A 140,018-nucleotide genomic window follows, 5' to 3' on the forward strand; every position below is an offset into this window, starting at 1 on the left:
CCTGAACCACAATCCTGTCCTGAGACACAACAAACACACACAGACACTAAACGTGTGAGTTTGTCCTGCTGTTGTTTCTACTTTCAGTTTTCATCTGTACATAATGACTGTATCTGTGCTTATTCACGCTGGTTTGTCTTTAACTTTACTTCCAGTAACTAAATCATTTCATGGACTCATCTTCTACAACAGAGCAGCAGTCGATTCTTAACAGTGACTTTAATGTTCACATGTTGAAATCAGAGACTAATGGAAATAAACACAGACGACACGTCTCCACTTCCTCCCACTTTCCAGAAATGAAGCTAAAATATCCTGGATACGAACGCCGCCATCTTGAACATTTGGACTCTGTTCAGTAGTGAACTGAGGAATGGAGCCATGGTAACGAGGTCCCGCTGATAGCCATGCTCTGTCAATCACGAGCTGTCAATCATGAGCTGTCAATCATGACATCTCACCCGGTCTTTACAGCATCAATCAGTCAATGGTTGAAATGGTTATAAACTGTCTGAAGAAATGAACCTAACTGTCTGTTGTTACTCGAGGTAAAGAACGAGAGAGATGTTTGTTTTTACTGCTTCATTAATTCTGTAGAATAAAAGTTTTCATATCAAACATCCACTCTGATCCCAGTATGTCTGTGAAAGGCTCACGTCTGACCAGTGTTAAACCAGTCTGGCCCTAGTTGAGAACTGCAGAAACACTTAATGGAATAAAATCAGTCAATTAAAACATTTCTAAATGTGTAAATCTCATTGATCAATGATGATAATCTTAATTTATTCATAAACATTGATGAAAGAAAACTTCTCCTTCTACACATCAGCCAACATGACCTGCAGGACTGTTACTGTAGATGAAATGTGTGTTTCCCAGCATCATCACTGGTTCCAGTCTCACCTCTGTTGGACTCGACTGAGTCTTTGTCCAGTTGGGTGACGATGTCCTCCTTCACACCAGAGATGTGGAACACACACTCGTACCTCCTCCAGTCTTCAGGGGAGATGGATGAAACCTTCAGGTCAGCGCTCTTCTGGAAGGTTCCATCATGGTTGGGGAGGACATCTCCGTGGTACACGTCCTCATGAAGCTCCTCCCCCTCTCTCCTCCAGAACAACATGGCACTGTCGGGGTAGAAACCTGTAGCGTGGCAGCTGACTGGAGAGGAGGGAGACTTCTGGAGGAGAGAAATCCTGGGAAGCTCTGGGGAGGAGAAAGAAAGACCGTTTATGGGTTATTATAATGTATTGCACACTAATAATATCATTCCTGTTTGATTCCATTCATGTTTCATTTGTCATTTCTGTTAATAAACGAGACAAGTGAACAAACTGTGAGATGTGAGTGAGAGACAGAGGCTGAAGTGATGCAAAGACACTGAGGTGGACGATATGACGTTAAAGTAATATCACAGTATTTATTGACAGGTTTTATATCACAGTATTTATGAAGTAAACTTCCTGTAGTTGACAGGTCCTGATCACTTCTGATTAATGTTGGTATTTTCTGTTAAAGTGCAAAGTGAGTGCAGGTTCACAATTAATTATTATTGTTGTTATTATTATTATTGGTAATATTATTATTATGATCAGTAGTGGTAGGCCTATTAGTAGGCTATTAAGCAGTTAGCAGCTATGTGAGCCTGTATGCTGTCATTTGCCAGCACCTCGGCACACAAAACACACTAAGGACATTGCTCAGTCGTGCCAGTGACGGTGAAACCAAACTGCAAATAGCCCTCGTCATATTTCAATCAATCAATCAAATTTTATTTGTATAGCCCATATTCACAAATTACAATTTGTCTCATAGGGCTTTAACATATATATGTGAAGCTTTGGCTTCTTCGCAACTGGCGTATCGGTTGCCTGACTTTTACGAATCAGAAACTTGTCCATAGTTGTGTTTGTTTGCTGATTGTGTGTGTGTGATGTTAATAAAGTTTTAATTGCAACGTCGTGGTCTTGTGAGTGTGTTTGTATGTGTGGCTGTGAGCGACTTGCACACGAATAGTGAATAAGGCTGTGCTAGGCAATGGTTCCTAACAAAACTAACAGTACACAATGTAGACAGGGACATCACAGAATAGTATTCAAGTGCTGGTGTTTTATTTGTTGCAACACGGTGGATGATTGAAGATGTAAAGGTAGGTGCTAAGGAGAAAAGGGCTAGCTGCAGTTGGAAGACGTAAGCTAGCTAGAAGGCTAGCGCTTGGGGCTACGAGCTTTCTAAAACAGACTGTGGAGCAAATTACTCCCTAGATTAGGCCACGAATATGCCTGCTGCAAGTGCAGCAAGGTATTACTAAGGAAGGAGTGAGTCTTTAAAAAGACTGTTTATAAAGCAATGAATATCTGAATAATAGAGGAAACAAGAGCAATCGCACAAACTCTGCAGAGTGTTGTCTCAGTGAGGGTGAGTGCTGACCATGCCTGCAGTTACTTTTATACTCGGAAGCGTACGTGCATCTCGCGTTCAAATGATAACACTCCTCTTTTGATTGGTGGATCAGGAACGAAACAGTATTTGATTTGTTTTTTTCAGTCCAGCCCCTTGCATTTCACCACTGAGGGAGCTTTCACTAACCAGCGACAGGTCGTCGTCATCTTTTAATTTTCTTTTTTTTTTCTCCGTCTGTGACATCGTGCCCCCAACTTTGAGAACCACTGCTTCAGAGGACCCGGTCTAATCCATTCATCAGTGACTCCATGTGAACTGTACCAGATGCAATGAAGTCCCCTAGGGGCTGTGTTATTATGTCACATTCACTGTAACATGAGGTCACTGTGACCTTGACCTTTGACCTCCAGGAACCAAAATCTAATCAATAACCAATCAATCTTTGAGTCAAAGTGAATGTTTGCACCAAATTTGACATTCTGGAGATATCGTGTTTAGAGCAATGGGACGGACGGACGACCTGAGAGCATTATGCCTGCGGCCACTAGGTGTCACCAGAGCGGAGGTATGAAAAGATTATTGAAAGAGAGAGAGAGAGAGAGAGAGAGAGAGAGAGAGAGAGAGAGAGAGAGAGAGAGAGAGAGAGATGATAACAGCTAGGGAGCAGACTGAGTCCAGCAGGTGTTTGTGTATTTGCTCTCGTTCGCTGCCACAGAGAAAGAAAGAGGAACATTCAGATGATGGAGGTTCTGTGATGTCACCTGTTCTCAGCAGAGAGTTCCTCCCCTGCTCCAGGACGTTCTTAATAAAGGCAGGACACTCCTGTGTGTAGTAGTACTTATTATATGCGAGTCGAGCTTTATCCTGATCCCACTTCAGTTTGGTGATGACACTCTTTGATGTTGGAGCGATCCACGTCTCTGTCTCCATGTCCAATGATATGAAGTCTTCTCCATCATAACCATACTGATTAAAACCTTTAACTTCTCCAGTCTCATCGTCCCATTCACATCCGGACATCTTCTGGTAAATGTGAAGACCTGAGAGAGAGAAAGAGATCTGAGATGTTATTATCACATCTTCACCACACACACACACACACAAACACTATAACCTCCCTCAGTGGATTACAAACCTCCACCAGGCCCAACAGTCACTCATAAACATCAGTCTCCAAAACGTGTGTCTATTTTGTTTCATCATGAGTTTCTCTCTGAAAACCAAGGACAACGTTGAATGAGGGATTAGGTGAAGAGAGAGACACCCTAAAGAGATAAAAGCTGTTCCTGGATCAGCCCCTGATCTGCTCCTGAGTTTCATGAGTTCTTCTGTGACCCACAACACATCCTTCCACTGAGTTTACTGATAACAACTCATTCACAGTTGTTGATCTTTATTATTTTCTAAGCTAATGTGTAATTCTCTGCTGTGTTTATTACTTTGTGGACACACTGTGGTCAGCACAGGGATGTGTGACGCTCAGTCATTTATGTTTATGGTTTTCTGTCTCGTTGTGTTTTCTACTTCCTGTTTTATTTTGTAGCCTCGCTTTCACTGTTTCTTGTCCTGTTAAACACCTTTCTGTATATTAAATCCCCTTTTTGTTAAAATCTCTGCATCCTGGGTCCATCTCCTCCCTCAAACCGTAACGGAACGAACCGACCAAACTATGGACCCAGCAGAGGTTAGTTTTTTATTTTGATCGTTTGATGTCGGAGCTGGAGGTGGGACGCTCAAACCCGTTTGAGGGGACCCGCCTGGCCCTGGGTGGACCTTGCAGCCTGCAGTGGGGGTCTGGGGTTGGGGGCAGAGGTGAGAGGAGTAACCCTGCATCTCTAAGGCCAGCTCGCAGGCACCATCCCCCAGCCATCGTCCTGTACGCTGGAAGCGGCGGGGCCTTTTGGGGACCCCGCAACCTCAAGGGGTTTCCTGTGGTGGGTGGTGGACGTTGGAGAAGGGGCATCCACAGCGGAAGCCTATCTCTTCAGCAGCATGCTCCCAGGCCCCAGCCACTTCCAACACCGACTGGGTCCCAGCCACATGCAGCCCAGACTGGGTCGCAGTCTCCTCTCCCTGCCCTGCGCCGGAGGATCCTGGCGGACGTCACCTGTGTTTCGGCGTCGGAGGTCATTGCGGCACCTGCTCCAGTCCCTGCTCCGCGCCGGAGGCTCCCAGCTGATGTCTCTCATTCTCCAACGTCGGAGGTCCTCACAGCGGCGTCGGATCCAGTCCCTGCTCCGCGTTGGAGGTTCCAGTCTGATGTCTCATTCTCCGACGTCAGTGGTCCTCAGAGCGGCTTTCCCAGTCCCTGCTCCAGTGCCTGCTCTGCTCCGGAGGCTCTCATCTGACGTCCCCTGTGTTCCGGCGTCGGAAATCCTCATGATCCAAGCTCCAGTCCCAGCTCCAGTCCCCGCTCCAGTCCCTGTCCAACGCCGGAGGGACCCGGCAGACGCCACTCTGGTTCTGGCGTCGGAGATCCTTGCAGTGCCAGTTCCAGTTCTTTCCCCACGTCCGGGGCTGAGGTCGGAACTCTTGCCCTCTGCCCCTGATTGGTCTTCGGGCCACCTGCCCGTGGAGCTCCCGTGCTGGGCTCCTGATCGCCCTCCCGAGCCCCAGAACTCGGTCCCTCAGCGGCGCCGCCCCCACAAGCCTCAGAACTCTGTACCGGAGCGGCCAAGGCGCCGCCCCCACGAGCCTCAGAACTCTGACCCTGACCGGCCTCCGGGCCGCACTCCTGAGGAGCTCCCTTGCTTCGTCCCTGTCCGGCCTCTGGGCCGTCCACCTGAGACATTGTGCCAGGTTCCTGAGCGCCCGTGGTGCTGTCCGCCCGAGACCCTGGGCACGTCCCGGAGTCCCTCCTCCGGTTCCCCCCCCCCCCCCCCTCCTCCCTCCCGACTCGGTTCACGTGTTGGACCGTCTGGGATCCGGTCCTTGGGGGGGGGGTTACTGTGAGGCTCAGTCATTAATGTTTATGGTTTTCTGTCTCGTGTTTTCTATTTCCTGTTTTATTTTGTAGCCTCGCTTTTACTGAGTCTTGTTCCAGCTTCTCGGTGTCTCACTTCCTTTCTTTTGATTGTCATCTTCAATCCTCATGTGTTTCACCTGTGTGTAATTGCCCCTGCCTTCCTTCTGTGTATTTAAGCCTCTGTCTCCCTTTGTCTGTTGTCGGTTCGTTATTTGTTTCTTACTCTTTTCAACACGTCGTGAGATATGGTTTGTCTGTTCCTGCTGTCTCGACCAGCTTCTCCTGCTTCCTTGTTCTCCGTGCGCTTTGTCGCCAGAACTTACCTGTTAATGTTTTGTTTTTGTCCTGTTAAAGACCTTTTTGCATATTAAATCCCCTTTTTGTTAAAATCTCTACATCCTGGGTCCATCTCCTCCCTCAAACCGTAACAGGACTTTATCTGTTGCTCTACTGTTTATTTTATATATTTAAGGTTCAAACTAATTCTTGTATTTTTTTAATCAATTACTGAAGAACTGAATAACTGAAGAAAATATCAAAGTAGTGAGAACTTTTTTAATTCATCCAAAAGTACGAGAAGCAACAAACATTAATATTTAAGAAACCTCACAAAACACTTGAAATTTTTGCTTAATTATGAATATAAAGAAATTAGGACAATTTAAAAATCATCAAACAATTGATGTATGAATTAGTAAATATTTGGATCAAATCTAATATATGAAAATGTGTGTGAGATTATATGTGTGTGTTGTGTTATTAGAGAGTGAAATGTAAACAAACCTCCAGTTTGGTTGAAGCGTTCCTTTAGGATTTCCATGTTGTTTTTGAACCACTGTTGTAAATCAAAAGCAAGCTCAGTCTGCCTCTCCCAGAACTGTGCATTAGTTGCCTTTAACATCCAGTCCTGTTTGGGTTCTGCTTTCTTTGTGTTGCTGTCATAGTATCCGACCTGAACTTCATCAATCAAACCAACACCAACAAACTCTGGAAGGTTTGGGACTTGAGACGACCCAGTGAGGAAAAACTTCAGAGAGTGAATCCCTGCAAGAAAAAGTCATGACTTTAGTTTTATAAATCACTCAAAGTCAAGAAGACATGAAGCACATTCAACACAACTGTCAGCTGTTGTGAGGGAAACAAAAACACATTCATAGATAAAACGTCTGCTCCAGAGTCCAGACTCTCTTTAGTTTGAATATTCTGCTACGACGTAAAATTGAATTTAATCCAACGACTCAAATGTTTATTATTAGAAAATATTTTCTACTGCAGAGTATTTAATGTGAATGAGTTTTTTTTTATACACTTTTTATGTAAAGATAAATGCACATCTTTGTCAATTCTGTAAAAACACACTTGGTGCATGTGTGCAAACATAAAGGCTGAAACCTTCATCTCTGTGACAGACTCACATCAAGCAGTCCAGCTTCAGTGCAGATGTTATCACATTAGAAAGTATTAACAGACATCTGTCAGTTATTCATCATGGAGGCAGCCTCGTCCTGATTCTTTGTCTCCCTTATTCTTTTCACTGACATCATTTACATTAGAGATGAATTTGTGTTTTGTATTAGTAACAATGTGTGTTGATTGTGTTGGAGGAGGAGGACACATTGATAACAGATCATTAATTAGTAATATCGCATGTCAGTGACGTCACTCACGGTCTTTATCAGCCTACAAGATGTTGAACATTGTAACAACAAAGCAGGAAGCAGTTTGTCCTCAGCAGCTTCCTGTTACAATGGAAACAGCGCCATCTACTGACTACAATAACAAAACCAAAAACCTGAGTCTTCAAATAAAGATCAGCATCCAAAGAAAGAAAAGTCCCTGTTCAGTTGATCTTTTCAGAAATAGAATATAATCTTTCCTTCTTACATGAGATCGATGACATTCACCAACATGAACTTTTAAATCAAGTCTTTGAAACGTTATTAAACTTCAAATCGACCAAACACAATCAAAAAAAGTAGAAACGTGACTTTAACTCACGAGCCGTCGCGCTGTGTTCTCCTGTCAGTAGAAGCAGGGAAAGAACAGTGAACATGGTGAGCGGTGGTGTGTTCCTCTTTACTGGACTGAAGGTTGATGAGCTCATTTCTCCACATAGAGAGACGGACTGTCGAGAAAAGATACGGAACCAGAGGACTCAAGGACAAACTGTGAGGCGGGGGACATCCTCTGAGCCAATGGGAATTCAGCATCAGCCTCTACGTCACTTAAAACTGGGTGAAACTCATCCACTGAGGTTGTAAAAGGAAAGTGAAAGTAAACACAGCACATCACATCTAGTTGAGTCCAAGCAGCCTAAAAACTGATTCCTTCACAGTTCTGATGTCATCAGTTTCCGGTCAGATTTCAGTTTTCCCAGGAAGAAGAGAAGCACCACTCTGATCTGAGTGAGTGAGAGTGAGAGATCAGTGGATCTGCTCATGTCTGAGGATGAAGACACTCAAGTGGTTTTACACACGACTACAAAAAACTGTTTAATAATAATAATAATGAGATTATTAAAGACAGCAGCTAATCAAATATGAGAATTTACTTCATAATAAAACCACCACAGTCATTTTCTTGTCATGTGTAAAATGTCTTTGTCATTTTCCTGTTGAGAGTCACAGGTTTGATCAAATAGCTTTTTCCTTGCTGCTCTTACAGGTCAAATCCACATTAGTTTATTTTCTGGGACGATAGTGAACATTTGAACTTTCACAGATGTGTTGAACTTTTCTACTCGTTGATTCACAAAGAGGCAGAAATCCCAGAGAACATCAGAGACTTTATTAAAAACACAAGTTCAAAAGAAATGAAACAGCAAAGCAGATTAATTTAACATTTATTTATAAAAACCGGACACAAGAAGAAAAATGAGCATCAAATGTTCAGTTTCTACACTGTAAAAATGAAAATGTGAAATTGTGTTAATGCGATTTATAAATATAATCAACAGAGAATATTTAATGGATTTGTAAACGTATTTGCTTCAACTAACTTTACTAAGTTTAATTTGTAAAGTTGCTGAAGTTAAGTTGGCAAAACACAAAATGGTACGTTTGTGATATGACACGTCTCATGTCTCATCAGGGGAAACGGGACCTAACGTCATGAAGGTGAGTGTTTAGGTTGAATACAGGACAGAAATTCTGGTTCTGCAGCTGTATGTTTTGGTGGCTGTGGCTCAGGAGGTAGACCGGATCGTCTTTTAACCAGAGGAGCACAGGTTCGATCCCCAGATACTCTTGTCCGCATGCCCAAGTGTCCACAAGCAAGAATCAGAACGCTAAAACTACCCCTGACAGCTTCGTGGACAATGTGTGTGATTGATGTGTGACAGAACAAACACTGAGTGAGTGAATGTGACTGAGTGAGTACGGGAAAGTGTGTGAGTCGTCAACAGGACGATATGAATGTATTCAAATGTTCATATTGAGAACGTCACTGCTCAGGGTGATCAGTTTCACGTCTGTTGAATAAACTGCTTGAATCCTCTGGAGCCTGACGAGCAGGGACACTAGAACTCACAGCTTTGAGTAAATGTGAGGTTTTAAAAACTCAGCGTTAGGGGGAGACTGTGGTGACACTGCTTCTCGTCCATAAACCTGAAGAGAGAAAAAAGAAACAAATGAAACGTTCAGTTCCACAAAGCCATGTATTTGATGTATTTACAGTATTGAGAAAAAATACACTAATCTTAAATTGATAAGCCCTAAATATTGTGTTTATTAACATTTTATTTGCTGATTTGAGTTTTAATTCAACATTTATTCTGTCATATTAACGTGAAGGTTTCTGATCTGTTTCTTGCTCTCAGCAGATTTTTTTATTTCTAAGAAAAACAGAGGTTTTATACATGATCACACACATGTTACTTTGCACTTAGTTTGAGGCAGTTTTGTTGAACAGATGAAGCAACTCACTGTGTTCAGGAAGACGTCTCACTTGGAGAATTATTACCTCCATCACCTGATCTCAGCGGCTCTGAGGCACCTGGATCTTTTCCAGCTGTGAGGTCAGAAACACATCGTTAGTCCATCCTCTGAACAGACAATTTCATTACAAACCACCAACACTGCAGGGAACAGTCCTGAAAACTCTCTTCAGCACAAAATCAACAATATCTTATCTACCGAAAGTTAACTAGAGTCCGGCACTGGGTCAGGTTCCTGTGGGGAGACTCGTATCCATTGAAATAAATATGGGCAGTAGTGTAGACAAGGCCTTACCGAACATTTGTGGTAAATTTGAAGAAATTCCCTCAAGGCATTCCTGAGATTTCATGTTCACAAGGTGGGGACGAACAGATCTCTAGCCTGAAAACATAATGCCTCCCTGACTGTCGCCGGTGTGGACCAGTACAAAGTGGACCAGTACAAAGTGGACCAAAGAGGTGTTGGGGGAGTTTTATAAAACTGGACATGTTAGTACTTTCAGCTGCTGTGCAAACGTGAGGTGATGTCCTCATATAAAGCATGTTAGTATAAAAAGAAAATAGAATAGAAACAGAAGTTTTACTAACCAGGTGAGGTACTTTGGGCTGAAATAAAAAGAAAATACAAATGATTTCAGTTATTACAGTTAAAAGATTGTGTCATGTTTTTCTCTCGTGGCGATCCTCCTCAAACGATCGACAACATTCTGTCACTTTTTATTGTTTGTGTGCTGGACGCTGTGTGCAGAGCTTTTTATAAACAGTCTATGGTGAAGAGGGAAGTTAGAAAACTTTGTGTGAACCCTGCAGCTCTTGAAACAGAAGTTGGTGTGTGAGGAACTGAAGTTTGTTTCATGAGGTTTGATCTGAACGAGCATTAATTAGAAAGTCTGAAATCAAAACACCAGAAAATATTGGACAAAGCTTCTGTGTTGGTCTCTCACCTTTCTTCCTCCTGTACACGATGAGTCCAATGACAGCGAGAGCGACCACTGCAGTGATGATGATGATGATGATGATGATGGTGGTCACACTGATGGGCTTCTCTGTTGAGTGGAATACTTCCAGTAACTAAATCATTTCATGGACTCATCTTCTACAACAGAGCAGCAGTCAAGTCTTAACAGTGACTACAATGTTTACATGTGGAAATAAACACAGACAACACGTCTCCACTTCCTCCCACTTTCCAGAAATGAAGCTAAAACATCCCGTATACGAACAACGCAATCTTGAACATTTGGACTCTGTGCCGTAGTGAACGGAGGAATGGAGCCATGGTAACGATGCCCCGCCCGAACACATACTCTTTCAATCACGAGCTGTCAATCATGATGTTTCACTCTGTTTTTATAGCATCAATCAGCGACCGAGACGCTTTGGCTTCACTTTTGAGGAGCCGTCATGTCATCCATCTTTATTTACAGCAGAGGTCTTCAACAGGGGGTCCGCGACCCCTAGGGGGTCCGCGGAGGTACTGCAGGGGGATCGGGAAATCTTTGATTGATTAGACAATTTTTATTATTTTTTATAATTTTTTTTTTTTTAATTATTATTTTCGAACCAATTTTTCCCCCACAAATTTAAATGTCTTTAAATACACATTTACATGCATCCAACATATTGTGAGGCTGATATGACCCTCTGCCTGACAACCTCCATCTGTCCAAGATTAGATAAGTTGTGTGCTACCCATCAGGGGCCGACATCTCACTAATGTGGGTGTATGTGTGCCATCCACAGATGGCTTGAGGATTCATGTTTAAAATAAAACATGAATCTGTGAATTACTTTAATAGCTCAGTGTTGTATGCACGATGTATGTTTATAAATGGCAGTGGCATGGCCACCCTGTACCTTGCACATGTTTAAATTAGTAGCTTAGTATTGATTGCACAATAACAGGGTAGCTATGTTTATACAAGGCACTAGGCCCAGTTTAATATAAAACACAATTTTATAGGGGAGAGCGGGGTAATGTGGGACATCAGGTAATGTGAGAAAACCCCTGTATCTAGGCAACGGAACACATTTGTGGTCATTTGACCAATATGTTTTCAAGCCCCTCCCATTCCCCCCTTGCCATGAATGAGAAGTTGGTGCTTATGCTGTGGAAAGTATGTTTTTTCACAAAAATTGTTTTTTGCATGTAAAAGTAAATTTTCTTGCTTTGAACTTAATCAACTGTTGTGTCAAAACAAATTGAGTGAGGTAGAAAAACTTATATCATACATGTTGGTGAACTTCCAACATATAAAACCATGTGATTGATGCTAGCTGAAGATTAGCCTGAATTGATAAGAGATGTTGTTTTTTCTAAAACGGTGGCTGTGGGGTAAAGTGGGACAAATGCACAAGTTAAGTTTAGTCTTAAACATATTCAAGTGTTATATTACATTATATATGTTTTATTTTTGATGTCATAAACATTGTAGAAAAGCCATCATGCCAAGAAACTATACGCCAGGAAGACGACCTGGGGCAAACAGCCCTCGCAGAGATGGAGAGTGCAGCTGCTGAGGTCATGAAGGAAAGAAGTCCTTAAGAAAAGATGGAAGGAATAGAAATATTGATAAGACAACCCTCAAAAGATTCATAAAGAAGAAAGAGAACGGGAAAGTAAAATCAGTAGCCTGGGGTGCAGTAGCTGAGGTAAAGAGAATATTCACAGATGAGATGGAGGAGGAGCCAAACACTTGAAACAACTAGCTGACCAGTTCCATGGCCTTGCTCCAGTTAAGTGCCGTGAACTGCGATTGAAAACGCAGAGAAAAAATAATATCCCTGTCCCTGCCAATTGGACAGAGAAACAATGTGCAGGTGAGCTAGGGTCTGCAAGAGATCACATGAATCATAATAATCATAAATGTGCTTAATTGACCAATCCCCATGATTCTGTTACTAGTCCGATATTCGTGGTTGTCAATCTAGCTGTCGGGATTTTAACTATTACAACATGTGTTGTTATGGTAGTTTTAAAGTGGAAAAAGTAAGTAGCCGGGGTAAAGTGCGACACAAGACCACTTTTTTTAAAACAATCATATTTTCACTGCCCTTTGTCCTGAAGACATTTTGATCATTTCCATTGCTAGAACACATCCTGAATTCATGGGAAATGTGTCAATTTTAATGATATATCATTTTAGCTCACCTAGAGGGAAAGAAATGTAAAAAATGTCCCACATTACCCCGCTCTCCCCTACTGTATATATACATATATAGTAGGGGGTCCCTGCTCCATCTCTTGCCCAGTTTGGGGGTCCTTGGCCTGAAAAACGTTGAAGACCCCTGATTTACAGTCTGGCTCTAGTTGAGACCTGCACAAACACTTCATGGAATAAAATCATACAAGTCAAATTAAACATTTATAAATGTGTAAATCTAATTGATCAATGAAAATAATAATAGAAATAAAATCCTCAGACACTGTTGCAGACACATTCCAACTAACTTCCTGCTACACATCAGTCAACATGACCTGCAGGACTGTAACTGTAGATGAAATGTGTGTTTCCCAGCATCATCACTGGTTCCAGTCTCACCTCTGTTGGACTGGACTGAGTCTTTGTCCAGTTTGGTGACGATGTCCTCCTTCACACCAGAGATGTGGAACACACACTCGTACCTCCTCCAGTCTTCAGGAGAGATGGATGAAACCTTCAGGTCAGCGCTCATCTGGAAGGTCCCGTCATGGTTGGGGAGGACCTCTCCGTGGTACACGTCCTCATGAAGCTCCTCCCCCTCTCTCCTCCAGAACAACGTGGCACTGTCAGGGAAGAAACCTGTAGCGTGACAGCTGACTGGAGAGGAGGGAGACTTCTGGAGGAGAGATATCCTGGGAGGCTCTGGGGAGGATAAAGAAAGACAGTTTATGGGTTATTATAATGTATTGCACACTAATAATATCATTCCTGTTTGATTCCATTCATGTTTCATTTGTCATTTCTGTTAATAAACGAGACAAGTGAACAAACTGTGAGATGTGAGTGAGAGACAGAGGCTGAAGTGATGCAAAGACACTGGGGTGGACGATATGACGTAAAAGTAATATCACAGTATTTATTGACAGGTTTTATATCACAGTATTTATGAAGTAAACTTCATGTAGTGGACAGGTCCTGATCACTTCTGATTAATGTTTGTATTTTGTGTTAAAGTGCAAAGTGAGTGCAGGTCGGTCGGGCAGTGAGGAGGGAGGACGCTCCGGCTGGGTCTCATTCGCCCATTCTGCCCCTTGGTTCACCCCTGAACTCCGTTCCATCAAGTCCAAAGGACGTCAACTTGAGCGTCTCCACAAAAAGACTGGTCTCACTGTCCACCATGACATGTACAAAAATCATATCTTACAGTATAAGGACTCTATCGCTTCTGCCAAATCCACTTATTATTCCAGTCTTATTTGTTCCAACCATGGCAACTCCAAGGCACTCTTTTCACTCCTCAACAAAATCCTTCAACCCCCAGATCTCCTACCCCCCCACCTGTACTCTTCGGACACATGTGACTCCCTTCTTCAGTTTTTTAATCAGAAAGTTAAAAAAATTCACCAGCACTTGAGCCCCACTCCCTCACTTGCCCCCTCCTCTGAACCTCTCCCCTACAGTCTGCCATTTCCCTCCTTCTATCTCCCTGATCCCTCTGCTATCTCTGATCTCATCTGTAAATCAAAACCATCCACATGCCAGTTAGATCCCCTACCTACTGCCCTGGTCATATCCTGCATCCCCTCACTGCTCCCTCTAATTGCTGCTATCATCCACTCCTCTCTCACTACTTGTTCATTTCCCGCACCCCTCAAAACGGCTGCTGTCTCCCCAATCCTCAAAAAACCTGGTTCAGATCCCAACAACTTTAATAACCTCCGCCCCATCTCCAACCTATCTTTCATCTCCAAAATACTTGAGAAAATCGTTGCTTCTCAACTCCATTCCCATCTATCTCAAAACAGTTTATATGAACAGTTCCAATCTGGTTTCCGTCCCCGCCATAGCACTGAAACGGCCCTTCTGAAAATCACCAACGACCTCCTTGTTGCAGCTGATTCCGGTTTACTATCCATCCTCATCCTCCTTGACCTGAGTGCGGCCTTCGACACAATCTCCCACACCATCCTCCTCAACAGATTATCCTCCATCGGCATCACTGGCATCCCCCTTGACTGGTTCCACTCCTATCTCTCAGACCGCACTCAGTTCATCCAACTCAAATCCTTCCGTTCCCAACCGTCCCCTGTCTCCTCTGGTGTCCCCCAGGGCTCTGTCCTGGGTCCCCTCCTTTTCATTACTTACCTCCTTCCCCTTGGCCTTATTTTCCGTAAATTCAATATTCTTTTTCATTGCTACGCGGATGACGACCAGCTCTACCTCTCCACTAAGCCCAACTTCATTCTTCCTCCCTCATCCTTGACAGATTGCCTTCCTGCACTTCATACCTGGTTCACCTCAAACTTCCTCAAACTTAACAGTGATAAAACCGAAATCCTCTTAGTCGGTACTAAATCCACTCTACTCAAAGTTGACAGTTTTTCCCTCTCAATTGACAGCTCCATAGTTTCCCCCTCCCCCCAGGTAAAGAGTCTGGGTGTCATCGTCGACGGCTCACTCTCCTTCAAATCTCATATCAACATCACCACCCGCACCGCCTACTTCTAACTCCGTAACATAAATCGCTCCATCCCTCCCTCACCCCCCATACCACCTCTATTCTTGTACATAGCCTTGTCACCTCCCGTATCGACTACTGTAATTCTCTCCTCTTTGGTCTCCCCCAGAAATCCCTCCATAAGCTCCAACTGGTCCAGAACTCAGCTGCCCGTATCATCTCCCTCACCCCCTCTTTCCACCACATCACCCCCATCCTACAGCAACTCCACTGGCTTTCAATTCACTTCCGTATCAACTTTAAAATTCTTCTTCATACTTTTAAAGCCATCCACAACCTTGCCCCTCCTTAGCTGTCTGACCTCCTTCACACTGCCACCTCCACCCGCTCCCTCAGATCCTCCTCTTCCATCCATCTAACTGTCCCCTCTGCCCGGCTTACCACCATGGGGAGCAGAGCTTTCAGCCGCTCTGCTCCCAAACTCTGGAACTCACTCCCACCTGACATCCGAAACATTGACTCCTTCCCTCAGTTCAAATCCTCTCTCAAAACCCACTTTTTCAGGATTGCATTCACACTGTAGTTGCCATGCTGTTTTTACTTGCACTTTTAATTTTAATTGTTTTGTTATTTGTTTGCTCCTGTTTTAAATTGTAAAGCGTCCTTGAGTGACATGAAAGGCGCTGTGAAATAAAATGTATTATTAATTCAGGGACGGCTTCCTTCAGAGGACCCGGTCTAATCCATTCATCAGTGACTCCAAGTGACCTGTGCCAGATGTAATGAAGTTCCCTAGGGGCGGTGCTATTATGTCACATTTACAGTAACATGAGGTCACTGTGACATTGACCTTTGACCTCCAGGAACCAAAATCGAATCAATAACCAATCAATCTTTGATTCCATGTGAAAGTTTGTACCAAAACTGAAGAAATTCCTTCAAGCTGATGTTAAGATATCCTTTGCTGCCACAGAGAAAAAAAGAGGAACATTCAGTTGATGGAGGTTCTGTGATGTCACCTGTTCACAGCAGAGAGCTCCTCCCGTACTCCAGGAACTTCTTCACAAAGGAAGGACACTCCTGTGTGTAGTAGTACTTAAGAAACGCAAGTTCAGCTTTATCCTGATCCCACTTCAGTTTGGTGATGACACTCTGTGGTGTTGGAGCGATCCACGTCTCTGTCTCCAGGTCCAATGATATGAAGTCTTCTCCATCATAACCCTCCTGAAGAAAACCATTAACTTCTCCAGTCTCATCGTCCCATTCACATCCAGACATCAACTGGAAAATGTGAACACCTGAGAGAGAGACAGAGATCTGAGCTGTTATTATCACATCGTCAACACACACACACACACACACACACACACACACACACACACATACACACACACACACAGACAGACAAAAAGAGAATATCAGAAGGTAGGGAAAATGTCTGTGACTGTTTTTAATTCATCAAAAAGTACGAGAAGCAACAAACTAATATTTAAGAAACATATATAATATTTTGGATCAAATCTAATTAGAGAAAATGTCTGTGTGTGTGCTTAAATGTGAGTTTGATTGTGTGAGTGTGCGCGCGTTTATGTGGGATTGTGTGTGTGTGTGTCTGTGTGAGCGTGCGTTTGATTGTGTGTGAGTTCATGCCTGTAATTTTGGGCATGTGTGTGTGTGTGACTTTGATTGTTTGTGTGTGTGTGTCTATGTGTGTGTGCAGGTGTGTGTGAGTTAATGTGTGAGTGCGTTTATGTGAGTGTGCGTGTGTTGTGTTATCAGAGAATAAAATGTAAACAAACCTCCGGTTTGGTTGAAGCGCTCCTTTAAGATTTCAATGTGGTTTTTGAAGTTCTGCTGTTCACCCAAACCAAGCTGAGTCTGACTCTCCCAGAACTCTGAATCAGTTGCCTTTAACATCCAGTCCTGTTTGGGTTCTGCTTTCTTTGTGTTGCTGTCATAGTATCCGACCTGAACTTCATCAATCAAACCAACACCAACAAACTCTGGAAGGTTTGGGACTTGAGACGATGCAGTAAGGAAATACTTCAGAGAGTGAATCCCTGCAAGAAAAAGTTCAAGTCATGACTTTAGTATTCAACACAACTTCAGCTGTTGTGAGGTAAATAAACACAAAAACACATTCATAGATAAAACTTCTGCTCCAGAGTCCAGACTCTCTTTACTTTAAATATTCTGCTACATCATAAAAATGGATTCAATCCAACAACTCAAAATAATATTTTCTACTGCAGAGTATTTAATGTGAAGTGAAAACTACTTAAATTTCCAGTTACTCTGTGATACTTTTATTCTTAAAGTCCTTAAATAGTTGGTTTCTCTCTCTTTATATATCAATATATATTTATCCATATATACACATATACATTTATACTGGACCCAGTTAACAAAACAAAGCTGGACATTGTTACAGGAAGGGCTACACTATTTTTTAAATGGATAGACTCAGAAAATATTTGACAACAATAACAATATGACAACATGTTCATTAGGTTGTCAACAAAATTTCTGATTCAGATCCATTGATTGAAAATAATTATCCTAAGATGTCAAAGTCGAAAAAATACTTATAATAAAGACATGTAATTGAGACGTGATGTTTAAATGTTTAACATAAGCTTCATTATAAATAACTATGAATCTAATGATGCGTCCAAACAGAACTTAAATTCAGAAAATAAACAAATGTTTTTTAAATACATATATTTAAATGTAAAGATAACTGCACATCTTCTTTGTTTATTCTGTAAAAATACACTTGGTGCATGTGTGCAAACATGAAGGCTGAAACCTTCATATCTGTGACAGACTCACATCAAGGAGTCCAGCTTCAGTGCAGATGTTATCACATTAGAAAGTATTAACAGACGTCTGTCAGTTATTCATCATGGAGGCAGCCTCGTCCTGATTCTCTGTCTCCCTGCTTCTTTTCACTGACATCATTCACATTAGAGATGAATTTGTGTTTTGTGTTAGTAACAATGTGTGTTGATTGTGTTGGAGGAGGAGGTCACATTGATAACAGATCATTAATTAGTAATATCTCATATCAGTGACGTCACTAACGGTCTTTATCAGCCTACATGATGTTGCATATATATATATATATATATGATGTTGCACATTGTGCCAACAAAGCAGGAAGCTGTTTGTGCTCAGCAGCTTCCTGTTACTATGAAAACAGCGCCATCTCCTGACTACAATAAAAAACGAAACCTGAATCGTCGCCTTATTTGTCAATTTACAGCTTCAGAAAACTGCGTCATTTCGTCCAGAACCAGAAAGAAAAGTCCCTGTTCAGTTGATCTTTTTAGAAATAGAATATAATCTTTCCTTCTTACATGAGATCGATGACATTCACTAACATGAACTTTTTAAATCAAGTCTTTGAAACGTTAATAAACTTCAATTCCACCAATTACAATCAAACAAATTAGAAACGTGACTTTAACTCACGAGCCGTCGCGCTGTGTGCTCCTGTCAGTAGAAGCAGGGAAAGAACAGTGAACATGGTGAGCGGTGGTGTGTTCCTCTGTACTGGACTGAAGGTAGATGAGCTCCTGTCTCCACATAGAGAGACGGACTGTGAAGAAAAGATAAGGAACCAGAGGACGCGAGGACAAACTGTGAGGCGGGGACATCCTCTGAGCCAATGGGAATTCAGCATCAGCCTCTACGTCACTTGAAGGAAAGTGAAAGTAAACACAGCACATCACATCTAGTTGAGTCCGAGCAGCCTAAAAACTGATTCCTTCACAGTTCCGATATCATCAGTTTCCGGTCAGATTTCAGTTTTCCCAGGAAGAAGAGAAGCACCACTCTGATCTGAGTGAGTGTGAGCGAGAGATCAGTGAATCTGCTCATGTCTGAGACTGATGAAGACACTCAAGTAGTTTTACACACGACTACAAAAAAAAAACTGTTTAATAATGGAGGTTCTGTGACGTCAGCTGTTCTCAGCAGAGAGCTCCTCCCGTGCTCAAGGAACTTCTTCACAAAGGAAGGACACTCCTGTGTGTAGTAGTACTTAAGAAATGCAAGTTCAGCTTTATCCTGATCCCACTTCAGTTTGCTGATGACACTCTGTGGTGTTGGAGCGATCCACGTCTCTGTCTCCATGTCCCATGATATGAAGTCCTCTCCATCATAACCATACTGAAGAAAACCATTAACTTCTCCAGTGTCATTGTCCCATTCACATCCAGACATCAACTGGAGAATGTGAACACCTGAAAGAGAGACAGATATCTGAGCTGTTAATATCACATCTTCACCACACACACACACACACACACACACACACACACAGAGACATACACACAAACACACACAGACAGCCAGACAGACAAAAAGAGAACATCAGAAAGTAGTAAAAATGTCTGTGACTGTTTTTAATTTATCAAAAAGTACGAGAAACAACAAACTAATATTTAAGAAACAAAACATCTGAGATTTTTACTTGATATAAATATTTTGATAATTTAAAAATCTATTGATCACATGTTCGATTAATTAGTAAATATTTTGGACTTAGTATTTCATAATAATGACTTACATTCTACAGTGGAGTTAAAACAACTTCATTCATTATTATTATTATTTTATTATTAATATTTTGGATCAAATCTAATTAGAGAAAATGTCTGTGTGTGTGCGTTTATGTGGGATTGTGTGTGTGCGTCTGTGTGAGTGTGCGTTTGATTGTGTGTGAGTTCATGTGTTTAATTTTGGGCGTGTGTGTGTGTGTGACTGTGATTGTTTGTGTGTGTGTGTGTGTGTCTATGTGTGCGTGCGGGTGTGATTGTGTTTTGGTGTGTGTGTAATTGTGTGTGTGTGTGTGTGTGTGTCATTGTGGGTGAGTGTTTATGTGTGTGAGAGTGTGAGAGAGAGTGTTTGTATGTGTTTGTGTGTGTGTTGTGTCATCAGAGAGTGAAATGTAAACAAACCTCCAGTTTGGTTGAAGCGTTCCTTTAAGATTTCAATGTAGTTTTTGAAGAACTCCTGGTTACCCAAAGCAAACTGATTGTGCCTCTCCCAGAACTGTGCATCAGTTGCCTATAACAGCCAGTCCTGTTTGGGTTCTACTTTCATTGTGTTGCTGTCAAAGTATCCCTCAAATCATTTGGTGTCTTTTAAAAACATGGAGCATTTTCCCTTTCAGTTCGAATCGACCAAACACAATCAAACAAAGTAGAAACGTGACTTTAACTCACGAGCCGTCGCGCTGTGTGCTCCTGTCAGTAGAAGCAGGTAAAGTACAGTGAACATAGTGAGCGGTGGTGTGTTCCTCTTTACTGGACTGAAGGTAGATGAGCTCCTGTCTCCACATAGAGAGATACCTGACTGTGGAGACAAGAGACAAAACCAGGTGAGACGAAGACAAACTGTGAGCTGGGGACATCCTCTGAGCCAATGGGAATGTAGAATCCGCCTCTGCGTCACTTAAAACCGGGTGAAACTCATCCAGTGAGGTCGTAGAAGCATAAGTGAAAGTAAAACTCTGCCAAAACATTTTTGGTGTCTACATTTTGTCTACATAGTTGTGTTTTATTCCTATAGTACAACGTGTGGTGCTTTGTGTGTCTTTCTTCGGATTTATGTTGTTTCTTGGTTCCTTTGCTCTTCCAGTTGTCCCAGTTCACCCCCCTCACCCACTAGATGTATACGGACTGTGTTTAATTTAGAAACCTAGGACACGCAGATCCTGATCAATTTGTATTTGACAGCTAGAGTCAAACTCGATCCATGTCCCCTCTGAAGCTACTGTCTACTCTTGCAAAAAAGTGTATTAATATATAATTATAGAGACAATATCGTCAATCTAAGGTTAATTGCTAGTAACACATTTTATAAACATAATTTTCTTGTTGGTTTTAATAATACTATTATTTGTTTTATTCTAGGACACTTAAATATAAATGTAACCTTTTTACATTTCTTTTTTAGTTTTATTTTGGGGGCAAACGATCCTTTGATGAAATTAAAATAGAATTAAACTCAACTCTAAATTCTTAAATCTATTAAATCAGAACATTTTAAAGTTTATTATTCATTTTAGTCACTCGGGTATAAATCTCCCGCGGTGCCTCCATGGCGTCTCCCTGGCGACGCAGCGGAAGCGGAAGTGCGGTGCGGCGATGTCGAAGCGCCGGATGAACTATGTGAGAACACACGGTCCCTGTCTCCGCGGCCGCTCTTGGTTTTAACTCTTCCTCCTCTCGGTCCTTCTCTTGTTTCCTCCTCTTGCTCGTTCCGGGCCCGTCGAGGTAAGACGATCCGTCCCCGTGCGCGCGGGCCCGGCTCTGGACAGTTTAGCTAGCTAGCAGCTTCATTAGCTCACAGTGCTAGCTTCAGGCGTGCTCGATTTGCTCACAGCTGCAGCCGGAACCCACCTGCCACCTTTGTATTTACCCAACCACAAGTGAAAGCCCCGCCCAGTCGGGACAACACATGACTGATATCGAAGCTCCCCAAGCCCTCGCGTGAAATCATCAATGAAAACACCGCTAGCGATTGTTATGAAGTTTCCTTTGGTGTTTAAGACGTAAAAGTCTGTTTTATAAACCACTAAATAAGATGGTTTTATCAGAATAATACAACATTTCCAGTATACTTTCATTCAAATGGATAGAATCATAACTGATAGGTGATCTACTGCAGTTACTCAATGTGTATACATGTGTAATAACGTGAGTCTTTGTTGTTGTTCTGTTAACTTCCGGTGTGCAGGAGTTTAATCACACTAACTATTCTAACCAGGACTAGCTGAGTGAAACTAGCTGTCAGATAAGAGTTATTTAAATATGTAAATGTATTGTGTGAATATTCAAATATAGAGAGCGTGTGCTTGTTGATAGTGTGATCCTTAGGTTCCTTTAAGGCTTTTACTTGTTCTAATCTAAACTAATAAATAGATTATAGATAGATGATCCCAGTTAAACTAGTTCTCACGTGTGTCTCGATGTCCTCCAGGGGAGGATGAGTGCAGAGGCAGCAGACCGGGTGGCGGCTGTGGCCACCGGTCGGCCCGGCACGCCTCTTCAGACTTCATGGTTCGAGTTCCTCCTGGACGTGAACCTGCTGGAGCACCACCTGCAGAAGGCGAACCCAGGTCAGGTCCAACTCACCTCTGTTATTCTGTCACTTCGGCCAGTTTCCACCTCTCTGCAAACTCCGATGTCAACAGAATATCAAGGGAAGATGTCTACTTGAGGATATATGTAAAAGAATATTACAATGAAACTTTGGTGGCGTCTCTTTCCTCAGACCCGATACCAGTGCAGCTGATCGTCCAGTTCCTGGAGCAGGCGTCCAAGCCGTCGGTGAATGAGCAGAACCTGGTTCAGCCTCCAGCAGACAACCGCAGGAACCGCACCCTGAAGCTGCTGGCCCTGAAGGTGGCTGCGCACATGAAGTGGGATCTGGAAGTTCTCGAGAAAGGGTGAGTTCACAATACAGTTTTTGTTTTTAATTCCACTCATCTCTGTTCCTTCAGAGGAATTCCTTTCTGTCAGTGATACACTTTTTCCTGCAGTTTGACCATTCCAGTATTGAACATGTTGCTAAACGAGCTCCTGTGCGTGAGCAAAGTGCCTCCAGGGGTGAAGCATGTGGACCTGGACCTCTCCACTCTGCCTCCCACCACCGCCATGGCTGTCATCATCTACAACCGCTGGTCAGTGAGCAGTCAACAAACTGGGAGCAGATGAAATGTTTCAGCTAATGAAAGTTGAACCTGAGAATTTGGTCAAAGATGTAAAGTTCAGTTGTGATTAACTGTATTTGTAGATGTCTGTAGAAATAATCAACACCTTGAAAAATGATGCATGCAACAATTTGAGTGTTAAATGTGCAGAAACTGAATTTAGATCAGCCAAGTGTTTCTCATGTCCAGTTTTTCTTGTATCTTTTTTTCAAAGGGCCATCAGAACCATCGTGTCGAGCAGCTTCCCAGAGAAACAGACCAAACCAGGACCTCATCAGATGAACATGTGAGTTCTTTATACAACAAACAAACTCAGCTGTAATAATGGCTCCATCCAGGCTCAGTTACTGGATAGATAATGTATAGATGGAATTAAATGTTGTAAACCACATCAAGACACAAGGGACTTGATCCTTCTGCTCTGTCGTAGGTTAAGCATCGTGCAGCAGGAGAAAGAAATGACAGAAAACATCCTGACGGTGGTGAGTTAACCTGTGATGTTGTAAAGGTTGGGATGAACAACATTTCCCTGAAGAAACGGTTGTGTAGATGAAGTCTCATGTCTTTTCTTGTCTTACGCCTTCAGCTGAAAGAACAGGCAACCGACTCAATCAGGGTCCTGGAAGGAGCTCTGCAGCTGAAGAAGGATTTCTACGTCCACACCATGAGGACTCTGGACCTGTTGGCTGCTGATGCCGCCGCCAACGGAGAGACGGAGTCCTCGACCGCGGGGCTTTGCATCAGCGCTGATGAGCTGCACTGTCAGGTGGGAGGACGACTCAGATTGATCTTGCTGGGATACGTTTTAGATTTAAGTTGCATTAACGAATACATGTCAGAGCTTTTAGAATAAATGTGAAGGATTCATGAACTCAGACTTGAGACCTCTTCCACGTGGGTGTAACTTATTTGTTGTTTCAGGTGCACTATGATTTGGGAGGTATTTTCTTCCAGCAAGGCTGCACAGACCAGCCGGCGTTTGAGAAAGCCAGGGATCACTTCAGACAGACAAAGGAACTGTTGAAGAAGGTAGATAAACCTGAATTAATTCTGCCATTCATGTCATATCATAGAGAAACCGTAGATCTCAGTAATTCCTGTATATATTGTTATGTTTCAGCTGGACTCGACTGTTCACGTGCACCTGGATGAGAAGCGTTTGGCCGGTTACTGGAACGCCTGCAGCGCGTTGACTGGAGACTGTGACCCCGCTGACTCCCACACCACAGCCTACGATCACATCAACAGCCTGATCAGAGCGCACAACAACCAGGTCAGGACACACACACACACACGTGTCATATCCTGTGTTAAGCTTATGAGGAGAACTGTTTACAATGTGTAGTATTTCCTCTTCCACCCTCACAGGCCGTGATCGAATCGTTCATCAAAGACAACGTGAGTCGCAGTTTGCCAAACAACTTCAGACGCTCTGTCCTCAGGGAGCTGATGTACAACGTCCAACAGGGGTGAGACCACACTGCTCCCACACTCCCAGTCAGGCCAGGCCATGAGCTCATTCTGCTGATCAACACGTTAACATATCAAACCTCCTCTACCACTGTGCAGGGAAACAGGACTGGAGGAGGTTTGCCACAAGCTGTGTGTCTGTAACGCCGTCCGAGACGCTCTGGAAGGAGAAGTGCTCAGCGTCCGTTTCCAGCAGCTTCTCCTCAGACCCACTAAACGAATAGTGGACTTCATGTTAGAGGTATCAACTTCTACAATCCTCAAATACTACAAAACCTTCCTTTCTGTTCTTATTCCAGTATGTATCAATGAAGCATTGTGAACAGTGGTCACTGTCAATTCTCTCATTGTTTTAAAACTGAAAACTGTTGCACATTTAAATCCTTTTTTCGTCGGCCTGCAGGTTTGCACACGTTCGCTGGAAAAGGAACGTCCATCAGAGACGTCCAGAAGAAACATGGCCATCTTCCTGAAGTGAGTGACGCACAGAACAAATCCTTTTACTTTCCAAGAATCAGACTGAAGGTTGATTTTTTTTTTTTAACGATAACCTTGACCTGACTAACTCCTGAATTAAACCCTTCCCGTTGTGCAGGACTCTGTGTGAAAGCCTGGAGGATCTGTCTCTGGTGTTTGTGGTGTCGTCTCATAAGCTCTTCATGGAGCTGCTGCGGGAGGAGGAGAGGAAGGTCCTGGTGGAGCAGATGAAGAAGAGGTCGGCCACGATCAACCTCAGTGCCAAACCTCTGCCTTCCTTCTACGACATCCCAGGTGCAGGGCTGGATTCTTCTTCTGCACATTATTCATTTCTGTTGATTTTTGTGTTTTCTACATCTTTAGCTGTGGGACTTATTTTATTTCCGTTCACCAGCTTCAGCCAGTGTGAACATCGGGCAGCTGGAGCAGCAGCTCATCCTCTCGCTGGAGCCGCGCAGGATCAGACAGATTCTCATTGAACTCCACGGAATGGCTGAACGACCCTTCTGGAGGGTCAACAGTAAGGTCAGAGGCTCAAGAGAAGATTCTGGAAGGACACTTTATAGAAGTCTTATTAAGAGAAATATGAGGAATTTCTAAATTGACAAAGTAACACTGCTTTCTGTATGTGTGCACAGTGGGAGGTTCCTCCAGACTACATCAATGTGATCCTCAGTATCAAAGACAACCTGACCAAGGACCTCGTGTACATCCTCATGGCCAAAGGACTCCACTGCATTTCAATAAGGGTGACATTATACTATCAGAGCTCAGAATTGTAAGTAATTGACTTTAAAGCTCTTTTAAAAGCACAATTGTTAAACTCTTGAATCGTGTATTCCTGGTGTCTCAGGACTTTGCCCACGCACGGCAGTTCTTCTCCGCCTGCCTGGAGCTGGTCACCGAGTTCTCCCCGAAGCTGAGGCAGGTGATGCTGAACGAGATGCTGCTGCTGGAGGTCCGAGCGCACGAGACGATGGCGGCCGAGGGCAGCAAGGAGCGGCCGTCCTCGGACCTGGTCAGCCGGGTCAGAGGTTACCTGGAGATGAGGATTCACGGTGAGAGGATGTTTCTGTGCAGAAATGAGACGAGACACTTTTGGATGTTCTCTTTAACTCGTGGTGTCGTTTGTTATCTTTTCACATTTCACTCACCAACCTAAACCAGTGTTATTTTCCGATTCACTACCTGATGGATAACGTTTTTTTTATCTCCAGACCTGCCTCTGCGTCAGGTGGTGGGGGAGGAGTGCGTCGCCTTCATGTTGAACTGGAGGGAGAACGACTACCTGACTCTGCAGGTGCCATCGTCTCTGGTCATGAACAACCCATACATCAAGGTAAGAGAAGTTTATAACCCCCCCTCCTGTGGGGTTAAAGAAAGATGGAGCTTGGAGGCTGAATAAAGATGATAAAGAATCTCTATTATTTGTTTGTATTTAGCTCGGTCAGCTCCTGGCGTCGACATGCAAAGAGCTGCCGGGTCCCAAAGAGAGTCGGCGCACTGCCAAGGAGCTGTGGGACGTGGTGGTTCAGATCTGCAGCATGTCCGTCCAGCACAAGAGGAACAACGACGGCCGAGTGGGCCTCATCAAACAGAGAGAGTCGTCCATGGGCATCTTACACAGGTACACACGTGCTCACTGGTTCCCACAGGTTTAAAGGGTTTAAATGGTTTCTACTTTTTCTTGATTCTGGTTTGTTTTCATTGTTTAGGAGCAAATTCACCACTTTCATCAAGAAACTTCGAGTGAGTTTTAAAATAAGTCGAGTTTGAACAGTGGAGATATTAATGACACACAGGTAACCAGTTTAACTTCTCTTACAGGAGCCACTGGTGTTGACGACCCTCATTTCCTTGTTTGTGAAGCTCCACAGTATCGTGCGGGTATGTGGCTAATGTGCTGAAGTGACCTCACAGTAAATCTAAAACCCCCTGGTGGTGTTTGGTGGTGTTGCACCTGTTACTCCAGTCTGCACAAACACACTCATCTCTTGAACCGTTTTCTTCCACTTCAGGATGATATAGTGAATGAAGTGACGGCTGAACACCTCTCCATCTGGCCGTCTTCTATTCTAAAGTAAGAATCATCATTTTCTAAACAAGCTAGTCCTCACTGATTGAATCCACTAACTGTGGTGATGTGTGTTGGGCAGCGTCCAGGCCGTGGACGTGGAAGCTGTGGCTGTGACGGTCAAGGAGCTGGTGTCCTACGCTCTCACCCTGAACCCCAACAACCAGTCGTGGCTCATCACGCAGGCCGACATCTACTTTGGTGAGAGGAACCGACCACGGCACACAAGAGACTGCAGGGGCCGGATGTGTAAATGATATGGATAACCCATATGTCAGAAATATAACTGGTTAAAACACCAATTTCCCTAATGGTGTGGTTGTTTTGTTAGAATTAGATACAAAAGTAATGAGGAGGTGGATGCACGGAAACTTTTAGAAATGTTTTTTTACTTTCTGCTGTGAGTGACACAACTTTCTGTAGCAAACCAGAAAGAACTAGAAGATGAAATGACCCAGACGGCTCAGGAAACCTATTTGAAGACTCATCTTTCACCTTTGTCTCTGCAGTGACCAACCAATACTCTGCTGCTCTGAACCTCTACCTCCAGGCCGGAGCCGTGGCCTCGGACTTCTTCACCAAAGCTGTTCCCCCTGATGTTTACACCGAACAGGTACAACATGACTTCTACAACTCGACACTGACAATGAAGTAAACGACAGCTTTTTAACACCAAGGAAGTCAACTTATAAAAGACAACCAGCTAAACCTGGTTCAGTGCCTGTTTGAACATGGTTGTTGTTGTTCGCAGGTTCTGAAGAGGATGATCAAGTGCTGCTCGATGATGAACTGCCACACACAGGTAGGAGCCACACCCTCACTCAGGTCACAGCCGTTATCTGTTCTTCTCCAGTGTGTAGCTCAGTCAATCTGTCTTGTTGTCCCTGACTGGACAGTATTAATAAATGTTTTGTCTCCTTCTCAGGTTGCCGTCCTCTGCCAGTTCCTGAGAGAAGTCGACTACATGACGGCGTTCAAAGCTCTTCAAGAACAGAACAGGTACGACCCACTGCCACGCACGTTACCAGCATCAAAAACCAACTGGTCCTAACATCTGGAATTCTTCTTTTCTCATCTCGCCACAGTCACGACGCCATGGATTCTTTCTACGACTACATCTGGGACGTCACCATCCTGGAATATCTCACACGTATCCTCTGGGTTATTGATGTTTGATTCATGAGGGAGAGCACTGCACCAGTCGTCTCCAGACATGTTAACCTTTTCTTTGATATTCATTCTCACTGGTACATATTCTTCCCTTAATGCGCGTTCAGACATTCACCACAAACGGGGCGAGTCCGAGAAGAGACAGATCGCGGTAAGTCCGATACCGACATGGTTGGTTAACTGGTGATGTACCCAAGGTTTCCTGAGCCCCCCCCCCGCCCCCCCTCTCTCTCTCTCCTCAGATAAAGGCGATCGGACAGACGGAGCTGAACACCAGTAACCCTGAGGAGGTGCTGCAGCTGGCGGCTCAGAAGAGGAAGAAGAGATTCCTGCAGGCGATGGCCAAACTGTATTTCTAGAAGACGGAAACAAACCACTGTCAGACATTCGGGATGGGGGGGGGGTGCATTTTTTTTATTTTGTGGTAGAAAATAAACTTCTAAATAAATACAGCTCATTTGTACATTTGTAATCTTTTGAAAAAAACAGTTCATGACGATTAAATGCCCTGAGTCAGTTTTTCCTTTGAGACTTTCACAGACTACTGTTTCTAACAGAATTCAACCTGAAGTTTTGGTGATGAACATATTTAATATGCTACAAAAATTTGACATTGCACACAGTTTAAAATGTCACTTAGAAATGACAACTTACAGCAAAAACTTTTTTCTGAATCAAACATCGCTTCGATACGATTCTGTTTAAAACTGTTCAGGAAACGTTCAGCAACAAACTTTAGCGCCACACGAGAATTAAAAATCACATCAGGTCTGATTCCTGTAAACAGTCTTTTTTTCCTGCACTGGTTGTGATGGGAGGCGTCTCCAGAGAACAGGACTCAGTGTTTGTTTCTCCTCTGTTCACTTCAGCGTCTCCTCCTCCTGCAGCAGCTCACTGCTTCTCTGTGCTGCTCGGAGGAGTGAGGAACTCCCCGATCACTTCTTTATTACTGGCGTCATCCTAAAATAAAAAGGTGGAAGGAGCAAACAAGTGGTTTCAGTAAATCATTGGCATGTTAAAAACAATACAGTACAGAAGCTGGAGACTTGTTTTCGGTTGTTCAATTGGACTCGAGGATGAACTGATTAACTATCAGAAGAAAGAATTCTCACCAGCATGGTCAAGTAGTCTGTGTGTGTCTGGATGTTGTGTCTCTCTTCTTTAATGCTGGCAAAATCCTCCGGTGTCGCTCGGCCCAACCGACCCACGAAGGGAGCCATCCAGTTCAGGCAGGGCTGGAGGACGTCTCTCGACAGACCTGAGCACCAAGAGAAAAACACGACCAATGCAATTACACTATTTGTATAGCACCAAATAATATCGACCATTATTTCAAGGCACTTTCCATGGTAAATCGTACAAAATTGTGGCTGCTCCACTTGCACCACTAATTCAGGTATAAATGAGAAATAGCTAAATTAGTAGAAATATTTACCACATGTCATTTAATCTGTGCCTAAAAGTTTTTACCAACTTAAATACTAATAAATAAAAGTTGTCGCCATACAGTCATTGATCAAATTCAATGCTCCAACACTGTTTTCCATGAATGTTATTTATCCCGAATCTCACCTGAGACCTTTTCAACTGTTTCCTGCTGAAGGAAATGACACAGGACTGAAGCAGCCAACACTCGGTACTGGAAGTCCAGAGAGTTCATACTGAGGATGCAGAGATCCAACAGCTGGAAGAGACACGAGAAGTGAATCAGAGTTTAATACCAGTCTTTCATTTGCTGAAAGCTCAGGAGCTGGAAATGAAACAGGAGTTAGAAAAACTCTTTGTGGAGCTTTAAACGCTCGGTTGCTGTCAGAGAAAAGTTGACTAGACTCTTGATTCAGTTTTGAGGCTGAGGTTTGAGTCAGTCCTTAAAAAGGTTCGATCCCATGTGAGCACCCACCCGAGTCATCTGGACGTAGAGCTCTCGGGGAAACTGCGGCTCCAGCAGGTCGGAGTTGGCGTTCATCGAAGCCAGCTGGAAATAAAGCGTCAGCCATGACACGGCTGTTTCCGGGCAGAGGTTCCAACGCAACGCCTGAGAAGCAAAGAGCAAAACATAAATAAAGCTCTAATATTGATGATTCATTTTTTTTTAAATGGTCACAATTGTCTTACCTTCAAAACAATTAACTCCATTTGAAGAATCTCTTCATCATGGTAGGTCCATGCAGTGATATGAACCATCTGTGAGAGTTTTGGAGGACAAGCTTCCTGCAGGGAAATAACTTTATTATTATTCAATATATACACAACAAGTGACTCAAACAACACTGTTCTGATTGTTTTACACATTTTAAACAGTTGTGCCAGACTTCCTCTTCACCTCCATCTTTGATGCTATGAATAGACAGGTGATCCCAATGAGCTGCAGCATGTTCTTTTGCACGTTGTTCTGGGTCAACATGAAGCGGTCGAAGTAGTCCTGAGCCAGGTAGAACGTCTGCCGGTGAAGCGTGTACGCCCCACTCACCTGCAGACACCAGTGGAAACACATGGAATATGATCAACTGGTTGGTTATGGAATTTATACATTTTTCACTGTGCCTTTACGAAACAGTGACCATGAGAAGATTTCTCCACTTGCCTCGATCAACCAGTCGAGGAGGATTGATCTCATTCTGGGTTTTAGCGTGGGGTGTTTCTGCGTGAAGCCCTCACTGTGTCTGTAGATCTGCTCCTTTCCAACCATCTTCACCCACACATCCTCAGAGGAGCCCCATCTGCAACACCAAGAGAAAAACACCTCTTCACCGACAGGTCCTCACTGCAGAACTCCAGCCAACACGGACAAATCACACATAAGGGTCACATGGGTCACCCTAGAGGAGGCAGAGGGGACGGCCGAGCCAAGGAGACGATCTGGGTTCCCTTCAGAGTCTCAACAACAACATGGGGCCTGGTGACGCCTTTAAGAATCAGCTGGTTCTGAAACGGAAAAAGAAAATTCACAGTTTTTGTTTATTTTTTATTATCAATTGTGGATTTTGAATTTGAGATATTTGTTGAGCTCCTTCTGGCCATTTTCTATTCAAGGACTTTCTGAAGCTGCTTGTTTTACCTTTTAAAAGTTTTTAAAGCACACAGGTTTATTCATTTTATTCTATTGTGTTCCCTTGAACAGACTTGTCGATACTAGTGCAACTGGCTAGTTGTTGTATAGATACCTTCTCACACTGCAGCTTCAACAAGGGCTGGACCTTTTTCCTGTTGATTTGCTGCAAACGAAAAGTAAACATCAGCAAAATGTTCATCTGTACAATCATTAAATTAAAGTCATGTGATATAATTTGTGATTTTTGGACTCTTACTTTTGAAACTATGCTTTTCTGCCCTGGAGCATTTTCAGATCTTTTCTGCAGGCGACCACTGTAGAGAGGAAACTGGACTTGTGATGGAGCCTCATATTTGACAAAGACCAATATAAAGTAAAGTGACCATGAATAAAGCTACAAGGGGAGAGATGATTACCTTTGTCTTGTCATGGCTGCTTTTGTCTGTAAAAAATAAATCATTTTGAAAGTTAGTGTTTCTTAACAAGTAAAGCAGGAAGTTTCCAGCGAGATGAAAATGGCCGATGTGAACCAGCAGCTGCAGCTGTTTGTGACAAAACACGTACTGTAACTCGAGCCTGGTGAAAACCACAGACGCACCTGCAGCCGCTCACTAATATCATCACGAAACCACAACAGATCTCATCACACGCACAGATTTCAGGAATCTAATAATAAAACCCTGCAGCTGAAGTCTCCACCCGAGAGCTCCGTCCAAAGTCTCACCTCGTAATAAGAGTTGTTTAAATAACTTTTAAAGCTAAAACTGTTCTCCAGTTACTTTACAGAACGAGTTACTTCATCAGTTCCAAATCAGAAACTTGTTGTGGTCCCAAAGTCGAGGCAGAGAACTCAGGTTGACCGGGATTTAACCATCAGGGCCGTGAGGCTCTAAAACTCTTTACCTGAGGGGATTCCACTTACATCTCTTCACCTGTTTAACTCATTTCTCAAAACATATACACTGAATATACTTAAAAGACAGATTTTAAACTGATTTACCAGAATTTAATTCCCCCCCCCCCCCTAACTTTGTCTGAAAAAGTGCTATAGAAATAAAGTTTTATTGTCATTAACTTATCGGAAAGCCCTCAGATATCAGAGAAGCAAGTTTGGTAAAACTCTTTACTTCAGCCAATAACTATTCATAACATTCTTTCTTATAACTTAATTTTCTTTTAAAATGTTCCCATGTGACTTAAATGTGTGTATCTGTATTTTGTGTTAAGCACTTTGAGCTCTATTTATTGCATGAAATAACTTTTGGTGGAGGATCGAGGGACTTTCTACTTGATAACTCTCTGTACTGGCTCCTTGTTCCATGAGACAAACGAGTGAGGACAAAGACAGAGGAAGCTGCTGCCTGTCCTCTGCACACAAAGACACAGGGAGGACATTTTATCTCGAACACCACACAGAGAATGGATCGAACCCCACATCGAGCAGCAGCTTGGTGGGGACCAGGGATCGATCAGCAGCTCGAACAGTCTCTTTAAACACGATGCACGGGTTCACTGGTGTGGTTCAACCAGGAGGAGACTCCACAGCTCCAGCTCCATGAAGCCTGGTTCCCTGGTTCCTGCTGAGAATCTGACTGAAACTAGCACCAGTGCAATGTTACTATGAAGCAGCTTTAGCTCATGTTAGCAGCTAATAGCAGCTAATGTCCCCAGCTAGCTAACTTCAGCTAACTCCTGAAAACAAACGACGTCCCTGCCTCTCCATCCCAGTGACCAGCACGAAGCATCGACCCCAGTCCCACCAGTGAACACACGTGGTTCGAACTGGGTTCAGAAGATGCTACAGGTGAATAAGTGAGTTTAAAAACAAAAGACGACATGACCACATCGGCTCACCTCCTCTGTTCACCGGGAATCGAACCTGTCCCCTTGCCGCTGGCGCCAACAGTTGCGATGCACCACTGCGCATGTGTACGAACCCTGTCCCCGTTTAAAGGTTTACACTGGACACACGTTTTGAATCCAAGATAAAATCATCTGTGAACTTGTTTCCATGATGTATTCAGTTTTATATGAATAATCTTTATTTGTTAACATCTTTATTAATTCGACCCAGGTGATGAAATAACATCTCGTGAGTTCCTGAAGCTGGAAACAGTTTGATCAGCATTTCATTTTGTATTTTTCAGTGTTGACACAGGTTGTTGTTGTTGTGATGAAAATGTTTATAAATAATGTAAATCGTTCACGGGCTTTTATTTTGTTGTTCCCGGGAAAAGGCGACCGTGGGCGGGGCCGCGGAACGGGACAGCCAATAGGAGAGAGAGTTGAGTTGAGCGCGTGCTACAGCAGCTGCATGTAAACAAAGCAGAGGGAGAGAGAGAGAGAGAGAGAGAGAGAGAGAGAGAGAGAGAGAGAGAGAGAGAAATAGAGAGATTGACAGATAAATAGATAAATAGATAAAAAGATAAATAGATAGATAGATAGAGAGAGGGAGAGAGAGAGACGGATAGATAAATAGATAGAGAGAGGGAGATAGAGAGAGAGAGAAATAGACAGATAAATAGATAGATAGTTAGAGAGAGCGAGAGAGGGAGAGAGACGGATAGATAAATAGATAGAGGGAGAGAGAGAGAGCTACACAGTTAAATCGATATATATATATATATATATATATATATATATAGAGAGAGAGAGATAAAGAGAGAGCTACACAGTTAAATCGATATATATATATATATATATATATATATATAGAGAGAGAGAGATAAAGAGAGAGAAAGAGCGAGAGAGAAAGCGAGAGATAGACAGATAAATAGATAGCTAGAGAGTGAGAAAGCCAGATATAGAGAGAGAGAGATATGTCGCCCTCAGGTGGTTAAAGATGGAACTAGATCCTTTACATATAAGATTAAGATCCATTTATTAGATTATATCAAGACCGTTAACATGCCACAACAACAACAACAACAACAACAACAACAACAACACATTACTAAGTCTTTTTCCTCAAAGTTACAAAGTGCTTCACCAAAGAATTGCTTATTACATTAATAACATTATTTCCTTAAGTGACAAATACTCAGCCACACATTTATTAAAACCTGACGTTTTACTTGAATACAAATCAAACAATGATATTATAACATATTAATGGAGTATGAAATCCACTGTCATGCTTCAGATCATCAGGTACCAGGGGAACGATGACAGGCTGCATCCGAGTTTAAAGAGAAACCTGAAGGAACAAGAAGCAGCATCATGAGATGAAGCTGCTTGGAGGCTCCACTTCCTGTCATGAAACACGGTGATGATTGAGAAGATCAGAACATCAAGAGGAAGTCGTTCAGATGAGCTTCAGCCTCGAGACGACAGGAACATCATGAAGCTGCTGAACTACATGTTCATCCTCCACCTGAGCTACTGTCTCTGTCAAGGTAACGTCACTTTATAACTTTATCAATCAGACAAGAACTCTGGCTCGAACTGAGACCAGTGTATATTTACTTGAGGTTATATTTTTCATTGTGTAAATGGATTAACATTATTTGTCCTGTTGTTATTTTTCACACATTTTAATCATAAGAAAATTAAATAATAACACAAGTCGAACATCCAATCATTTTCTATACAGAATATGACCCTGGGAAATGTATAAGAGGATATATATTTTAGCAGAACTATATTCAGGATGAAAAATGGATCATGGATAATTGATTTCTTAACAAATATGGAAAGTTAAGTACTATTTTAAAAGTTAAATCGTTTTATTATCGTCTAAATGTTTGTTGCAGATGCTTCAGATTCGATTACAGGGAGGTGTTATTCACAAAGTTAGTTTTAAAGGTAGACCAAGGCAAACATGCAACATATATATGGTGCAAAACAAATTAAATAACATTTATTTGAGTTTATTCATAACTTTTACCCACACTGCTCTCAAGCCACAGAACCACACACACAAGTAAAACACTTGGTCAAGTGGTTTCAGGTCAGTGGTGAACGATGTGGTGAGGGTGTGGACACGTCTGCTCAGTTAAAGCAAAGACATTTTCCTTTTCTTTATTTCAGACCCAACCGATGTCCAGGTGAGAGCAGATGGAAACAACACAGGGGGAGTAAAGCTGGAGGAGTACAAAGGTAAATTTAACTTTATATTAACACACACACACATACACACACACGTCTTTTGAATGTGACAAGTAAGAAGAACTGGAAGCAGCTTGTGTGACCTTGCTCTTATTGTCGCAGGATGTGGGCTGAGAGAAACACATCTCTGAGTTCTGCAGGTGCACACCAAACTGTGTCTCTCCCACGCAGACGCTGCTTGTGTCTCTGTGGCTTCGCCCTCGACTTCATCCACCAGATCACAGTTTGGTCCCTGAAGCTTCTCGGTGCGAGGCGCTTTAGTTCAGGATTGTAGAAATGTGATCTTGGCAAACTAACACTGATAAGATGTGTGGAGGACGAACCTCTGCCAGGGCCCGACACTTCTCTAGATCCAGACTTTAGTTTCAAAATCCATGAACTATTCTCTCAGAAGTTAAGGAAAATGCAGAAAAATTCTGAAATAAATAATACTGGATCTGCCCCCTGATCCGGAGCCACCACAGATTTTCCCCAGTTCTTCCCTGACCCACACTTTATCTTTCTTTCGTGGAATCCACTCGTTCATCACAGGATGAAACATAACCTCCTCGGTGGAGTTAATAAACTGGAATTTACACATTTAATCAGAGCAGACAGAGAAGTGAAGGGAAGTGTTAAAAAATAAAGGTTAAAAAATTAATCGGAATATTTGTTTCTTAATTTTAGTGTTGAGTAAAAACACGATGAGGAAACGAAGCCAGAGAGAGAGAGGTGTGATAAATAGAGATTTTATGTTTCAGCCTCTTTACATCAGCTTTAAAGTGACTTTTAAATCTGATGATATTATGACCTGTTTGTTTTAGCTTCTGCCTTGTGAAGCACTTTGTAATTTGATCAATAAAGATCATTATTAATATTATGGTTATGTGTTTATCATCCTAAAATATTACACCGTATTTCACTGAATGAACTCTAACACAAAAGGGACAAACACTAAGTGTGTGTATTTATCCTGTGAGTGTCCCTGCTTGTGTGTGACCTCAGGTGACCCTCGCGTTCACCACAGTAAATGCCGCTGGACGCTCCGGTTGCCTGGAAGCAGGAGCGGTGATGTGGTGCCGCTCTCGTCCGACTCCACAGATTCGTTGGTGGATCAGATCTGTCAGGACCTCGACTGTGGGCGTGTCTATCATGTGGACAAAACCAGCGCCCCCCCCAACGCCACCTGCTTCCACGACTGCCTGTACAAGGACCAGCGTTTGCAGAACTGTTCTCAGAGAGTGAGCGGTGGATGCACAGTGATCGCTGCAGCCCTTTGTGGTGAGTGACATGTTGTCACACCTCAAGTGAAGTGTGGGTCGGAAGTTTGCACCAAAGAGAAATGAGACAGTTAATGTGAGGAAATGAAGTAAGAGATCTAAATAAATATTCTGTTTACTGGCAGAGGTAAACCGGGTTTGCCGTTTTGTTATTTCTGCACTAAATATTTTCAAAATACTTTTTCAACTGTTGCTTGTAATAGTTGGATATCATTGCATTATATGGAAGGTTTTAAGTGCCTCTTTTTTAAGGTTTTATTAAATTCCACCTCATGATTCCCGGTACAAAGGCCTCCAGTGTTGACCGACCCTTGTTTGACAGCGACCTGCAGTAAGTAGTTGATGTTGTGCCCAGACCACCAGGCTGTGTGGCTGGCTGAAGGGCCCGACCGCTGTGCTGGACGTGTGGAGCTGTGGAGAGACGGCCAGCGGGGAACAGTGTGTGATGACGGCTGGGACCTGAGGGATGCTGACGTGGTGTGCGCCCAGCTGGGCTGCGGTTACGGCGTCAGTGTGACGGGACAGGGCGGCTCCTTCCCCCCCGGCTCAGGACCCGTCCTCCGGGACGAGCTGAACTGTTCGGGCCGTGAGGAGAACCTGTGGAGCTGCCCGGCCTCACAGGAGGAGCCCGACTGTGGACACAAAGAGGACGCAGGGGTCACATGCTCAGGTCACACTCATCGTTAGAATGCATTTATCATATTATTCATACATAAGAAGAGGAACAAAAAGAGAATAGTTAGATAGATAATAAAAACTTATTTGAAAGCTCCAGAAAAAGACAAAATTGTTTCTAATTTAGTTTATTAGAAAAACTATAACAGGATAAAGAGTCACTGTATTGCACAACAACTCTACATAAAGTCTTGAGTCATAAGTCTGTTTCTGCTAAATGTTCATCTCATAGAGAATATGTTGGTATATGTGACAACCATCTTTAACTGGTTAGAATCCTCACACTTGCTAATTAGCACTAACAACACAAAGTAACACAAAGTAACACAAAGTACAACAGAGAATAATGGGAATATCCAATATTTTAAAACATTTTTTTACCTTTCACCCGTTGGGGGATTTAAATTTATTTCATTTCTTTTATTTATTTATTTCATTTAGATTTTAATTTTAAAGGGGTACAATTTGGAACAGATCATAATACAAATATGAATCTGGAATCTAAATGCAGCTTCATAAGGAGACTATTGTGCCTATTGGCCGGAAGAATGCATGAGACATTCTCCTTCTGAACAGGACCTGGTTTGACTCCATGTTGCTGTGTGGGCCTCACAGTTTGTGTTATGTGTGCAGAGATGAGAGACATCAGACTGACCGGGGGGGCTGACCGCTGCTCTGGGAAACTGGAGGTTCACCGTAACGGCAGCTGGGGCACGGTGTGTGACAACTGCTGGAATGAACGTCTGGCCTCCATGGTGTGCTCCATGCTGCGGTGTGGCAGCACAGCCCTGAACTTCTCCCAGTTCGTTCCTCCTCTCGCCCACAACCAGGGGCCACAGTGGTTCTACCGGTGCAAGCCAGAGCATCACAGCCTGTGGCAGTGCAAGGAGTACGTCAACAAAAGCCACTTGTGTGTGGACTCAAAAGCATCGGGGGTCATCTGTGAAGGTGAGGATTCAATTTCATCCACAGGCAGAAATCGAATGCAGCCAAAAATAGGCATTTAATCATTTAATTAGAAACAGATTTATTATGTATGAGTAGGAGACTCAAAAAATCTGTACATAATTGATTTTAGATATTCTTCAATGAAACTGAATTATATCAAAAAACTTCACCATCACACACTTTCAAGGTTGAACCTGTATTTGTGTCTTTATTATTTAATCTATTTGTTTAGACCTTATTCACCAGCATGACCAACATCACAAAGTTTTTAATGTCCTTCATGTTTTCCTTTTAAAATAATGTGTTCTAACACAAACATAAATTCATAGTGTTGAGTTAATTCTGCTTTTGCTTCTTCTTTGTCAGCTCCCATTTTAAACTTTATCAAATAGAAAATCATATTTCCGTCTGGCAGGTTCTCTCGGATTTCTCCAAGCGACCAAAACGAATGCAACTCCAGTGACGACCAGTTGGACGAAAGGTAAATAAAACATCCATCTAATTGTTATCGGTCTAATTCAAGAGTAAAGGATAATAGAATATGTGAGTTTAAAAAGTCACAGAAAGTGAAACAGACGTCATGTGAGTCTTTGAGAATCAGACGACAGACGGAGGCACAGACGGAGGCACAGACATCGACACAGTTTTAATCACAGCTGGAAAAAGAACTGCAAGAGTAGAGGAGGAGAATTTCTCTTAAATTCAATTTGACCTTTTGATGAGAAATCTTGTGAGCGGCATTTCTAGTTCTAGTTCTGAAAGTCTGTAACCCTGGTGGACCACAAACCCGGGGACGTCCCTCTCACCTGCAGTGGAAAACTGTCTCTGAGTCTCTGTGACGGGTCTGTGAAGAATGAAATGTGTGATACTTGTACCTCGTGGGCTGTGTGGGGATTGAACCTTGTTTTCTGAAACCCCAGTCCCAGCAGCACCAACCACAGCCCCCCCTTCAGAGGGTTTAATCTCAGCGTCTCATGTGCTCCTCATCTTCATCACTGTGTGTCTGCTGCTCCTCGTGCTGCTGATCACCAACACGGTGCTGTGCTGCCACTACAGGAGGAGACACGGTCAGTTCTCCTCACCTCCGCCTGGTCTGCACACACCACCAGAACTCTCTCTCTCCATCACATGGCACCAGAACTCTCTCTCTCCATCACACACCACCAGAACTCTCTCTCTCCATCACATCACATCACAGTCAGAGTCTCTAACCACAGGGGCAGACCTTCATCTTTTAAAAGGGTTTCACCATCACCTTACGATTTGTCTCAAGTAAATGCATGAATGATTCATTTCAGAGTTGGATTTAAAAACAATTAGGAGACACAGACATTGGTCAGAACAACATATGTCACACATGAATAGTTCAAATCAGGTTAAGAGGTGAAAACAATCCACAGTTCATCAGAATCAGAATCAGAAAGTATTTATTTCCAAGTCGGTTTACATCTACAAGGAAGTTGCTCTGGTTATTGGTGCATACAATGAACATAGAAACATAAAAACATAAAAACACAATAAATACAACACACATAAGAAAAGCAATAAAAATAAATAATATATATTTTCTCACTATTTACTTCTTATTTACTCCCTTTTTCTAATATTTATACAAAGTAACATTTATTTAGACATAAACATATCTGAATAAAATATATAATAGATAAAAGATATAAAAAGTGAACTAAAAAGTGAAATGCAAGATGTTCATATGTGAATAATTCAATTAAACAAGGCACTTTCCATAGAAGAGTTGAGACCTTCACAAATTATAGAAAACAACGAGAAAGACTCAAAGCAAAAGCACGACCAGAGATTAAAATCAGATTGAATCATTTCATACAGTTCACTTTCATCATCTGTCTCTTATTCTCCACGTCCACAGCGTTCTTACTCCAGCAGAGTCGCACCAGCCCTCGACAGCGTCGCCTCAACCCCTACCATGAAACCGTCGACCTGGTGAAAGTCACCGCCCACAACCAGCAGCAGACAAATGGTCAGTGTGGTGGAGAACAAACCAAACGTGTGAGAGTGTAACGTCTTTGTAAACTCATGCTCTGTGGCCTCTCTCTTCTGAATTAGCTGTATTTAGAAAGCTGCAGTGTCTCATGGAGCTGTGTGATTTACTGTGTGTTTGCCTCAGTCCCCTCGGACCCCAGGTACCTGTGGACCCAGCGTAGTAGTGTTGACACCTCATCAGTAGATACAGACTATGAGCAGGGTGACCCGAGCTATGACCCGTCTTTCCCTTTATCCACCTTTCGGAGTGAGCTACATCCTTTCATTCCTTCTCTTTTATTCATTGTCATTATCTCTGTTCAGTTCTCTCGCTTCTGTTGTTGTGGTTGGATATGCCCTGCTGTGTGTGTGTGTGTGTGTGTGTGTGTGTGTGTGTGTGTGTGTGTGTGTGTGGATGGATGGGGGTTTGCACTGAATCTTTGCAGGATGCTTTGCAATTAAAACTTTGCGTCGTGTGAATCATTTCGAATTCAGATTCTCAGCGATACAGAAACCACACCAGCCCGTCCCCGATGCCTTCAGGTGCTGACGGCCTCTGTCCGGAAGGTGAGCGTCGCTCTGACTGTGTGTCCCACATTCAGACACACAGCTTTTGTGTCTTATATATTGTGTTGCTTTTCAGGCCCTGCACCAACACACAAAGACACAGGAGCCTTCTCAGCTCCGAGCGGAGGCCCCCCCGATGCTCAACAGGCCCGAGCCTCAGTGATCTCAGTGGATTCATTTGACACCTCCAGCACCTCCTCTGGGGAGGACTACCAGAACATCAACAAGGGCGGATACATCAATGTCACGCCGGGTCGGTTCGATTCCTTCACGTCTGTGGTTCAATCTGAGATCGTGTTTTTGAACTGAGCCTTAAACTTCAGATTGAAATAATCATCCACTGTCATAAAGTCCTCTTTAGATTTACAGTGGTAATATTACATTGCTAGTATCATATATTCTGTATATTATGTTATTAAGTGGTGAATCAAGCTTTACTGAACGACTCCTCTGTTCTCTGGTGAATCAGATCCTGGACTGGACCAGTCGTCTGCTGCCAGTGGAGCTCCGGATCCTTTAAGGTTCTTCAACAATCATCAACTCCACTCGGCCCAAGCAACAAACCAGAGTTCAAGTTAATCATCACACAGATGTTCTCACATGTGAAGAAAAATATGAAGTTTCACATTGTTTGCTGATCTTTGTTGTTGTCGGATCATCAGGTGATGAAGACGACGGACCCCTCTACTCTCCAGTGAGTCCCGACTGAAACTCTTCATCGTCTTCATCACACAGTGGAGGAGACTCAACGTCACTCAGACCGAAGAGAACAGGAAGACACATCTGTGAAATTTCACTGTACAGGAAACACACTGTGAATTAACATGTAAAAAAACAAATATCTCTCCAGACCCTGAGCCCATTGGGCAGTAATGTGGATTTTGCAAGTTAAATTAAATGTATAACTTTTGACACTTTGGTTGAAAGTGGTTTAACTTCTTAAGATGTTTGAATTAACATGGAAATAAACATAATTTCAATGATTGAGCATCAATATGATGAATGAATACAAATGAAATACAATGATCGTAATGGAGGCGAAAGTTTATAATAATTGTGATCTGAACAGTCTGAATTGTCATGAAAATGTAATTTTTACTTTAGCAAATGAAATAATGAATACATTACATTTTAAAAACTAAAATAAAAATGGTTTACTCATTTTTATTCACTTTCCTGTCTGATGCAATGATTGTCCAGAGGTTTAATTTAGGAGAATACATCTGTCCTCATGTATCTGCCCAAAAACTGTATTCAAATAAAATTCTCAGTCCTACTATGTTCTACCACAAGATGGCACTCGAGGCCTCTAAGTCACAAAGAGCTGCCTGGAGTGAAATCATTGAAAACCACAGATGAGAAGAAAACTGTGAACCCATAAAGTGTTTACCACCTCAGTGACTCACAGGCGATAACACTGTGACAAACACCTGCTTGTCCTGAGCCAGGGGGAGGTTGTTGGTTCCAATGCACTGTGGACACGTGTGAGACGGGAACTCTGGCTCCTGATCAGGGGCCAACACAAACCAATCAGTGCGTCCTGAAACCAGACCTGGCACGGCACGGCCCGGCCCTGGTCCGTTACAGCTGCAGCAGCTGCAGAGCATCAACACTTCCTCCTGATCCACAGCAATGCCCTGAATCAAAGTCACGTCCCTGTTTCATAGAGGTAGATATGACAAACTGGGAAACTTTCCGATGGGGGGGTTGAAGACTGGGATAAACGTGGATTAGCTTCAGTTAACAGAAGAGGTGGGAGCGATGAGGCATCGAGCTGATAACCAGCGGAGTGGAGTGTTTTTACTGAATGGAAAGTATTTGGCAAGGAAGAGGATGAGGGGCGAGGGAGGGGGGGGGGGGGGGGGGGAGTCGTCGGCAAAGATAAAAGGTGTCTGAGAGAATCATATATTTCACTCGAATTTAGTCCAGAGCTCTGCATCGAGATAAACAGACGAATTAACGACCAGATCTCCTTATGAAACTCAATCTCTTTCACATGCCAGAGAATTCAGCTCACACACACACACACACACACACACACACACACACCTACACACACACACACATACACACACCACTTAACAGAGATTCCACCTCAGAGTATGCAGCTTGATATATCACAGATCCTCCTCCAGCAGTTTGCTTTTGTTTGGTTCTGCCCGGAGAGATTGATAAGTCAGAATCTAGAAACCTGTGGATTTACAGTCCTGATTAACATCAAGGGAGAGAAACGTCATGCACCAGTATTTCAAGTAGCTTGTAGTATTTGAGGGATTAGAAGATCAACCCTCTGTTTTTACTTTGTTCATTAAATCAGTTACACACAAAGGATTACGGCTCCATAAGTCCGTAAGTTGCTTAAAGCGTCCCGACAACAGATCCTGCCCAAGTTTAAACTTTTGAACTCTGTTTGGTGCAGGAGGCCCGGGGAGCGCTGTACCTGCCTGCAGAACACGCAGGGAACATACTAAGAACACGTGTTTACTGCAGTTTGACTTCAGTCATCATCGAGGGAAACTAAACACCAAGTATAAAACAATAAGAAGAGTTTGGTAAACACACTTTTTGGGCCTTTTTTTTCACATTTTAGATTCAAAGAAGTTACAAGTGGTTGAAAGCTGCAGAAACAGATTTTTTATTGATTGAAGAAGTTTAATAACACTTGATTATCAATGTAGATAATGACACAGACACCTTTTAGCTCCTTATAGCTCATTGTTTTGGTTTAATTGTTTTAGACTCATGTTCGGTCTGAAATCAAAACTCAAAGTGTTTTCATGGAAACACCTTTTAAACCAGTTAAAGGTCAGCGACCAGCTAGCTAACTGCTAAGTGGCTTAAATTGCACGAGGCAACAGTTTGTATGTAATTGTTAACATAACATTACAGAGGCATTCAGTGTTGTGCTTACGACTTGTTTTTGCTGCCCCCAAGTGGCCAAACAGCCCATCGCATGCAGATCAAAGCTTCATAGTGAAACCATGAAACTGTTTATGTAACAGGAAATGGAAAGTTGCCTCAGTGAGCAGCTCCAATCTCCTTTTATACTAAATCTCTCTTTCTTTTATTGTATTGAAGTTACACATTAGCTGCACAGTTCGATGTCAGTGCGTTAGTGAAACTCTGCAGCAGGTTGGGTCTCTCAGTTTGGTTCGTTTTTCTGTTCCCTTCATCTGAGCTTCTTTTCTGTTACAGTGAGAGAATGAGAACAGAATGTGACCTTCACAAAGTGACTGTGAATTGTTTAATAAACTTTGTTCTTGAAGTATCTCAGTGTTTTTACATCCATGTGTCCTCGTAAAGGACGGAGAGAAACTGTTTTCCAGTGTCACGACCTTTTGCCTGTCGGACTCTGGATTAGTACAAATACTTCAAAGCAGGTTTCACGTTCCATTTCAACAACGAGACGTTGAGAACAACACACGCTCATGTGTGTAATTAGCGTTGTACCGTCAGCGTGACCTTGAGGGTTCTGCTCTGGACCCTTTGTGTTGGCTCTGCTCTTTGACATGTTGCTGGATGGACGGCGGCCAGTGAAATGCAGTGAGCTCATCAGTTTAGGTAGAGACCCACATGATTACAGACCTGAGAGAAAAATCCACTTCAGCTCATTAATCAAAAGCTTTTTTTTTTTTTGTTTCCCCCTCCGGTCAAGTAGAAGTTCTCCCGGAGCCGTTAACTTCATCAGTGGCTCTGCTGATTGGTCGCCCTCGGAGTGATTCAGCCTGGAGTTGGGCTGCTGCAGCGCCGGCGAGGCCCGGTCATAGTGTTGATTACTCGTCACTCATTAGGTTGCTCTCGCTGCCGCTGCTAAGCCCTCATCAGGAGGCTTTTGGCTGAGCGGCCGAGCGGGGGCCCTGATCCAATTCACCTTTAAAGTTCAGTGGACCTGTCTGCTTGTCACGGGTCAGTGCGCCGCTCTCCATGCTGTGCTCTCCCAGAGAGGCCCTCATTACCTCATTTCCTGTCACTACTGTACCAGACCAGGTTTCAATCTCATGAGTTTTGGCTGCGCGGGGTTTCAACCTCTCGGATCAGACGCTGAGTTTATCTGTGGAGGAGAACAAAAGAGAGGATCAGTTGTTAGTTTGCAGAAGAACACGGCAACATGTGGAATAAACACAATAACAACATGTACACAAAACATTTCAAAGATATAAAAATAACAACAAATATGAATGTTTGTTATGAATTTATACATTTATTTTATAAACTTTTCAGAAGTCCACAATGGTGTTAAACAAGGAACACTTTCCTGAATATGGTCAATGATGTGTGTCTTGAACTTTAAACCAGGAATGACTGAAATGTGCATCGTGGGCCTCTGTGTAAATTGAGGCCCCTTTATGGCCCCTGATTTAGAAAAATCCTAGATACGCCACTGCTTTAGGTACATGTGTTTCACTTAAATAGTTTTACAGTGTGGTGCAGTTACTTTTACTCAAGTGATTGAAATCAGAATTATCCCAGAATTATTCCAGAATCACTTTTTTAACAAAGCTTCATTGCATTTTCTCAAAATTTGTCTGGTTCTTCTGTTGTGTGAAACGTTGTGTTCATGTTGTCGTGTTTCGCAGCTCGCAGCCGCGGCGTGGTTCCCACATTTATGAGTCCGTACGGAGAAATGAATCCCTTCTTGAAAGCTGGCCCGGCAGCGCAGCGTTTAGCTCATTAACCTTTTTTTTCTTCTTAGCACCTCGCTGCAGTTAACAGTCTGTGGCCTCTTCCCCACCAAGACACATTCATGTAGCTGCCAATCAGGTCAACGCGGCAATTAAGCTGCTTTAAACTTGCTCACTGGTGCTTGGAGGCCGTAAAAATACTTCCGTTTGAGCGTCAATGGGAGCCTGTGGTGGTTAACGCTGCATTCATGGGAGAATACATTGTGTCTAGTTAATGTAAGTAGTCTGGTCAGTGGGTCAAAAGGTCGACGTCACTGTGGAGGTGCAGTCGTTTCCAGTTATTTGAGTCAAACACCACCAGTGGGATCCTCCAGCCTCAGACGTCCACATTGTGTGTGTGTGTGTGTGTGTGTGTGTGTGTGTTTCTTATTTCCTCACTCGACTTTCAGATTTCTCGAGCGACTAAGAATTTATGGACACGTTTCCCTGTTTGCCTCCGACCAGATGGAGCAAGCTTTACGAGTGTGTGTGGTGCATGTTGGACAGCGGCGTTTTCCCCGTGAGCACCAGTCACTCAGGACAGGCGTCATCAATCTTGGTCGTGGCTGAATGGCAGATTGGCTGCCATAAAGCCGGCCTGATTGCAGTGTGCCGTTCCCAGAGGAAAGAGTTCTCAGTCCAAGGGAGGCATGGAAACAAAACCCCGCCGGTACAAACAGTGTGTGTGGGACGGGATTGAACCGTGCCACACTGTCAGGTAGCGTGCACGTCGGCTCCGGGGCTGCACAGAGATTATTCATGTATTTATCTTTCCTGTCAATCAATGTGATGGATTACACAGTGAAGGTTTGAGACAGAGAGAAAACACAGAAACATTGTGTTCAGATGAAGTTTGTTCTAAACCGAGGATATAAACAGGATTCAGGACTCTGTGGGCTCGACCCCTTCATTCATTTGTAGGGTTTTAAAGCCCCTAAGGGAGTTTGGTTGGTCATGGATATTGTTTAACTTTAATATTCTGTATATGATGTCCTGCATTTTCTACCAGTTATTTCAAGTAGTGCGTAGAAAGATATACAAAAATAAAAGTATTAAAATTAAATAAAAACATAATTTAAAGTGCTTTAAAACTTCAAAAAAGAATAATTAAATATTCAATATAATAAATTGAATATAAAGATGTGATGAAAATTTAAAGATTTTATTTAAGGTTTTAGGAAACAGCTGGACGATCTCAGTGTTGTGGATAATACTTGTTTTATTGAGGTTTACCAAACAAAAACATGCATCCAGTGATGTTTCCAAAAGCAGAGGAGATGATTGTGTTTTTCTAGAAGCTCTTGCTGACGTATAATAAATCTGATGACTGATAAAAAGAATCAATAAAGTCTTGATTGCAAAAAGAAGCTCCAGACAAAGCAAAGCCAGACTCAGACAGACAGAAGTCTCAGTGATGGGTTGCAGGTTGCACTCCACAGCACCATGAGCCTCATTAACGAGATTAAACTTTGTGAAAAGCTCTTGGATCCTTTGCTCAGAAGCAACGAGCTGATGTCATTCGTTAGTGGATGAAGTCGTGGCCTCCAGTCAAGAATCCCTCAAGCGTGCAAACTGGAAACCAGAAAACTGTCAATTGGGCCCGAGTGTGGTTCCAGCTGAGACATGAGAACGGGGTGGGTGAGGTCACCTTCATACCAGACAGCAGCTCATTGAACACAGACCTGTGCAAACTGTGTGTGCAGGTCGCTGCCGTTGTTCTCCTGGTGAATGTTGTGTGGTTTCAAACAGGAAGAGTTGTTTATTTTTCCACGATCGAGGGTTGTGTTTAGTTTCTCTGCTCGGAGGACGTGGATTGATGGCACGGCGTACGTGATGGTGAGTGAGTGAGCTCAGACCGCCTCAAGTCGAGGAACCGCGTGTGTGTGAGTGTGTGTGTGTGTGTGTGTGTGTGTGTGTGTGTGTGTGTGTGTTGTGTGTGTGTTTGTGTCCGGTCAGCCGCTCCATGCCACCAGCTTAACCCCTGGATTCCCCACATTCCAGCCCAAAGTCAGGCACAAGTCTCGCCGCTCGTCTGTTTAAGGTGATTGACATTATTTGCTACCATTAGGCACTACTATGTAATTGACCTTTGACCCCTCACAAGCGACCTGTTGAAACAGCTTTAAACCAGATCGTCTAATCTCCATGGGAAAAGCCCTCAATCTAGACTTAAGGCTCTCAAAGCAATCAACACCTAAAGGTGAAGGAGGGGAGCCAGGGTCACTGCCACCAGGTCGCTGTGATCCCGGCGGGGGGGCGACGATGAGCAACACAAACGCTCTTCATCAGAAAAACAGCTCATTGCTTCACTGCCTTCATAATAATTCATGCGTACATCTTAACATATCAGTCAGTTGTTATTCACGTCTGTAAACCACAGACAGTACAGACGTGTGGCAGAGGAGGGAAGTTGTGATGAGTTCAGTGGTTTGCTGATATTGTGTTTGGATAGAATGACTTGATGTGTGTGTGTTTGGTGTTATTGTGTATTTAAAAAATACAAAGAAAATATGCAAAAATAAAACAATAAGGAACTATATAATAAGCCTAAAGAAAAAGAAGTATAAAATAAAGTTCTTCAATATAATATAAATAAACAGAAGTCGATGTGACGATGATACATAATATAAATAATGGTGTAAAGATAAATATGATAGTATTAGTATCATATTATCACATACTTCTCGTACTGGAAGTTAAAGTATTTGTTTTACACAGTTGTTCAGCCTCAGAGATAAAGTTTAGTCCTGAACTATTTGAACCGTTGTCGTACACTTAAGAAGTTTGGGTTTGGGATCAAAAGATAAACATGAGAGTTGAGAAGATTTTGTTTTCTTAAACCAAAGGAATCAGTTCAGATTAATATTTGTCCTCGGGTCCTCGACCCGGAGACATCACCGGCTCTTCCCTTGTGAAGCCTCTCTCAGATTCTCCTCTTCTCGAGGTGAAGGGCTGTTCCGCAGAGTTAACGTCCCCTGACTGACCTGGTGAGTGTGAATCCCTCCCTCTGATGGAACCCTCCGTTTGGGTCCCTGTGATCGTTCATGATGGAATGTGGATCATTTCTGTGTAGACTGGCAGAAGAAGTGTCTCGGCAGGCGTCTGATGAGCTGATCCTCTCTCTCTCCATCACTTTAAGGATCATCTTTCATTTCATCATTAACCTTCTCCCTTGTTTCTTTCTGCTGACGAGTCGTTTACTTCTTGAGGTCTGGCCTATTTATTTCACTTCTTGTGGTAGGAAGACATTTCTCGTGACACCGTCTTCAGCCGCTGTTGTTGTCCACTTTTTATAAAGATGGACGTCGTGATCGCTCCCCCGAAAAATTGAGGCCATATGGTGGCTGGTTTCAGTACAGGACATAAAACCCTGCCTCCTCCATGTTGCTGGATGGGATGGAGGATGCAGCGGTAGTGAGCCACCTAGTGTTGGGTTTGTGCGATTTCTCTGATCGAAGTTTGGGAATACAAAATACTCCACATGGCTTAAATTTATTATTGCTTATTTATGCTGTTCACGTGACTGTTCACGTGACTTTGTCTTCGTCACATTTTTGTCTTAATCGGGTTAATAGAGAATTACTGGTTTAACAAAGACATGAGGCTACAAGGACAAAAGGAAACATCACTCTCATGTTTCTTTAATCACTTGAAAACTTCAAACAAAAGTAGTTTAACACATTGAAATATCAAACTCACAACTTTTGTCTCATTCACGGCGGTGACACAGTTTCATGGATATTTCAAAACACCTCCACACGTTGCATTTCTGGCTGCAGAGCCTCAGCGTGTGACTCCGGGCCACCTCTAGAATCCACTCTGGTCAAGTCTCTCCTCGGCAGACGAGATGTGAACTGACAGTTTCGGGCGGATTAACGGAGGTTTGACAACAAGACATTGTTTCAAATGATACTGATCAAAGTTCACTTTAATCCTGTTAATTAAAGCAAAGAATAACACTGAGCAAATCCACGACTTAAAAGAGAGGCTGGATAAAAGACTTCGTGGAAGATTTTGATCTCAGAGTTCTCCGCTAATGCTCTAATTTCTGATTACCTGATCTGCCGTCAGAAACGCTGCTGCTTCCAGCTCGACTTCCAGAAATGTGCCACCGGCTGACGACCTCATCAAGCTCCGAGGAGCGAAGGACCTCGAGTAAACCTGCTTTATTAGATGAATGCACGCATGGTGGGAGGTCTGTCTGACTTGGTGTTAATGCCCACAAACGCTGACCTCTCCCATGCCATGTGCCTCCCAAATCCAGAAATGAAAAGTGGCTTACATATCAAAATATGCTTTCATCACGGTGCTCACTGAGATAAAGGCAGAGTGAGCGGAGGGGAAAGAAAGAAACGACCTGATGTGTTCAGGGAAATCACAATGAGCCCGGTGTGAACCACGGGAACTGGAAAACACACTCATTCACCTTCTCTTCACTCGGTGTTTGTGAATGAGAGATAAAAACAGAGAGAGAGAAAGAAAGTCAAGTCCAGAAAGAATAATGAGATTATTTAAAGTTATTGAACAAATTGAATTGATGTTCAAAATGTCCATTGTATTATCAGGTATAATTACTGCTTCATAACTTGATTAACATTTAAAATAATTTTCTGTTAAATCATTTTGTGTCACCCGGGTTATTCCTGCCATTAAGTGTGGCAGGAATTTAACTGTGAATATGTGAATATATATGTAGGATTTAAATATGGAGCTCATACATATATTATACAGAAAATAAATGACCTAAAACTGAATTATTATTTATTTTATTTGTTTTATTCACCCAACTTTTGACCTGATAAAACGGCCTTTTCTGGATATTTTTTAATGATGACATGCTAGAAGTCTCTCAGCAAACTTTCCCCATTAATTCAACACTTTTTATACAGTTATTTTATGAGGTTTAATTTTTAAAGTTTGATTGAAAAAAATCACATTCCATTCCATCACTCTGCATTTTCCTTCAATCGTAATGTTTCACAGTTATTTTACTGCTTCATTTATGTTACGAGTTAAATCTGTGGCTATAAGCAAGTTCTGATTTGACTGGTGTTATAATTCATCTATAGTTATTGTTAATATTTAATCATCACATAAATCCAATGAATCAACGTGTCTCCTCATCAGAGAGTTATTTTTCATTCAGTGGTTTGTGTTGACTTCTGTGTTGAACCTCTGACCTTTGACCTGTGACTCCTCAGCATCGATGCTGACTTTTAAAAACACAACAAACGAGAGTAACAAATCTATGAAAACCAACAACCTTCACGTTAAAAACCTAATTTCCACACATTTGTGCTTCTGTTCGGCCGCTGCTTATTTTCCCACCAACACATTTCCCTGCGTGCAGATACAACCCAGATCCAACAGTTGATTCCACGCACAATGCTCCTCTATCAGGATCGGGGACATGTAAAATATTTCCTCTTGAAGTTACCACACATTTCCTCCGACTGCTCAAAGCCATAATGAGAACCAGGCAGCTCCGGGCACGTCGGAGCCACAGTAGCCTGAAATATGTTTGAATCTTTATTGTTTTCTTTCAGCTGGCGTCCGGCGATCGGCCTTTTAGACTCTAATCAAACCGCTCCTGGGAAAAGCAATTTGGTGAATGTTGATTGGAGGGATCTGTCACTCTTCAGTCGGACCACAAGCTTCGGTTTAAACCAAATGTTTGTGTATGTGCTTCTCAAAGTATGCATGGGAAAGTGCCCCCCCCCCCCCCCCGATGCCTGCTCCCAGTGCACTGTGAATGAATTCATGAATTTATGACTGTGTGTGTGTGTGTGTGTGTGTGTGTGTGTGTGTGTGTGTGTGTGTGTGTGTGGCATGGCAGCGGGGCTTTTCCGTCTTGTCAATGGAAAACATTAGTGTCATGCCCCCGCACATACCCCCCCCCCTTCAGCCCCTCTCCCCCTCCTTGTTTAATTCAGTCCATCAACACTTCCTCCTTGAGCCTGTTAGTGTCACACTGCATTTCCTCTCCGGCCTCAACCAGACCAGCTCGCCACAATCGGCCCGGTTTTGGGTTTCCCCTCAAACGGCGAAGGGCTTCAAAGTCTATAACTGCTTTTTTGATTTTTATTGACCCAAAGACCAGCCCCCCCCCCCCCCCTCTCCGCCCCCACGCTTCTTTAAGGGGAATAAATTACAGTGAGGTTTGAAGGTGGTGTTGTCTTTCTGAGTGCACCTGCAACTCATTTGGCAAGGTGTCGAGAAATGTCCGGCCTTCAGCGCCTCCGAGGCCGGTGGATTGTCCTCCTGAAGAGATATCAGAAATCAATAAAGCTGATTCAAATTCAAGGCGTTTCTTTTCATTTATGCCAGAAAGGAAACAGCGAAGCAGATTTTCAAAGCTGCTGCGCCGACGTCTGAACAGTTTCCCGGAATTTTGCGGAGGGTGAATGTGTGAGAACGTCTGAGTCTCTTGTTCCAGACGTTTTCCAGAAGTTTTCCTGCCAAACCCCTGATAGTAACACGTCTGGAAAAGTGAGCCCATGTTAAAATAGAGCAGGAAAGTTTCCAGAAAACTTGTTGATGATGTTTCCAGCCCACAAAGGATGTGAAAAGGAGCCAAACACGTAAAAGCTGCAGACAAAGATGTATTTTATTATATTATTATATCTATTTTATATATATTAGTTCATTCAAATGTCACCACAACAGCCACTGACTTGGTTTTTCTGATCCTTTCAGCCACATCTCGTGACTTTGATCAACAGCTCTGCCTCGTTGTCACAGAGAGGGTTTGGATCATGTGACCTCCGTATGTGATTTTTATGAAATACAGTTCTTTGCAGTTATCTGATGCCTGCAGGTACTTTGCAGATTAAGTTTTGACATCCACATAAGAGCAACTCATAAAATATCGGTTTGAGCTTGTGAAAGTCTTTTTATCTTAGAAAGGTCAACTCTTCGGGAACTTTGATATAATAATAGTTTTTTTTCTAGTTTCATGACTTTTAATCTAAAAGAGAATCTTGTATAAAATCCTGTGTAAAACTCTCTTTCTCTCCCCATCCTCTCTTTCTTCCATTCTTTCCTTTCTTTTGTTCTTCACTTGGTCTGAAAGGATAAAACAAACACTGCAGATACTAAGTTTTCAACATATAAGCAGCTTAAACATTTATTTAATTAGTAACATTCAAATTTATAATCTTGCTTCATTTAATTAGAGAAATTTAATTAAAAATTTTCTTCTGATCAGTTTTCTTTTCATTCAATAAACGGCTACATCCGAGTTTTGTACATATGAGGAAAATAAGATTAATAAGGGAGACAGAAGATGGGAGGTGAGCTTTGGTCAGGCTAACAGTTTCCCCCTGTCTCTAGTCTTTGTGCTAAGCTAAGCTAACTGGCAGCTTGATATTTAACTATCGCTAATAAATTCCAAACTGTAATTACATATTGTGGCCACAGTGGGCGCTGCTCAGCAACACTCTATCTTTACCTGACGGACACAAACATGGAAAATGGGCCCGATGACAGATTGTGGTGAAGCACCGGATCAAATCGCTGCGACATTAAACCGTTCACCTCCACAAACTTTTATCACTGCAGCAGAATTGTAGAACTAAGGTTTTTGTTTCACCGTATCATCCCCCCCCCCCCCCCCCCCTTCCTTGAGAAGGAACAGACAATCTGTCGGTAATAAAGCGCCCGATGGCTGTCTGTGATCTTCGGGGGGGAAATCGACTCACTAATGGCTCACCTTGTGTCCTGTGTCATTTCCTTTTGATGTGATCGGGCAGTGATGATCAGTGATCTGGCTGCGTGTAGTAAAGAGTTCTCAGCAGGCACTTTTAATTACCGGGGGGGGGGGACAGATTCTGGCCGAGGACCCCGCCGCGTCTGGTTCTTATTTCCCGCTGCAGCCTGACTGTAAAACAACACTAGCAGCGCTGTCACCCAAAACCAAAGCGGCTCATGTACCAAAGCGGCCCGGGCCCTGATTATCATTCTGTGTCAGGAATGTGAGCGACAGTTTCTCTGTTTTTACTTACAGCCCCCCCCTGCACCCCCCCCCCCCCCCCCCTCCACCTCCCCTGCTCTCCTTCCTTTAAGTATCTTTCTGCACACATAAAACCCGATGTCAAGTGCACACGCTACATGCTCGATCTCAGACAAATCAGAGCCAGGTGTGTCCGGATGAGAGAGTTCATATTAGAGAGATATTGCAAACATCTGTGTGTTCTGCGTGTCCTCATCATTTAGATCCCCGCATGACAGTAAAAGGCTGTGGAGAGGAGGAATGGAGGAGAGGGGAACACCCGCTCGGGAAAGTAACTCTGCCGGTTTGTTCTGCTGCCAGACGGCCTGACAGATGGGGGGGGGGGGGGGCACCGCCGCAGGAGCAGGGAGCCGACACGCAGACATGTGTTCCTACCATGGTTCCTGGTTCCTACCCGGCCAACAGGGGACCAGCCACACCGCAACACCATCAGAGGACCATCTGAAATACAACTTTAAACGTAACACAACAGGAACACACAAAACTACTACTACTACTTGTTTTTTATGGTCAAGTGGGGACTTGCAACCCAGACTGATGTTTCCTTATCAAACTGTCTGTTATGAACAAACTGGGATGTGAACACGTGTCTGTGGGTTTCTTTTTCAAAAACAAACAGTTTAACAAGACAAATATTGTGAGTTTATGGTTTTAATCTATTCACACCAGTTGTTAAAAGGCACAACTGCATCAAAAAGCATTAACACCTGTGATTGACAGCTGTATATGATTTGTATCCTGACTCCGGGACTTCGACACACCTCCTCTGGTGCCAACCAATCCCAGGACTCGTTGCAGGATGTGCAGGTGAATCTCAAATGACAATTAACTAAAGATTCTTATAATACACAACAAATGCTGTGGGCCCAGCTGTCAATCAGAGGCAGAGCTGGGAGTTGTAGTTTTCACTGACTGGTCCGTCGACAACACTCAATAAAGTGCAAACGATCAATAAAGTGCAAACGGATTCTTAACGTGGTGTTGATGGACACAAGTATGTGTGTGTCTGTGTGTGTGTGTGACAGACACATGTCGTCAGTAGCAGGAACATGGGAACTCCTCACAGCTGATCCAGGCTACACAACAGACAGCTGCAGTGAGTTTCACTGGACAACATGTTCACTTGTTTGTCAAGTTTTAACATCTGAAACAGGGATTTTCCACCATCGCACTTTCACTGAGGTCCAGTTGCACAACACATGTTCGATTTCCTGCCAAAGCAAAACTGAACACAACAAGAAAAACAGTGTCTGTGTCTGTGATACAGGAAACTCGGGTCAGTGTGTCTGTTTCCTGTGACATGAAAAATCATTATCACACAAGTCTGAAGATATTTATCAATTAATTCAGTTTAGACAAAACCTGTGGACTAAAAAAGATTCAATGTGTTATTCTCTATTTCTGTATCTTTTACTATTTTCTCTACCTAATTTACATTTACCAAACTATGCTCTGTAAAATTAAATACAATCTAATAACACCACAAACTACAAAATGTTCATCAAGTTGAATCAGGTCCTTTAAGAACAGTTTAAATTCAAACTGAACATTAAAACCTTCATTCAGGAGGATTCACTGCAGAACTCTATCATCAGTCTTATCAGTTTCAGCTGGGTGTACCTAATAAACTGACCTCTGAGTGTATTACTTACTTCTATTGGTAGAGAAGTGAATGAGTTCCACCAGCGACGATATTAGAATGTGTTTAATTCTTCATTCAGTACTGATTTAATGATTTGTGGGTAAATCTGATTTACTGATTTACTGAATAATCAAATTTATATATTTCCACATGTAGTGAGGACTTTCTTCACATTGAAATAAAGTAATTTAAACAAGGGGCGTAACTTGGTGGTCAAATTATTATCTCATATAATTAAATAGTAGCTGAGTAGAAAAAACACTTTATATAAGTCGTACTAAAATTTGTGGTCCAAATTAAAGTGAGTAGAAAAACACTTTGTATGACCATTGGGGGGTTTGAACCACCGGGGTTTGATTATTGGTGGTTCCGGTTACTACCTCCGTCCCCCTGGTCGAGCATTTAAATACTGTTGAAATCATATTTATATATTTTTTATAGTTATCAGGCTTTTAAAGAAACTTTTGCTAAGTTTGAAACCGGATTGGACTTTAAAAACCATCAATTGATCAAACTGACAGGATTCAAGTCTGGAATCAAAACTAAAAAAACTTAAAAGGAAAAAATCTGCAGCAAACAAAAACTAAACTATTGTAAAGTTTACGTAGCTAATCTGTTGAGTCACAGAGAGGATTTCCACTCTGAAGCCTCTCAGGTCGGGTTAACCAGAGCAAACACAGGGGTCAAGACGACAGGACCTCACGTTTCCCTGTGCCTACGAGCAAACAAAAGAGACGCGTGTTGGAATGACATCGTGTAAACACTCCGACGTTTCCCTTCTCTGCTGCGACGTCTTGGACACACACTCAGAAAACACAAATCTAGATCTAAATCTCTGTCCTCGTTTCCGATTCCCTTCCCAGCTTTCCTCTCCTCTGGACTCTGGACATGTGTGAAACATTTACCAGAACAGAAAACCCAGAGCTCCCAGTCCCCCCCCCCCCGGCCCGCCGCCGCCCAAATCTGATAACAACGTCTGAATCCTGAGCTCGATTTACACCCGTCTTTGTTTCCCCGGCAAATATTTTGTCTCCATCTCGCAGCAAATCTGCCACGGTGGGACCCAGCGCAGCAACGCCTCCGAGCGCCGCTATAGAGACGCCACATTCCAGCTCTTTGTCCTCAGCTGGCTGCGCCGAGCAGCTGCTGGAACCCACCGCCCCTTTTTTATATCTCACCTTGTTGTTCGGGCGAGCGAGGCCCTCCGAGAACATCGCACACATTCCTCCTTCCCCTCCACCCTCCACCCTCCTCCTCCTCCTCCTCCTCCCTCCCCTTGATTGCGGCCCTTTTCTAAAAGGACGTGCACGTTGTTTAATGTCCACAGCCCCCCCGGAGACAATGGGCCACTTGACCTTTGACCCCGGTGAGGAAAAGACAGGTTTAATCTGATGTTGAGATCCTCCGCTGCCATTGTCTGAGGGACAGGGGACCCAATGTGGCTCTGGACCAAAGAGGGTGGGGGGGGGGAGTCACCACATCTGCCCACCAATTTGGTTGTCACATGGTGCACGACGCCCCCCCCCCCCCTCCACACAGAACCTGGGCCCACCCAGGGAAGATGGCGCTCTCTCTCCACTTGTCTGCTGACCCTGTGTTCACCCTGAACACTGTCACTCACCTCGCTCGCCCCTTTCAACACCGGCCATGGAAACTAATGAGCCAATAAAGTCGTGACCACTTGTTGATATCGATCAGGGGCAAGGAAAGTCTGTGCCGGGACAGATTAGGTGTACTGTCCCTTTAATCTGGATTAATAGATGGATTATCGACCGTTTCCCACGCGGAGATCACAAGAATTCGTAAAAAGGCGAACGTAGCGGAGCAGTACCACTGGATATCGTCGGGGGGCAGTGTAGCCACGAGTTCAAGTGAAGAAGAAGAAGAAATTCTGTCTGAAATAGTATTTATGTCTTTTACTTAAGTCCTATAGAATTATCTCGTTCACTATATATCGTATAACTTATAACGTATAACTAACTCATACAAATTAGATTCTTAAAGCTATACGTGTTCGCTATCGCTACATAGCTAATGTTAGCATTAGCAGCAGTTTACTTAACGCTCTGGAAGATTATCATGTCGAGATCCCGAAGCGATTTAGGTACAGACACAATACTTAAGGCACAGGGCTCTTATTTTGAAACATGAGACAGGAAGAGCTTGTGTTAAGTCACGTTCATCATCACAAGCGTGACGTCACGTGAGAGGAGATATGTAAACATAAACGTGATCCATGTTCTACAATCCAGATTACAACTGAAAATAGTTCGTGTCACGAGATTATCAGATTATCGTACATCATGCGTTATCTGATATATGATCGCATGTTGATTCGAGGCTTCAGAATAAAACACAAATGAAGGATCATAGAATCTGAGACTGAAACAGGAAAGTACGGCTCAAAACATTTTTAATTTGTTCCATTATTCTATTTTATACAGTTTATAAGAATAGATTATTTTGGTTAAACGATTAAAAAGATTATTTTACTCTGTAGAAAAATGTTACTGATTAACTTTTCTGCTGTAATAAGGCGTCAGGATGTTTGACACTCACGTCAAATCTAAACATGACACATGATCATTCATCCGTCTTTCTGTATCGATCAGGATAATATATTATTTTCAGATTCCAGAACAAAATGCAAAAACACACACACACACACAAACAAATACAAATGAAAAGGGGCTAAAACGTGCTTCTAATGTTTAACACAAACGCACAACCTGGAAACGGGTTCACCGGACAAAAGCAACGGTCTTTTCCTTCGGCGATGAATTATTTCCTGTTCATACGTTCGTGAACAAAACTGATACGACTCTAATATTTCACAGTCGGCGAGCGGAACATCGCTGTCACGTTTGGTTACAAAAACATTACCCACATGTGTTGATCTGAACCTGAGCATTCAGATGTGTGACTCATGCCATCTGGAAGCTGTAACGGGAACAAAGCGGACAATAAAAAAGCAATAACTTATTCATAGAACATAAATTATTTTCTTCCATATCAAATATTTACACATGGTACCTTTTTTTTGAACATCAGTGCATTACAGATAAAAATCATGTATCTCCTCCGCAGAAATAAAAATAGAAAGATGACGAGTGTCCCGGTGAGAAGTGTTCTGACGGGGGTTCGATTCCCGGGCGGTCCCTGAGTCCGAGGCCGCGGCAGGTGCGTGAAATCGGTTTTTGGATTTCGGCAGAGACGTCACACGATGACGTCCGTTATGAAAATTTATTGATCTGAATTATTACAAAACGTTGGCTGCTAAAGTTTCATCTGTCAATTTAAATGTTGTTGGATTTATTCGAGCGTAAAGTGTTGAAGGATTTCTGAAGGGAAGGAGACACAGTGTTTATGAGGTTTAAGTTGTATTTACTTCATATATTCTGCCACATATTGTGTGAATTAATCAAAATTATGAATCTAATTGATCAATCCACGTCTGTATTTGTGTGTTTTTACTTAGTTCTAGCAATTTAAACGTAGTGCTGAAGTCCTGTGGGCTGAGAAGTTCAAATTCTTTGCATAGTTTTGTACGAGCAGATTTCTTTGTTTCAGCGAATGAGTCTTATTTAAAGAAATCTCAACATTCGGGGGAAATATTCTCATCTTTCCTTTGGTTTGATGAGATTTTGATCTGAACAGTAAATATTTGACCAGAAGTTTCTCCTTGAAGAGACGACTTTGTATTTCCTAAGACAGAAAAAAACAAAATGTTTGAGGTATTAATTGTGACTGGTTCTGAAAAGTCTTTCTTTGAGTCTCCATGATGTCTAGTTCTGCTTCTTCCCGGTGCGGCCTGGCCACCACTGGGATTGTGAGGCCGTTCGATTCCCAAGAGGTCAAAGTGGACCAGCCGCCGGCTCCACTACCTGCAGCCACACGACTCCACCACCATGTCCTCGTACTGTTTGTAGACCACGTTGTTCCCTGAGTCGATGTAGAGGATGCTGATGGGGCTGAGCTTGGAGGGGGCGCAGCAGCTGGGCGGCATGTTGCTGGGGTTCATGGAGTTCATCAGAGTCTGGATGATGGCGTGGTTGGTGGGCTCCAGGTGGGAGCGCAGGGGGAAGTCGCACACGCCCTCGCAGTGATAGGCCTCGTAATCCAGCGGGGCGATGATCCAGTCGTCCCAGCCCAGGTCTCTGAAGTTCACGTGCAGCGGCTTCTTGCTGCACCTGGATTTGGACTTTTTCCCGTGCCTCTTCCCGTGGCGGGTCTTGGGCGGGGTTGTCCTCCTCCTCCTGCTGGCCTTGATGCCCGAGCCCCTCTCCTTGGCCTTCCTCCCCAGGCCCAGCAGCGCCTTCCCGTCCCTCCTCTCGCTGAAGAGCGTCTGCCTCCTCTTGGAGCGGGTGAACACCACCAGGATGGCTTTCTTCTGCTGCGGCCTGCCGTGTCGGTGCAGGCCCAGCAGCTGCAGGTCCAGCTCCCTCTCGGGGTTGTCCAGCATGGCCCTGAGCTCCAGGCAGAAGGGCTTCCCTCGGCTCAGGTGCTGCCGCTCTTTGAAAATCTCCCACACGTCCAGCACCTCCCACTTGGGCCTGTGGGAATCCTGCAGGTCCAGCGTCCTGGAGTCCAGCAGCTGCTGGTCGTGGCAGGAGAGGAGCTGGACGTCGACCGGGTCCGTCTCGGATATCCTGAAAGTCCCAGACACTTTGGTGTATATCCTGAGCTCGGCTCCCAGCACCTCGGCCTTCTCGGAGAGGGTTGAGACATCGAACAGATACTGCTGTCTCCTCAGAGGCGAGAGTGGGAGGTCATCTGTGGAAAGCATTAAAACAGAGGGTCAGACGCATTCTCACGGAGATGATGTGCATACCACGGATCTGACAGGACCAAATCCCACCAGTGTCTGCACCGAATTAATCTGGGAGAAACACTGTGAGTCATGGGTGTTCAGACGGTGCTGCCAGCAGACACACACACACACACACACACACACACACACTGAGAGTGGGTCCATCATTTCTAGACACGTCCAAAACTTTCCAATGGAGCTCCACTGTCTGTCTTTTAACCGTAGCATCCTCCCCTGGGTTTTCCTCCCTGCGTTAGGGTTAGACTTATTTTTGGAAACTGTGGAAATCGGACACAATCGGTTTTTCTTCACACACTCAAAGTTTCTGACCAATAATTCAACCTGTTTTTGCCACACCGCAGGTCAGCCCCAATTGGTTGGTATGGTGCTCTCTGGGCCAAATTCACTATTCACCACATGGGCCACATCCAGATTTCACTTTGCCTGGAGGACAGCATGTTTGTTTTAGGATACTTGGGCCAGAAGTGGGCCAGATGGGCCGGGTAGTGGCCCACATCTGTCTGCTGCCTTGATTTAGAATCTCTGGTTTTATATCCTGCGTGTAAAAGCTCTATAAATACACAATCACACACACGTACAGTCTACACACTCCACATACCTTGTCCACTGTCCACAAAACTCGCGATGGTGTTCGCAGCCTTCGAGGATCGAAAGAAACTCGCGTTCAGCCCCAGTTTCTCCGCCGTGGAGAAAGTTTTATAAATGGACAACATGTAGTCGTGAGGCTCGATCAGATCTTTGTTCGTCGCTTTGCTGCTTCTGTCGAGGGACGGAGGAGGAGGAGGAGGAGGCGCGTGGAACTCCTTGAAATACTTGGACGCTTCTTGTCCGTCGAAGATCTTCGTCACTTTGCTGCTCTTCTGCGCAGCGGGGGGGAAGATGGCCAGGGGCTGCACGCGGGGGGTCTCCCACACGAGCAGCACAGCCCCGCAGAGAAGCGACCAGTGGAGGAGATCCATGCTCCTCTGTGCGCGGGATGCGAGCCGGAGCCTGAGCTGTGGCCTGCGGGGGACCGACTCATCCACTCTGCTGCGCACAGTGCGCACAGCTCCGGGGGCGCGGGCGCTGCGAAAGGTTTAAAAGAAAAGGGCCCGAGGACACGCCCACATTGTGCTGTTATCGTTCGGGGTAAATGGAGGGACGCAAATTAAGGCTGTAAAACTAATTGTTCCTCTGTCAGCTCCCTCCTCCTCCTCCTCCTCCTCCTCCTCCCTCCTCCTCCCTCCTCCTCCCTCCTCCCAGCTGCAGGAGGCAGATGTGCTGCTCTAAAGATTATTCTGCTTCTGCAGGAGAACAACAAATCACGTTGACCTGTTTGTTACTGTTGTGTTTGTTCTGCAGAAGTTTGAAGCTTCTGAACAGCGAAGGGAGGATTGACTGCGGTGTCTCGCGCCCTCTAGTGGACAACAGAGGACACAACAAGCAGCCAATCAGCGTCCTTCAGCACCATGGACAGAGGCTGCATTAAAAGTAATTAATCAAGAAACATGTTGTGTTAAAGAACTGATGAGGATTTAAAGCAACATCATAGATTCAAGAAATTAATAATTAAATACATAATTCAATAAATAAATGATTGATTTGATGTTGAAATGTCATGTTTCTGATATGGAACTTGTAATATATAAATGTTGCAACATTTTTGAAAACAATATTTGTCCAATGAGTTATTTGTGTTTGGTTATTTGTGACTTTGGTTTTCCTGCCATGTGCCTTTTTCATTCGCTGGTTTGTTTTGTGTTTATTCATCCAGCTCTCGTGGAGTTTGGTGTCATGGCGTTAAGTCTCAGACTGAAGATGCACCAGAGACGAGACACTGACACAGAAGAGAAGAGCCGACCTGCACCCGTGTTGTGAAGAGAGCAACAAAGACACAAATGTGTTTAACAAGGAAATGGAGATTTTATTACAAAGAAAAATAGTGTACAACAAATCGTAAACAAAATGCAGACTTCACGTCTTCCTTCAGCTTGTTCGTGACTCGAGTTAGGAACTATTGCACTTGTTTTAAAGAGGAACGTTATATAGATCTTCCACCTTTTCTTTGACACATTAAACACACACTCACATATACTGAAGAGAAATCACATAATGGAAGGAGGATTGTAAGGCACAGATTCAAAATATAGATTCTTCATATCGGCTTGTCTCCCCCTAAATTTAACAGGTTAACTCAAGGTCACAGTGGTTGATCATGTGATTATTTCCTACTGGGCTCTGAGTTACCCCAATACCCGCCATTTTGTTTAATGAGAAAGAAAAATGATTCCTGTTAAAGTGATTAGAAGCACAGGAAATCCTTCATGGAACCCATGTGTTACCCGTGTTACATATGGGGATCCCATCGGAGCAGCACGCCACGGCGTAGATGATGCTGAGCACGCACAGTCGGCTCGGGGTGATGGCGTTGCCGGAGCCGAAGATGCTGCCGTCGGTGGTCGGCTGCACGGCTGTCGTGGTGACGTTGTTGCCGGTGGTCGGGGGGGGAATGGTGGGAGTGTCTCTGACAGTGAAGGAACGCGACTGGGCGCCCCACTCCTTCAGAGTGAAGACCATCGTCAGGTTCTCGCCTGCAGGGGGGGGGGGGGGGGGGGGGTAGAGGATGGTGATGTTAGATTGTAAACAAAGAGTCAAACCATCGTGAGCTGAGATTTTTCTGCTCCAACTTTGAAAGTTAGGCTGAGAAGTTAGATTGATTAGGTCTAAGTCACAATCTGCTTCATATATTCACAAACTATTTGTCTTTACTGATTATTAAGAGTGACTTTTTCCATTGATCATTTGATAATAGATGAATTGACATAATTTCCCTTCAAAGTGAAGAATAACGTTTATCTTAAGTGAGCTCCGCCTTCAAAGACCTGAAGTCAACCCTCACACCTGTTTATGCATCGAGACTACTTATGTGGTTATGTTATAAATTCAGTGAGACTTTTAAAACCTGTTCAAACAAAGCAAAACTTAAACAGACAAATATTCTGAGCATTAAATTCTTCAGCATCATCTTGATCTGAAATCAGTTCAATCAAGTCTTATGAACGTTTCTTTTTTTAAACATGAAGGTGTGAACGCACCCCCGTTGACGATGGCCAGGTCGGTGAAGTTGGCCCAGCAGGTGCTGAACCGGATGGTGGAGTTCCCTTCCAGTCCGTCCACCCAGTGTCCACTGGCGTTCTTCAGACTGGCGGTGACGGTGAGACTGGTCACCCCCACAGAGATACAGTTTCCCTGCAGACCACAACACACGTCAGGACTCACAAGGTTTAACAGGAAGTTTAACATGGGATAGATCTCAATGTGAAAAGCTTTATTTAAGATTTAAAGACTCCAAATGAAAACTAGAACTCAGGAACATCAGATTGATCAGCAGCTGCTCAGTGAGATGGACGTCTCGGCTCCTCACCTGCTCGTCCACGGCCATCAGACTGGGCTGCTGCAGCAGAGGACCCACAAACTGGCCGGCGATGGGGTTCATCATCAGGAGCAGGTCGTGGACGCTGGACACGTAACTCACCACAGGCTCCTCCCTCGTCACCTCCACCGTGGCCTCCTGGGAATTAAAGCAGAAGTGAGAGGATGTTTATTCCAAAACAGAGATTTATGTCCTCGTGGTTTTGTCGGTGGAGCTTCACCTTGTTCCATTCAGGGTCGGATGATGGGGGGGGAGGTGCGATGACGCCCAGCGAGGAGACGTTGAAGCCGATGGACCGACTGAGGTTTCCTGAAACTGCTGCTTGGCCGAGATCATCTGCGATGTTCTTCAACAGCTCGAAGTCTGCATCATCTGAGAAAGAGAGGTTTCATGTCAGCTCAGTGCATCCAGCTCAGATTGTGATGTTTAATCTTCAGCCGGGTTCACATGTTGTAGACGAACCGTTGGTGGTGTTACTGGTTTGCTGCACGGGAGGTTTCTTGATCTCCACCTCCACCTTCATGCCCGTCGACCTCTTCCTGCGCCGGCTGTCCTCTCGGATGATGTTTGTGATCCGGATCATGTTGGCAGGAACCTTGAGGAAGGTGGCGAGGTTCTGGATCAGGTTCTCTCCGAAGAACTCGTCGGTTGTCACGGCGGGCATGTCGAAGGACAGGAAGAGAACCGGGGACGTTCGGATCTCCACCGGCTTGGAGCCTTTCACGACGACCTTCAGCATCTTGTATTCTGTGTCAAAGTAGTTGGAGCCTTCGGTGGCGTTGAGCTGAGGGACGTATTGACCTGAAGAGATGAAGTCAAACAGGATATATGATCACAGGTCAAAGGTTTTAAACGTTCAGCCAACGTCCCACATGCTGATACACACACATCCAGACACGTCCTAGAGTCTGAGATCACTTTGTGTTGTGTGTTTGTGATCACACAAATAAGAGAACAATGAAATGACAGTTCCTGGATGATTCAGTCCCGTTGTCTGTGTGTGAGCAGCTGGTACCTGCGGAGATGGGCTTCATCAGGGTGTAGTCGGTGTTCTCAGAGTTCCACTTGGCGTTAGTCGGAGGAACGAGCTTGTTGTCCACGTACACATCCAACCGCTGAGGACTGGAGTAGAACACTGACACCAGGACGCTCTGCACAGAGGGAAGAACAAAACGGAGTTGGAGAGAAACTGACGGGAGGAGTCGCAGAAACATACAGATGAAAAATACTGTTTGAATAAATCTGAAAATAAACAGAGCCTGACCGATTTCGACATTTTGGGACCAATGAGGAAACAGATATCCTATTCTTTTAACAATTGAAAGGCTCATATCAGATTCTTTTTTATCAGCCAACAGTTCAATAGGAGTTCATGAGAGGTGATATCTGAAGCCGTGTCCTCTGACCTCGGATGGATCAGCGTTGAGCATCATGAGGCGGAGCTTCTGGGGGCTGACGCTGGAGAAGAAGACGTCGAAGGAGTGACCGGTGGCCACGATGCTGTGGAAGAGCGACACTCTCTTCTGGCAGGTGTAGCCAGAGCACCAGCCCTGATCCTGAGGGCCTGCACACAAAGACACACAAAGACTGAACGTGAGACACCTTCTCCCTGTCACCTCTTACTGGTTTCAGAGAGACCACAGAGATTAAGGCACAGACCGTTGAGGAGATCCAGGTAGCCGTCTCCGAGCACGGCGACGGGGGACAGACGTCTGGTCTCTGTGTCGGCGTCCAGACTCTCGATCACCAGCATCCTGTAGTTCAGCCCCGAACACTTGTAGCTCTGCCACGTGCTCATGTACACACAGTCTTTCCTGATCACACCTGACGACAAGGAAACACAGCATTTGGATTATTTCATATTTTCTCTTCCTAGCTGACGTCTAGTCGAAGAACTTAGATTTAAAGTAATTTCCTGTCACCTTTGTGTGGAGCGATCTGGTTCACGGGGATGCGGCTGCCGTCGGGGTTAGTGAGCATGACTTTGGGGATGCGGTAGTCACCCAGTCCTCTTCGGGCATCCCCCCCCCACGCAAACTCGGAGTGAGGCACCACGGCTCCCACCATCCCCAGGAAGGAGCCGTCCAGGTCCTTCAGCATGCTCTTCTTCTTGGCATCACACTCCATGTCCACACAGTCAGAGGGGTTCACTTTGCTGAGGCACAGACACACACACACACACACACACACACACACACACACACACACACACACACACACACACACACACACACACACACACACACACGCACACACAAAGTCAAGATCAGATTCTCTGTCACACACTTTGATGTGTGTAATCGTTTGTTCAAATGTGTTCATGAGGTTAAATCACATATTAATGCAGCAACAGAAATATTGCCCTGTGGTTTCCAGTCCCTCCAGAAACATGACTTTGACCTTTGACCCCCCTAATCTAATCAGTTAATGTGTGAGTCAAACTATCATGTTCATAAGAGTTGGACAGACAACCCGAAAACATCACCCTGCATAAAATAATTCTCAGTTCCCAGACCCATATTGTGTTATTTCATTTTCCTAAGTTTGACTCTGTTGGTGCACGTACCCGACATCCGCCCTGTGAATGAAGACCTTGGCGTTCTCCGTGCTGTCCACCATCTGGATGCCGGACACCTGCACCGGGTGCTGCAGGTCCTCGCTGGTCGGGCTGGTCATGAACATGACGTTGGTCTGGCCGGAGCAGACGTTTCGGAAGTTGACGAACATGGTGTCTGAGAGGAGAGAAGACAGAAGCATGAAGAGATCCACGCAGCAGCAGGCGACGCCTCACACCAATTTAAAAAACATTTAAAAAACCAGTGCGAACCTTTGACCGTCATCAGGCCTTTGATGGCGTTGTAGTTGTTGTTCTTGTTGTGCGGCTTCAATGGAGCTGTGTTGTGACTAGATGCAAACGTTGGCCAGCAGACTCCAGATCTTCCACCTGTGCAGAGGCATGGAGGTAGAAGAAGATGATGTTTCTGCATGAGGAAGATTTACTGATAGTTTCTAAACTTATCTTTTCTTTTTCATGTAAAACCAAAAACATTTAGGACTTTTCAACGCCCGAGGGAACCTTTCGTATTTGTTTTTCCAGGCACATCCCTAAACCGAAGCATGAAAGTCACAGTTCAGTGTTCTGTCAGAATCAGGGAGCTACACTGCACCGTTCAGAGGCCGGGGAGCCCGATGGGGACCACTGTTGGCGATGTTGTAGTCACTGGGGTCGCTGGGCAAAGTGTCCGAGCAGTTGAAGTTCGGGCTGCTCCCGACAATCAGGGCATTCTGGGAAAAAAACAGGAACATGAGGAATACGAAGGTTTGACACAACAAATCTTTCAAAAGATGCAGAAGAAGAAACTCACCTGGATTTGAGCCGTTTTATCGGCGTACGCGTGGGAGACGGAGGGGGGGGCGAAGATGATCGCGAAGATGCCCATCCCGTTGTCCACCAGGGTCACGTTGGAAATAACGATGTCCATCATGGTCTGTGAGGAAGAGAGGGAGACGAGGAAGACGTCTTGATCATGTAGAATGTCACTTTAGTTTTTTATATAAAAGCAGTAAATCAATGATTTATAGATTATTCAGCTTTTTCTTTATCCTCTTGAAATCAAGTCTCTGGAAGGTCGTGGTTCCCACCTGGAAGTAGATGGCGTAGTCGAAGCTCCTCCAGACGAAGAAGCCCTGGATGAAGCTGCAGCCGGGCAGACCGTCCCTGTTCAGATAAACTCCGTACAAACCGCCGTGAGCCTCGTTGTGAAGCCACTGCTCGTTGTCATTCACGCTTCCTGCACGGACAGAAGACAACCAGGAAATCTCTCAGAAACTGTCGACCAACCAGAACAGATGGTTGAGAAGAAGCTGGATTCACGCAGACACCTTCTGGATCATCAGCGAGCAGTTACCTGGACATGGCTCCCCGTCGATGCGGTACGCCACCCTCTCATAACCGGCCACGATGTTGTGCTGCAGCACCACGTTTGTCCCCTTGTTGACCTGCGAGAAAAAACAGACCCGGTCACAACAGCAGGAAAACACTTTGACGGGTTCTTTCTGGTGCTTGGAGGAGACGGACCTCGATGGCGGCGCTCCACTCGTAGTTGTAGGGCTCCTCTCGGTCCTGGTAGGACCCGGGCCACAGCGACATGGTCACCAGGTTCCTCCTCACTTTTATCTTGTTGCCCCAGATTCTGATTCCTGCAAACACACGCGTGTTGTACGACATGTTTAAAAAGCTCCTGTGTTGAGTGTAGGTGCTGTGAACTGTATTTAGTTAATGAACGTGTAATAACACTCACCTTCTCCGACTGTGTGGTGGACGATGTTATCGTCTACGTTCATCTCTTCTGTCCCAAAGACTCCGATGGCCGGAGAGAAGCCGTCGTGGAACGCACAACCCTGAATGTACGACTCGTTTCCTGTAACCTTTAAACACAGACACACACAACAGCCGTGTTTTAATATCAATCAATCACATTTTATTTATACTATACTATTTATAATCATGAGTTCCAATTTGTCTCATGAAGCTTAACAAGGTGCGACATCCTCTGTTCTTAACCCTCAACAAGAGTGAGGACAAACCAGGACACACAGAAGACATTAGTATATGATAAACATTTGTTTTCATACATCATTACTTATCTGCTGTAAACTCTGCTGTATGAACAGTGTGTGTGTGTGTGTCTGTGTGTGTGTGGTGTGTGTGTGTGTGTGTGTGTGTGTGTGTGTGTGTGTGTGTGTGTTGCTCTACCTTCCCCAGGTTCAGGAAGGACACAGAGTAGCGAGGGTCGGTGAAGTCGATCCAGCCTTCCTGACCCGAGCGGAAGAACTCTACATTCCTGATCTGAGCTTTGCCTTCAGGGAGAAAAATATCAATGATGTGTTAAAGTAGATTTAAAACAACAACTATATATATATATATATATAATCCATAAAGGTTTTTACAGACCTTTATAGTCGATTCCAGCCCAGGAGTAAGTCCCAACCAGCAGTCTGGCTCCGAACGAGTCCTTCATCATGTCCGGGTACTCCTGACCCAGGATCTTGATGTTTCTGGTCAGGAGGCCGACGTCAGCAGCCAGCGTGTAGGAGCGAGATGTTCCTGAGACAGAGTGAGTCTCACCTGCGCAGAGATGGACAGACTCAGGGTCAGTTCTGAGAATGTCTCTAAAAAACTGTTCAGCTTGTTTCAATAAGATCCGACACAAAATAAAGATCTATAAAAACTATTTTTCAATAAAGTTTAGTCTGTTTTTAGTCAATTGTCCTTAATTAATGCATGAATTAACCATCACAGACATGTAAATGACTTCATGTGTAAATGAGAGCGAAGCCGAGCTGACCGATGTGAGTGTGGGTCAAGGAGCTGTTCAGGGTCAGGGTGCGTCCGTCTGCCGACACGGCTCCGATGAAGCGTTTCTCCGTCTCCCAGGCGCTGTAGCTGGTGGTGGAGATGAGAACCTCGTCTCCGACCTGCAAGCCAACACCGAGGGACACGAGGGAACAAAATCAACTCATTGACCAGCGATGAAACTGTGATTCCATCGACCTTAGAGGGAGACGATGACAGAAGACCGACCTGCCAGTCGACGGCCTGCGACAGCGTCAGCGTGTTGGATCCAGCCGACGCGGTGGCAGCGAGTTTTGTGTGGTAGACATCGTGAGGTTGTCCATAAAGCTCCAGTGTTCCAAACACACCTGGTGTAGGAGAAACACAGTCAGCTCGTTTCAGTGTCGTTCATTGAAACCTGTTTTTTTTATGACAAAGCTCGATCAGAGTTTCTGTGACGGGAGAGAATCGTGGTCTCTGTGGATCCTCACCCAGGACTTTGGAGCCCTGGTTGGGTCCGTTGGGCAGAGGCCAGTCCGGAGTGCGGTGGTCCCCTCTCAGCTTGATGAGCAGCTCCCCTCTGAACGGTTTGTCATCCCAGCCGGCGATCAGCCGTCCGCCCTGAAACAGCAGACGTCACCTCGCTGAACACACGTTTCTAAACTGCACCCACTGTTTGCATTCTATAGGTGGCGCTCTCTCCCTTTCCCTCTAGGTCATGGTGAACTTGTTACTTGTTCTGGGACATTAAGGCCTTCAGGAGCTTGCACATTAGGTGACAGGTTATTTATTGTCTTATAGTTTTGTATTTTCTTGTTGCATTTGCACCATCCAGGTCTAAAAGAAGCTAAATCGAGAAATCTACTGATTTATTATTGGATCTGTGAAATGTTGAAGGACTATTTGATGATGCCAATTTGGTTGTTGTGTCTAAAACCTAAATTTATTCAAAGGAAACTTCAGATTTCTGTATAAAAAATGACAAAATTGATAATTTGATGACAAAAATAGTTGTTGATTAATATAGACAAAGTAAACAAAGCATCTCTAAGATTATAACTTCAATGTTAGATCAGAAATAAAGTCTGAAACCATCTGATTGACGCCAAACATGATATATTTTATAGCGATGAAGTGAAGAGAGAGATCCTGGACTGCACCGACCTGGATGGAGATGTAGACGGCGTCGATCACCACGGAGCTGTACACCGGTGCAGATCGAGCGGTTCTGGTGGAGGAGCTGTTGCCGCTGTCGGGGATCTCCAGAACCCCGATGACCGTCAGCTTGTTGAGCTTCGGAGTGTCGCTGTCCAGAACCACCCACTTCCCTGTGGAGGCGACAGCACATGAGAGCTGCCTCAGACTGACTCATTATAAAGAGTCTCAGTCACTGACTGATCAAACATATCACCGGACAAGACTGACAGTGTGTTTGAAGGTCAATCGTCCTGTGTCCCTTCATCTCCGGGAAGGAAATCCTGACTTTAAATGAAATCTCTTCAGTAGTTGTCTTTTCCTCAGATCTCTATTTACCTGCTGGGATGACCACATCAGCGCCATCTGCTGGTGCAGTGAAGTTATTTTCAGCTGAACTTGTCCAGAAGGAGGCTTTTGACCAGAGACTGGATGGAAACACACACAGAGAGAGAACATGTAACACAACAAAGACCAAACCACCGACAACATGTTCAGGGAAATCTCATTTCATCTTCATCCAGCAGCAAACAGCTTCAAATCAACAGTGATCTGCCAGTTACAGGGATTTTTAGTGACTATAATATCGTCCAGGAGTCTGAACATTTGAAATGGAAACATGTGAAGTCTCTTAAATCTAAATGAAGTACTGAACTCTATCAAGGGACAGAGAATAAGAGACTCTTCCACAAGCTACAAGCTCAACAGAACGTTTCCAGATCACATGAAGTCCTTCGACCTGGTGCTGGGACTGAGATTCCGTTGGGGGTTAAACATACATGAAGTCGGCCGGGCGCCCGGTGGGCAGGGGGGCCAGTGTGGCCGGAGGCGGGGGGGTCGGTGTGATGCAGTTGGGGTAGAAGCAGCGGTAGACGGCGAAGTTGACCGCCACATCGCGCATGGAGGGGTCAGCGCTGGCACGACGCCGGCGATCGCTCGTCTTCCCGGACACTGAGGGGACAGAACAAAGAATGATCATCAAAACTGAATCTGAAAGAACGACACTGACACGTTGAAGGGATGAAACTAATTATTGAATTATCCATCACATGTCAGGAAGCCAGAAAACTTTCACTTTGATGTAAAACATGAGAAAAACAGCAAAGAAGTGAATCAGTGAATAATCTGATCTAATAAAAGTATCACATGATGGGTCGATGGTCAACAGAACCATTAGAAGAGTGAGTCTGACCCATGTAGTAGAGGTTGTTGGAGCTGTCGTCGAAGTACCAGTCTCCGTTTTCGTTGTTGCTGAAGCTCAGCGGCGCCGCCGACCCGTTCCTCCGGTCGATGATGTGGAAGCTGTCCGGACTCTGGGTGAAGTTGTGGTTGATGATCAGATACTGATCAGACTGTGGGGAGGAGATACGTGAGAGTCAGTCGGCAGAACGCGGTGAAGCATGGACCGAACTCGGACGTGTCATCACCTTGAAGCCGTAGAATTTGGACTGGTACGTGATGTTGGTGATCTGGTCCATGTTATCGAAGAAGAAGTTGTAGGTTTGCCGGGAGGGCAGCAGAGCCATCCAGCCGAGCTTATGAGTCATTCTCTTCTTCAGGTAGGGGACCATACTGGTGCCTGTAGTAGTGTGCACAAGTATTTACCGCAGTTCCCACAAATCACCAGCGGTGGTCAGCCAAGCCCACAGGTGTGGTGAGTTACTGTGTGTGTTTTAATACCGTGTGCGTTGGTGAAGACGGCGTCCTTGGCCTGCAGAGAGCTGGGCGTGGGGTTGTTGAATGCCAAGCGGTGGAAGTGGACGGTGTGGTCGCACACGGCCCCGGGGAAGCCCAGGCTCCACTCGGCGCTCTGGGAGCAGTGGGCGGGGTCCAGCAAGGGGCTCATGGCAACGACTGTCTGGTCGATGGTTCCTGAAAGAGACGGAGAAGCGAAGAGGAAGTGAAATAACAGGAGAAGAACACTGGAGTCGACTCAACAGCATGTGAGCTCTGGAGGACACAAGCAGATGTGTACCTGTGAGGGAGCCGTCCATGTCCTGCAGCTGCACCTCGTGCTCCCACCTGAAGCTGGCCTTGTTGGGGGAGTTATGAAATCCGATGCCTTGAAACCTGACGCCCCAGCCGCCGCAGCCGGTGCTGCAGGTCCCGTCGATGGTGGTGACTCCGATGGCGGCACAGGAGCTGCGGTCGAAGTTGATGAACTTGGTGTTGAGGACACTCATGCCGTCGTCAAAGGGCGGGATGACGCCGCGGCGCGAGCAGTAACTGCTTCCCAGTCCGAGCTCATCTACATGGCCCACAATGGTGCTGTTGGACACTGTCGCCCCCCCGTCCTCTCCAAAGCCAGACACGGTCCCTGCGATGATCCGTTTGGCTTCGATGCCGGCCTTCTCGTTGTTCACCATGAGGAAGTTGCTGAACTGCACGGCGCCCACGTTGACCCACTCGGCTCCCTTCTCACAGTTCCAGGTGGTGAGGGACTTGAAGACTGCAGGTTCGGGGGTGCTGGAGCGGCAGCCGCCCCCTTTCATGGGGAAGTAGTCGGCGAAGATCCAGATGCCGAACCAGCCCTGAGAGTGCACGGTGTTGTTGAAGAACTCCCCGAGGGGAACCTTCTTCTGGCAGACGTTTGGGTCGTAGGACGGGCCGTCAGGGTGGGTGTGCATGCGGTACCAGAACCCGAAGTGGGTGCCGCCGGCCGCAGCGTTGTGGCGGACGATGTTGTTGGGGTTGGTGACCCAGTAGGCGGCGGGGGTGACGTCGTCGTTCAGCAGGCTGGTGCTCTGCTTCACGAACACGGCCAGGTTGTACTGCAGGATGTTCTCCGTCTCGATGCCGTCCTCGATGAAGAAGGCCCCGCCCATGATGTCGTAGATGACGTTGCGCTCCACCAGCAGCCGGTGCGTGTTGTGGATGGTGACGGCTCGGTTGAAAGTCTGATGGATCGCACAGCCCCTCACATACGACTTGTAGTCCACGTTTCCCATCAGATGCCAGTGGATGGGGTAGCGGCCCAGCCTGAAGGCCTGGCCTGCGTTGTAGATCTGTGGCACAAGAACATCAAGACTTCAAATGTTAATGTTTGAAAGTGTTAAAAGGTAAAAACTATCGTATATTCTGGGCAGCCGAGATGTCGATGATGGTGAAGTTTGAAGGAAGGATTCCGTGGATCCAGAACTAGCTTGTATAGTAAAGTTTTATTTCAAAGAAGTTCACAGATCAGGATGAGCACCATGGTATACCCGGAGACATTCACATGCCAATAATAAAGCCTGAATTTGCAGGGGTCAAGCCATGCCTTGTGCTTAATAGACAAAAACCCAATTTCTATACTCATCCATTAACAGGTGAGATCATTCCCTAGGGGAAAGAACTAACGAGAAAAATGCATAGAAGAATTACGGAGAATCTGAAGATGGGGGCTGCATGCTTAAACATTTGATTTTTGTTTATACCTATGTTAAAGGGATCTATTTAGCTGAATATACCACAAAACAAAAGGGAAAACCATGAAAAGAGTGTGGGATTCAGAAAAATATAAGTATATTTTAGAATCCAAGACATTTCACCTGAACATGTTCGATTCGGCCAATCACAAGGTTCTCATTGGGTCGGGGTGCGTGGAACATGATGCAGCCTCCGAACTGGTCGCTGCCCACCTCCTCCCCGAACCGGCCCTGGAAACAGGTCTGAGTGGCGAACTCACCTGCAGCACAACGAGAGAAACTCGTTAGACCTCAAAGCTTCTTCAGCCTGATTGGTTCCCACAGTCAAGCCCACAACACACGTCCAGGTTGTTCAACTGCACAATGTAGATCGAGTTTTTATTCTTAAATCAATTTCTTCAAAAGCTATTTTCTGGTTCCAGTTAAAATAGCTTGATTTGATTTGATATTGATAAATCATTGATGATAACACCAAGAAAAAAGTGATTCTATATGATATACTACAGCCGATTGTGAAAGTCACCCTTTAGTCTCATTTAATGTAAAATTCAATGTGATAGAATTTAAAAATAAACTCAGCACCTGTGTTGAAGCCGTCAGGACAGGCTTCGATCTTGTCCTTCCACTCCTCGTGCTCAGCCCCTCGCACCACCACGTTCCTGGTGAGGAGACCCACCTCCGCTCGGGCATCGAACACCGTGCCGTCCGGCAGCGTGACGCTCACCCCGAGGTGAGTGTACTGCAGCGGCTCGGTCAGGGTCAGAGTCTTCTGGTCAGCGGACACTGAGGCGATGTGTCTCACCTCGTTTTCTCTCTGACTGTGCCTGGAAACACAAAACAAACCACGGTGGATTCAAACGTGATGAAATAAAGATCACAGCCCTTCACAAAGCTTTAAACACATAAAGATGATTTATTGTATTTAGTTTTCCCCCGGATCAACTCCTCTTTGTACAAGCATGTGTTCTAGGCCGGGCTCTACCTGTCCCCGGTTGACGCGATGACGATCTTGGCTCCAGCTTTCCAGGTCACCGCCTTCATCAGGGTCAGCGTGTTGGATCCGCCGGCCGCAGTCTGGGCCAAGTGGGTCCAGGTGAGGGGAACAGGGATACCTGGAGAAACAGGTTGTGAACAATGACTTTCTCCTGTGGGGGCAGGTGAGGTGTCACCAGTAATAACTTTGCTTCAGGACACACAACTCAAATTACTTCTTCATCTTAACATTACGTGACATGGTGACATGTAATCTGGGTTTTGGAGTGTTTGGGTCAGTGATTCTAAGTAATTCAGTTTTTTTAAATGTTTGTATTTGTTGATTCAAGGGAGACGATGATTGTGCGTTTATGTGTGAGCGGTGTTGTGTGTCTGTATATTGAAACAGCAGATAAATGTCAAGTTGGAGCTTCTTGTTGTGTGTGTTTATACCGTGGAGGTCGAGCACCCCCTCTCTGACAGCCAGCGTCTTGGTTCCGTAAACAGGAAGTTCAGGTGAGCGCAGGTTCCCATGCAGCGTGATGATGGCTTGATGCTGGAAAGGCTCTTCCTCCGTTCCAACCTGCAGACGTCCTCCCTCTGTGATGAGGATGTTCTCTGCCTGCAGCTCGATGTCCGCTTCGTCAAACACCAACGTTCCTCCTGAGAACAAAGGATCAGCAGGTCAGAGAACGAATACTGAGACATCAACAGTTGAGTGGCGTCTGGTGTGGAGCAGAAACATGTCTGTGTGTATAATAACATATATTATCCCATGGACAGAATTCAGAAAGGCTCCCAAACAAGCCATTTTCACTTCTGAGATGAGAAAGGAAGAAACATCAAACCAGAATTTTAAATAATTTCTGTCTATCATTGCAAATCCATGACAGAAGTGAAGACCTTTGATAAGAAGCATCTTGAGCACGGGGGTGCTGGAGTCCAGGAGGATGGTCTGGCCTTTGGTAATGACGGCGAACGTGCCCCTCTCTGGAGGAGACAGCCCCCCCCACGTGAACCTGGACGACCACACGTCGATGTAGAAGAAGTCTGCGTTGTCCTGAAGAAAGAGACGAACACCGGATGAGACACACTGTGGATGTGGACACGAGACGGACACGATGTGCCCCCGGGTCGTCTCTCACCGTCTTGGCGATGCCTCGGTCTCCGACGCTGACTCGGACTTTGGTTTCCTGCGACTGCCGCTGGGCGCCGCTCACACAGACGATGTGTGTGTTGTTCACGGACTGGACGTCGCACACGGAGCCGGCGATGGTCACGTTCACTTCATTCACGTTTGTGCTGTAAGATGAGGGAACGAGAATTAAAGATCAATATATCAACATGTAGATGAATGGATGACCAATATAATAATAATAAATAACCCTATAAACATGTAATCATAATACACCACATAATAATAAGAGAACAGCACATTAGATATGTTATTTTATATAATACTCTACTTTAACATACAATATCCTACTATAAAATAACAATAATATTTATCACACAAAATAATGTTTAATTTACTACATTATCCCCTTTATGTTCCAATATGAGTTGTTCATTATAGTTTTATGTGGCATAGATATAAAATAACAATATAATACTATCATGTGCAGGATTGAAAGATTCTACAATAAAATAGAACAATATTTTTTTAAATATACTATGATTTTTTAATATAACACATTACATTTAAGTTAAGTTATCTAAAGTATGTAAAATAACAAACTAGCAGATCAAGATTAATGTGTTAATATGTAGTAGACTTTGTGTATGCATGTATAAAGTTGTGCATTGTTGTTTTATTAATTTGTTTTGTTAATAATAAACTTTGTGAATGTGATTAAATGTCCTCACATTAATCCCATTGACATAAAGACATCCTTTGAGACAAGAGGAGTTGTGTCATGCAACCTGAGCGTTTCCTTCTTGGACCTCCACTCTGGGTGTGTCTGTGTATTGTGTGTTTGTTCACCGGAGGAGCAGCTCCTCTACCGCACCTGAAACCGGAGCCGGTGATTGTGAGCCGCGTGCCGCCGGCCGTGCCTCCTCTCCTCGGAGAAACCTCGGTGATGCCTGGCGTCAGCTGAGATTTGTAGGTGAAGCCGTTTGACATGTTGACGGCGTCCAGCTGGTTAATCACAGCCACCACGCAGCTCAGCTCTGACTGTGTGCCTGACGGGACACGAGACACACACACACACACACAGACAGACAGACGGGCAGACACACACATGCCACAACACAAGGATGGGAAGAGTTAAGATGCGTGTACGAAGACAACAACCTGTCTGAGCTGTCTGTCAATTTCCACTGTGGTGAAAATCTGACAAGGACATAGTCTGTCTCCATTAGACCGTGTGTGTCTGTAACTAAAGATGACATAAACCAGTAAAGACACATTCTTTGTGAATGTGACCTCAGCTCTGAGTTTGAACCCTTTTACACAAAGTTCCAGCTCTGAGTAGAGCTCAGGTCCTGTTGTGCAGCCTGTGACTGAAACAGGTCATATTTCTATTACATATCATTTCATTGATTGTGACATTGACTGTTTTATCTGGGTCAAATAAAGAAGACTAGAAAGCCTAGACTCACTGTTGTTGGATGGAGACTGGCAGTAGAGACGTGTGGACGTGGACATGTCTCTGTCGACTTCACACTCCCCCCCGCAGACGGTCACGGTGGAGTTGTGCGGGTCGAAGCCGGAGCCCTGGATGCTCAGCAGAGCTCCGCCACCGTAACTGCCTGATGACAGATGAGAGATCAGATCAGAGGAACATTCGAGGTTCATCAGAGTTTACAGCCTGGTTCTTTCTCCGTGTCTCTTCTCACCCCGGTCGGGCTGCACGCCGCTGAGAGTCAGCTCGTACGTGAACGTGACCCCTGACAGGGCGTGACCTTTGACCCGGTGATTCAGCATGACCCCGTACGTCCCCCCGGGGTTGTCCCCCGCGGTGCACTGGACCTGTGTGTCGGAGGCCGCGGACACATTGCAGGCCTCGTGGTTGATGGTGACGGAGATGAGCTGAGAGTCGTTTCCAAATCCTGATCCTGTCAGAGTGACGACTGAACCGCTCGGCCCTGTGGGACAGAAACAGAGGGGGGGGGGGGGACACAAGACCGGGGGGGGCACAGGATTAGATGGAGGTGTATTTAACAAGCAGGGACACTGAGCATTTTGTGGTTTTATTCAGGTAAACACATGAAGAGGAGGAGGATAATTACCGGTGGTGGGGCTGATGGAGCTGATGCTGGGAGTGTGGTTTGAGGAGTACATGAAGCTGAGCGGAGGATACTCCACAGAGAGGACCCGGATGCTGACGGCCACCTGGCCCTCGCTGTGAGGAGGCGTCAGGCAGCGGAGGAGCCCCGGCGTCGCCTCCTGAATCTCACAGACCTGTCCCCCGACCGTCACGCTGGTGTTCCCCGGAGCGAAGCCGTTCCCCGTGAGGACCAGACGAGTTCCTCCTGCCGTGCTGCCCAGGCTGGGGCTCAGGGCGGCCTGGGCCCGGCTGCTCAGGGTGGGCTGACCGGAAGCAAGGCCTTTGCTCCTCACGATGACTTTGACCGGGTGGCTGCCTGCGGGGAGAGCGTCCACTCGTACCGACACGTTGGCGTCTGACACGGCGGTGACTGCCAGTTCGATGCTGCCGGCGAAAACCACCACATCGTCCACGCGGCTGCCGAACCCTGAGCCGGAGACGTTCACAGCCGTGAGTCCACTGATGGCGTCGGGGGAGACGCCGGTGACGGTGGGAGTGATGGAGGAGGAGTACATGAAGGAGCAGTTTGAGTGACAGGAGCTTTGGATCCTGCCCGTCTGGAAGGTGACGTCACCGGTGTGCGGCTGAGAGGGAGAAGTGTCGCACACGATACAAGTGTAGTTGACCGACACAAACACACAAGCCTTGCCGGCTGCGGTCACCTGACCCGCGGAGAAGCCGGAGCCGTGGATGGAGAGTCTGGTGTGGCCCGTGGTGCTGCCGAGCGGGGGGGAGAGGGAGTCGACCGTGGGCAGGACCACGAAGCGGCGGGCGAGCTCATTGGCCACAGCCACGATGGCAGAGCCCAGGTTGTTGACTCGGACCGACACGGGGAGGGCGACACCGACGGCGAGCTCGCTGCCGGGGCTGAGCCGGCAGAAGATCTCCGACTGAGAGCTGTTGATCACCTGACAGGGCTGATCCCCCACCGTCACCTGCAGGACACACAACTCACTTTAACACTGAGGGGCCGAACTCAAGGCCGAGAACAACACAACGAGAGTCATCCGTTAAGAAGAGACATATTTTAGAATTTCTTAACTTTCATTTGGTTTTTACATTTTCTAATCTGTAACATTTTTATTCTTGTATTTCCTTTCCTAATGTTGAGTGATCTTCAAACCGCTTTTAATTGGCGGCTCTTGTTTGTGTTCAATACTTAATCTAAAACTTTGCTTATTAAGGTTCTTTATAAATAATATTTCTTAATATTATTATCAACAAATAGCAGGAGAGATGCTTGAAGACTTGAGTTGGACTGAACAACACGAAGCATATTCTTGTATTTTAGTTAAGAGTAAGTGTAACAATATTGTATTTATTCATTTATAAGCTACATATAAATATTTTGAAAGTACTTTGCTGCTACTGCATTTTAAACATTCACATTAATGAGTAATTTGAAACCACGGCCGACCTCGTTAGCGCAGGCGGTGTCGCTGAGGCCGCTGCCCTGGATGTGGATGACCTGGTGATAGGTGCCCTGGTTTGGGGAGATGGAGGTGACTGTGGGGGTGGAGCAGCTGGAGGTGCCGAAGGAAAGGCCGTCTGAAGTCTGATTGGCGCTGGGGCACTGCGGGCTGGCCACACACTGAGGGGCATCTCTGGCAACACGACGGGAACCTGGAGGGGAGATGTTTTATGGTCTTTTATTTTGAAAAACCTGACCAGACCTCTGTTTTTTTTTACATTTTCAGTTTTGCCGGAGAATAAGTTTCTGAGTGGGAGCTTTTTTGTTTATCCACATCTGTATCTTTACCTCCCGTCACGTGTCTGGCCTCGATCCCTTCCACTGTGACGGACACCTTGCTGATCTTCTGCTGCCGGGCCTCGACCTTCACGACCCCCTGCAGCAGCTTGGCGTTGGCTCCGTCGATGTAACCGCTGCTGTAGTAATACACGCCGGGGGCGGTGAAGCGGTAGCTAAAGTGCCCTGGGGAAAGAGAGAGAGGGAGACAAGGACTGTAATTATCTCACATAAAGCCTTGAAGCATACTTGGTGTGGATTCATTAAAAGGTGTGACACCTGATGAAGTCTGCATCACATTCCTCGTGTGTCACGGCAAATGTTTAAGCGCTGTTTGATAATCCGATTTAAACGGAATGAACCATCAGATGTCAACGAGGCAAGGTCGCGTTAAGGCCGCAGCTACAGTGACGATGGACCATAATGCATTGCAAGCTAGCGTGAGCTGCATGAACGATAAAGCTTCACTGTTATTTAATTTCTCTTCTCATTCAGCGGGATGCTCACATGTGTTTGTCAGTTTCTGAGACATTCTGGGAAATGGGAAATGAGAATTACAAATAAAAGGCTTATACATTCATTCCTATCTTAGAAAATTCTAACTCTTACATACATTTGTCACTAAACTGAAAGCCAGGCCATTTTAAGTACATCATTTCCTCTTCAGTAACACAGTGAATGAGAGTATTTTGCTGCTGAACTCTCCATAGGACCTCTGTTGATGAGCTAGTGGTTCTACCTTTGCTGGTTTTGGTGTCTCCGCTGGTGAATGCTCCTCCTTCGTATGTGGTGCCACTGGGGCTGGAAACGCTGAAGACCCTGTATCCCACATTCTGGAAGGCCGGTGCCTCCCAACGCCACATCACCGTGTCCCCGACCTGCACTGTGACTGAGGCGGGACTCCATGCGTATCCCTGTCCATAAGCTGGGACACACACAGACACATTTAAAGTTAGTGACTGACAGATCAACACACACACACAGGAGATTTCATTACTCTAGGTTAAGGAACGTCTCATTTAAATACTTGTAAATCCTATTTGAAATGTGGCTTATGATGGAAAAACACGGCTCAGACAGTTTTTTTTAATTCTTTAACATTGTCCTTGTCTCTTTGGGACAGTTTCCAGGCGCCGCCACGTTTAAGCTGCAGGTGACAGCTTCTTGGCTCGCAGCAGTTTTCTGTAAGTTAATCCTCGACCTTGTGGAGCTCAGTTTTCGTTTTGCTCAGATTCAGTTTTGACACGCGAACGAACAATGGACGGAGACGTAGACGTACTTCTGTGGGATCCCTGATTGGTGACGGTGTGGCTCTTCTCCTCTGACTGCATCACACACTGCAGCTCGTTGGCGGAGGCGACCTTCACGTCGCACACAGCTTCTCCTGTCACACCACAAACAAACAGAAAACACGTGTGAGGTTTCACACAATAACCTTTTCCATATCTGCACGGAGTTCACCGTAAATGACCACCAGGAAGTAGTTTCCCCTTCAACCATAAGCCTGAGACCCGTTCCACTGTGGTCCCACTGGTTGGTATGGATCATGACCGTGTGCATTTGAATTCCCGGTCGTCGTGTTGCTCACCGATAGAGACCTTGTTGTCGGACGTGTTGTTACTGAAACCAGAACCAGAGACGGTGAGCCGGGTCCCTCCCATTAAGGAGCCCAACAGGGGGAAGATGCTGTAGACCTCCAGGATGTATTCAATGGTGCCATTCAAACCGTTTCTATGAAACCACAAACAGAAAGAGTCGGAAATAAAAAAGTTCAGTTGATCACTATCCCACTGGTGGTCGCCTCAAGAGAAGTGTGCACAAGAAGATTTCTATTCAGGCTAAACCAAATGAAATCATCAGTCAAATCCATACAGATTAGGGTTAGGGTTTTAATATCCTGTCTTGTATATATAGATAAATATGGGTTGAATTCTGTATATTTATACAGAAATTAATGTTTTGTGCATTTATTTAAGTTTTAAATACTATTAAGAACAGTTTACACTTTCAAAAAAAGCTAATACCTGAACACATTTACTCACTTAATGTATTTGAGACTATAACAAGCTCCACCTCCAGCAGCTACAAGAGTACAGTGTTGTTTTGTTTATTTTTTATACATGATTTCTGACTCAATCTAATCTCCTTCTTTTCTGCTCATTTGTTGAGCTTATGAACTGATTTGTTTTCCCTTCCCTGAGAATTAAGAGCATATCCTGATGAACATATTTAGGAGGTAGGTACAATGAGCAGATACTATGTGAGAGTACTTCTAAGTGTCTTTCTCAGTAGCCTTACCTCATCTTTGCATATCCGACATTCTTGACCTGCACGTCCACCTTGTACAGACCAGGCGGCAGCACAGGCAGGTGACAGCTGATGTTATTTTCCACCCAGTGCACGGGGACACACTCCTTTCCGCCCACGTACACGGCGCTGGCATTACCGCCGTCTCCCAGGAAGTTACCCTGGAGTGTGAGAAGGCGGCGTTCTACAAACAGGAGACACAAAAAAACATGTGACACGTTATCGGCAGGAAAAATGATTCTGTCGCTCAACTGGCAACATAATGATCACTTGTCACTCGACTAAATCCATTTTGAATCTTTTAGAAATGTTCCACTGTATGTTCTGCAGGATTACTTCTCGTCTGCATGCTTCTGTATTGTCTTTTATAATTACAAATGTCCTGAGCTCAGATTCTCAAGGTTTGACAAAAGCAATAGAAAAAAAACAGAGGAAACCTGTGAGTCAACATAACACAACGCCAGAACACAACTCTGGAGATGTTAGCGACAACAAAAGATTTTGACACAACACACCAAGCTCCTGGTGCCACATGTAATTAGACTGATATGATCTGTTCGACAATTAGAGAGGCAATGCACACGCTTCACGATCTTGCAACAGGACAAACGCACAAAGATAATCTTCATTGTTTAACATCGTCATTGTCGATAATTCAGAACTGAAACACTAATGTGCCTTGAGTTGTACAGTGTTTGTTTTGTGACAGACGAAGGACACGAAATTACATCCTGTTCTTTTTCATTAAACAAAGGACAAGCAGAGCACAGACAGCATCCCAGACAGACAGATCAGATTTCTATTGACCTTCAAGAACAAAACCCATCCTGCCCATTTTGAATCTACACAAATAAAAGAAGAACATCCCAGTGCTCTTCTGGATTCGCCACATTCACTACAACCATTTACTGTGTCCGGATCTTTCCTCACCGAGAGTTCATTAAACATTTCACTGGTCTCAACTCACCGAACACTGTGGAGGTGAACAGACTCAGGTCGGTGACACCAGGCGTGAGCAGCAGGTCGTAGGTGAAGGAGCTGTCGGCCGTCTCACTCATGTTCCCCACCGTCACTGTCACCGTCTGTGATCCATTAAGACCCTGACAGAAGAAAGAAGAAGGACTTTTTAATCATGAAATGAAATAAAAGTGCCTTATTTAGAGTCGAGGTTCTTTGACAGCGAACCTTGAGATTGATAACATTTATCAATGAGCTGAAAAGGTGAGTCCATGTTTGTATTTATATACAAAAGAGGTTGTATATAAAGATGTACAACATGACAGCTCCCGAGGAAGTGAAGCTGAATCATCTTGTTTGCCTCCTGATGGTTGACTTCATTAAAGGACATAAAGCTCCTCCATGTTTGCAGATTGGATATGAATCAAAGTAAAAAGTACAAGACTCTGATTTTAATCAGTTATTTGATGCTTTAAGAACTACTGCTTTTAGCTTTAACTGAAGGAAGTGGAGACAAATCGTCCATCTGTGTTTACCAACAATTATCTTTAGGTCACTGGCAGACTCCTGGTGGGTTTTAGTTTAGTTAAATCCCCTCACTCGCCACCTGGAGCCACAGTTTGCAAGAGTTAGAGCAGTACCCTTATTTAATTAAAGAAGCCATGAAAACTCCACGTGTTAACCTTGAGGTAGAATGCCAGTTGATATAACTGGGAGTCTGAACACTTACTGCTGGTGTTCTGCATCTCAGCTCAGTGTCACTGGTGTAAACCAGCAGGCACTCGACACTGCCGAGAGTCACACTGGTGTTCGGACTGAAGCCGAAGCCTTTCACCGTCAGCAGAGTCCCCCCTTGAGAAAAAAGAAGAGAAGATCTCAGTCACGATTTGATCAAACCATGTATAATCTCATAATTTGTGGGGGTTTTATTTCAGTGCAGCTGTTTGACAGGTTGAGATGTGCCGTACCTCCCAGACTCCCCGACAGAGGGGAGAAGGAGGACACGATGAGCTGGTAGGTGAAGTAGCTGGTGTTGCCGGACGCGTAGCGTGTGTTTCCCAGTGAGGGGAAGGTGACAGACACTGGGTAGGTTCCAGCGCTGGCACGGCCCAGCCTGCACACCTGAGAGGTCGCTGGAATAAATACAAAAAAGTTTTAATTCAAAACTTCCTCCTGTTTGAAAGCTGCCGAATAATAACAACAACCTGAAGCTGTCACTTGTCAAAACATGTCTCACTTACATGTGGTCTGCTCAACATGGCACCTGACCTGTCCCACCATGATGGAGGCGTTTTCGTTGGCGAAGCCCGTCCCAGTAACAGTCAGAAGAGTCCCCAGTCCGTTAGATCCTGAAGAGAAGAGGTACCATTCATCATCACATGTACGTACAGGAGGCCGTGGATATTGATTTATTACTCTTTGATTTTGAAATATTAAAAAGTTATCCATATATGAAGCTGCACCAGATTTATGGCACTTTGGAATAATATATAGTGTTTTGTACCAAATCCTTCATCGAGTCCATTTCATTTTACCCAATAAAGCAGCTCATATGTTCAAAGTTCACCTTGAGATGGGCTGATCCCAGTCACCACTGGAGTCTTCCCCTCGGACCATTCAAACCCACAGTCCCCAGCACACTTTGAGGGAATGCCGTTGATGGAAACCTCCACCTGTGAAGATCATAAAGAAAATTCCTCATCAAGAATAGTGTGAAGCGTGTGAAGATGCTACAGGGGAATTACAAAGGGATAATAGAAGAGTGCAGATGTCAATCACTTCGACACAAAGACCTAAGAACTAAGTGGAATGAATTCCTGCCTGGAGGCACAAAATTGAACCACAGCTTTATTCAAACAGGAAAAACACAGCACGGTTGACAGGTGAATAATGGCCAAACCAAAATCCAAATGTGCCAGAGGCTGTTTGAATCATTTTTTTACCTGTGGTTTAAGTTCCAAGACACGGAAGAAGTCTCCTCCCAGTTTGTAAATATACAGTCCTCCCATTCTCCTCTGTTGAGCGCTAACAACTGCGTTTCCTCCCACAACTGAGGAGCTGTTGATCTGCAATGAGAATAAGACACAATCGGGTCAGAACAGGCGATATTCAGAGTGAATAAACACTAATACACAATATTCACATTCATATTTACTGAGACGCTGCATCTTATTAACAGGACTTTTCCCCAAATTAAAGATAAAAACTATTTGATGCAATAAAAAACACAAATGAATACAAATAAATTAAGATAAAATAGAGAGAGACAGTAGAATATTGGTATTAAATCATATCAAATATTTGGTTTTGCAGAAAAGAGTTTGGATTAATCCTGACCCAAAAGTAAAGAGTGTCAACTTCAAGGTCTCATATTCTGAGAATGAAGACAAGAATGAAGAAAGATGGGAAAGAGATGTCAAGAACTTTTAATAATATATAAACACACACATCAGATTTGAGGGCTTAAAAGGTTGTAATGGTAAAAACATGAATAACTAATGCTACCAGTGGAGTCTGACCTGGATCAAAGGCTGGCCTCCAGGGTTAGTGAGCCACTCGACCTTCCACTTGGGCTGTCGGCAGGTTCCCTGGGACCAGACGCTGACCTGTCCCATCCCTGCGATTCCCTCCAGAGCGTACTTCAGGTCCTTGTCGCTGATGTCCACAGACAGACCTGAGAACGAGCACTGTTTGTGTTAGACACATCCCTGTAAAAGGAACTCTGACACGTGTGTGGGACTTGGAATCTTTAATACATATGTTACTGTCCCAAGGAAGTGTTGTGAGGAGCTTTGGTCAATAAAACAACAAGAAGTCATTGCTGTGGCACCGATACCACAAGGACAACCTCCCACATAGTGACTCGTATAAATATAGAACTTGTTTATTCATAGGAGCAAACACTACACAGGTGCGATCACACTCTGATCTACCTTCAGCTCTTCCTCCATAGATCTCCACATCGAATGTGCCGGTCAGCGGAGGCGAGGCGGCGTGCAGCCGAGTGACGGTGACGATGGCGGCTCCTTCCCTGAACACGGCCATGTTCTCGCTGCTGTTAGACATCTTTGAAATTAGAAGAGGAAAAAGAATAGAGTTACAAAAGACACCTGTTCCATTTCAACTGATACACAACCTTGTGTAGTTTGGTGTTCTAAAATAAGAAAGGACGCTGTAAACTAGCGAAGGAGATAAAAGCTGTGAGCTGTTGAACCGGTCGGTATCACAATAGAAATTAAATAATAAAATATTTAACCTTGTTTCTCAGCTTAGTTGAAAAAAAATCTATTTTGTATTTTCAAGGATGAAGTTGTTTGTACAAAAACTAAACCACAGAGGCACAAGGATTATTTTTTTTTATAAAAACTGCAGAATGATGATGGATCGACTGTCGTAACAGTCGTCCCTGATTCTGTTGAAATCTGTTCGGTAAATGATGACTGTACAGCCTGTTGAGACATGACACTCTACACGGGTCATTGTGGCGCCGCTACTGCAACTAGTATCACATGACTGCAGGCGACTGGTCACTTCCTCTGTGTTCCTGATTCACGCTGCTCACTGCTCTGACAAATCCTCGTCTCCTAGTGTAACTGCTTTGAGAATCATGACCTGGATGAATCCTGCTACTCTGTTAAGTCTTGTATTGACTTTTATTACAGACCCTATAATGAAACTTTAATTTGGATGGCACGCTGACTCAAAGACCTGATGCTGTAGGTTTCATTTCCGACCTCAGGCTTTTCCTTATTTGGATTTTTATTACCGAGGACTCAAAAGCCGGGCGGATTAGAGCCTCCTCAGTGTTGCTCCATCACACTCACACTGCACCAGAGCGAATGGGAATCACCCGTCTTCTGTCACACACTTATACTCTTTTATTCTTTGAATTTTTATCCAAAGAGTTTAGGATTTCACCAGCTAAATTCCTTTTTTACTGATTGAAATTTAACAACAAAAATTATAATAATCACATTAAGAAAACATTTTGCCTACTGTAAGTAGGGAGCTTAATGTTTTGAGGAGTGTCTGATTAACTTACAGACGGCTGCCACTTGCTTGCTTAATATTAGTCATTATCCTAATGTGGGTTTCCTGGTCCTGAATAACAAAATGAAGCTAAACTAGACACACACTTAATCTGCTTCTTCCTGCAGTCGACTATTGATCCAATGCAGGAATCTGCAGGTACTAAGTAAGTAATATGAGACAGTTTCTCTAAATATAAGTTAATTGATCCTTTACCTGCAGGAAGCCGACTTCTATCATCTGGAAATCAAAAGCACAATCCACAGGCGTGGCTTTAATCCTGTAGCTAATCTGTGAACCAGCGGAGTCTCTGGTCACAGAGATCTCATCGAAGAAACGTCCCACGTGCTCAAACGGTGGAGGCCTCCTCATGAGGGTCACGACTGGCAGAAACAACACAGATCCTCAAAGTTAAATATTGAACGTTAACGTCTTGGGATTAGTGATCAGTCCTTCTTATAAGAATAACTATGAAATTCAAGAAAGAATGTTGTACTGGATTAACTATTTTGTCTCTCACATGCAATTAACAGTAAACTAATTAACTAATTAACATTTGCACAGTTGACTGGGATATTAAATAAGCTGTGTACCATTCTCATCCCTTGTGGTCGGCGTCTTTCCGATGTGAACGGCGTCCACGTAGAAGTCCGACCCGGAGACGTCTTGGTAGAGGTAGAGCTCCAGCAGGTTGTACCGGCTGCCGATGTATTCTGTCTGCACAGAACTCAGCAGGTCCATGCATTTATAACTCCATCTGTGAAGAAAGAACAATCAAAGTTATTCAAGAAAGGTTTTTTACAGTTTCTGACAAATCAACAGTCACATTTTATAGATTTTAACCGACTTTTGGCTTTTGGTGAAGACTGTGCTGATCTTCGAGGTCTGTGTTGTGGTTTTGCCTTGACTGTTGCGATAGGAGAATTTAATTCCAACCTCTTCCTTCAACATTCCTTTATAGGCGAAACAAAGCTGGAACGATGACAGAAAAGGTTAAATTCCAGACTGTGTTCAAACCAGCAAGGCTTATAACATGTGTATTACCAGATGTATTTACCGTGGAATATGAGTCCAGTGAGATTTGTCCATATTGTTTACCGGACTCTTGAGTGTAGCTCTCCTTGAAAAGGACCTGGGCGTTCTTCAGTGACCACAGGCCACAGAAACCAGAGTATTTCACTGGAGTCCCCTCCGCAGCAGAATCAAACTGGTGAGCAAACAAAAACGCCAATTCAGATACTGGTCTGGTAAGTTACCTGAGCTTGACCCAATAGCGTTAGTTGCATTTCTCATTCGATTTTACTGATTAAAGAGAACAGAGATTCTTCTTTTGCCTTCGCTGACCTGAGAGTTGTCGCCTTCAAAATCTTTGAAGTATTTCACATCGCTGCCCTCGGTGGTCAGGAGCTCAGCGGGACACTCGGCCTGCATCATGTCCTCCAGAGCCGACTGCACCTGTTCACGGTCACAAGAGGTGGACGTCAGTATCGTGTCTGCAGGTTCAAGCCTGAATGTATGTACATCCACTCGAGGAGTCATTACATCAAGATCATCACAGGTTTACTTAAGAGTTTGCAGAACTGGGGGATTTCTGAATTTTCCAGTAAAGTCTTGTCAGAATTGAGAATAATGAGAATTAAAGTTACAAGATGTTTTTTTTTCGCGACAGACCTGAGCCTCAGTTGCGTTATAGGCGATGGGTTTAGTTGGGACTCCCCCCCAGAGCAGAGTGAACGTCTCCATGTTGCTTCTCCCCTTGGTGACCTCCCCAACCGAGACGTTGGTGTCCGAGCCAAACACCTCATGGTGAAGAGGTTTGAAATCACCTGCAGTCAAGAAGACAAACATTACTAGCTGCAGACATCAATCCTCTTCCCTCCCGGACGAGTATTTCTGTCTCTTCTTACCTCTGTCTGAATTGAATGTGACTAGGTAGTCGGATCTTTGGCTGGAGTCCTGCTTGGTGACCTGAACCGTGTCAGGTTTGATGGACCAGAGGCTGTTCAAGGCTTTTTCCACCACATCTGCTGAGGCGCTGACGGGGATTGGAGCTGAAGAAGACACATGCAAAGTTAAACCTGGTTTCATTATGAGTCTTGAGGGTGTTTTGGTTCTAAGGTAATGCCACAGTCTGTCCAGTTAACCCAGTGGTTCTCTCGTACCGGTCTTGGCGTTGCCGTAGCCCAGGCTGAAGAAGACACTGCCACAGAGGTTAGAGTCACAGCTGCTGCTGACGCTCACGTTCTGAACCTCTTTGACTGAAGCAGTGCTGTTCGGCCACGAGTCAAAGGAAACCAGCTGAGGGACAGAGAGAAGGAACTTTAGAGGTGAATCCGGTCATCACAGGGAATTAACATTCATAATTGTATGTGTAGAATCAGATTTATGTTGTTTGACGTGTTTTCCAAGTTTCCAGCCGTCATGATAAGCTCAGGAATAAAAAATGCTTTAGCTCAACATTTATTATAAAGATAAGACATCAGTATAAATTCTCTCATCTAAAAAAAGGACTTTCCAGTATTTATTCAAAGCTAAGCTAATAATCACTTAGAAATTGGATGTAGCGTTTAGCATACAGGTAATAGAGCAGTGTAAAACCTACATTTCAAGTATTTATTTTCCATTTTCAAAAATCTTGAACACATTTTTTATTCGTTATGGTGCTTTATTTAACCAGATTAGCAACAGGTAAGGTAGGTTAGCATCCCTTAGGCTAGGTTAGCATCAGGTTAGGTATATTAGCATCAGGTAAGGTAGGTTAGCATCAGGTTAGCATCAGGTTAGGTATATTAGCATCAGGTTAGCATCAGTTAAGGTAGGTTAGCATCAGGTAAGATTGATTAGCAATAGGTTAGCAACAGGTAAGCTAGTTTAGCATCCCTTAAGGTAGGTTAGCAACAGTTAAGGTAGGTTAGCATCAGGTTAGCATCAGGTAAGATAGATTAGCAACAAGTTAGCAACAGTTTAGGTAGGTTAGCATCAGGTTAGCATCAGCTAAAATAGATTAGCAACAGGTTAGCAACAAGTAAGTTGGATTAGCATCCCTTAAGGTAGGTAAGCAACAGTTACGGTAAGTTAGCATCAGGTTAGCATCAGGTAAGATAGATTAGCAACAGGTTAGCAACAGGTTAGCAATAGTTAAGGTAGGTCAGCATCAGGTTAGTATCAGCTAAAATAGATTAGCAAAAGGTAAATTAGTTTATCATCCCTTAAGGTAGGTTAGCATCAGGTTAGGTATATTAGCATCAGGTTAGCATCAGTTAAGGTAGGTTAATATCAGGTTAGCATCAGATGAGGCGCCACACACCTGCTCCTCGTCGAACACGTCATATCGACCCACGATGAGCTGGATCTCGTTGAGAGCATCGTTGGTCTGGTATTGTGTATAAGAGGACTTCTCACTGATCAAGCCGATATTCAAACCTGCTGCGCCGCCGTACTGCTGGTGTAATACTTCGATGTAGTAGCTGGAGAAAAAGGGAGATTTGTTGGTTCACGTATAAGTTCTCAGCAGCCGTGGAACAGATGATGGAGGATTCGTGAGCCATACTTACGGTTTTCCTTTCTCGAGAACCATCACTTGAGACACAGAGTTTTGAGTGGTATAACGTGGCTGGGTCATTAACTTGACCTAAAGTGGAGGATGTAAAAAAGATAATATCTATATTTGAGATCTATTTGTATTATGTTATTTAGTTTGAACTAAACTGTCATGTCATACTTTGTCTTCAGGGCGATCGGAGTTGCTGAAGTAGAGTTCACATGAGTCGTCACACTGCATGGTTATCTTGAAGTTACCGGTGGCTGGAGGGACAATGACGCCTCTGAGTCGTGAGCAGAAGTTGAACGCAGATGGGAAGCCATGCTGCAAGGAGTCGATCCACTGGGACCAGTATCCCGTCGTGTTCTCGTTGTAGGTCCAGATGTCGGTCAAGACACTGGTTCTAGTGTTGTTCCACACTTCCAGCTTGAAACCTCGGCTACCTGAACAGTCAACAGATTTAAATCGTAACTGATGGATGCAAAGTGGGAAATAAATAAACACACAAGGAATGACATTCAGTACAGACAAAGTACTTTCTCTTTGGCTTTAAAAGGTTCTCAGGAAATCTGTATTAAAACATATTAATTATGAATTTAACATTTAGTATACAGATAAGCGAGAAGTATAAAAATTCTCCCATCTGAAATTGGACTGGCCGGTTTCTCCCGTTTCCAGTCTTTATTCAAGTGTTTTGTTTCGAGCCGCGAAGATGAGTCACAACATTTTGTCACAGCATTTAGTTTGACGCGTGAATAAAAACATGCCGATGTCTCAGTCAGATAACAAATTATCTTGTCACAGCACAAAGCAAATCAAAGACCTGATGGACCAAGCGATAAGACCAGATCATCATCTTCCAGACAATGGAAGTTCAGACGCTGAACGAACAATGACACTGCAACAAACACTGAGACAAGTGATGCCCTCATCTCATTACAGGACAAAGACAGAGACGACATGTCCCCACCTGGGAAGACGCTCCTGTTGTTCATCTGGTGCTCGGCAGTTCTGCACATGATTCTGTCATCGGACACCATCTTGATTTCACAAGGCAGACCTGAAGAAAGAAAACTGTCCGGTGAGTGAAAGTACAAAATAACATTCCAGTTCCAACGATCTTATCGTTATTATCATGTGCAACTTGTGAGAAGTTTCGGTCGAGAATCTTCTTCCTGGAAATACAATTATTGCTTTTGTCCAGGTACAAAATCAAGAGGCGCTCTCAACCCTTTTACTTCTCAAGACATTTGTACATCTAGTACTGCACTGTGCTTAAAAAGGCTTAAATACCATTGTGAGGTACTTTATTGACAATTTGTACTTCATAGTTTTAGTTCACTTTAGTAATAATAATAATAATAACACACTCACAGTATCAATTTCAACACTTTTTTTACTTTAAAGTAATACTCTGATTGCAATATTTTTATATTGAGGTATTACTACTTAATAAGCAAATTTCCCGTTATGTTTAATTGTACTTATAGTATAGGCTTTATTGTCCAAAGTACCTTTATTGTCTGTGCTGGATTAAGATGCTTATAATTTATTAAATATAGTATTCTGTTCATGGGTTACTTGTTTGTACTATGCATCTTTCCTACATCTATTTATTGTTGTGACAGCCCAGTTCACGAGATTAATGTGTTTGTGTTTTTTAGACAGAGAAATACTCACAAAAGTATATTTTGTGAATGGTTGTTTAACGTAGATCATATGATTAATCTTTACTCTGGTCAGTTGCAGTTACACGTCATCGTTTTAATATATGAAATCTATTGTAGACGTGAAGATTTAAAAACATTTCAATAGATTAATTATTTCCAGGTATATTTAACTGTGCCTACAGTCATTTCTCTTATCTGGTTTACCATCATTTAAAATGTAACATATTATTTGTATTTACTTTCCCTCAACCGATTTCATTGCAGAGCTGAGATTGAGAAATAATGACTTCCCATACGATTGTGTCAATCATGAGCTGAACTCAAAGTCAACAGCTTGTTAAATGACTCATGCAGTATTGTGACAAAGCGTCACGGTCTACTGTCTCTCAGTATTTAAAAAAATTCTCTTCTATCGTGCAGGAATTCTACCGTGCATGTTTTCCTTTGTTGTAAAGTATATGCACATTGTGTGGTGTTGAAAGGGATTACTAGCACTGCACGACAATGGGTCCCAACCATGTGGAGGGTATTGTTTAGTGGCAACGCACCAGAACAATGCAGCAATACTTAAAACAGTAAAACAATATCGGTACAGCTGTCGGTGCTGGAAAGTTGGCTGCAGCCATGTTCAAAGTTTTTCCAAAGCTCTGATCGCGATGATTACCTCCAACGAGAACTCGCGCCGGCTGATCGGTTTGGTCGAAGAAGCGTCCGTGGACGGTCAGCAGGGTTCCGCCCATGACGCTGCCATCGGATGGAGAGACTCCTGTCACCTCTGCTCGAGAGAAAGCAACAAACATGTCACCGTAAAGAGACTCACTGAACATTCACTGTGAACACATGTCTGGCCCTCTGAAGTACCTGCGTAGGTCTGGACCATGGAAAGTTTATCCACAGATGAAACCTTATACAGACTCAAATCGGGCAAACTCCTATAGAATGGAAAGATAAACATTATTAATGCAGTTGTGTGAGTAGTATCAGTTCACTTAACTGGACGTGAACATATAAACACTTGGAGTTGGCACAATGCTTTACCTTCCAAATTCAGAATCCAGAATGTAGCTCAAGTTGTGATGCCCTGTTGGAAATAAAACGTAATAAGTGAAAAGCTGTTTGATCAATTTATAAAATACACACATTAAATGCAGCTTATCACTGTGCAGCAAACCAGCTTACCAACATATGTTCCTGTCATTCTGCAGCTCATGAGTCCGTTCCAGGAGGTTTCTGAATCCAGTCGCAGGTTATATCTTAAGAAACGTTTGAAAGACTTTTAGCAAAGTATAAAATTATACATTTGACTTCTCACTATGATGAACTATCATTGTGCTGCGTTTGTACTTTGATTTCATTTCTAAACCCCGTCCACTTGTAGAAAAGCAAACTTACAGTTCATCTGACTGTGGTTTCAGCATCTCACACGGCATTCCTCCGATATAGGACCTGCAAGAGAAACAAGATCAGCTGCTGCCCCATCGTAAAACTAAGAATCTGCACTTAAATGTATTCTTCAAATTTTTCAAACAGCATGTGAAACAGACTTCTTCTATAATGTAACATGCAATTTAACATCACATTAAAAAAAAGGTTTTTGCTGAAATTGTTTAAACTTAGCGGACTTACTATGCTTTTATTTTGAAAAGTTGTGTTCTAAATATTCTAACTTATACATAAGCCAGGCACATGAAAAGTAATAAAGCAAATTTAATTTCACTATAAAGCTGATATATTAACACAGGTATGAGCTGCTTCCACCGGCCCGGCACAACTGCTCTTAAAGACCTATGTTATGTGTCTTAAAACAATAATTCACATCTGTATTTGGGAACAATATCAGGTGTCATTTTATCTTCATACCTCACAAATCTGACATTGAGGCCATTTGTGCTCACAGCCGTGTTGCTTCCATACACGTCGGTGAAGATCCGGCCACGCACTGACAAAATTGTGCCTGCAGTGATATGGAAGCTGGTTTTAGTTTAAAGTTCAAACTGGTCTGAAGTGACGACCACGTGCTGAAGAGGGGGGGGGGGGGGGCTGTACCTGGGGGGCCGCTGACCGGAGTAACAGAAGTGATGCTGGGGGTGCGCCACCAAACGGACTGAGGAGAGACAGGACAAAAGAGGCAGGTGTGAACAATCCAAACCTGACAGCAGGGGAAGACCTGATGAAGAAGTTCAACTTTAGATTGAACCGTAGAACTTACATAAAAATTGCAATGGTTGTGACGTCCCCCGCATATTTTGCTGTCGGGAATGGCCACCCCATCCACCGTGACATGGACCACATACCAAGCTTGGGGTGACGCCCTGTGTAGGAAACAAGTGAGAGTCTCTGCTGAAGTTGGGTGAATACGTTATTGTGTGTTGTGTTAGAAAGTCCCCGCAGCCCGAAGCGTACCTGGTGTAACACATGATCTGGTTGCCGTGTGTGGAGTCTTTCTCCACATCGCAGGGGATGGACAAGGTACCCGACACCAGCGTCACATGGTTCCCGTAGGTGTCGTCTTTGGGATTCAGCTGGAACTGTCCCTCCTGGGAAAAACCTGGACGTGGAATGAAATCACCACAGTCATCAATGTGAGGAACAAATATATGAAATCAATTGTATGCCTCCTTAACAGTTTAAAGTCTCATAACTGGAATGAAAAACAATACTCACTCTTATTTGGGGGGGTTTGTGAGATTAGATTTAAGCAGCATCGTTTTACATCGAATCATTAGATCATTGACAAAATTGAGTAAACTATCTGAGGGTTTAAGCTAGAGCTGGAATCGAATAGAGATGTATATGTTGTATCACCTCACAACACGTACACAATGCATAATCAATATATCTATATGTATTAGATAATAAGTGATATAGCTTTATTACCCTTTCTTTAATTCAACCACTCACCTGATCCTGTGATTGTGAGTCGTGTTCCTCCGTTGGTGCTTCCACGACGTGGACTAATGCTGGAAATGAGTTGAGCACCTGAAACAAACAGATGTTTCTTCCAATATCAGGGGGAATTTTGTGCACTTACAAATTCACAAAACCAACAATATGCAATGTTAAACAAGTGTGTGTATCAAAAAGTACAATGATCAGTGTGTAACTCACTGCAGCAGCACCAGAGTGTGAGCAGAAGAGCCGCCGGCCTCAACACCGACTCCATGGTGGGGGTTTCCCGGAGATCCTGGCGCCTCAGCGCGGTGTTTGGTTCAGGAGCAGCTCAGAGGAGATGCTGGATCAATTCACCTGAAAAGAACAATGATGTTTTACAATTATAATATATGAAGGATTTTAAAGAATCTACACAAAAGAAGATTTGGGGAAAATATGAATCTGAAGAAAAGCTAAATTTCTGAAAATTCACATAAAGAACAGCTCGATGTAATGTAGTGAAATACACAAACACTTGTTGCAATCAAAATGACAAGTTATTAGATTAACATGCTATTTAAGAGTGAATAAAAACTCACCTGGTGTCAGTTAGAGAAGCAGCAGTTCACCTGTCAGCTGTGTCAGGTGCAGAGACACAGAGAGAGAGAGAGGTAGAGAGACACAGGCTGTGAGCGGAGTCTTTATGCTGCTGCTCATTGTTCCGCCTCTCACCTGAGACATGGGAGGTGACAGCAGACATCACAACAGGGACATGAAGCTCAGACTCAATCTGAGGGTCACGCCAAACCAAACGTGCAGAGAGAGTCACACACGGGTCAGACGAGAGGAGGAGGAGGAGCAGGGGGGGGGGGGGGAGGAAGAGGATGAGCAAACAGAAGTTGAAGTTATAAAAAGCTCAAAGTGAAATCATCGAGGGGCTGTTAACAACAGAATTACTGGAAATAAACTTAAAATTAGACCAAGTCCCGAGTTTATATGGAAACCAAAAGGTTGACACAACAAAATCTGAACAACATTATGAAATACACAACAACCAATGAATACATTATTTAATACCTTACATTGCATCTATAGTTTTTTGAAGGCGTTGTGTTGTCTAGTGTTGATTGTGCTCATTATTAATATTTAATTACACAAAACAGTGAACACCAAATGTCTTTATCCCAGGGTTGTTGTACTTAACTTATCAGAATCTAGTTTTATTGCAAATGTAAAATTAGTTTGTATGTTTTGCTTTGTTTGTTCAAATCTGGAGGAATGTTTTCATGTCTTAATAAAAATACATTACTACTACAACTACTTACTGGCCAGGCTTCTGCACACATCCTGTACTTTTCTCAGACATGATAACACATGTTTTATAGATATGTACAGACTTAATTTAATTACACAACATTGTGTCATACTGACAGATACTTCTGGATTTGCACACACCCCACGTGTACACATCCGGTGGATTGTGGAGCAACACACAATTCCTCTCCTCATGTGTTGGATAACGTGGAGGTTCATGTAACGTGTAAAGCGTCATTGTCTTCAGCTGCGACTTCCCACCTTCACTCAGATGTGTGCAGGTGCTAAGCTGTGGGATCACTAATAGACTCTTGTGTCAAATAGACTGTCGACACTGGGGGGGGGGGGGGGGGGTTCACAAGACGAATGTCTGCGACAACCTTGAGGCACAATAAACCACAAAGAGGAAATATGTGACCTTTCCATACCGCACAGAGAAGACTTATTTTTAGTTTGTGATGAGATGCTGACAGACAAAAATCTGACAATTACTGTAACTTCAAAGTCAGTCATTGTTTTCACCCATTCCCTCATCTCCCTCCACACTGGACAGAAGTTGAATAACAACATGAATATCAACATATTAATAATTGTGATTGAAGCTGCTGGGTGAAGCTGTGGCTCATCGTAACCCAGTAAAACGGTAAAACGTCCAGAATCAGTCTTTTGCTCATCACACAAACTCACAACACACAGGATCTCATGGAACTTTACACAGAGAGGTTGAGAAAAAAACCTGTTCCCACAACAAGAAAGCACTTGGCAACATTGGAGACTGGCTTTAAACCAGTAGAAACCAACAACAGAATCCGATTCATGGTGGGTGGTGGAGAAAAGAGAGAAACCATTGTTTAAGTGTGGTGTAACTGCTGTATGACAACAACAGTGATACTCATACATAAAATAATGGTAATAACAGCAGCACCTAGAGTAGTAATGCTGCTGATAGACTTTTGGGTTTTGTACTTATCTCAGGCAGAGCACAATAACAATGAAGGAATGTGATATAATAATAATAACAGTTGAGTCAGATCTGTGTCCTGCAGCTCTGGAGTCAGAACCACATCCTCATTTATTACAAAGAGAGTGTTAGGTTATATAATCATGAGCGGATAAAGTTTAGTGCCAAATTGTGGAGGAGCTGTACAGAACAGCAACACATTGAGAAAGCTACTCTCCTGGAACAAACACACACACACAAGCTCTCACACTGCCCACGCACCAAAATCCCTTGAAATAAAAATACACCCCCCCACAGTGTCTTGCTATTCAAGACCTGTACAACTTCAACTTGTGTGAAGCTGCATTAAGTCTGATGAGTGTCTGTCTGCAGCAGGGGGGTTGTACTTTCCCCAAGACTCAAACTTTCTTTTAAGAGATTAAACATATACAATGGTTTCATTATAATTACATGTACACATAATAACAATGCACTTATCGAGAACATCAGATGAACTCAACCCAGCTAATATCTCCTTCTTCCCATACTCATACCTGAAGAATTCAAGAGACAATGGAATTTCTACCACGATGTTTAGAGTGTTAGCAAACATCTCTGATCTCATTCGTGAGTAAAACGTTTGTAAAAGAAGAAGAAAACAGATCAAACAGATCTTCACTGATGATACAATAAATGACAGCACCCCTAGTGACCAAAATAGGCATGACTTTATTTGTATTTCCCCCCCAAAACTGCTGCATAACAAACTTAAATCAATATGAAAACACACAATACAAAATAAAAGCAACAACTCGGCAATGCTCACGATGGCAACAAACAGTCGGACTTGTGGATTTACAGTGAGTACAAAAAAAATGGCTCGTCGTGGTCTCATTCACAAAGTCGCGTGTTGAGCCAGAAAAGCTCGGATTCTCTGCAGCAGCTCTTTCTTCACACTGTCCGGTACGAGGGCTGCAGAGAAGAGGGGGGGAGAAACCACGTGAGCCTTTGCAATTAATAACTATAATATATAAACTCTCATTTTGTCATTCTTGATTCGTGACATTGACGAAAGACTTCTGGATTAGCGCCGGAGTAAATGTAAAAAATAAGTTAAAGAATTGGATGATTGCGCTTAGAGAGTTGAGCTCCTTTACTCTCTGCACAGCTGAACCGGAGTTTGAGGGAGAAATAACGTTATTATAATAATAATAATAATAATAATAATAATACACAAGGCTCTCTGTAATATATGAGCTTTACCTCTTCCTTTCGGTGTGACTTCTGTGACCAGGTCCTCAACGGTCACATGCTCCAGGCCCTTTTCTCTGATCACATCTGGAAACGAGAGGTACACAAGTTTATCTTTACTTGACCCCCCCCACACACACACCATTCACATATTAGCCCTAACCTCAACTAGGACCTCAAGAATCAGATTTTGTCCCCATGATGTTTACTGGTCCTGACTGTTTTTGCTGGAAAATACATCAGAGCACATTTCATTAACTTACTCTAACAGTTACCACTTATCCCTAACCTTTAACTTAGGCCTACCCTTAAAGGGATAGTTCACCGCACTAGGGTGGGGGTTCAAGTGTCTGAGTCCACAAACAGTTTTTGGTTGTTTATTTACATTTGAAGAAGACATCACCATTAACTTCAGATGTATTGGATTTCGCTGCAGCCCTGTTATCCCTGAAAAACACACACAACACGCACACAACACAACACACACACATACACGTACACAAAACACACAGTACCTTTGCATTGTGCCTTCAGCTGGTCCTTCCAGCCACACTCCACCAGCTTGGCCCTGAGCAGCTCCTTCAACCTGCGGCCACACGGTAAATACACATGACACAGTGAATGAAAGGAGCCATGACCGAGGCGGTGCATCTCTCCCGGGCTGACACTCACCGCTCCCGCTCCCCCATCTCGATCAGCTTCTGGTTGATCGCAGCCCGCATCTGGGAGTCTTTGCTCATGATCTGTTCGAACGCAAACGGCGGGTCGGCTCAGTTCAGCTGCGACGAGGTGTGAGGAAAAGGAGAAGCAATGCGGGTTTGTTTAGGGAACAATTGGGCAGACAACGTTACCTTGATGGATCAGCTGGGGAACACACTGTCCGGTCACACAACCGCACGGTGTGAAACAAGCACGGGTCGATGTTTCCGCTTTGGCGGCGGGGCACGTCGCTTCACACTACAAACCGACCAAATGCTGGATTAACGGATATAAATCTGGTTTAATAACTATTTAAATTTTATTTTACTGTACTTGTGTTCGTAAAGATTAAAAAACAAGGTGACATCCGAGGGGAAACTCATCATGAACTCCACTTCCCGTGAGCGCCCGGGGTTTGGTCGTGTCCGCCGGGGAAATGTCTCCGTGTCACACAAGCTAGTAAACACCGTGTATCTTGTGTCCACAGCTTCCTCCTCCTCCTCCGTCACTCACCTGGGACCCGGGCGTGTGAGACAGACATGGCCGTCCACAACAGCTCCATGCAGGTCAACAGGGACCTGCTGGACCCCAACTTCGAGGTCTACCGTTTGTCCCTGGACGCCATCCCGACCTACACCGTAGAGCTGGACACCGGTGAGAGGAACTTGGAGCACTTAGTTAGCACGGGTGCTAGCTTAGCCCCGGCTAAATGAAGTACACTCACGTTGCACAGTGTGTTGATGAGTGTGGGGTCTCACGTGGTCATTGTGTGTAACTGTACCTGGAGGTCCCTGCAGCTGTGAGCCAGTGGTTTACTGTTGAAGGGGTCCCTAACAAAATGATCTGCTAGGTTCACTCGATTCATCAATTAGTCTGTGTGCAGATTGTGTGTGTGTGGTCAGTGCCAAATATTTTGTGTCTCCAGCTTTGTTGAAAAAGATACAACCTTGACACCTGGAGTTTGTGGCCCCTTGGTCAAACTAAACGTGACATTAGACGTCATCACTTTGGGCTTTTAGAAAAGAGTATTAAACTTTTCAAAAATCTTCCCCACGTCTCACACAGGAAACTGGTTAATTGTTTTAGAAAACTATCTTCCGACTAATTGATAATTAACTTGATCATTAGTTCCCGCCATCGGGACATTTTAAATCACTCCCAATTATTGAAATAGTTGTGATGTCAGTCAGGATTCGACTTTATTGAATCCAAGGAGGGAAATTCTTGTATCACACAGACGATACGTGTCTAAAAGCACAGGTCGACAAACAAACAGGGGTCAGACGCACAATGGTCATAATGCAAGTATCATATAAAGTAAACATGTCTTACATTGTTTCGTGAGGAACTTTATCAACCCCAGTGTCACTGGCTTCACCTCACAACTTTAAAAACAACACCAGACAAGCACATGCAGCTGGTGAGGAAAGATACTTATTCTCTATAACAGAGAGGAGCTGATTGCAATATGTAGTTTTATATCTTTGATGCATTGGCAATTTGGCAAGAACAAATTGTCTTTCACTTTTGATTGTACTTAACATAAAACACAAACAAAGAAGTGATACACTGGAAAGAATAGAAAATCAAATCCAGGTTCACTTTAGATAGAAGAATAAAGATCCAGACAAGTATAGAACATAGTAATACACAACACATCTTACAATGATAATAGTAATAAAGTGAAATGAAGGTAAAATGAGAGGACAAATGAAATCAAAGGGTTATTCTGGACTTTTCAAAGATGATAACATCCATGGTCTCCTGGTGAATCTTGGTCACTATGCACACATTCAGTGACCGAGGAATAAAACAAGCATAATTCTGAATGTGGGCGTCTCATGGTAATAATAATGTAGCTTGTAAAATAAAGACCATTATTCTGCTGCTTGTATAACATATACAGTGACAGATAATTATCTCAAATTAGCTTTTAGAATAATTGGGGGGGGGGGGGGCATGACAATAGAATGCTCACTTATAACATTGTGCTTCTGTTTTTTTATTAAAACTGTTTTACTAATTGTAGTTTAACTTTTAACCTTGTCTTATGTAACATGTAATATTTGTTGTATTTGCTTCTCAGCTGTGGAGGAAGTGAAGCTGAAGGATGCTCACTACACCCTGGCACACATGCAGGCCTTTGGCATGTACAATTACCTGCACTTAGATCCTTGGTATGATGACAGCGTTTTGTTTGTGGACTGCAAAGGACGAGTTCTCAGTCTCACTGTCACTCTGGTAAGCGTTTAATTCCTCCTTTTCTTTACAGACCTCGTTCCTGGAAGGTATTCGACATAATCGTTTCGCCGTGACGTGCGTGTGTGTATTTTTTGTTTGTTGTGAACGTGGCCTACCTCCAATATCTGCAGGGCAAATTCTTTTGTTTCTTGAGTTCATGTCAAATGAAAGGGTCATGGTTGTGAGGTTGTGGGAATGTTGGTGTTGCACCAGTAGGTGGTGATCAAATACTTGTGTAAGAGCAGCATCAGCGCATCATGTATGTCTGGTAGGTGTTGTCAAGAGAAAATGATCTTTAATTACTTACATGCCACAATTCTAACATGTAATTCAGTCCCATTAATGAGGCTCATTAGAATTGACCTTACTTGAGGTCATTTCAGGACAGTCAGTCTGTCTTTGTTCATCGTATGAGTCAGCACAGTGGTGAAGTTTTGCATGAGCCCTCGTACGTCGGTGGGTAATCAAAGTGTTTTGTGCATAATTGACTCAAAGTATTGATCCAGCTTTGTGAGCCGGCACCAAGCGGAGGAGACAAGGAGCAAAATCCTCCCCATGACCTGAGACTTCCTTAATGTTCAAGACATTATCAACCATGATTAGAGATAATTGGTGTCACATTGGTGTCTAAACTGGCCTGAATAATGGTCATCACACTGTAATCCTCTCTGGCTTTCATTGGCGTCATTAAATTACTCTTTATGGAAATGTGTGGCTCAAATTCTAATTACAATCATCACACGGTAATTATCGTCCCTGGCAGGGCCCTTTGTGTACATTTGTGCGGAAGTGTCACCGTGCACATTGTGCAGATGTGGATCGCTCTCTCGTCGGTCACTCACGGCCCCGATGGTGAGAAAATGATCTCAAAGGCTCCATGATACATTAACGCTGCCGTATAATACACAGTGTCACACAACCATGGCAACAACGCGGCAGCTGCTGTGTAGTCCTTTTCAAACCCGGTGATTTAATGCAGTGAGTAATTGATGCTCACTTGGAGGCATATCTGTCCATTACTGACAAAGCTGCGAGAGTCGTGAATCACCACCAAGTCACATGGGCGCCCACAGGACAGTTGGTAACCTGGTCTCTTTGTGGTGAGCACGTGTTGTTGAGGGTGAATGTTGTAGGTATCATCCTGCTGCTGTTCTGAAAAGAATATTATGGAAATCATCTTCTACTCAGTGTTTTAATCACAGCATTTTCTAATGGGATCAAAGTGCCCAGTTTGATATGAAGGAAGAAGTTCAAAGCTTCTCCGATAAAGAGTCTCTGTTTGAGTGTTTGTGAGTCATGACTGGTTTAAAGGAAGCAATTTGCTTGGGTTGGGAGCGGTAACAGATACAGGTCAACTATTGTAAGGAAGTTTTGTTTCCACGTCTGTGCGTTTGTTTTTTGTTAGCAAGATGACACTTAACCAACAGATTTACACGAATGTTAGTGCGAGTGAAATTCAATGCAGCCAAATTGTGCAGATTGACTTTTTGGCCTTGATTTAATAGATCAAATATGTCATCACCTTCGTCCCTGTGCAACAACACGGTCAAATTATCACCCTGCGAATGCTCCTGACCCTCACTGACCAATATGTGTGTTGTAAACGCAGGACACGGCCCTTGGGAAGCCGAGGGAGGTCTTCTGTATGACCTCCGAGTCCAGCGAGTGCGAGGACCGTGTCTGCGCCTCCCTCAGCTTCACCTCCGCCACCTGGGCCGCTCTGTCTGACGGCGCCGGGCGACTCTACCTCCTCCGCAGCGGCAAGAGAGGAGAAGGCTCCAATTCCAAGTGGGAAGTGAGTATATCTGCAAAAGACACTGTTTATAATAGTTCTGTGTGTATTTTATATACAAAAAATCGACCATAGCAGATGGAAAGTATAACCGATGTTATAATCCATGACCTTTCTTTGACCTCTGTTGGTGACAAGATGGAGGTGTGACAGCATTACCTTTCTCTCTGTGTTATCCGGTAATAACTGTGCTGGTTGTCATCTGCTCTCTTTGATTGACACCATAATTTGATATCAGTTTTCTTGTAAAGTCATTTGCTCATTCCTGAGCTCTGGGGGGGTAGGGGGGGGGGGGGTTTGAATGTCGAGGAATTCTTTTCAGAAACAAAGTGACGAAGAAAAAAGAGAAACATGCTCTTGTGTCATAGATTCCAATTATTCTACAGAAAAACACCTAAAAATCATTGTTGAACTCTTCTGCAAATTGCAGCTTCAGAACCAGTTTGACAAAAAAGCTTAGCCAGCCGTTGGTAATTGGCTTCTAGAAGTGAGGGATGCTTTTTACAGGACGGGTCTTTGTGCACTTTATCCTGTTAACAAGCAGGCAACTGGTTTTGGGTTCAACGGAGAATTCACTCCTGTGAACAAGCACACTCCATGTTATTCTAAAAGCAAAGTTCCACTCTGGAATTTGTAATGAAGACTCAACTTGTATTTGAATCTGTAATGAAGATGGAAGCCAATCTGCTGCCACTTGAATCTTCCACATTATCAACTGTAATCCTGCTAAATGACTGCACCTGCTGCTTCTGTGTCTGTAGCCACTGTTCAGTGAAGACCTGGGGGAACCTTTCACCATCCTCCACAGTGTCTCACACGTCCAGGCTGGACTACACACCATGGAGGTCCTGCTGCTCCGCATCCCGGTAGACCAGGAGGACCCCAGGGGCTTTGCGGTGTCACTCGAGTGGCTCACAGTCACCAACACTGCAGCACAGGGTGGGTGGTGCAGTGAAATAAGAAAGATGGGCCATACACAGTAGACGCCTGATATCCTCATTAATTAACACACACAGAAGGATTTTCATTAAAGTTCTGAGCACGTGGAGAGGACATCCTGATTAATGAGCCAGAGATGAAATAGACAAATATAAAAACAGTAGCAGCCTTTTGAGAGTCCCTTCCTCATTCAGTCGGTATTAAAGATGCAGCAATTAGATATCTGCGAGCTGGAGCTAAATCGTTATTTATCTCAATATTTAACCAAATCTAATCAAGTCTTTAAAAATCATTTCAGTCATAAAGGATGAGTTAATGCAGAGTATCACCTGTATCGATATTCTCAATAAGCAAGTGTAGAGTCTTCAAATCACAGGTTGTGAATAAGAAAACCCTCGGAGTGATGGGTATCCAGTGAACTAACCCTAACCCTTCTCCTGGTCTCTGTCAGAGTTTAATAGAAAACCAAATTACTTTCCTCCTCTCATAACCGTATCATTTGTTTTCCACATGCAGGTCAGGAGAAGAAGTATGAGGTGAGGAAGAGGAGGGTCCTCCGGGGGAAGACGGTGCCTCACTACGCGGCTGTGGCGCCCCAGGGGAAGGGACTGGTGGTGGCCTCGGACAAACCGTTCGTCTTCACGCACGTGGACGGCTGTGCCGTGGAGCAGATAGAAGCGGCGCCCGTGGAGAGGACAGGTGGGTCAGAGGGGCTGCTGGGAAATACTGCCAGTCAATACAATGCTAGAAGGTCAATACTGTGGTTAGAGACAAAACAACTCAATAAACAATATTTAAACCCGGTGTTATCATCCTACTACCTGTTGTTTTTGTATGTTAGTAACCCAAATGAAGACATAAAGAATTACAAATAAACAAAAATACAGATTCTGATTGATTTGAACTCTTAAACATTCCCTGTATGACCATTGACTAGAATCCACTGGTTGCTGCTCTGCTCCCATGCGTTTAAGCTGGTGGTTTAAAAGCCTTAAATAAGAATGGGCTGCGACATTTCAAAAACACACCTACGCTTACAGAACACTTGACCTCTTCAGGATCTCTCAACACACAATCCAGTCCAATCTCACACGTGTGTTTTAAGGACTGTGTTTTTCCAGCTATTGAGAATAATTGAATTCTGGTATTTTAAGTGTTTTGCAAAGAACACAAGTTCATTTTACATTTCAACCTCAGTGCCTCTATAATTATTGCTACCCACCCCCCCCCCCCTTGTTGCAAACTGTCGAGTTGCACTTGAACAAACTGCCAATTATTAATTTGCAATGAATTTAAGGAACAATTCAGTTTATAGTACTCGTGTTTGTATTTTAAATATTAATGTTAAGTTATCGAGTCGACAAAAAGATGGATGATGCATCTCTACGTCCTACAAACACACTGTCTATGGATAAGGTCAAGAGAAGGTTGGCTTAGCTTAGCATGAAAACTATTAAAGGGGGAAATGATATGTTTATGTATTAGTATGTTTACTTATATGCATATATAGTTTGTTATAAGTAGAGTGCAGGTACAAGCTAACCGTCTGTTTCTGGCTATAGCGTTCTCTTAAAAGTCAGATATGAGAATGGCATCATCAATCTCCATCATCTAATGATGACTCATTCTTTTCAATATTAATTATCGTTTAATTGTTTTCAGGAGATTCTTGTCTTGGCTCTGAAACTCTAGAGCCACATAGATCCATGTTTATCTCACCACCAAAACCTTTCTGCACAAAATGTCCAGTGAACAAAAGAAACCTGGACGTTCATATGCAGCTGTTTTTTATCCTTTTTTGCTGCTTTCACACAAGGCAATGTGTGTGTGCGTGTTTGTGTGTGTGCGTGTGTGTCGGTCGCTGGTGCAGAAGCAGAATAATGGTGGCCTTTTAGCCAATCCTTTTATCAGCCTCTCCTTTTTAAAGAGGAAGAAAGGGATTAGATGGCAAGAGAGGAGGTGTCTTCAAAGGAAGGAAGTAATGCGAGAGGAAATGCTAAGGAGGCAGGAGAGACGGAGGTGACTAGATGCTGTGGAGGAGAACTCAGATATCCACATACTGTTCTGTGAGGATCCAAATATATGGTTGGAAACGTCTCAGAGAAGCAAATAAAAGCTTTCATGATGGATCCTTCACACAAGTGGATGGTTCTTTCATCCTCTGTGCATGCAGAGTTTGAAAAATACTTGTTCAAACCGACAAGTTTAAAATAGAGAGGAGCACCGGAGAGTGCAGAGTAATGTTGGGAACTGAAGCCAAAGGAGAATTTGGCAGCTCACGTCCTTCTCATCAGTTTCTTTGTTGATTCAGTTGAAAAACAAAAGGTGATGATGAACACGTCTCACGTTCCTGCCAGATCCGGAACAGGTCTGCTGGTTTGGAGCATCACCACTGGACCAGTTCAGTGCTCAGACTTTGCCAGAAATCATAAGTGTTGTTAATACAGACACTCAGTCGTCTGTATATGAAGACAACTGGATTCAGCACAGATTTAACTCCCTCTTCTCTTGTAACGTGCTTCATCATTCTTTTTATTTTATAATAGTTTGCTTAAACACTAGTCTGAATTTACAAAGTTTGTTCTACTCATTGAGCTGAGGGCTCCTTATGTAAATTTGGATTCTTGTTGTGTTTCCTGTTGAAATGAGAAGAGACCGTTACAGTGTTGCTGTGTTTGCTCCTTTTTAAAAAAAACTTTTAGCAGCTACTTTACAGGACCGAGGAAACTTCACCTGAGGCAGAACATTCCGGAAGCTGTAGCCTAAAAGAAAATAATGCATGAATCTGCCTTCAGATCAGAAATGGATGAAAAGGACTTTGTTGATGAAAGATGGACTCGAGGGATCCAGACTTTATAAATATTCATCAGAGAACGACCCCTGACTCATTCTGGAAGAGGTGATTCAAACATTAGACTTCAAACCTCTTTCCGGTTCTTCAGACTTGTGATGGGATTGTTCAGGATTATTTACTCTGCATTCTTTTTATTGAGAATCTGATAATTCGTGGATCTTGATGAGAAAATCCGTCTTGTTAAATGGATTAGATAAGATGTTGTCAGTCCAGCGGAGATGCAGAGACAACAGGAAGCCGGTTTCATAAATATGTGATTGAGTGTTAGATTAACAGATTTGTCTCCTGCTCAGAAGAAGCAGGATGCAGCCACTGTATTTGTGATTTAAGTTAATTAAATGTATTACACTGCAGTTATGGACTTCCTATGAAAACCCAGCTTCCCTAATGCGGCTCGGGCTTTTCAATTCTCTGAGCTATTCATTTGATTCAAGTTCCAAACGGCTCTCTCTCAGGTTTGAAACAGAAGAACCGACGGATGGGCTGTACGTGCCGTGCATATTTTAATTTACGCTGATGACAAATATCTGTGTTTACCATCGTAAAGTTGAGCGATGCTTTTATAAAACTCATGCATCAGCACCTGGATCCACATCAAAACCAGCTAATGGGTTTCTTGGCCTGTGGCCCCGAAAACATGGCTCTGGATTTGATTGAAGTGTGTTAAGTGGTGTGGGAGAGCTCATTCCCACCAGCAGGTAAACACTGAAACACAGAAGGTCACGGGTTCATTCTCAGCTGAGGTGACACAAAACAACAACAATCACTCGCTGCAACTGCTTTGAGATTCACAATTTACTGTTAATATAAATTAGTGCCTAAAATGTGTTTAACGTCTTAAGAATCATGTTGATTTCTTACTCCCTAATGTCTGCATCATCCCTTTAATTCTTACACGTTATTAGATGTTTATATGATTTGTACTTATGTAATTATTCATACATTTCTCTCCCATTTGAACTCAGATCCCATTTACTTCTGGCAGCAGACAGGCGAGGACATCACGGTGTGTGTGCGGACGCCCGAGGGCCTCACCAGAGAGGAGGTGCAGTTCGAGCTGACGCCAGACAACATAAGCATCGGAGTCCGGGGGTTCCCTCCTCTGCTGCAGGGCCAGATGTTTGCATCTGTCGACCCTGAAGCCAGCGCCTGGATCATCAAAGAAGACAGAAGGTTTGCACTTCGCCGCCTGGACTTGGTTATTGCTCTTGAATTGTTCTTTGTTTGCAGTCGAGACACAGCAGGGACAAAGGAAGCCTCACCGTGCTCTGCAGCAGTATTTCAGTTTCTTTGAATATTGCAATGAATGAGGACGAAAACAAAGCACCGACTTCAGGGAACAGTTTCCATCTTCTTTGTTTATTCGTCTTTTATCAAAACCATAAATTTCTCATACTTGTAATAACCTGCACACGTGAATTTCAATTTCACTTCCCAGCGAATATTGACTATGTTCATCTTACGTAGACGTATAAACTGCTCCCCACTGTGAGATGTGTGGATGAGAGCTGCACACGCTTCCCCAGCCTTCACAAATAATGTGTTTTACTGAAGTACAGGAAGTCCGTGTGGAGGCGGAGGCGGAGGTGGAGGTGGAGGTGGAGATGCTCAGGTTGTAGAGAAACTGTTTGTCTTCTTATTAAAACTCCATCTGTGTGATGGCAAAGCTATAAAACAGGAACAAATAACGGAGGGAGCTGAGTGGTTTTCAAAAGCACTGAATCCGTCCAGTCGTCAGTACGAGTTGAGTCATATCTCCTATTTATGGACCAATCATCTGTTTCTCTATCCTCTCTCCATCTCCGCTTCCTGTTCCTCCAGGAGGAGTCCTTCAGAGTGAAAACATGTTACATAGCCTGTTTGTTAGTTCTCTGCTCATTCTAGGTAAGTTTGAAGGCTGTCCTGTGTCAGAAAGAGAAAGAAAGAGAACGAAAGAAAGAGAGAACCTGCGTCCGTTCGTCTGTCTGGTTTAGAACAGGAAGCACATCTATATGAGAAACTGTGAAGTGGACACAAGTGTTGTCCTATAAGCTGGACTTGTTTTTCTACCTCTGCCAGGGAGGTCATGGATTTCAACGAGCCTGGTTGAAGGATGAGACATGAACCAAGAAAGAACCCAATAACTCTAACCCCCCCCCCCCACACACACACACACACACAGATATACACACACACACACGCAGACACACACACGTTACTGTTATAATACATGCAGAGACATTTAAGCATTCCAGATTGAGAAAGTTTTTCTTAATGAACACTTTAAACCAAACCTCCATTACAGCCAGTGAATAATTCATGGTTTCTGGTTCTTAAAAATCACTTGTATTCAGGGGACTGGTGTGAGAGTGAAACCTGATTGAACTGAAAGGACCTCGGTGGAGGATGTGCTCCGCTGAGTGCCCCCACTGAGGTACCTGCAAGGAGCTGAAGTTTTCATCAGTTTTTTCAAGATTATGCAAAAAGGAAGAATCCACAAAGCTCTGATGAGATCAAGATGGGAGTGTTTTAGAACATTTCCTTGATTTCTCAGAGAATAGGTCGTGGATCAGATGCAATCTGGTGCCGATCTGGTTCGTTTAAATGTGGTTTCATGGAGGGACTGTTTGGCCTCATCCTTGCTAATCTACAAAAGATATATGTTTACCATCATGCTGCATTTAGATGCAAACTAGTCTAATTCAAGTGTTTGTCTCGCCTGTGCATCGGGTGTCTGCAGACCTGAAGCCTCTGGACGTCCTTTTCCAATGTAAATATCTGAGATAAAACACTGGCATTGTGGTGTTGAGCATGTTTTTCAATACCAATGAGTTCTGCTCTGTATGGATCAGACGGCTCCTTTTGTCCTGAGCTGAATTAACAAGCTGCCCATTGTGTCTCTCTCGTGTCTTCTTCTATCGCACACACGGACCTGTTTTCTCTCTGTGTGATGGAGGAGGATTGATTGTGAGGGGCCATGTTCACGTTCTTGGATCGAAGCCGCAGTGTGAGCTCATGTCGAGGCAGTTGGCCGTCTATTATTACACTTGGCAAAAAATCTAGTTTTACGAGGTGATGGAAATTTTGATGAAAAGTTAGCAGAGCAGGGTTCTGATCCAGTTGCCAATTTGACAAACAATAGAAACATGTTTATATCTTTAGCAAAGAGCAATGAAGACGACACTTAGGTATCTGCCTTCTCATTTTTAAATCTCTCAACATTGTCTGTCTGCAAACGACAAAGAATTAATCTGATTGGCTGTGATTTGAGATTCTTAGGCCTTTTTTAGCTTGAATGACTAATTGTATAATTGCTGCAGCTCCAATCAAAACACATCTTACTATAGAAGTTCAAGGTATGTGTATATGTGCGTCCTCTAAAAACTCAAACTTGCCTTGTGCTATGTGATGTTGGCAGATAATTCAATTGCAGTCATTTGATAGATAATCTGAAGTCTTTAGCTTTTAAGGGTTTTAAACTTCTAGTTGGTTTTATTGTCTTTCTCGATTCTCTCTTCTTAAAGTGGAATCCTTTTATGTTGAATTAGTGTATTTAGCCTGAATGACTCTTGAAGTCCTTCTTTAAGTACATCATTTTGTCTGTAGCTTAAAAAAAATTCTGGCAATTTCTTTTGAAAATTGCCAGAATTTGGCATTTAGGCAACTTGAGGCATCTCGTCCAATGTGACATTTACTGAAACCAGTGAGTGTCTGATCGCTGCTTAGCTAAACTTTTACCATTTCCACCATTTCACTCGCACTTTGAATGACGGGGGACATGTGACTGTGTCCTCAGCCTGGAGGTGACCCTGCAGAAACGCAGCGAGGGACCCATGTGGCCGGAGCTGGTGACGGGGGACAGTAGAGGGGAGTACGTGATGAGTGACGAGCAGGCCGCCCTCATCCACGAGAGACTGACACACCTCACCTCCGAGACCCTGGTGAGGACACAGACACTTCACATGAATCAAACCCTCTAGGAAAATATCGGGTTCCTTCTCGGCTTTGTCCTCACGTTTGTTTCCTCAGGAGTTTTCCTCCTGAGCTTCCACACAGTTTTTATTAAGTCCATCCCTTCCTCCTCCTCCTCCTCCTCCTCCTCCTGGCCCCTCACCTCTGTCTCTCTCCTCTTCAGCTGCTCTGAGGCCTCTTCTTCCTGACGTCTTGTACACAGCATCTTACGCTGGTCTCCAGAGACGCTCCCAGTCATTTTTTTTTGCCGCTTCCTGTCTCACCCTCGCCCTCAATCAGTGTCATGCAGGTCCCCTTGAGGCCTTCAGTGCAAATCAAGCCTTCTACATGCTAATGAATGCACAACAAGTGTAACTGAAGCCCCTGACTTGTTCTCCTGATCCTCCTTTTCTGTGCAGAACGCAAACCCTGACGTGGACAAGCCCCCTTGTAACAACCAGGAGCTGGAGGACTGTGATGTGGTCCCAGAGGACAGCTCCAGCCTTACACACTTTGACGCAGAGTCGCTCAAGCCCACTCAGGTGGTGAGTAACATCTCTGCTCCTTCACTCGTGAACAATCTGCTCTTTCAATCCTTTGAGCCCGAACGCTGCTGTTTAACATTTTGAGTCGTTTCTCTTTCAAGTGTGTGCCGTTTGATACCTGACGCTCACCGCCACAATAAGAGCATGTTCTTATTCTGCCCAGCTCCTCAACGAGCGAGCCACCGCTGGCCTTTGCCTCAACAAGCCACTTGACCACAGAGCTCCACAAGAGCCCAGTAAAGAAGAAACAGGCACGCCCACTTCATTAGCATCACGCCAGCCGATGGCTATTTTTTATCAATGACCATGAGAGAATACGACAAGAAGCCACAAGTTTGATCCCAACAGCAGCCGAATGTTTCTCTCAGGGTTGTTGATGCAACAAAAGTTAGATTTGCTTTCTTATGCAAAACATTTTCCTGCATTTTTCCTGTTGTGGTTTCCAGTTTCCTCTCAAAGCTTCTTCCTGTTTTGTTAATTCTTTATTGATCTGATTTGCCGTCCAAAGCACGGCTTATATCTTATTTCAAGTTTAACTGAAGAATATGTTTTTATGTGTTTTTCAGCCTAAAAGCAGGAGCATGTTCTCAGGGTAACGAATAAGGAAAATCGTCTTTTCCATTATCACACGAGTGTTATGTGAGCTGTAACGTTCACCCATCCTTAAACCTTGTTTTGACCTGCTGAGCTGAATAGGATGCATGAGGTTGTGCAGCAGGTGACCTTCAGGGGGAAGCTGTGGTTTGAAGGAGGTTTTGCAAACATTTAATCTGAAATGCTACCGTGAAGTTCTAGCCTCAGTTTTCATTTCTCAACGTGTCTGAGGAGTTTGGAGGTTTTGTGCCTAATAAGAGAAAAGATTGAGGAGCGTTGGAAGCTTGTCTCGTTTCTCCATCCAGAAAAAAAAAGACAGAGCGTCTTTCTCTCGCGATTCTTTGCCCCAAGGTTAAAAACGCATGCATCACATGTTTCAGATTTTATTGAAGACAGGAAAACATGCTTTTCATTATCCTGAGACATTTAAGGATCCTGACACTTTCAACATAATCATAAATCATCTAAAGAATGACGCAAGTATTTCTCAAAACAACTCAGCCTGTGTATTATGTTGAAAATGCCAAATAATGAGCAGAAGTGAATGTTTTTCTTTTCCCACACAAGAGAATATTTCAGTTTTCAAAAGCTCCAGTCGTTTGTGGACATTAGTCTCCCTGCGTTCTCGTTCAGTGTGTTTTCATTTGCAGGTAATGATCTCTGTGTGTTTATGAATTCTCCATCAGAAAAACTCCCGTTCTTTCATAATGTAATGAAAGGCTAATGAGTGTTGAGCATGAGGGACAGTGATGTGTTGTGATGAAGAGCAGGACCTGTTTAAAAAGCTCTTTATGTTTCTTCTTCTGCAGAAAGAGCAGAGAGACAAGCAGCTGCCCTTGATTGTGATCATATCTGTACCATTGGCCATTTGAAGGGCAGTGTGTGTGTACATGTGTGTGAACATGTGAGCATCCACAGGTGTGTAGATGTGTGTGTGTGTGTCCATGAATCCGACACTTCACTTCCCACCCACGCTATATCTGCTTTAATGCTTCCGTCGCTCACCTGCCCAGGAGGATACACACCAAGCTTTTATTCGGTTTAGAATTTGGCTCCTTTGTGCTTCTCTCTGGTTCCGATCCAACGACAGATGTGTCTACGTGTGTTCTCCAGAGGGAAGTTGTTGTTCACATCCATCATCTGGTCACCTGGTCACTGTAGAGCAGCCTTTGGCTCTGGAGGCTTAGTCCTAATCTTTGAAATCATGTATAATTACCTTAAGCACCAGATATAAACTAAATATTTACCTCCTCCAATGTTAATTCTTTACGTTGAATAAACTTCCATAAAGTTACTCCAGGTTTTCTTCCTGGTTAATAAGCTGTTTGTCTGCAGGCGTCTGTGTTTTACTCCGGGCTACAGATGGCGTTTTGGTTTGAAGAAGAAATAACTTGAGTAACTTTGATGTGCTGGTAAATAAAAGATGGAGGTGATCACCTCAGGTGGGTTTCAGGCAGGAAGCTATAGCACCGAGCTCTGTAGCTCTTTCACACAGGAAGGTTTCACTTGATGCAACTTATTCACATTGAACTTTGGCTGTTTTTTTAAAAAGAAATTTCGAGCAGAAGAAGAGTCCTCAGTCAACCACTGCTCTTCCTCTGTCAGTGAAGACGAGTGAGCTGAGGAATCACAGGCACATGGTCGGTGGCACGATGGCAGCGACGGGAGAGTTGACGTTTCAGCTCTTATGAGAAACATCTGGTCTCTGTGTGCAGGTGCATTAGCTTCGGATTCGTTAACGTCAGATTCTCGTTTCCCCGTCCTCCGGCTGCGAAGCCTGTGAATCCCTTTGATGAGAAAAAACAAGTGTTCACTAAAAGCTTTTCCACTGATACAGTTACTTAATCTCGGTGCTCGTCTCTGCTCTCTATCTATTTGTAGTATTTATGTTGTGTACATATATTCATATAGTGTAGTACGGGAAGGCTATGGCTATTAGATGTAGTTGAAAGTTAGTGTTTCTCAGGATGGACTGGCCTATGACATTTCACCATCACAGTCAGCCTGTGAGAATTTAAAGGACATGGGTTTGAACTGTAATTTAAAGCTCCTTCTTAAAATGCACTTACACAGGATTGTTCATTTTAATTATCTATTTCTTTGTATTGATTTGTTGTGTAACACAGGAATCAGCAGGATTCTCTCAGTCCTCTTCATTCATCCGGGTTCTGTAAAGAAAGTGAAGTGGAATTTATACGAGAGATTTCTCTGCCGTTAGTATCTTGTCACCTTCGCTCTGTTTCCCTCTTTGTGAGGGTTTTAAATTACAGCGAGTTGTGAGGAAGGACTTGAACCCTCACACCGGAGAGAGGGAGCAGGCCGGAGGCTGTGGGGAAAAGGCCCTGCTCCAAAAGAGTTTGGTAAAAACCTCGTGGTTGGATTTTAAATTTGGTTTTTGCAACGAATCTCAGAGGAAATGGTTTCACTTTCAAAGAGCCTCACCGGCAGGCGTCAGTGGATTCACGTGTTCGTCATAGAGCAACGCTGCTGAGGCACCGACTCTCAAAAGGTGGAAAAGGCTCAATGAAGGAGAAATGTTGTTTTGCCGGGAAATCCTGATATAGTGTGTGTGAGAGAGACTTTTTAATAATGGTGGCTCAGAGAGGAGTTTGTTTTTTATGTACTTCTTTATCAAAGAATAAGTGTAACGTCACAGCCCACACTCCCACGCACACTCCCACCCAGTAGGAGCAAAGAACTCAATGGTAAGATACTAAAAGAGATTTAAAAGAGATTCTTCAGTTCTGAGGTGGAACTCAGCATCTGACTGATGAAACCTGCAGGTCTCATTCTGAAACAAGATTTAGTCTTAGTGTCTCTTTCCTCTGTGGGACTCAATAATGACGTGCTCGTTTTAAAGCAAACTTTTACCCATTCTTAGAAAAGTCTCTGCAGCTTGTGCACGAAGATTAAAACATGAGCAGAACAACAAAAGAACTGAAATCCCAGAAAGTTTCTCATTCCTCCACCGAGGCTTTTGTTTTCTTCTACGTTTGTTCGTTAATTTCAATATTGTTTTTAAGGCCGTTTAAAAAAAAACATGAATTTAAGACAGAAGCATGAAATCAGAATCTGTGTGAATCTGTCGCTGAGACATTCCTTTGCCCTCCATGACATCAATTCCTGATTTGAGTGGAGCTGGGTGATGTTATTGAGAGAGCCTGTCAGAATCCGACATCATTGTCAGTCACACGGCTCTCCTCTGAAGTGCGGCGCCATCGTCTGTCACTCGCACCAAATCAAACACAAGTGGCGAGCGAATGGGTTTTAGAGTGAAGGAGTGAAGGCTCGCTAAGCCGCCTGTCATCACACGCAGAACATCAACCAGCGACATGCAGGCGGGTTGATGCCGAGTGTTCAATGCCTGTCAAGTGCGTGTTGAGATGGGCGGACCCGCTCTGCCTGACGGACATCTTGGCAGTCGGCCCGGCGGGAAGTGGGCCGGCGCTGAGCGAGGGACGGTGTGAGGAGCCAGATTCCACCGAGCGACTGTGTCACAGCAATGATGGAACCAGAATAGCAGCCGAGTCGAGCACGTCCGTCAGAGTGAGCGTCTGTGGTGTGAATAGATGGACTCTTACGGTTGTGATCACACACTGTTCACCGTGGCCTCCCACCACATCAAGGCCACGGTGAATTTTAAGATGAGACCAGCTACAGGCAGGAATCAGAATTCATGTAATACAGGTTTTATCTCAAATACTTCGAGTCCCTACTTCCACTAAACCTGCTCAAAGCGACTTGTCACACAGAATAAACTTTAGTAGTGAAGTAGCATCTCTCTCTCTCTCTCTCTCTCTCTCTCTCTCTCTCTCTCTCTCTCTCTCTCTCTCTCTCTCTCTCTCTCTCTCTCTCTCTCTCTCTCTCTCTCTCTCTCTCTCTCTCTCTCTCTCTCTCTCTCTCTCTCTCTCTCTCTCTCTCTCTCTCTCTCTCTCTCTCTCTCTCTCTCCAGGTGAACCTAGGCAGCAACCAGTACCTGTTCACCGTGGACGTGAACCCCTCGGAGATGCCGTGCCTCTGCCTGCGACACGACGTGGACGCTCTGCTGTGGCAGCCCCGTCCGGAGCGGCCCGATCACATGTGGGAGCACATCGCCACGTTCAACGCTCTGGGTGAGGAAACACCTGCAAACATCTGCCAACACCTGCACTGAGAAAATCCAGGAAGTTTAATAGGTTTAAAACCCCACAGAGAAATAATGTTCACTATGAGAAGCAGGGTGTGAGTCATAAGCGCGTACTGAATATGACGTGGGGTGTGGATATGAAATAAATAAATAAAGAGCCGAAATACAAAACAACAAAAAGATGACAGATCGATATATTATACTTGCTGCACTGAAGATGCTTGTTTTTTGACGAGCTCCCTAAAAACTGAAATGAAAGGTTAATATTCATCGTAAATCAATCGTTCATGTCGCTGGTAATTTGCTGTGAGCTTCTGGAAAGTTATTTTAAGTGAAAGTTGTGTGAGAAGAGCACCGATAACAGATCTACACAGAATATGAACTGTTCTAATCTCTCTGGACAATAAACCTTGAGCCACGGAGCTTCTACACAGTCTGGTGTCCTGAGTCTGATGCTTTAATTTACCTCCTCGTCTTCGTCTTCGTCTCCGTCTCTTTACTTCATTCATCTCCTCCTCTTTCTTTAGTCAACAGCCTCTGTGTGTTTCATTTCACTTCCTCACTCGTCTGTTTGCAGATGGATCCCTGCTGATGTTTTCAGAGGGAGTTTGAAATCAGGCTTTTGAGGGAAACGTTTCATCCTGTTCCTTAATATCCAGCTGGTTGAAACGCCATGACGAGGGACCGAGTTGTTGTTATTAATAATAGTTCTGCAAATTACCACATGAACGAGAGTCTGTCAGATGGGCTTTTAGAAGCTCATTAAAAGTTTGTATCCTGCTCGGAGCTCGGATGATGAAGCTTTTAGTGAAAGGATGATTTGGAGAGATAATAAAACACAATAATGGTTTTGTTATTGACTGGGCTGCTGAGGCTTTGGGAGGTCGCATCATTTAAAAAAAACAAACTTTTTCTTCTTATCAACATTTGCAACTACACAAGGATCCGGTGTGAGATTTTAAAATCAATTAATCAATCAAAGACACAACAATACAACACTTTCCCAGATACACAGGTTGTTCTATATCTGTCTTTATGGAGCTGATCGGAAATGTGTAAATTCAATTAAATGATTATTACTGGGGTGATTAATTAAAGGCGGATTACATTATATACAGATCTGTCTCTGTTTCTTTTTACCCTTCCCATTTATTTTCCTTCGAATCTGCAAATGTCTTAAATTAACACAGATCAAAGATCCTCTATTAAAACAGATCCTCTCTGTCTTCTCTTGTCTCAGGCTACGTGCAGGCGTCCAAACGGGAGAAGAAGTTTTCCACCTGCGCTCCGGACTTCTCCTACGCTTCCCTGTGTGAGTGTCTGCGCCGGGCGATGATCTACCGCCAGCCGGCGCCGGTGGACACGGTGCTCTTCAACCGGAAGCAGGGTCGGCAGATAGGACAGGTCGCCAAGCAGCAGGTGGCCAGTCTGGACTCCGACAAGCCCATCCTGGGATTCAGGGCGACCAATGAGAGGCTGTTCATCCTGACCGCCGCTAACCTCTTTGTGCTGAAGGTCAATAATAATTAGATTCTGGGTTTCTTCATCTCATTACGCTCTTAAAGTCACATCGTTCCAAACTGAAGAGGATTTATCTGCGACCACTGAGAAACAAAAACCTTCTTATTTGTAAACTTGTTCTTCCTCGTGTTTTACACTTTAAGTCTGTTCGTCAGGTGACGACACATTGTTCTGATTTACACACAAACACACACACAGTTATTTTTTATTGAGTTTAAGGAGACACATCACTGAGCTCCTCTTTCCCTCTGAAAACCCTGAAGCTCCTGAAACACCTCGTTAGTAATCAGGCCGATTCTTCCTGTTGATGCATTTGAATCATGTGCTCCGGTGTTAATGTTCATTTTATCAGGACAAATTTAACCTGAGACAAAATCATGACATTTCCAATTCACTGAAATCCAGTGTGTTCATACTGTGCGACTGTATTAAACGCCTCTTTAAGGAAAAGCTGTCCGTGTTGCAGTCTTCATCTTCAGTTGTAATGATGTGAGAGGTTTTCCGTGTGGAGGAAATCCTCTCTCTGCACTTCCACTCATTTCCATAATCATGGTCACAAATCAAACCGGCTCTCGTTGAACTCCATCTTGAAGGAAGCGGTCGGACCCGATGCTTTTAAATCTCAAGAGTCCTGAACATTCCATCACGTCTCTTTCCCTAATGTTGTTTTTACTGGTGGTGATGGTTATTTAAAAGAAGGAGCTGCTCTCCCTGCGTCTCTGAACACTGCAGATTGGAAACGGATGCACTTCTACTCTGAGCTGTTAGTGCCTCTGCTACTTGGAAACCTGGGATGGAAAATAGACCAAAGTTCACGTTTCAAGCTTTTGCACGTCCATGGAAACTGCAGCTTGTGAATCCTCTCGCTCGACATCTTGAGCCAAACTGCAGCTCGTAAACAAACGTCTCTGCTTTCTAGTTCCCACTCCTCCTTTCGAGCCAACACAAACCCAACGGGAGGCTAATGGACTTTTCTTTTGTAGAAATGAAAGAGAAGCTCCACTGCCTCTTCTTTGTGTTTTCTTTGAATGAACCGGGATCGATGTTTTTTCTTTTTTTAGATTAAAATAGACGAGAGGCTTCAAATCCTGAACAAACTGCTTCACATCAGTGTTTTCTTTTTCCTGTTGAATCGAAGGCAGCGACAAACGTGAGCCGGCCGGTCGGGGGTTTTGATATTCACAGATTGTAGGAGAGCTGCTCAAATTGCCAGCGATGTGTGAACTGGAACATTGTCTGGTCCCAGTCGAAGGCGGCTTCACTCCCCCCCCCTCTGAGTCCTGCCACTCTCTGAGGAGAAGCTAGAGCCTCACGACCGGCCGCTGGTCAAAAGACTCTGTCGTTGTTTTGTTCAGGAAAATCCACTTTGATCCAATTAGGGATCTACAATTGAATCAGCTGCACCAGCGCCCCTGAATTACTCGAAGTCGACCCGTCAGAGACACTAATGTCCCCGAGGAGCAGCTCCGCTTACTCAGAGACGGGGGGGGGGGGGGGGGCCTCCTGACCACAGAGAATTGGATTGTTGCTGCTCGGCCGTCTGCGTTTTACCAAAACCTCCAAACCTCCAAACCACCGCTTCAAACTCTATTAAACGAGCACGTCTAAGATTGAAGGAGTCGTATTGTTTTTGATCCAATCAGCTGCTCTGAATCAGCTCCACTGGCTGCAGGCTCAGGAGAGTGGATCTGGATGATTCCTGGTTTGACAGCGACATGCAGCTGGATCATGTTTCACAAAGGAAATAAAGGTAAAGATTTCACATGCTGCTTTGAGGAAGTTAATCAATTTAATTTAATTTATAAATGGGTTCATCTTATATTAGAAATCCTGTAATATCCAAGTTATTCATCTTTAGTGTCTTTACTGACCTTGATAAACAATCAGTGACGTGATCGACCCACAGGAAATAACACAACTCTCTTTGTCCACTGAAAACTACACTCACAATAATCCCTGGATTCATATCGGCAAACTCAAAAGTCAGAGATGTGATATAAGCTGATATGAGATCAGTGTTCAGAGGAAGAACCTACATCTAATGGAAAGTCAACATTATGCTAAGCAGCAATGTAACCTGATAAAGTATGAAATCAATTAACTGTGGAGCTTTGACTCAACAAACCTTTCTGGCTCCTCTTTTTCTTTTTGCATCCAGTGAATAAAGACCTGGAAAAGAGGAGGAGCCCTGAGTTCCTCCGAGAAGAAGGTCGATGGGTTCATCTCCAATAGAAACTGGTGTATTTTGGGCAGAAGACAAGTTGAATCCATTCGGCTTCCGGTGAATCGCTGAGGACAAACCGTCTCCTTATGAAACCACGTGGACATTCACTAGAAGTTTGAGTTGGACCTGGGCTGAATTGTCGCACTCAGAAATATCACACATCTGAACACATGACGCACAAAAACACAAAAAATGCCCCAATGTTCTAAGAAGTTGATTATTAGAAAAAATCCCTTTCTCCAGATGTGTTCCAAAATCAAATGGCTTCTCTTTTTGCTCGTCTCCCGTCCACTCGCTGCTTTTTTTAAAACAATAATCATAAGTCTTTGTTTCAAACTAGCATGAATCTCACTTTAAGCATCATCCATCATTTATCCTCTAAAGGTCTCGAACCCAGGGGTGTTTTTCCTCCTGTGAGAGCAAACCACTGCACCACCGTGTCAGTCCGTGTGTCCTCATCACGTGCACTGAGACCACTTCACCACTTCACCAGATAGATACTCAACAGTCAGAACTGAGAGACGCTTTGAAAACACTTTGGCTTGTGATTGAAACCTGCGTCTCTCCACAGAAGTAATGACGGAACAATTAAAGTAAACAAACCCACATTCTCCTGCAGTCGCACACCTTGATCCCAACCCGGCTGATTGCACATTGTTCTGTGAACGCAGCTCCCTGATGTGTTCAGAAGAACATGAGGGACATAATTAGATGTTAGTGATGGTAAATGTACTTTACCAGTCCGTGCTCTTTCCAGTACGAGTCACGTTCACACATCACCTCTGTTCAAGGGAAACTTATTCTTTCACACTCCGTTCAGACACAGACGGCAGGGACCAGTTGGACTTCAGGATCTTGTCCGAGCTTCGAAAGCAGACTTGAGAGAGCTGGAAATCGAACCACCGGCCTTCTGTTTGGTGAATCTTCAGTCTGCTTTGACTCATCCCTTTTTGTATTTAAGCCGTGTAATTCCATTAAGAAATTAGGAAAATGAAAATAGGAAAAGTCCAAAAAGCACAGGAACACCTCACATGCAGTGAAAGAGATGTGACGGGTGTTGGATCCATTAAGGATCCCAGATATCACATCAGAAAGATTCATGTTACAGTTCATTAGAATGACTAGATCTATGTTCTACTGTATATTAAGTTGACTTACTTACATCCTCTAGAATCGTCAAACCCAGAAGAGATTCTAGTTGTACAGATTTAGTACAATCAGGCTTTTTCCTGTGAATATCTGGTCACATTAATTCAAACTGACCCCTTCAGAGAACTTAGATTAATTAGTGAAGCTGTATGAAATTTTAAAAACTGTAATTTTCCATCAGTCCTCGGAGGAGAATGTATTTCTATTCAAACAGCCTCGTCCACGTGTAATTACTCCTAGAAGCTGAGGCTGCTCCCCCCCCCCTCGCCCTGCGTGGTGTCACACATCCATTATCACACAACAAGATTTCACAGCTAATGAGCCAGAAAGTTTTGTGTCTCTTCACCTGAAAAACGTTCCTCCCTCCTCTTCCTCTTCTCCCTCCTCTTCCTCTTCCTCTTCTCCCTGAGCGAACCACGTCCTCCTCGCGGTGACTGACCTCCACCTTCTCCTCGCCGCCTCCTTCTCTGCTCCTCGTCGGTGTTGACGCCTGATTAAGTTAAATCCAGACGAGTTGATATTACAGCAGTGTTATTCGAGGGGCACTGATCTGATCCATAATTTGAGGCCGGCGCACGTCCTCTTAATTACAGCCTGTCACACAGGAACTGGGTTTCAAGTTGTAATCACCACTTTCTCTTTCTTTTAAATGTCCTTGCTCGCGGCTGATGGATGATTGCTGTGGACTCGTCTGTCACTCACAGCCCAGTAATGTCTGTTTTTACTGGGTTTGTCTGGTGAGGAAGTTTAATTGAGAAATAAGATAACTTAAGGTTGAAAAGTTTGCATTTACAAAAAACACGAACTGAGCCCAGAATAGTCTTTTCATCGCTTTTAATTTGATTATTTGTGATGAAGACTTTGAGCCGAAGAACGAGGAGGAAACCATTTTTCTAAAGGCTCATCTGAGATGTCTCCGCTCTGCAGCCTTGATCTGCTTTTCCACCGAATGGAAAAAAACCTCATATCAAACTATTTGAGAGAGTTTTGTCTTTGAGCAGCCGGCCTCAACCTGTAACCACAGAAACAGAGTCTCCTGCTCAGTCTGTGTCAGTGAAGATGTGAATTCAGGTCCAGACTCAAACACCTGAGGAAGCTGGATCATCGAGATCCTCCAGCTTCTTCTGGTTCTGATCGGAAGGTTCCAAACAACTTTCACACGAAACTGATAAAGTTATTCAACGTATTGAGAGGATGAATTGAAACGAGCTGCGGATCCATCATCGGGCCGAGGGCTTCATTTAGCTTCTATTTGAATTTATATTTATAAACAGGATAAATTCTCCTGTTCAGCTTCTGTTATATTGGCTCATAACAGTTCGGAGACACCTCAGTAAATGAACATGAATCTACGGTTTGGACATTAACAGAGGAAAGTGAAACATGAAGCTGATCCTCAGAGACACAGAAGAAGAGATGTCTCCATTTTTACCTTTACGGTCGTGTGGCAGGTCCACATCAGGGAGCTAAAGGTCAATGTGTCTCCCTGGACGGACTGTCCTCATTCTGAGGTGTTTGATAGCCGTGGTCACATCTGTGTGAATGTGGGTGTGTGAGAGGGGATGGGATGAGATGGGGGGGGGGGGGGGGGGGTGGAGGCTCCAGAGAAAACGTATGAAGCTTCTTGAGATTCCACTCACGCAGTGCTCGGCCCTGTGATGGGGCTGTAAATTAGCAGCTAAGTGAAACCGCTCTCAGGCAGCGTAAACGAGCCGATGCTTCATCAGACCTGACGGCTCAATTTCACCATCACATGAAGGAGCAGCAGTGGTGGTGGGTTACTGGGCTGTGATCTACACTGATGGGAGCTGTGGTGGCACGTTCAGCCACTCAACACCAGCAAACTTCTGTCTTTGCAGTCTACTGGAGAAGGACACATGGATGGAAAATAAATCAATACACTGCATATGCATGTGTTTGAGATGGAGTTAGATTTACCATGGAGACAAAACAAGGCTTATGATTGTTTAAATCATTCACAGTGTTCACCCTCAGCTGTGTAACAGAGGGGATGGAGTGATAACAGCATAACAATGAAATGTTTATTTCTTTAAAGCAGCTTAAAGTAACTATTTGATTTAATTCAGTCGTTTGGAAGCAAAGCAGCTTCTGACATAAATATGAGCACTAAATGAGATGCTCTAATAATTCATAAAATAATCTGTTTACGCAACGTGTGGAACATCTCTGTTGAGCGGATACAGATAAATGTGCAGGAGGTAGTAACTTTAGTTTAGAGTCGTGTTTGTGCACAACCGTGGACTTTAATTTTGATATTCACTCTCCTTTTAGCTCTGATTTGGTCTCAACCAAGTCTTTTTCAAGAAATTTGGCTTTTTACCAGCTACACTTTCACTGGGATTCTAGTTAACACAGTTTGGGAATCTACGTGTGTGCAGCCAGGATTCAGTTCTGGTTTAATTGGTCCTGTTCGGTGTCCCAGTCCGTGTGGGCGCTCAGTGGACGTGATGTGAGACGAGTACAAGTGGAATCTAAACTGAGAACAAGAGCTTCCAAGATGATTTCTTTTCCAGCAGAAAAGAAAATGTGAAGTAATCGTTAAACAAGCCCAAAAAAAATAATAATTATGAATCTAAGTCCAGAAAGATCTTTATTTGGAACATAAAGATAAAAATGTACAAATGAGGTGTTTCAAGACGAACATCAAAATATTCACAGCTTCACATTAATCCAAAGCAGCAGTTTCCACAAAGAGCATCACAAAATTATATTTATGATGTTTCGATGGACAATCAATAAAGAATTAAGATAATTTTACTTCAGCCTTTAACTACAGTTTGCATTTGCTCCCACTCTTTTCAGTTTTTATGCAAGTTTTTTTTATTTATATTTTTAATTTCCTTTTCTTTTAAATGTCCTTTTAACAAGTTGTCAAGTTACTTACAATGTGTACTTTTATATGAATTACTTTTTAACATGTTTTTATTTTTTATAATCATGATTTTATTTGAATCGACATCAAACTTCTCTTTTCAACAAACAGAAGAGTTAGCAGCTCTGCTCACCGGCGACTTCCACAAGCGAAGCCACCGCTTGTCAAATCCACAGTTTGAAAGATAAGAACACAGATATGTCATCTACAGTGACTCGTGATTCACTCCCTGGAACAATATATACAGACTCTCACACTGGAAACAATAAATAGAATCAAGCTGCTGCTCTGACGAGAATCTTAAACCTTTTTGTAGCAAGGCGTCTTTCTTCTGTCTATGGGGTAATACGTTGGGACATTAGGAGACATGGAGGACTAATTGTCTTCAGGACATCACATTGTGCTTTGGGTTGTTCGTCACAGATCTTTTACTGGATGGACAGTTGTGTACTGGACGGAGGCCGCAGTTTCAGCTTTTGACCACCAGGCCAATACAATCGATGCCAATCAGCAGTGAACGTGACACCGGGATGAACGCGGTGATTTGGCAAAGTGAGAGAACTTCTCAGCTTACGGTGCTGACCCAATTTTTTTGTGGGTTTATGTTCCTTATAAGGATGTTTGTGCTAGTTTTGGTGTAAACGAGAAATATGTACAATCTGTGTGCAGCAGATCTTAGTCTCTAAATACTGTGATAATAGTTTTATTTAAAAAAATCATATTCCTTTGAAAGGCTGCATGATTAAAACACCAAGAACTCAAAGCTTGTTCCTACAAACTACTGATAACTTACAACCTCTTGATAAAGAACGTGCACCACAGACGTTGGCAGCCGAAGCAGCAAATATCAAGCTTCATTTTTTGGCACTTTTTTATATTTAAGTAACAAAGTCCTTCGTACACTCTTTTCACCGACAGTGGATGAAAGTCCACTCGTCAGAGCCTCTGTTGGTTTTCACATTGTGCTCCCGGCTGCATTCAGGACCTTCACAATAAAACTCAGGGCCTGTTTTGTGAATGAAGGATCAGGTGTGAATCAAAACCTGAATGGAGCGCAGGCCCTGAGAACAGTGGGAGAGCAGGAGGACACTCGCTTATAACAGCTGCACATGGTGAGGGTGAATTTTCCCTGGTTGGAAATGGTACAGAGACTAAATCCAGGCCAGATGTGTCGGCATTGATCTTTTTTTTTTATGTCATGTGTTTGTTTCCCTTTGGCGTTAAGGCCTCACCGACCTGTCACATCACTTAATGTGTCAAAGAGTTGGAGAATCGTTGGAAAAAGACTCTGCTGCTCCGGAGTGTGACACAACAACATATATCTGAGGTGAGGGAGATGCATTTGTTCACGGCTCTGTTTCGTTGGCTCATTACAAATAGATCACGAGGTCAGCCGCGAGACAAGATGACAGCCGTGCAACGAAAGAGCACTTATCTGTCATGTTTGATTCTACAGGCTCTGTGCCTCGGAGACATGCATCAGTGTCTGTAATCTTCGTTTACATCTCTAGCTACAGCAACCTGCCTTTCAAAAGGTCAGCAGGCACTCAAGGACCAGTACTCCCAGTGAGCGGACTCCATTAAGAGACTTTTTCATCGTGGGTTGATCCTCGGAATCGTCCCTCTGGCCTCAAACGAGCCTCAGGCGTCGCTGAAGTTCACCTCCCTGTACACGCAGGGACTGGGATACATCATCTTCTGATCTGAGAGCAGTTCGTCCGTGACGGTGAGCTCCTCCAGCTCCGTGGTGAAGTGGTCGGTGCTCTCCACCATGGACGTGTCCTTGGCGGCGCTGTAGGCGAGGGCCATGCTGTAGGCGGCGGGCTTGTCGGAGCCCTTCCCCCCGCAGCGGCAGATCTTGCGGAAAGCGGCGCGGAACTTCTGCGACATGGCGTTGTAGATGACCGGGTTGATGGCGCTGTTGAGGTAGATGCAGATCCGGCAGAAGAGCAGGAACCAGTTGTCCAGGTAGGCCCGGTCCAGGAAGGAGTTGACCACCACCAGGGTGCGGTAGGGCATCCAGAGCGCGGCGAACAGGAGCACCACCACGGCCAGCATCTTCGTCACCTGTAGGGGGCAACGGCGAGAAATCTGATAAGTACAACTGCAATCAAGCTCAGAGGAGAACGGGTAGAACAGATAAATAAATAAATAGAAATATCAGAAACAGAACTATAGTGACTTCTTGCTCTTCTACATCTAGGGATTCTGTTTATTGTCTTTATTTGAGGCTGAACATCTGGGAATGTTAAATCCCAAATGTTAAAGGGTCAGTTCACTTTCAATTACTATTTTGATTATTGATTAATCTTCATTGTTTCATTTTTATGAGCAAAATCCCCTTAAGAATGAAGTGAATATTTGCTATTTTCTTCACGATAGTAAATTGTCTTTGGATTTTTTCGTGTCATTCATTGATTTATGAATTCATTTTTTTGTAATTTGCTGTTTTCTAATAAATTAAAACCAAAAATGTTGATGCCTTTGAATAGAAATTCAAGGACATCACTTTGTATTCGTCTCAGAATACTCAGCATTGACTCTAACAGGTTATTGTTTCCATTATGTTCTTCAATTCAGTGACTTATATTCCCTGACTCTATTTATTTCATTTGTTTGTAGGGCTCAAATTCATTTTTATTTAATAATTCACAATAGTGGAAGAAGTAATCAGACCATTTACTTGCACTGAGGAAGCAAAACACCACGATACAGAAATTCTGTGCATTAAAACAAATGGATGAGAAAAAGCTCTTCTGTACTTTTATACTATTTAACTGATGAAATATCAATAATGGATTATGTCAGAGTAGAATTCCACTATTGTACCTGGTGGCCGTGAAGTATATGTATTGTATTTGTCATACTTTGGTGTGAGTTGCTAAAGAATGATAAAAGCTTATATGTTTAATATTCACTAATAAAACAACTAGAATGGTAACAACATGTGTTCAACAGGTTTAGTGGGGAAGTTACTGATATCTCCCTCTGAAGTGGAGCATTTGATTTGATTTTAATTCAGAATAAACCATGTGATTTTAACTTTGTTTGCCTGATGTCAGAGTAAAAGGCTCCAGCTGCCCGGGCTCCTCTCACCTGTCTGCGGGAGGTGGCCGTGGAGCTCGAGTGTCTGGAGTTCTTGCAGCTCACGCTCCGGTGGTTGTGGCCGTTGGCTCCGTTCTTCTTCTTGTCCTTGGGGTCGGAGGGCAGCGGGTTGAGGAACAGGATCCGGGCGATGAGTCCGTACAGAACCGCAGAGAGCAGCAGCGGCACCACGAAGAACACGCCGAAGTCGAAGAAGTACACGGGCAGGTAGAACTTCCTGGAGACCCTGTAGCCGCAGGTGGTGATGGTGATGTTGTCGTACACCAGCTCCTGGATGTCCGACAGGTAGAACCACATGACGCAGTACAGGCACGTGAAGGCCCACACGCACAGGATGATCTTCTTGGCTCTGGACAACGTGCAGAGGAACTGGGCTTTGATGGGGTGACAGATGGCGATGTACCTCTCGATGGTGAAGGCGGTGATGGAGCAGGAGGACGCGTTGATCCCCAGGTACTGGAGGTAGGTGATGCCGAGGCAGCCGTAGTGTCCGAACACCCAGGAACCGAACACACTGTCCGTGATGGTGGGTAACCCGGCCGCCGTGAGCACCATCAGATCCGCCACGGCCAAACTCACCAGGTAGCAGTTGGTGGGAGTCCTCATGTGTTTGGTGGTGAGCACCACCAGGATCACCATCACGTTCCCCACGATGCCCAGAAGACAGATGAGGAGAAGCAGCAGTATGCTCGTCACTTTGTACTGGAGGCTGTAGTCCGTCCAATCCCCCAAAGTTTGGTTGAGCTCCGGAGAAGCGGTGAATGTCCCCATCTTCTTCTGTCCGCTCAAATATCCCAGATGGAAGAAAAAAGAAAGGACCGCGCTCTGAGTTTGGTTTTACGCGCGGCGGAGGCGAGAGCTCATCCAGCTCTGGAGGTCTGGAGACGCGTGAGTCCACCTCGATGTGGATGCAGAGGTACGTCGGGCATCAAACCATCACACGGGCACCAGGAGCCGCTCAGACTCGGGTGGACTTTACGCGCTGTGCGTAAAAAGGTGCGATGCGGTCCTCGTGCGCTCGTCACAGAAGTCTGTGGCGCGGACAGATGGCGCTTTGGTTTTGAGCCTTTGGCACAAGCTCGCTTCACGCATGCGGAGGATTAGCCCATTATGACATTTTCAAGCGCACCCCCCCCCCCCCCCCACCGGTTCACAAAACCAGCTGGTGACACATTAAAATATGACAACATGAATATCTGCTCCGTTCTTATTTCATTCCTACACGAAAAGATGTTTAAGTCCAGCTCGTGAAGATGAGTGGAAGATGCAGGAGTCTCTTCTTCACTCACTGCTCATGGATCTATTGAATGAGCTGATTTTAAGACTTTAGCAGAATTCATATTGTAAGATGTGATTTAAAAGACATGGAACCTCTGATTAGCCTCTCGTGTTTGTTGGATGGAGCTGATAAATATTTGCACAATTCTAGTTGACAGCTATAGAGATATTGCACAGTTTCTCATATCGAACCTAGAATATACAGAATGTCCTCAATACATGATGGATTTGCAAAAACAGGTCTTTACATGTACACTTTGACTGATCTGATGTATTTTGCTGATTGAATGTTCTCATCATTCTAAGATCAATGAGTAAACTCTTGTAACAAATCTCTCCACCATCTACAAGTAAGATGATGGCGATCGCCCAGATTTTAGAAAACAGAGTATGAGTTTAGATTCACTGCAACACTCCCCTCACATGTAATATGACACCAAATATGAAACATCCTACATTTCCCTGTAGAAACACTGTGGTCTTGATTTAATGGCTAAATTAAAATGGTGAAATCAGCTCGTAAAATACCAATAATAAGATTATATTCTAATTACATTGATGATAATAATAATAAAGTCCCTTCACTGCTTTGTATGGTAACAATATGTGCCCTTTCTAAAATCTATTGTAGTCAGACTTATTAAAAAATGACATGAAATGCACGTTAAGTATCATCTGGTGGTAAAACATGAACTTATACTTCACACTTAAAGACCCTGTGATGACATTTGTATTGAATCTAAGAACCTCTTAGAGTTCCAGCTCCTCTGTGCTGCAGAGATGTGTCAGCACCACACGGTACATGTCATTTAATGAGAAGCTGAAACGGTACATTTGATCAAATATGGTTCTTTAGATGATTAAAAAACATTCTACTGTTAAGCCAACATGAAAAGCACAAAGCGACAGATCGGCAGTGACCTGTATCAGCTGTGCTCCAGTCCCACGACACTGGGAATGTGCAGTGGCTTGTTCTCGACTGTGTGGAGGTGGGAATCTCTCCTCCACACCAACTGTGCTCGTTCCGCCGGAGCCGAGCTGACCGCGCTGACGCCAACACTTCACTTTGAATCAGGACACGATTGTGCAGCGAGCTCTGAAGTCGCCAGCCGTCCATCCCGAGCAACAGGTGGACCGGGACCGCAGGGAAAAGCATAACACCCCTCCTCCGTTCATTATTTTCTCCCATGATTCCCATCAGAATATGTGAAGACTCAGTTTTTAGCTCTGTTCATTCTCCATAGATCCACAGATATTAATCTGCTGTGAGAAGAGAACTGATTTATTCACTGCAGCCGCTTGATGCAATGTTTTTATGCATTTTCCTTCCCTCTATATGAACATGTACTGCTACATCTTATCTTATCTCAGAGTGGACAGTGGAATGACTCATAACTGCATCCAAGACAAAAGAGATGCTCAGTGACTTCCTGCAAAACCATTCTTGCCCCAGCACTGACTGTTGTGGGAAGAGAGAACCAGTAAAGACATTTTTTCAAGGCCTTTTTTAGAAAGTACATGCAGAGAGAGAAAAGCGAAGACATCCTACAAAAGGCCAAATGTCAGAGCCGGACTTGAGAGGCTGCAGAGGACTCAACCCTCAGCCGCTCAGAGGTCAAAGGTCATTTTGGCCGCGCTCCGGTGTTTTGTCTGCCAGGACGATGCAGAGCTTCCTAAAAACAAGTCTAACGTTCTCGAGATCATTGGTCACGTCAGCTGTCGGCTTTTTAAACGAGCTGTAGGTCAAGTGGATATGACAAAGCTCCGCCTACCTGTTTGTTTGTTTGTTTGTCAGCAGGGTGACACAAAAACATCTCAACTGATTTCCATGAAATGAAGAAAGAACTAATTTTTATTTCATTTTCTTTAATATCTCTTGACTGGTTCATAGATTTCCCAGTAATTAATGGATCTTTGTGAAAACAAGCCCATTTAAGGAATGACATCAATAAGGGTTGTGTATTGATGCTGATTGATTGAATTGGGATGATGCCGACCATCCATCCATCCATCATCCATCCATCATCCATCCATCCATCCCATCACTTTCTCCACTAGTGACTGTGTTTAACACTCTTTACACATTCATGCTCGGATCAGTGGAAAAGATCAGACTCTAAATATTGTTCTGTTTCCTGCTCAGAGACATTTAGAGAAAGAGAAAAGAAGCAAAGGAAAACTAAGTGACAGAGTTTTACTGCCACCTACAGGACAAACCTGACCAGCACCAGACTAAAGATGTGTCTGTTATTTCCACATTTCAGTTTTTCTACTCTGATGACATCATGGAGCTGCTCTACTGATTTTAATTAATTAAACTAATTGGGTGGATATCAATATACCAGATAATAATATACCAGATCAATACCGGAAAAATATTATTATGAATAATCATCTTGAAGTTGTAGCATGAAAGCACAGGAGATATCTGACCGTTTTATATCCAGAGAGAAAAGGGGAAAAAGAGCGAAGGAGACAAATCTGCAGAGAAGCAACAGATGAAGTTCTGCTCCGGTTTCAGGCTGAAGGCAACAAACAGCTGGAACACGTGTGACTCCACAGCTGGAGGACGAGAGGATGTCTGGCTCTGAACACTGTGACCTCTCACAGCCACAACACACACTGAGAAGGGAATTATAAATCTCCTCTGCATGAGTGTGGATTTACTGATTATGTCTTTTGCAGCATGTTTCCCCCAAACAGCTGTAAACCACAGGAGGTTATGTTTTCACCTCTGTCTGTTTGTTTTCTTGTTTGTCAGCAGGATTTACCTGGACCTGGATTTTTTTTTTACATTTTCCCAAATTTCTCAGAGGATAATTCATGAATCTTGATGAAAAACAACCAGACATGTTTAGGAGACTGATATATCCGAACGTGTGTAGATGGTTCAGATCCCAAAACTGTGACAATCAGGATCCAGTATTTTCACAGGGAGCCTGTTCGGCCTGGAGGTGCTGCGCTTAGTCACGTTCTTGTTTTACTGCTGTGACACAATGTGCACAGCAGTCGTACAGATGCACTTGTGTGTATATATCGTACAGTAAATCAATACAAATATATGCATTTGTTGGCAGAGGAAGAAGATTGCATTAGCATTCCCCTCCCACACGTCGAGCATTATAACTCAACAAAGGAGCAACAGGGGTTTGAAATCTTTAAACGACCTTTGACTGTTGTGATTTACTGAGACGCTGGCAGGTCATCTGCAAGGAAATCAGATTGAGTCGACTGGGATCCATAAGGCTGTCGACGTCACACGCACACAGACACACACACACACACACACACACACACCGCAGGCCCATGACTCAAGGTCGGTCATAAACATGCTGCCCACTGCTCCACCCTGACCTCCCTCTGTTCACACTGTGGGTCCAGTCTATAACCTGCACTGACAGGAGGCATCACTCCTGCACAGAAGACAACTCTGTTTTTCTTCACCTCCCGACCCGCACGGTGAGTAGAACACACACAGACACACACAGACAAACACAGACACACATAGAAACACACAGCCACACACAGACAAACACAGACACACACAGACAAACACAGACACACATAGAAACACACAGCCACACACAGACAAACACAGACACACACAGACACACACAGACACGCACAGGCAGAGTGTATTCCAACCTCCAGGTGGAAATGTGAGGCGTTGTATGGGTGTTAAAAAAATCACATTCATAATTCAGAAACCTCCAGCTGAGATTTGAAAAAGTTTCACAGAGATTTCAAATCGAGGATGTCACAACTTTTTTTCACACAGTTTTTTTTTCTTCATAAAACACATTTTTAACAGATGCGTATAAAAAGAAAACAAAGCCAGTGTCTATAGATCCGGGGGGGGGGGGCGACTTCCTGTACAATGCAGCCACACCCCCTTTTTAACGTCGATGACATCATGAGGTGATGTCATCACCGAACTCTGTCATTAAGATTTCATCACTTTTATCTAAATTGTTTTCATTTCTCAATCAAACACTCTCCTGATCTGTAATCAGCTGTTCTCAGGGGCCCCCTCTCAGCTCGGGGCCCCCCTCGGAATCCTACACTCTTGCAACGCCCCTGTGCAGACACACACACACAAACAAACACAGACCAACACACTTCTCAGACAGATTTTGAGCGAATCAGAAACTTCAGATCTGGAGGGATGAGTGTGTGTTTAGCTCGTGGATCTGCTCGGACCTGTTTGTCCTAAATGGATTAGGTGGTGTGTGTGTGTGTGTGTGTGTGTGTGTGTGTGTTTTTTAACCTGTTTGAGCCTCATCCAAAATATGATTGAAGTTGTGCTGAGTGAGAGAGAAACAACACGACTCAGCTGGGTTTGAAATCGCAGCTTGACTCAGCTCTTATGCCACAGGACACGAGGCAGACGTGCGTGTGTGTGTCTGTGTGTGTGTTAGTGTGTTAGTGTGTTAGTGTGTATGTGTGTCCAGTCAAAGACATCCTCCCCACCCCGAGGCTCAGTTGTGTCTTCCTGTCCTGGTCTAACCTGGGACCAGCGTCCTCTTCGCCCCTGCTGCTGCTTCTGGCTTCCATCATCTATTCATAGCTTCACTGGTGCTCCGGCTTCACAGCAGATCCGTCAGAGAGACATGCCACACTCGGCCGGATGGCGTAAATAAAACAGGCCTGCTGGTCGGGAGCGTCTCTGGAGGAAGTGACAAATCACTTTAGATCATAAACGACGGAGCGGTGGCATCACCAGACCAGCGCAGTGGTTTCCAGTACGTGTCTCTGTGGTTAGTTTTAATGTCACTGCAGCGCTGCACTTAACATCCCGGTTAGATGAATGGTTTCCTTTGTTTCCAGTGGCTGCCTGGAGGCTGGAGGCTGCAGGGACTCACATCCCAGGAGAACACGTCACTGCTGTCAGACTCTGAGCGGCTCCAGCTGCCGGCCCATTGCTGGTGGTAGATTGTGCAGTTTGTGCAGTTGTCGTGACTGTGCCGCATTTTGTCTCCTATTTAATTTGATTAGAGCAATTAATTATTAAATATGTTTGCTGTCTCTTCAGCTCAAAATACAGGTGCGTGTGTGTATGTGTGTGTGTGTGTGTGTGTGTGTGTGTGTGTGTGTGTGTGTGTGACTGTGGAATCTGTGGTGTGGAATTAATGTTGCAGCCTCATGTTTATCATTGACCATGTATGAAATATGTAGATTGTAAATCATATTATAATTGCTTTACAATGTAATATATATGGAAATTATTGGAAGACATTCTTTTAGAATAACAGAATCTATTTATCTATGTATAATATGTATATATTAAGATTAAGATTAAGATTAAGATGCATTTATTTGTCCCAAACACAGGCACACTCATGCAGGTAGGGAAATTTAACCTCTGCTTTTAACTCATCTGCTGCAGGACACACAGAGCCGTACACAGTGAGCAGCCATGTACGGCGCCTGGGGAGCAGATGTTGGGGGAGTAAGGTGCCTTGCTCAGGGGCACTAGACAGGGTAGGGAGAATCCTCTTGGATTTTTGGACAGATCAATCCAGGTTCGTCTTTTTGTCGTTTCTCCGTGGAGTCGAACCAGAGACCTTCTCTGCCCATAGTCCAAGTTTCTGCCACTAGTCCACAGCATATATATAATAAATGTATAGAGTTGCTGGATGTCACAATAGATTTAGATTTTTTATGTTAAAGTTTATTTCCAATGTTTACTGTATTTTCTGTGTAAAACACAACAAATATTCAGCAGGAGTTCAGAAATATCACATCCTGATATTTGTTTTTTAATGAATCAGTTTAGACGACCAATAAATAAAATGATTATGTATTCACTCACCTTATTGTGTTCGGTAGGTTTATTCAGTGTGTTGCACCAGACTGGTCAGAATGTAAAAGAATGTTAATATAAACTCTTTATTTCCCTGTTGCTCAAAGTGCTGCAGGACGTTGTTGAGTAAACAATGAACAGACTGTGGCTGCGTGAGCTGCTCAGCAGAGGAGGAGAGAAACTCTGAATACATCAGTCAGGAATCGCCCAGAGTGGTGCAGCCAGCCTTGGTTTATCGCCCACATCGCTGCGACCAAGGCGACTTAATTGAGTGAGAAGAAGGCGTGTGTGCACGGAGCTGAGGGTCAGACATCCTCCGTCTGCAGGCTGAAGCTGCTGTGAAGGGGTGGAATGTGTGGAGGGAGATAAAGAAAGGAGATAAGAAAGGAGATAAAGAAATGTAAACTCTGTGGATCTATCAACCAGAGCCCTGTGTGGAGTAACGTGATGTGTCCTGAAGTGATGGGCGATAACATTTTGAAGTTACACGTCCAAAGGTATGTGTGGACTCACTGAAGCTTTCCACAGGAACCAGGAGCGTTTCAAGGAACTTTTGGGACCCAGTTAAAAGGGGCCCGGCGGGATCCACCAAACCGGACACACAGAAAGCGGGTGGGCATGGAGCCTCTTTTGGGGGGGGTTACCGATGTTGGTGTTGTTGCAATCTCCTGTAAAGACGATTATTGACTTTAGGATTGTTCATTCAAAATTGTGGACTAACCTAATTCTCGGGGGCGCCCTGATAGGAGCACAAACATCCAGTATCTGTACTGGTTTTCCTCTGAGAGCTGCAGGCGTTCTAATCCCAGCTGACACTGGGTGGAGGCGGACATTCAGACACCACCTACCAGTCGGGCTCAGAGTCCCACCCACAGGGAATTACCAGTCCCTGATTAATCTGCATGTGTCTTGACTGTGGGAGGAAGCTGGACCAAGAGAGAGGAGTTGCAACCCAGACCCTGACCACTTTACCACTGTACCACCGTGCCACAGTTGTTTGAATTTGTATTATTAAAACTGAAAACAGACAAACACAATCTCCTTGTGTGTCAGATGAGAAATCTTCAGCGAACAGCAGGGGGTCCATACGAAGTTGGAAAGTGTCACTTATTGAGATCTGCTGCTGTTGGAGCCTCCAGAAGAGAGACATGTTGCTAACAACATGTCTCTCTTCCGCTTCCTTGGTCAGAAATGTTAAAACCCGCCTCCAGCGTGTCGCCTTTGCAATGCTCACCCCCCCGACCGCCAAATGTGCAGCGAGCAAAGAGCGTTACCCACAAGCACCGGGGTGGTTGGCCTCGGTTATCAGCAGGAATGAACTTTAATGGCGGAGCGCTGAAGCGTTTTGTAATCGTGACCTTTGGCTACCTAGCCTACATATGCTCCAGTGGCCTGCAGAGAGAGAGGGGGGGGAGGGGGGGGGGCATTCAAGTGCCACCAGGAGGACTTCTGTAAGGGGCTCAGCAAGTGGAAGATCCCGTCTCCTGCACATTATGAAGAACTTTGTCGTGTCACGCTATTTACTTTATGTCAGTTTCATTTCTCAACAGATTCTGAGCTGTGAAATGCTCCTCTGCTCGTTTTGAGGATTGTACTTGTCGGAGCAGAACTGTGTTTCCTGTGAACAAGATGAGTTCCTGAACGCATCGTGGTGGAGATGATGTCTTTGTTAAGCTCCTGAGAAGCTGCCAGGTTGGAGATATGAGCGTTTCCAGCCAGCGCGGCCTGTACGGGATTCGACACGGTTTAGATTGAATAGAACAGAAGACTTTTCTTCCTTCTTCCTCTGAAAATGGGCCAAACAGGTTTTGCAGAGCGTTTGATTCCAAACAAGGAAGAATCCTTCCCTCTCGTGTGTCGTCTCTCTGTCGCAGCGATATTGTTAGAATGCATATTATAAAGATCACGATGTTAAATATGCTCAGAGAGGGAAGGACGCTCCAGTGGTTGATGAGGCAGCTTTGCAGAGGACAAGGATTCCCTGTCGTGCTGAAGTGCTGTTGAGCACCGGCTCCTGTAAACCACAGAAACAAAACCAGCTGTTATTTTATTTCCGGGTAATTTGATCGTTTATATTGAGATGAATTATTGACCCTCTGCGGTACTGCACCGAGTTGGACAGGAAGATGGACTCCGCTCTCTGGTGGTTGACGCTGAGCAGCAGCTGCTTTTCTCTGCAGGACTTGTTGCCCCAGCTGCAGCGCTTCTGTTTCCCAGCTGACCTCTGACCTCCCACTATTCCCTGAGGGATCAATAAAGCATAAATCACACGTTTGTTGTGTCCCTTTAGGCTGTCGCACAACAATTTGCTAATTTCCTCCAAGCACAAGCTGCACATTTAGTCGTTTTGGAATAAATCATGTAAGACTTTGTTAATCTAATGGACATATCCAGACTGCGTCTCAAGGTGAAGACAGAATGTGACTCAGCGTTAAATAATCCAACCAGCAGGTGGAACAATCTGATATTTCCTTTCCCCTGTGCTTGTTCTCACATGTCATGGATCTGAAAGGGTTGTGAGTCCACCTGCAGGGGTTGAATTCTGATGGAAACACAAAGGGAATAGTTGACTTTAGTCCCCCCCCCCCCTCCTCAGCTAGGCAAAATGGATTATTTATGAACATTCATGCTTCCCAGGGGATGAACCCTAAGGAGATGGTTTTCATTTCCTCTCATAATATTCAACCTTCTTTTGAGACCTATTAAGTCTCATCTAGGTCCAAGTTTTTTCATCCAGAGAAATATATAGTCTTACATCTATAGCTACTAAAATATATCTAACATTTATGTATATTCCTGCCCCCCAGAGGATGAACCATGAGGACATTAGTGAACCGTTTATTTTCATCTCGTGCCACTAAAAGGTTGAATAATAGAAATAATATCCGACATAATTAATACCTCATATTTCTGGATATCCATGATCCCAGAGGATGAACCACGAGGACTTTCCTGTTGATATTAGTGTTTCTTAGTGAAATGTCCCAATATATTCATGTTCCCCTCAGGATGAACTGAACTCACTTCAGTTTCAGTGCTCCCTCAGTTTGACACCAACTAAATGGATGATCACCAAAGTGAGGGGGGGGGGGGGGGGGGGGAGAGAGAGATTTCTCATAACCTGGCAACCCCCCCTCGAAGTCGCTCCTGATCCTCGATGGCTCATAAAGAATGAATCAGGTATTGATCCGGATTGGTTTCTGCGTACAAAGAGAGAAAGTAGTGCAGCAGTTAGAAGTGTCCCCGCTCACTCCGCCGCCTCCTGCCTCTCATCTGATTAGTGTGCATGTGCCGGGGACCGCGGAGGCTGCGGCTCGGGGACGAGCACCGGGATCTGAGGCGCTCCACCGGGGCTCAGTCCGTGGAAGGGAGGGATCGGCCGGAGCTTTCTCTCTGAGTGCCCGGGGAGCAGCAGCAGCAGCCGGGGGATGCGAGCGGCCACAGACGGAGGTATAGAGCCAACTCAGCAAAGCGCATCTTGTTCCTTAATAAGCCATTATTGAAACGCATTAGGTGGAATTGGATCCATTAGAGCGCGGCATGCTTTACTAAGTGTGTGCGTGTGTGTTTGTGTGTGTGTGTGTGTGTGTGTGGGGGGGGGGGGGTTAATGAGTGAGGGCATTTCATTGTATTTGCATTAGGGCTTTGCGGGATTCGTTTACGTGCTGCGTGCGTAATTGTACTTTAAATGAAATGGTTGCGGTGCAGCCAGGAGAGGAAGATGCGTAGATTTCCTGCGTGCAGGTCCTTCAGGTGCAGGTTTGAAGTGTTGTGCATTGAGACAGAAAGCACAGATTGAAAGTTGCGGTCTCATATTCAGGCTTCTTGTTTTGTTTCTCTTTTTTTGCAGAGAGGAGCGGACGCATGGGCTGGACGGACCCATGTTCAAATGGCTGATCTGGAACTGTTTAAGTTTGATGGACCGGCTCCGAGAGACGCGTCCCTGGGGTTGAGTTATAAGCAACGTGTCCTGGAGGTCTGCAGCACCGGAGGAGAGACGCTCGATCCCGGCGGAGGAGAGGGTCCATGGACAGGGCTCCGGAGCGCGGCGCGTCCGGAGGAGGAAACAGAAACATCCTTCACCTGCAGACACGGAGGGGATGGAGACTCTGTCCAGCTGAGAGGGACTCAAACCTGCAACCACACTCACTGCTCCTCACTGTACGAGGAGGAGGAGGTGATGGAGGAGGAGGAGGAGGAGGAGGAGGAGGAGGAGGAGGAGGAGGAAGAGGAGGACATCCCGGAACTTTTCTTGCTGTCCGACGACGACCTCTCCTCCTCCGACGGCTCGGGGAAGTCGGTGGATTACGGCTTCATCATCGCCGTCACCTGCCTGGTGACCGGCATCTCTCTGGTCGCCATCTCTTACACGGTGCCCAGGGACGTGCGCGTGGACCCGGACAGCGTGTCCGCCCGGGAGATGGAGCGCCTGGAGCGGGAGAAAGCCCGGGTCGGGGCCCACCTGGACCGCTGCGTCATAGCGGGACTGTGCCTGCTCACGCTCGGGGGCGTGCTGCTCTCCAGCCTGCTCATGGTCTCCATGTGGAAGGGGGAGATGATGCGGAGGAAAGCCTTCGCCTACTCCAAACACGCGGCCAACTTGTACGGATCCATGAGCTTGAGAGCAGCCTCCGGGCTGGAGGACTCCTGCTCGCACCTGTCGGCGGCGGATGAGGATCTGGAGGCGCTCAGCTGACTTCATGGACCGGGCAGGAGGTGAAGACTCTGGAGCCTCACTTGTGCTGCCCCATCATCCGGGGAGGAGGAGGAGGTTCACGGTCTTTTTACAGCTGGGGAAACTTTTTGTCTGACTGGTCCAGATCTCATGGGTTCACATTTTTTTCAAGTCTGTCTTATCACAGCCCTCAGATGCTTTTATGAGTTGGAGGTTGTTGGAATTGTTCCTGTCTGTGCAGAGACAAGATAAAATAAGATAAGACAAGATGAGACTTTATTAATCCTAACTTTATCAGTGTGTATAACTTTAGCGCCTAATAGAAATCCAGAAATGGGAATGAAATGAGTATAATGCTAAACATAAGTAATGATGGCAGTAATGATAATAGGAGTAAATAGTATTGAATATTGCAAATAACTGTAATATTACACTCATTGTATCAGAGATTCTTACATGTGAGGGAATAAGGAGCCAAACCCCTGCACAGATGTTTCCTCACCCCCAGATGTGATTTCACGTCCCTGGTTATCTTGTCACTGATCACTTTTTCCTCCGCAGCAGATCCTGCAGCTTTGGCATCTTTGTTTTGTTCTCATTCAAATGAATCTCTTTTTTTTCCTGTAGAACTAAATTGGTCTGAGTGAGGCCTCGAACCTCAAATCTCAAATCTGACACGGTTGAAATAGACCTCCCTCCTCATGTTGACGTCTCTCCTCCACACACTGATATAACAACAATCTGCTTTATTTACTTAAGACATTGTAATTGGTCTGTGTTTATATCGATTATCGTCATCCATGTGCAGCACTTTCACTGTCAGCGGCCATTTGGGGTTCAGTGTCTTGCCCAAGGACACTTCGGTACGTGGAATGGGAATCGAACAACCGACCCCCTTGTTGGAGGACTGTTACTTGTTACTCAGATTTTTTCCATATGTGCTAAAACTTCATTTGCTATTAAAACCCACTTAATTTTTCTAGTCAATCTGTTTATTCTCACGAGTTACAAATGTTTATTTTGAATTTAAACCAACACATGATGTCCACATCACAATTTCCTTTTAACAAGATATTGAAAATATGTGAACCTATGAGAACAGCTCATACACATCCTGACGAGCTTCACAGATTTCTTATATTCAGATATACATAATGTTTGTTTTATTAAAGGTATAATATGAAATGTGCTTTCTTGGAGGATGGATTTCATTGACATGGTTGTTGGTGATTTGCCTTCCGTTGACCTCTGACCCAGCGTTTTGTCTTTTAATGATGCTGCGATCAGTGAATTCATGGTCACTCTGCCCCCCCCACACAGAAGCTGGAAGGGAAACTCCGAGCTGAGCCGGTGGCGGTAGAAACAGCTTCATTTTCCAGCTCATTAGAAACAGCAAACTCCCTGAATGGCTGCTTGTACGAAGCCGTGCAGATAAAACATTAAAAGCTTGAATCCACGTTGAACTCCAAAGACTTTCTGTTTAATGGGAATGTGTCATGCTCGAGTGTTTGCTCAGATTCCTCCAAAAGCAAACAGGGATACCACAGGAGGTGCAATTAGATTTTGTGGTTGAGCACCACCATAGTTTGAATAACCTCAGGGGGGGTGTTGACTGCAGATGCTCACACAGAGAGAGAGAGACGGCGGAGAGCGAGCGAGTCAATGAACCCCTGGAGGAACGCTCTCCTGGTAATTGGTGTTAGTTAATTGCTCACGGGAGGCCTGTGAGTCAGTGAGGAGGAAAGAGAACGACTGATTCAACCGAACCTCTGTGGCTGCTAACATCCAACGGGGGGGGGGGGGGGGGGCGGAGTCAGAAGGTGAATGAACAGAACCCTCACATTCAGCCTGAGCAGTGAAATA

At 44.2% G+C, this 140,018-nt stretch overlaps 11 protein-coding genes across 13 annotated transcripts in view; 4 read left to right on the top strand and 7 right to left on the bottom strand.

Moving 5' to 3' along the window:
• The window catches only part of LOC133972701 (uncharacterized), a 42,651-nt gene extending 35,152 nt beyond the window's left edge, over positions 1 to 7,499 (bottom strand). The window contains exons 1-4 of the mRNA XM_062410266.1: positions 7,367 to 7,499; positions 6,152 to 6,412; positions 3,165 to 3,443; positions 904 to 1,206 (exon numbers count right to left, since the gene is read on the bottom strand). Coding sequence (XP_062266250.1) covers positions 904 to 1,206; positions 3,165 to 3,443; positions 6,152 to 6,412; positions 7,367 to 7,472 — 949 coding nt within the window. The 5' untranslated portion in view covers positions 7,473 to 7,499. The remainder of the gene's footprint in view (positions 1 to 903; positions 1,207 to 3,164; positions 3,444 to 6,151; positions 6,413 to 7,366) is intronic.
• Positions 7,500 to 8,133: 634 nt separating this feature from the next.
• On the bottom strand, positions 8,134 to 18,823 carry LOC133972084 (major histocompatibility complex class I-related gene protein-like). Its single transcript, XM_062409307.1, is given in 8 exon segments — positions 8,134 to 8,973; positions 9,292 to 9,376; positions 9,891 to 9,908; positions 10,247 to 10,348; positions 12,845 to 13,147; positions 15,923 to 16,201; positions 16,703 to 16,963; positions 18,378 to 18,823. Coding segments are annotated over 7 exon segments (1,254 nt in total). The 5' UTR covers positions 18,589 to 18,823; the 3' UTR covers positions 8,134 to 8,973; positions 9,292 to 9,296.
• Positions 18,824 to 21,033: 2,210 nt separating this feature from the next.
• Positions 21,034 to 28,269, top strand: ints8 (integrator complex subunit 8). 2 transcript variants are annotated; one of them, XM_062409874.1, is made up of 28 exons: positions 21,034 to 21,082; positions 21,894 to 22,032; positions 22,188 to 22,362; positions 22,456 to 22,596; positions 22,841 to 22,912; positions 23,057 to 23,108; positions 23,213 to 23,392; positions 23,548 to 23,655; positions 23,747 to 23,899; positions 23,995 to 24,095; positions 24,196 to 24,337; positions 24,500 to 24,570; positions 24,692 to 24,867; positions 24,968 to 25,098; positions 25,212 to 25,322; positions 25,427 to 25,631; positions 25,791 to 25,912; positions 26,016 to 26,200; positions 26,289 to 26,322; positions 26,401 to 26,460; positions 26,592 to 26,653; positions 26,730 to 26,848; positions 27,157 to 27,260; positions 27,399 to 27,449; positions 27,573 to 27,646; positions 27,733 to 27,797; positions 27,925 to 27,968; positions 28,060 to 28,269. In XM_062409874.1, exons 1-28 carry the CDS (start codon positions 21,059 to 21,061, stop codon positions 28,174 to 28,176), a joined length of 3,018 nt encoding a protein of 1,005 aa, XP_062265858.1. In that variant the 5' UTR covers positions 21,034 to 21,058; the 3' UTR covers positions 28,177 to 28,269. The 2 variants fall into 2 exon arrangements, with proteins under 2 accessions (XP_062265858.1, XP_062265860.1); XM_062409876.1 differs by having other exon boundaries at positions 21,039 to 21,187.
• LOC133972424 (G1/S-specific cyclin-E2-like) lies at positions 28,216 to 32,797 on the bottom strand. The gene is made up of 12 exons (XM_062409879.1): positions 32,724 to 32,797; positions 31,286 to 31,311; positions 31,126 to 31,183; positions 30,982 to 31,032; positions 30,636 to 30,742; positions 30,402 to 30,537; positions 30,141 to 30,287; positions 29,933 to 30,028; positions 29,718 to 29,852; positions 29,390 to 29,501; positions 28,930 to 29,075; positions 28,216 to 28,777 (listed from the first exon to the last, which is right to left on the bottom strand). Exons 2-12 carry the CDS (start codon positions 31,297 to 31,299, stop codon positions 28,709 to 28,711), a joined length of 1,071 nt encoding a protein of 356 aa, XP_062265863.1. The 5' UTR covers positions 31,300 to 31,311; positions 32,724 to 32,797; the 3' UTR covers positions 28,216 to 28,708.
• Positions 32,798 to 34,183: 1,386 nt separating this feature from the next.
• On the top strand, positions 34,184 to 41,407 carry LOC133972423 (CD5 antigen-like). Of its 2 annotated transcripts, XM_062409877.1 has the most exons (13): positions 34,184 to 34,264; positions 34,899 to 34,967; positions 35,961 to 36,236; positions 36,591 to 36,905; positions 37,544 to 37,858; positions 38,274 to 38,339; positions 38,779 to 38,925; positions 39,744 to 39,854; positions 40,002 to 40,124; positions 40,352 to 40,423; positions 40,500 to 40,676; positions 40,893 to 40,997; positions 41,086 to 41,407. In XM_062409877.1, exons 1-13 carry the CDS (start codon positions 34,210 to 34,212, stop codon positions 41,130 to 41,132), a joined length of 1,878 nt encoding a protein of 625 aa, XP_062265861.1. In that variant the 5' UTR covers positions 34,184 to 34,209; the 3' UTR covers positions 41,133 to 41,407. The 2 variants fall into 2 exon arrangements, with proteins under 2 accessions (XP_062265861.1, XP_062265862.1); XM_062409878.1 differs by lacking the exon at positions 40,002 to 40,124.
• A 17,210-nt stretch (positions 41,408 to 58,617) lies between these two features.
• On the bottom strand, positions 58,618 to 60,527 carry gdf6b (growth differentiation factor 6b). The gene is made up of 2 exons (XM_062410342.1): positions 60,167 to 60,527; positions 58,618 to 59,510 (listed from the first exon to the last, which is right to left on the bottom strand). The coding sequence occupies exons 1-2, from the start codon at positions 60,525 to 60,527 to the stop codon at positions 58,618 to 58,620; spliced, it is 1,254 nt and encodes a 417-aa protein (XP_062266326.1).
• Positions 60,528 to 61,489: 962 nt separating this feature from the next.
• On the bottom strand, positions 61,490 to 94,618 carry pkhd1l1.1 (PKHD1 like 1, tandem duplicate 1). Its single transcript, XM_062410655.1, has 76 exons — positions 94,520 to 94,618; positions 94,313 to 94,390; positions 93,815 to 93,959; positions 93,621 to 93,723; positions 93,458 to 93,515; positions 93,272 to 93,365; positions 92,804 to 92,857; positions 92,591 to 92,664; positions 92,450 to 92,492; positions 92,273 to 92,343; positions 92,076 to 92,186; positions 90,702 to 90,801; positions 89,922 to 90,180; positions 89,755 to 89,831; positions 89,508 to 89,667; positions 88,363 to 88,498; positions 88,108 to 88,251; positions 87,872 to 88,026; positions 87,545 to 87,655; positions 87,258 to 87,407; positions 87,048 to 87,172; positions 86,794 to 86,957; positions 86,417 to 86,583; positions 85,105 to 85,237; positions 84,691 to 84,845; positions 84,115 to 84,237; positions 83,739 to 83,844; positions 83,413 to 83,520; positions 83,140 to 83,304; positions 82,902 to 83,023; positions 82,182 to 82,314; positions 81,206 to 81,398; positions 80,496 to 80,638; positions 80,187 to 80,291; positions 79,647 to 79,832; positions 78,920 to 79,093; positions 78,578 to 78,783; positions 77,123 to 78,095; positions 76,730 to 76,978; positions 76,493 to 76,642; positions 75,898 to 76,072; positions 75,034 to 75,190; positions 74,792 to 74,948; positions 74,342 to 74,551; positions 73,899 to 74,028; positions 73,499 to 73,740; positions 73,040 to 73,176; positions 71,485 to 72,514; positions 71,190 to 71,381; positions 70,937 to 71,088; positions 70,702 to 70,861; positions 70,289 to 70,460; positions 69,849 to 69,937; positions 69,480 to 69,643; positions 68,807 to 68,936; positions 68,565 to 68,683; positions 68,329 to 68,458; positions 67,935 to 68,108; positions 67,737 to 67,840; positions 67,282 to 67,408; positions 67,059 to 67,180; positions 66,889 to 66,979; positions 66,623 to 66,771; positions 66,346 to 66,468; positions 66,148 to 66,265; positions 65,808 to 65,924; positions 65,547 to 65,712; positions 64,903 to 65,135; positions 64,640 to 64,804; positions 64,387 to 64,544; positions 63,996 to 64,131; positions 63,443 to 63,781; positions 63,201 to 63,352; positions 62,972 to 63,118; positions 62,643 to 62,796; positions 61,490 to 62,138 (listed from the first exon to the last, which is right to left on the bottom strand). The coding sequence occupies exons 1-76, from the start codon at positions 94,572 to 94,574 to the stop codon at positions 61,870 to 61,872; spliced, it is 12,648 nt and encodes a 4,215-aa protein (XP_062266639.1). The 5' UTR covers positions 94,575 to 94,618; the 3' UTR covers positions 61,490 to 61,869.
• Positions 94,619 to 97,245: 2,627 nt separating this feature from the next.
• Positions 97,246 to 98,764, bottom strand: LOC133972995 (transcription and mRNA export factor ENY2-2-like). Its single transcript, XM_062410650.1, has 5 exons — positions 98,639 to 98,764; positions 98,460 to 98,530; positions 98,303 to 98,373; positions 97,800 to 97,874; positions 97,246 to 97,508 (listed from the first exon to the last, which is right to left on the bottom strand). The coding sequence occupies exons 2-5, from the start codon at positions 98,525 to 98,527 to the stop codon at positions 97,432 to 97,434; spliced, it is 291 nt and encodes a 96-aa protein (XP_062266634.1). The 5' UTR covers positions 98,528 to 98,530; positions 98,639 to 98,764; the 3' UTR covers positions 97,246 to 97,431.
• A 192-nt stretch (positions 98,765 to 98,956) lies between these two features.
• Positions 98,957 to 117,478, top strand: nudcd1 (NudC domain containing 1). Its single transcript, XM_062410209.1, has 10 exons — positions 98,957 to 99,140; positions 100,573 to 100,727; positions 102,337 to 102,522; positions 103,281 to 103,458; positions 103,975 to 104,157; positions 107,278 to 107,485; positions 110,088 to 110,232; positions 110,662 to 110,787; positions 115,334 to 115,493; positions 116,748 to 117,478. Exons 1-10 carry the CDS (start codon positions 99,026 to 99,028, stop codon positions 117,035 to 117,037), a joined length of 1,746 nt encoding a protein of 581 aa, XP_062266193.1. The 5' UTR covers positions 98,957 to 99,025; the 3' UTR covers positions 117,038 to 117,478.
• A 5,529-nt stretch (positions 117,479 to 123,007) lies between these two features.
• On the bottom strand, positions 123,008 to 127,501 carry trhrb (thyrotropin-releasing hormone receptor b). Its single transcript, XM_062409224.1, has 2 exons — positions 126,391 to 127,501; positions 123,008 to 125,361 (listed from the first exon to the last, which is right to left on the bottom strand). Exons 1-2 carry the CDS (start codon positions 127,168 to 127,170, stop codon positions 124,936 to 124,938), a joined length of 1,206 nt encoding a protein of 401 aa, XP_062265208.1. The 5' UTR covers positions 127,171 to 127,501; the 3' UTR covers positions 123,008 to 124,935.
• A 9,118-nt stretch (positions 127,502 to 136,619) lies between these two features.
• Positions 136,620 to 139,134, top strand: LOC133972556 (transmembrane protein 74). The gene is made up of 2 exons (XM_062410075.1): positions 136,620 to 136,930; positions 137,331 to 139,134. The coding sequence occupies exons 1-2, from the start codon at positions 136,652 to 136,654 to the stop codon at positions 138,174 to 138,176; spliced, it is 1,125 nt and encodes a 374-aa protein (XP_062266059.1). The 5' UTR covers positions 136,620 to 136,651; the 3' UTR covers positions 138,177 to 139,134.
• The last annotated feature ends 884 nt before the right edge of the window (positions 139,135 to 140,018 follow it).

The sequence above is a fragment of the Platichthys flesus genome, chromosome 17 (genome assembly GCF_949316205.1).
Source record: "Platichthys flesus chromosome 17, fPlaFle2.1, whole genome shotgun sequence".
In the NCBI taxonomy this organism is placed as follows: Eukaryota; Metazoa; Chordata; class Actinopteri; order Pleuronectiformes; family Pleuronectidae; genus Platichthys; species Platichthys flesus.

Excerpts from the sequence above, each read along its gene's own strand:
- ints8 (XM_062409874.1), top strand. The coding sequence starts at position 21,059 with ATGTCGAAGCGCCGGATGAACTAT. Across the intron at positions 22,913-23,056 it reads GGACCTCATCAGATGAACAT|GTTAAGCATCGTGCAGCAGG; the intron begins GTGAGTTCTTTA and ends GCTCTGTCGTAG. Across the intron at positions 23,109-23,212 it reads CAGAAAACATCCTGACGGTG|CTGAAAGAACAGGCAACCGA; the intron begins GTGAGTTAACCT and ends TTACGCCTTCAG.
- LOC133972424 (XM_062409879.1), bottom strand. Across the intron at positions 29,076-29,389 it reads AACAGTTGAAAAGGTCTCAG|GTCTGTCGAGAGACGTCCTC; the intron begins GTGAGATTCGGG and ends CTTGGTGCTCAG. Across the intron at positions 28,778-28,929 it reads CAGACTACTTGACCATGCTG|GATGACGCCAGTAATAAAGA; the intron begins GTGAGAATTCTT and ends TTTTTATTTTAG.
- LOC133972423 (XM_062409877.1), top strand. The coding sequence starts at position 34,210 with ATGAAGCTGCTGAACTACATGTTCATCCTCCACCTGAGCTACTGTCTC. Across the intron at positions 34,265-34,898 it reads GAGCTACTGTCTCTGTCAAG|ACCCAACCGATGTCCAGGTG; the intron begins GTAACGTCACTT and ends TCTTTATTTCAG. Across the intron at positions 39,855-40,001 it reads CAACCAGCAGCAGACAAATG|TCCCCTCGGACCCCAGGTAC; the intron begins GTCAGTGTGGTG and ends TGTTTGCCTCAG.
- gdf6b (XM_062410342.1), bottom strand. The coding sequence starts at position 60,527 with ATGGATCTCCTCCACTGGTCGCTTCTCTGCGGGGCTGTGCTGCTCGTG. Across the intron at positions 59,511-60,166 it reads TTTTGTGGACAGTGGACAAG|ATGACCTCCCACTCTCGCCT; the intron begins GTATGTGGAGTG and ends TGCTTTCCACAG.
- pkhd1l1.1 (XM_062410655.1), bottom strand. The coding sequence starts at position 94,574 with ATGGAGTCGGTGTTGAGGCCGGCGGCTCTTCTGCTCACACTCTGGTGC. Across the intron at positions 93,960-94,312 it reads ACTCACAATCACAGGATCAG|GTTTTTCCCAGGAGGGACAG; the intron begins GTGAGTGGTTGA and ends TTCCACGTCCAG. Across the intron at positions 86,958-87,047 it reads GTCTTCACCAAAAGCCAAAA|ATGGAGTTATAAATGCATGG; the intron begins GTCGGTTAAAAT and ends CTTTCTTCACAG.
- LOC133972995 (XM_062410650.1), bottom strand. The coding sequence starts at position 98,527 with ATGAGCAAAGACTCCCAGATGCGGGCTGCGATCAACCAGAAGCTGATC. Across the intron at positions 98,374-98,459 it reads GAGATGGGGGAGCGGGAGCG|GTTGAAGGAGCTGCTCAGGG; the intron begins GTGAGTGTCAGC and ends GTGTGGCCGCAG. Across the intron at positions 97,509-97,799 it reads AGTCACACCGAAAGGAAGAG|CCCTCGTACCGGACAGTGTG; the intron begins GTAAAGCTCATA and ends TCTTCTCTGCAG.
- nudcd1 (XM_062410209.1), top strand. The coding sequence starts at position 99,026 with ATGGCCGTCCACAACAGCTCCATGCAGGTCAACAGGGACCTGCTGGAC. Across the intron at positions 100,728-102,336 it reads TCAGTCTCACTGTCACTCTG|GACACGGCCCTTGGGAAGCC; the intron begins GTAAGCGTTTAA and ends TTGTAAACGCAG. Across the intron at positions 110,233-110,661 it reads ACCTCACCTCCGAGACCCTG|AACGCAAACCCTGACGTGGA; the intron begins GTGAGGACACAG and ends TTTTCTGTGCAG.
- trhrb (XM_062409224.1), bottom strand. The coding sequence starts at position 127,170 with ATGGGGACATTCACCGCTTCTCCGGAGCTCAACCAAACTTTGGGGGAT. Across the intron at positions 125,362-126,390 it reads CGGCCACCTCCCGCAGACAG|GTGACGAAGATGCTGGCCGT; the intron begins GTGAGAGGAGCC and ends TGCCCCCTACAG.
- LOC133972556 (XM_062410075.1), top strand. The coding sequence starts at position 136,652 with ATGAATCAGGTATTGATCCGGATTGGTTTCTGCGTACAAAGAGAGAAA. Across the intron at positions 136,931-137,330 it reads GCGAGCGGCCACAGACGGAG|AGAGGAGCGGACGCATGGGC; the intron begins GTATAGAGCCAA and ends CTTTTTTTGCAG.